General features: G+C 41.0%; 3 protein-coding genes and 2 long non-coding RNA genes across 7 annotated transcripts in view; all 5 read right to left on the reverse strand.

The window, feature by feature from the left end:
* The window catches only part of LOC119901240 (meprin A subunit beta-like), a gene marked incomplete in the record, with an annotated part of 79723 nt that extends 38522 nt beyond the window's left edge, over window positions 1–41201 (reverse strand). Inside the window, 13 exon segments of the mRNA XM_038716825.1 lie at window positions 18091–18290; window positions 25623–25879; window positions 26092–26298; window positions 27236–27281; window positions 27283–27386; window positions 29271–29489; window positions 29722–29900; window positions 30772–30889; window positions 30986–31064; window positions 38336–38379; window positions 39685–39735; window positions 40880–40907; window positions 41054–41201. Coding sequence (XP_038572753.1) covers window positions 18091–18290; window positions 25623–25879; window positions 26092–26298; window positions 27236–27281; window positions 27283–27386; window positions 29271–29489; window positions 29722–29900; window positions 30772–30889; window positions 30986–31064; window positions 38336–38379; window positions 39685–39735; window positions 40880–40907; window positions 41054–41095 — 1574 coding nt within the window.
* On the reverse strand, window positions 11085–13407 carry LOC119901241. 3 transcript variants are annotated; one of them, XR_005444149.1, is made up of 7 exons: window positions 13351–13407; window positions 12725–13265; window positions 12547–12636; window positions 12262–12458; window positions 12002–12166; window positions 11634–11861; window positions 11085–11525 (listed from the first exon to the last, which is right to left on the reverse strand). It is a non-coding gene; the product is annotated as an uncharacterized LOC119901241 (long non-coding RNA). The 3 variants fall into 3 exon arrangements; XR_005444150.1 differs by having other exon boundaries at window positions 12725–12940; window positions 13015–13401; XR_005444148.1 differs by having other exon boundaries at window positions 12725–13401.
* LOC119901242 lies at window positions 34111–35975 on the reverse strand. The gene is made up of 3 exons (XR_005444151.1): window positions 35951–35975; window positions 35557–35666; window positions 34111–34215 (listed from the first exon to the last, which is right to left on the reverse strand). It is a non-coding gene; the product is annotated as an uncharacterized LOC119901242 (long non-coding RNA).
* A 27361-nt stretch (window positions 41202–68562) lies between the features above and the next one.
* On the reverse strand, window positions 68563–99580 carry LOC119901238 (meprin A subunit beta-like). The gene is made up of 15 exons (XM_038716824.1): window positions 98773–99580; window positions 98592–98619; window positions 97987–98037; window positions 97859–97902; window positions 93507–93585; window positions 93277–93394; window positions 92647–92825; window positions 92032–92250; window positions 89844–89993; window positions 88285–88491; window positions 86804–87060; window positions 69390–69600; window positions 69112–69288; window positions 68740–68999; window positions 68563–68606 (listed from the first exon to the last, which is right to left on the reverse strand). The coding sequence occupies exons 1-15, from the start codon at window positions 98812–98814 to the stop codon at window positions 68577–68579; spliced, it is 2052 nt and encodes a 683-aa protein (XP_038572752.1). The 5' UTR covers window positions 98815–99580; the 3' UTR covers window positions 68563–68576.
* A 65-nt stretch (window positions 99581–99645) lies between these two features.
* LOC119901243 (calcium-activated potassium channel subunit beta-2-like) lies at window positions 99646–121366 on the reverse strand. Its single transcript, XM_038716827.1, has 5 exons — window positions 121242–121366; window positions 105347–105454; window positions 104155–104325; window positions 103776–103971; window positions 99646–100997 (listed from the first exon to the last, which is right to left on the reverse strand). Exons 1-5 carry the CDS (start codon window positions 121289–121291, stop codon window positions 100713–100715), a joined length of 810 nt encoding a protein of 269 aa, XP_038572755.1. The 5' UTR covers window positions 121292–121366; the 3' UTR covers window positions 99646–100712.
* Between the last annotated feature and the right edge of the window lie 22813 nt (window positions 121367–144179).

The following is a 144179-nucleotide window of genomic DNA, read 5'->3' on the forward strand; positions in this document are numbered from 1 at the left end:
GGCTTAAAAAACTACATGTCTATGTGCAAACAAACATCAACTGTCCCATTTGGAGGTCCACAGCAGTTAGACTGATTAGACTGGTTTTAAGAAAAATTAGGGAGCAATTGTAAATGAAGGGAGGATTTCAGTTTGATAGGAACCTTGCCTTCTTGATTTGTGATTCTGAAGAGCTTTCAGCCGATCACAGGGCTGGAAACATATCCACACATCCAAATGGCATGAGATAGAACTGTGAGACCATCAAAATAGTAAAGTAATAATAACTACTGAAGGGTCAAACACTGAGAGGTAACAGGCACATTGTGTTTATTTGATAGCACAGACATTCATGTAACAAAACATGTTAATCAGAACATTTTAAATCAGTCATCGGCAGTGCTGGGTTAATGTGGAAAGCTGTGAGCAAGCCCCTTTCAACCTAATAAAAATCAGGAAATCGGCCTTCTCTTTATTTTATAAAACAAAATCCTGTGACAATCCCACAAGTTCAGCCTTTATAACATCAGAGCAGCGATTGGTAAATTCTCTCATCCTAAGACACAGGTACAGCAAAGCATTAACAGGCCATGTTATACAGGGATCCAGATAGGCCAAAATACATGTTGTGGTACTGAGGCACAGTTTAAGAAGATCTGTCTTAGGAATAGACACTTTGAGAAATACGCTTTCTTGAGAGATTTTGATGTGTAAGTAAATCCATATTGTGATAGTTTCGACAGACATTGTGATGATTTTAGTGGGAACGGTAATTTCATTGCCACTGAAAAAACATGCTTGTTTTGTGTACCAACAAGCATGTAAAAACATGCTTGTTTTGTGTACCAACAAGCATGTCCCCTTACTTCTGGAGAATTTTATTTGTGGGCATCTCTGTAGCACCACAATACTTCATTGTGTTAGTATGTTACCAGGCCATGTTGCGATTGTGATCAGTGAGCACAGCAGAATGTCTGAAAAGGACCTAAAGAGGTGGATGCATAATTCTGCAGATCAAATTTTGAAGGCTAACTGCCGAGATTTGCATCCACCTCTTTTCTGCCTGCATGCAATTCTCTGCAGGCAGGCAGAATTCTGCACAACACCGGAACGCCCCGGTACGCAGTACCGGCACCTCGACATTTTACTCTTTGGCGTACCGGGACTTCTCCCAAGCTGTATCAGGCTCATATCAGCCATATCAGTTTCTCTGGGCGCTACGAGACGCTCACCTGTTCTCTCTGCCTGCTAAACTCCATCGACAGAGAGAGACGAGGGAGAAGAGAAGCTCGGGTGCCTTTCAAGCAGCTACTTGTCGTGAACCAATCACAGCCTGGATGGGGGGGGGGGCATTTAAAAGTGTTGACAGATAGGTGTCGTTTACCCTGGGGACGCTGGAGGCATGTCAGAATCTGAAAGTCTCCATCGCTGTTTGAAAACTTTGGTTAAAAATATTCTGAAAAACAGCTTGCAACAAGAAATATTAAATAACAAATGAAACAATGCACAATAAGAAGATGAGACAAGTTCAGAATTTCATCTTTTATTTCCTGCTATTCACATCCATGTTTCGAATTACGGGGGGATGGGGGGGGTCTGACCCCCTGATTAAGACTTTGACCCCCCCCAAAAGAGGCAAAAACAATAGTTCAGTGGGGTCTTTCTTCCCTATATATATATATTTCCCATAGTCATGCCTTTTATTTAACAATAAGATTTCAGACACCCCTAAAATGGACCATACCATTTCCTAACCTTGACGTTAGTTGAAAGTCTCATATGTCAGCATCACTCACAGCAGCTGCAGCTCCAGTCCGGTGCGTCACACGCTATATGGAGACGCTGCAGGTTAATGTCATTAGTTCTTTAATACACTTTTTCCTACCTCAGAGTTTTTGTAATCAGCATTTCTTTTACTTAAAATTAGTAATTTTCATTTCGTAATTGCTTAGGCATGAGCAGTAAAAGTGGGGATTAGTTATTGTAGAGATACATTTTTACATCAATATAGAGCAGTGGTCGGCAATAGAACCGGCCCGCCAGCAATAATATCTGGCCCGCGGCCGGATTGCTTCAGCAGAAAAATAAAAAATAAATAAATTGATAGGCTGGTGCTGAAATAGATATCAGTCATGACAGATACAGTTACTCACAATCACTTCCTCTTAAGTGATTGCAAAATAAAAGCGCGAGAACGTTTATTGCAGCAATGCTTTTTGTTGAGTTTATTGAAAGCTTTTACTTTGAAGAGTTCTGAAGGACATTCAAAAGAGTCTCTGTCTTGCTTGACACACCTCTGGGAAGAATGTAGAAAGTTGCGTGGCGCTGCAGAGAGCCCCCCAGTTGCGGTAGTGCATGGATCATGCGTAATATTCATCCAGCCAATGATCACGAACCGTTCACAGCCTGTCGGCACGGAGAGGGAGTGGGGCGGACCAGGGACAGGAGATTGCGGAGCGACTGGCCCGCTGAGGTCGGTCAGTGATTGTTTCCTCTGGCGGGATGAAGTCTGACGCTCCGCATGATCCACGATAGGATTAATGTCAATAAAGCATGCTGTCAATATTTTAGAGACCCCCCAATATATCACAAATCATGCTTTTAGGGGAGCTGATGTCTGATTAGTTTTAGAATTTCCTCAGGGAAATGAAAATAAGCGTCCATAGGTTTATGAATGCGGAAACGCGCACACACACTGCAGCACGTGCCTTATTGTGAGCATGTGCAAAAGTGTCCTTATAATCAAGTAACAAGGAAGGAAAAATATACGCAGTTAATTGGAATTGATCTTCCAATCTTCCTAACGGGAGTCCCGCACAGTACTGAGCTAAACATGCACATGAGTGCACAAGGTTAGGCCTACGTCTAAAGCTAGTAAGCAACCCTGGATAAATGACAGCATTCGCAGCCTAAAAAGGGAATGCAGGAAAGCAGAGCGCAGATGGAAAAAATCCAATCTCCAAGTCCATTACCTCAGTCTGAAGGATTTATTAATTAACTACAATAAAATGGTTAAGGATGCGAGAACACACTATTTTTCTGAACTCATTACTACACATAAACACAATCCCAGGTTTCTGTTTAAGACTGTGGATCAGCTGGTAAACCCAACCCCTCCTTGTGCCTCAGCTGGAAGTAATGATGACTGTGAATTGTTTTTATCTTATTTTACCAATAAGGTGGTGTCAATCAGAGCCTCTATTACCCCCGTGGCCTCTTACTCAGAGGTTCCTCACCAGCAACAACAGAGTTTTAACCAGTTTTATCCCATCGACTTGTCTGAGCTTTTAAAAACAATATCACAAATGAGAGTGTCCTCCAGCCCACTTGATATAATACCTACAAAATTTTTACTAAAAGTAATATATTCTGTTGGGCCCCATTTGATCTCTGTTTTCAACAGCTCCCTATCTACTGGTTGTGTCCCTGATTATTTTAAAACGGCTTGCGTGAACCCACTTTTAAAGAAACCTGGTTTAGATCCCTCCCTCCCACAAAATTTTAGACCAATTTCAAAACTGCCTTTTATTGCAAAGATTCTAGAAAGAATTGTGTCCAAACAGCTGCTCACTGTGCTGGAAAATAACAAAATATTTGAAAAGTTTCAGTCTGGTTTTAGGAAGTACCACAGCACTGAGACTGCCCTGCTTAAAGTCACCAATGACCTTTTAATGTCTGCTGATGAAGGTATGTGCTCAGTCCTTGTACTCCTGGACCTTAGCGCTGCTTTTGACACCATTGATCACAACATCATGTTAGACAGACTGAGGCACTGGGTGGGGATCTCTGGTACTGCCCTAGAATGGTTTTCATCCTACCTGTCAAATAGGAAGTTTTGTGTGTCTGTAAACAACTATGTCTCTTCATTCTGTCCAGTTAAATATGGTGTGCCTCAGGGGTCGGTCTTAGGACCCATTTTGTTTTCCTTGTATCTGCTTCCCCTTGGACATATTATCCATAAACATGGCATTTCTTTTCATATTTATGCTGATGACACACAAATATACTTGCCCGTCAGATCCACAGACCCTAGAATGCTGAGTTCACTTAACAACTGCCTTTGTGAAGTTAAAAAATGGATGTCAAATAATTTCCTCCAGCTGAACTCAGACAAAACAGAAATCCTGGTCATCGGGTCCCAGCAGATGGCAAATCAAATACTGCCATCTGCTGGTTCCCTAGTAAATCACATTAAGCCTGTGGCAAAGAACCTTGGTGTTTGGTTTGATAGTAATTTAAATTTCGAGCAGCACACCACAAAGCTTGTTCAATCATGTTTTTATCAACTTAGAAATATAGCTAAAATTCGATCTATGTTAACTTTTAAGGACACCGAGACCATTTTACACGCCTTCATCTCATCACGCCTGGATTATTGCAACAGCCTTTTCACCTGTTTAACCCAAAAATCTATTGATCGACTCCAGACTGTCCAGAACTCAGCTGCCAGGCTTTTAACCAGAACAAAGAAATATGACCACATTACTCCTATTTTAGCTTCATTACACTGGCTCCCAGTATGTTTTAGAATTGACTTTAAAATTCTATTGATCACTTTTAAAGCTCTTCATGGCCTCTCGCCTTGTTATATTTCTGACCTTTTAGTCCCATACGCACCAGCACGTACCTTGAGATCCTCGGGCAGAGGTCTGTTGTCTGTTCCAGAGTCTCGACTGAAAACTAAAGGGGACAGAGCGTTTGCTGTCAGGGCCCCGAGGCTCTGGAACAGCCTGCCTGAGGAAATCAGGTCGGCTGAGTCAGTGAACTCTTTTAAGTCCCTTCTTAAAACATACTTTTATAGGAGAGCTTTCCCGATCTTATTTGACTTTATTTTATCCCTTTTATTTTATTGTATTTTACTAATTTTATATTAAATTTTCATGCTCTTATCTTTTTTTTGTATTATTCTTTACACTTGTTAAAGCACTTTGTAACTTGTTTTTGAAAAGTGCTCTACAAATAAGGATTATTATTATTATTATTACAAGGATTTGAAATAATTTGACTTTGTTCTGGCCGCCATATAACGGCTTAAACCTGGCATTTGTTTAAAAATTCAGCCAACAGTGTATGACTACTGCTTTATTGGATGCAGATTACAAGAGTAAGTTGAAACTTTAAACTTGATGAGGATGATAAGAATTAGAAATTAGAGATAATAATGCAGACTGTATTTTATGATAGTGTCTTTGGTTCTGGTTCAGCATTGTGTGGGTCTGGTTACAGTGGTCATCATCATAATAAGACATTTCCTCCATAACTTGGTGCAGAAAATGTGTTCAGAATGCAGCAAATTAAGTGACTAATGCGCAAAGTCGTTAATTTTATAATATTTACTAGTTTTATCTTGTGGTTGAGGATGGGAGGGGGAGTACTGGCACCTATGTTTTTCCACTTCAAGCACGGGTTCCAACGTCCATCATCCTCACCCCTCAGACCTGCTCACAGCTTCCTTTGTCAGTCACCTCCCATCTCTACAGTTACGTGTAACAACATGACTTGACTATTTACTGTTTAGATTGCACACAGGGGTCAGTACGTAATCCCTTTTTACAATCACTCTGACCAATACTGTTGTGTGTGGTGCCTCTCTGTGGCTGCTGCTGGAACTACACTCAGCATCTGGCAGATGAATGGCAAACCCTCACAGCAGCTTCAGCATGGAAATTTAAATCATAACCTCTTTTTTCGGAGATGCTCTTTGGTGTCAGATGTGAAAGGCCTCCTTGATCTGACAATCTTGTGATAGATGTAAGTTCAGGTGTGTAGTAGGGGGAGACCGGGTATTGTAACAATTTTTGGTTTCTTGGTTGTAACTCAAAAACTTCTTGAACTACTTGGATACAATATTTATAGAGGTAACTTGTACCTGTGTTTTACTTGTTAACAGTCATCAAATGTTTTTACAAGCAATATTAAAGTCACAATATTGATTCAAACCCTTGATGTAAAATGTTACATCTGCCCCTACCTGCAGGGGCGATTGTAACAGCATATGGGTTGCAATTGTAACAACACATAATTCCTTCATAAAGATACCAAGGATCAAAATAAACTACCAAGAATATAGATATAGTTAAAACAATTTAAGATCCATTGATATTACTGCTTGAAACTTCTTTTTTATTAAGTGGTACAAGGACACATGACAAATGTCATAGCACTGAGTTGCCCTCAACACATCATCGGAGGCGACCTCCCCATCAAATGGATCCCCAAATTGAGAGGCAAAAACTTGAACCTCTGGACTATGCCCCTAGTAAAGTAGATACATAAATGTTTAAACTGAACATTATTAGAAAGATGCTATCATCTATTCTTTGTTATATTGAGCTTCAATATAATGCTACTATTACAAACCAAAAATTTAAGCAATGTTGATCTCTTGATAAATATGTTGATAGATTATTATTAGAGTATTTAACATTGTGACAACTTCTCATTTGTAAACACTGAAGATATTGAAAGCATGAGCAATTGGCTCTTGGTGGGAATTGAACCCCGGTCCCCAGAATGAAAAGGCTATTGGACTATGCTGCAAAAGACATATTATATAATTTATATATATCTATATATATATAGATATAGATAGATATAGATATTTAAACTGACCACAAACAAACATATATTTTTATTTTGTTTCTAAGCCCGACACTATTTTAATTGGTCTCTGTAACTCCTCCATGACAAGCTACCCTGCTGGCTAGAAACAATGAAGTTTATATTTGACAAAGATATCAAATGTTAGACAACAGAATGATGATCAAAAAAAGACAGATTTAAATTCATAGATATTAACGGTTATGACAGTATGAGAAAAATACTGTAGATGAAAAAAATTACTTTCATAGCTCAAAAATGACTCTTGGCTGAAAAACTTTGACAAGAATGTCTCATCGGCTTGTCCTTCGGCAGGCAGAGAGGGATGGTCACAGAGCACGTTCATGATAAGTTTCATGGTTCTGTTTTGTTTCTGATTGGTGCAATTTGAGATGTTACAATTGCCCCCAGTCTCCCCTATCTCTTTCAATTGTAAAACTGAACAGGAACCAGCTGAATGCAGGGCTGTAGACAGTATTATGGACTTGGTGTCCTCAATAGTAGCTGCAACCCTAACTGATGTCTTATGAATATGTATTACATTTATTCTGGAGCTGCGATTCCCAAAGTGTGGTGCGCGCACCCCTGGAGGTGTGTGAGGTGCCTCTAGGGTATGGAACATCCAAAGTGACAGAACTGAATGAAAGAATAAATAAATGTGGAAATAAATGCAAGAAAGAATGAATGAATAAAAGAATAAATAATAAATGCAGATATATATCAAAGAAAGAATGAATGAATAAAAGAATAAATAAATAAATGCAGAAATATATCAAGAAAGAATGAATGAGTAAAAGAATAAATAAATAAATGCAGAAATATATCAAGAAAGAATGAATGAGTAAAAGAATAAATAAATAAATGCAGAAATATATCAAAGAAAGAATGAATGAATTGCTTTTGCCTTTCCCCAAGGAGACCTATTGTCATTGCTTTTCCCTTAGAGATCTATTGTCATTGCTTTTTCCTTCCCCTTCCTTAACTGTCAATCAACGTGTTGTGGCCCGCCCACTAAGTCTAACTAATCACTCACAGAAGTATTTCTCTCCATGATCAGATGTATAAAGGTTTGATATACACTCCATACCAGTTGGTGGCGGTAATGCACCAATTTGTTGTTTGCCAACTGACAATAAAAGCACAAGGAAGAAGAAGAAGAAGCTAATGTTAGATAGAACCAGCACATGTCAATGTGATCTAAATGCAGAAGTCCATTTACTGGAGATAACTGTAAGAGAGGGAGAGGAAGAGGGCGGAGAGGCAGAGGTGGTGGAGGTGCAGCCAGGGCAAGGAGAGGCAGAGGACCTACCTAGAGTGATGGCTCAATAGAGGACGAAGAAAGAGTGGAAGCCCTCCAAAGGAACCCGAGGGCTGTTACCGAGGTTTGTATTTATACGGTTGTTGTACAGTGATAACGTTATTTACATAGCAGCTCTGTGCACATGTACCCCTGGTACTGTAACATTAGATAGTAGTAACATGTCATTTACTGGGCAACAATGATTATATGAAGCCATATTATACAAGTTGAGCAAACACTAGCCAGCCCGCAAACCCTAATATGCAGTACCATGTTGCCAACATAATGTCATGCAACTTATAAAGCCTTATTTTATCAGAATCACAAATTCTTTATTGATAGCCAAGGGGAAATTCTTGGTCACAATTGCTAAGCTTGCATGTCAATTAAATATAAAAATTATGAAATCTAAATCTAAATAAAGGTGATGTGGACATGTAAAGTAATTTACAGTGTAGTGAACAACGGTGTGGATTTGTGCATTTTATATTGAATAAATTTGGAGCTACTCTAAATTCCTTTCTCCTCCCCAGAGAAGATGGGGAGGGGTCAAAGTTGCTTTCTCTAAGTGCTATCCCGACCATAAAACTGGCACCTTTTTGATTCCAAAGCTGATAACGCGGGGCCTGACTGTTGAACTGACAAAGGGACACAAACCAGCCATTGGCATCTCCCTGAACAGCCTATCAAAACTGGCCCCCCCACACACGTTTCCGTGGCAACTGACCTTATTCTTTGTTTTATTACCACATCAAAGGCATACTCCTTGTCTCACCTAAGTGTGACATTGTCCAGGACAGCTGAACTTTCAATGTAAAAGGACTGCAGTCTCCAAAGACTCAAAGCATTTAATTAAATCTTTAGTTACCTGATTACGTTTGCCTCTATTTGAGTAGTTATGTTAACTGTTGTTACTATCTGTTGTTGATATTAGTGCTGAAAAGAAGTTACTTGTGCAGCGTTTTTATTTTCAGCAAGACACTCCTTCATCTAATGTAATCCAAGCTGTCCTCATGTAACCTGAGCTCCCCCAAGTGGGCGAAATAAGTATTACATGCCCTCATCGGAAATGCCGTTAAATGTATAAATATCCTGACCAATAATGTGACAATTGTTTCCTGTTACCAAATGCCTAGAACAGTACAACCGTTCAAACATTGAGGTTCGATTGTGGAAAATGTTTGATTATAATACGTGCAAATAGATTTCTTTTCCTTAGACATTAAGTTTAGAAAGGCAGTCCCTTGGGAAACCTGAGACACCCCCTGGGGAACCACGCCCCAGACAACAAAAGAGCGACACGCGACCTGCTTGCTCTCCTCTCTTCTCTTCGCTGTTGGCTCTTGCACTCTGCTCGGCCCTCTGGACGCTTCGGCACGCCGCGCGTGCCTCGCCAGGCAATGCCCAGACTCAGCCAGCGAAACAAACAGGCCCTTTTGTTCGCCTGAAGCTACACACCTGAAGTGCCGCGACATCGATCTGCCTTCAGTTTGTTTTATTTTCTTTATTTCTTTTGTTTGTTAAAGTGATGAGTCCGTTAAGTTACACTGGACTAATTCAGGAACGACCAAGTTCCATTTTAAGCCTTTTTCGTCGAAGCCAACTTCACCGAGGTCAGACCAAGCCAAGTGGTCTCGCCAGCTACAACGAAGGAAACCTGAAAACAGCCGAATTGCCAGACGGAGGAGGCGTTTTCAATCAGACACGGAGAACCCCGGAGAATCCCTAGCAAAAAGCCAGGATCGGGCAGCTAGCGTGGGACCAGCAACAGGCCAAAAGCAGGCTGTCGACAAGCAGTAAGACTTAACACACGTCCTGTGATCAGATGTCCATTTTAACTCCTAAAATCACAGCATTAGTTTACTTTCATTAGCTCTTCTATGCCGTATGAGTCAAATGCTTCCCACAATCGAACCTCCAGGCTCATTGTTCAGCAAATGTTTATGTTCCCTGTATCCAACCATCTTTTTATCACCTTAGTTAGAGAATAAATTCACTGTAATATAATCAAGAGCTGTGTGTGTTGCCTATTTATAGTTCCTGCCAAGAGAATTGACCCTTTAGATATGAGACTGACTGACTGATTTAAGATAATTGAGCGATTATTAACTAACTGATCACTAGTAATAATTGTATAATTATTCAAAACTACCTAGAGGTCCGGAGACTCTAGGATTATAACAACTCCGGTGGTGCCCTTTACGAGGAAATTCTGATTTTATGAATAATAATTCATAATTGGGTATCAATTCTCATAAATTTATTAAAATGCATAACTAATAAATTTAGGTCTACTACAACAGCATCAACTGAAGTGTAATGATAAATAGTAGTAGTGCATTAAATATTAATAGTAATAATGAGTACCGGTATATTTCACTTGGAACGGATCCAATCTTAAAAACAACATCGAGACAGAGTATTGAAGCAGAGAATGTTGCATATTGAGTATTTTTCCCTGTGTCCTCTTTCTTCAGACTTCTTCTTCAAGAGATGACCCTTGAAGAACACAGAGCTCTCCTCCCTTCTGCTGGAGAGGCAGCCAGACCTGGTCTTCGATGCCTTGATGATGCATCAGCGCAGACATGGTGCCCCACCTTCTGCCGGAGTGCCAGGAGTACCTTGGTGTACTTGTGTTAACTGTAGGGAAATGCTGTGGCCAGGAGAAAGCGAACTGTGTGAGCCTACTGCCACACTTCTCCCAGTAGTGCCTTGAAGAAGGCTTTATTCGCATTCACAAGCAGTACCGGGAGGACATTACGGCATTAGGCAACATCAGGGAGCCTGGGGATGACAATAGGGAGTACCGCTATGGTGCCTATAGACACTTCATCTATTGGCAACATGGAGCTTTAGGACAGGGAAACCAACTTGTCGTCCCTAGTTGTTGTGTTTGGAGGATTAGAGACAAGTTCCCTGATCCTCAAGGACACTACACGGGTTTTATTCCTGGACTGTGAATTTCCTTCCAGGCCCTCTGGCATGGTCATACAGTTTCACACAAATACTCACAAACCTGCATCAGCATCATCAAGGCATCAAACAAATGTACATAGTTAACATTTGATTTATTATTACATTTCTATATATATTTATTCATATTTCTCCCCTCTTTATTTAAATTTGATGTATGTTGTATAGTTATATGGTGGTATAGTTGTTCAACTGCAGTTCTATGGTATCAAAAAAATAAAAAGGTAAGAAATAGAAGCACATGTTGTTTTTATTTTCATTATATACATTTGAACATGTGTTTAGAATTTCAAACTTACATAACATTTCCAATACCTATTTTAGTTATTTATATTTACATAATAGGGGACTGTAGCTGTAGCCTTACTTATCATTACTGTTCAAATTGTAAACTGTAATTTAGGCTACCTACTGAAAATAATATGCGCTGGTCACAGTGGACTTAGCAGAATAAGATGAAACGTGTACAAATTGGAAAAACATGAAATAACCACTGTAGGAGGGTAGGAACAGAATTTAATGTTAATTTCTCTTTTTGAAGAGTAAAAGCTATGACTTTGTCAGTGAACTGAAGTTCTTTCCCTTGTGATCCTGCCTGACAAGTACCAGGACACATGCAAGGTGATCTCCTGTGGGGATCCTTCCACATCAGATACTGGTTGGAATAACGGTCCTGTTGAAGACAGTGCCATCAAACATAGTTACAGACTATATTTAATTTAAATATCATTCAGTGACATGTAATATGGTACAACATAGGCAACAAATTTGTGTAACATACCTAGACCTCTTCTGACTTGTCTCTGCAACAAGTCTGATGTGGCTGGTGCAGGTACGGGGGCACCAAACCAAGCTGTCTGGGGTCACCTGGGAGAAGGCTCCTCCTTCTAGGCATCCCCACTCCACTTGTGAGTCTGTACTTCACAATCCTTCTTTGCAACTCAGAAATGTATCCGTAGGTTCTTTCAGATTTCACGGCATACCGTTCTTCTTATACAATCTTCTGAAACTGAAATTACACAAATTACAACCATTTAATATCAGTTTAGAGCAAGAGAAAACTTTGAAAGTAAAGACAATGAATTGCATATAAAACATGGGCTGAATATTGTACTATGAATGGGAATATTATACAAGTGTAAAACGTACGTCTCTTTGCCGTCCAACGTTTTCATTGTTGGTCGGTTCCGGTGGAAATTGTAGTACAAAGCAGCAAGCAGAACTCTTGCCTCATAAACTGGGGGGCTGAAAGCAAAGCGCTTGCTGGCATACATCAGGATATGATTCTGGAATGACTCTAGGTCTGCAGTCGATCTGATAGAACAAACAAATCCATACTTCTGTGTACATGAGCAGTAAGCATAAATATTACTAATATACATCAGTGTGAAAAAGTATAGCCACACTACCTGAATCGCAGATAGTTGCGAACATCTTTCTGCCACCTCTTATCGAGAACTATATCCACTAAAGCTTTGTGGTACTGGGAGTCTCTGGATCCACATCTTTCCCTGCATTTGATCCGATTCAAGGTGCCCGTGTTTGCAACTTCCCATAGTCCAGGTGTGAATATTGTGACATGGTTAAGGATGCCAACCCATAATGCCTGCAAAACATAAAATTGCACTATAAATATGTCCTTAATATAGCAATTAATTAAATTACTCAAAGATATAATAAAATTGTGTGCTTACAAGAAAATGGTTGACTATGGTTCTTCGCACCATGCCATATGTCCAGACAGTGATGAATTCCAAGGGCCTTGTATTTGCCTTTGTCTGGGTCTATGAAGCGGTAAATAATGTCATATTACTATAATTTATATTGCTGTTATACACATGCATCCATACAATATATCACATGAATACTCACTCATAAGTGCACCAATCTGGGCATGAGCATCTGTGCAGATCTCCACTAGCTTTATTTCTGATGTAAGCTTGTCCGTACGTCATCTTCACAAAGGACATTGTGTGGTTCTGGGAAAACAGGGTCATGATCACAGGGAGAAGGCTCATCAGGAGTGTCTTCATGTGCAGGCAAGGAAGTCCATCGATAGAGTGTGCTTTCTTCAGTGCTCCACCCATTCTATTGAGGCACAAAAATCTGTAGTAAACAAACACCACAAAACAATTGCAAATTGAGACTGACAAATAACACACCGTATAGAAATCGGTGGAAGATCCTCTTCATCAGAGCTGAAACCATTCTGTCCATCATCTCTTTCAAGGGAGTAAGATGAAGCTTCATCTGCCCAATCAATTCTTTACATAATGACAACTTTCAGATAAAAACAATTTCTCAAATAATATCACGGAAAAATAATACATGTAATTAGGAAATACTACTGTTCATTGGGTCAGTGAAAACATTTTCCTCCAAGTCCTCCTCAACAATGCTCATGTCATGTAAGCTGCAAAAAACATATTACAAATAGATATTATGAACATTTGGAGAAAAGCAATACAGGGCTAAAAGTTATGATGTGTACATGTTACCTTTGTTCGAGGCCCTGAATTTCTGTGGCTTCGGGAATGACATCAAGATGCTCATCTTTGTAAAGAATAACCACAGCAAGTTGTGTAAATCCCACATATGCTCATTCAACAGTAGATATAGACCAAAAATAAAATAACACACTATTAAACACTAATCATAATGTTCATGTTTCTAATCAAAGCGACAAAATTATTATATTGTTATGCATGACTTACCGGTCTGTTCCACTAGAAGCACCAATGCTAGACAATGCTGGAGCTGGGACTTGCAAAGGTTTTCTCTTCAAGGGAGTCGATGTTGCAGGACCTGTCTCGTAGCTGGAGAAACAGCAGCCTCAATAAATGAAGTGCTACTTGACTGTAATACATTACTGTACTTTAATCCACAATGTGTTACATCTTTGTAGGGTTTGCTCATCTTGCCTAATAAACTGAACATCCCAAAAACTATCACATCTAGTGCAAGTATGATCACCGACAGACAACATGGAAATCGTAAGCCAAGAGTGTGTAAAAATGTCCCTGTTTCTGTACCACAGTCCATTATAAACCACATCATGGGTAAGTTTACAAAGCCATAGTCAGGTGAGGATCGAGGGTGCTCTACAATATAATAATATAACACAAATAAGTACTGAGTGCCATAATTTGAGCTTGTAGTAACCTTTGTATGCACCGTAGAAGCAATACAAACAAATACGTTGTTTCTAATGTAAATTCTGACAATAAGCATAATTAGTCACTTGATAAGCACACAGTGTTGTTATCGTAATGCTGTTAGCAGTAAAAATACATGTTTTCCCCCACGGCAGTAAACATTTAGCTTGCTAATCTGAGCCACCATGCTCCATGCAATGTTACGTTTTTTAGCTAATTGTAATCATCAGCTGATTGTCTCACAATCATAAAAGACACATTTCTGTTCACTAAACGAAGCCGAAGCGCTGCAGAACAACCTTCGAAATAACAATCCAACTAACGTTACATATTTCTTCTAACAGGGTAGTAAAAGTTTAGCTGGCTAATATGAGCTGTTAGCTGTAGGCTACTAATCAGCTGATTGTCTCACGAACGTAACCGGCACATTTATCCCCACATATCGAAGCCATAACACAGCGAGGGAGAAGAACCACATGAAACTATCCAACTACATATTTTACACCACTGACAAGGGATAAGTCACTTCTCACGGTGTCTATGGCTAGTTTCTGGCTAATGCTAACATTATCAAACAACAGTTTTCATTTGTAATGCTAAAGTTGGAATAACGTTACCTTACCTGTCCATCAGAAAACAGGCAACTTCGGTGTCGCTTTGAAAACATTTTTCCCTCATTAGACCCTTCCATCTGGGAAAAGCCACACCGATGTTTACCTGTGATTTCTGCCTGCGTCGCTCCCGTATAAGTCTGACTTCATCATGCTTTCGCTTCTTCGAAGCAGATTCACCCTCCGTCGGCTCTTGTGCTAAATAATAGCTGCGGTCCTCCATTTGTCCAAAATTCCACTACTAATAAAGGAGAGCTTCTACTACTACCTAACGTTAGTAGTTAGAAACGTACAACTTCTTCTTGCTCTTGCTGCTACTTCTTGTTGCTTCTCTTTCAAGGTAGTAACGAAACGCGCTCTGCAGCGCTGTTTGTTCGCTGTAGGCTAGAGTAGAAACATGATAACACAATATGTCGACCTCCACAGCAGGGTGTGTCTCGTGTATGTAGATATAAATAGCTCATTCTAAGGTAATAAAAACATAAGGGTTCATTATGCAAGGTCTTTATACACCACTGGAAACATAGTTATGGATATTATATTGCATTTCTGTCAATAGATCCTCACATATATTATACACTGAACCTTTAACTAGTAACTATAGGCTATTTATGTTATATTAATTTGTTGCAGTTAAACTGCCATTCTTCACTGCTGAGAGTGCAACTGTGTACACGTTGTCACAGTTAGCCATGGTTTTCGTTCACTTTCGGTGTCATGTATCACCATGCACCTGGAACGCTTTGATGTGGGAAGTCGGAAGTTTCAACTGGGAAATATCCCAGTTCCGACCGGTCTTGACTTAACTCCTTCTAAACTTTCTACCAATCATAACACTCTTCCAGGGACAGCGAATCCTCACTGAAGATAGTATCAGTCATCGGCTGCTCGACCTGACTTAGTGGGGGCCACAACACGTTGATTGACAGTTAAGGAAGAGGAAGGGAAAAGCAATGACAAAAGGGCTCCTTGGGGAAAGGCAAAAGCAAATGTATGTATTTATTCTTTTATTCATTCATTCTTTCTTTGATATATTCCGCATTTATTTATTTATTCTTTATTCATTCATTCTTTCTTGATATTTCCGCATTTATTTATTCTTTTATTCATTCATTCTTTCTTGCTGTTATTTCCCCATTTATTTATTTATTCTTTCATTCAGTACTGTCACTTTGGATGTTCAATACTTGGGGTGCGCGACAGGAAAAATGTAATGGTGGTGTAAGTAGTGTAATAAGTATAACAATTATATAATAACAATAATTATTTGTTTTGTGGAATTTTTCATGAAATAAAACCTGAATTGAAAGCTTTACTTTGTATATTTAATTTAAAATTAAAAACGTTATTATTATTAGTTATCTCACAGGAAATGGATTCTCACACACCTCTTTCCCTCTCCCTCTCTCTCAGGCTGAGTGACCCGTGCTGTACTTACAAATTCTCATATGGATCCTCTTTTTTGTCCATGTTATCTGTTTATCAGGCTATGACAGGGTGCGATTTGTAAAAAAACAAACAAAAGTTTAACCATTACAGTATGAGAAAAGGTTTTACTGTCACCGTTACTTTTTAAAGTAATAAATATATACCAATCAGATAGTGCTGTGGGCGGGACATTGAGCAAATAAATAAGTAAATAAAATAAAAAATTATATATGTGTGTGTGTGTGTTTAAAAATAAATATATATATATATATATATATATATATATATATATATATATATGCAAACCTACAGAGAGAAGGGGTTTGGGGGTGCAGCAACCCGGTCAAGATGTAGAAGGGGGAGCGTTGCCTAAAAAGTTTGGGAACCGCTGCTCTGGAGGATCTTAGGCTCAAGGATCCCAGTTCTGTAGGCTGAGATAATGCCCCAAAATGCTTAAGATGAAGATGCAGCGGAGCCACAAAGCCAGTGACAAGAAGCTTTTGATGTCTGGGGGACTACAATTATAAATCGTCAGGCTGCCTTAGTAGGGGAGACCGGGTGTGGTTGTAACATGGGGAGAGTTGTAACAACAGTAATTCCACCAATTAGATAGGAGTCATGTGATCATTTCAGTATTTACCTACTTCCCCCCAATCAGGCATGCTGTTTGTCAAGTCTGGAAACAGGTATGTTCAGAATATATAGAGAAAAAAAAAGATTTTGAGGTAAAAAAAAGTAATTTTTTTGACCAAGACTGTATTTTGTTTAGTATCTATCCTACCCCGGTAGTGGGGTAGTTTGTAACAAGGGAACACAATGCATTTGACATCAATTCATGAGGTCTGTGATATTCTTGTAGAGGACTGAATTGGTGCCATTTGTAGTGAACAAATGTGGGTACTTTGTATAAAATGTTGAGAACTCTAGATAAAAATTCAGTGAATTATAGTTGCTGAAGCAAACGTTGTTACAACCATACCTCTACCCTTACAGCTTAAATTATATCTTTGAGGACCCTTGAAAGTAACCACATTACTATAAATCACTCTCACTCACTGACTGGTAATGACGAAGTTTTGCTAAAGGGAAGAAATGATTTGGACATGAATGCTGTCAGAATATATTTATTTAACAACAAATTCAGATTATACAGAAAAGGATTCAGGTGACACTGATTATAGAGATCATTTGGTAATGCCCTCTCTCTTCTAGTAAGTGCTGATTTTTTTTCTTTGATTGGGACATCATGGAGTGATGAGAAGAGATGTTCTCTCCTGTAATGAAACAGAGAGACATTTAGCTCAGATTTTCCAAACAGAAACTAAGAGTTTACAGTTTGCTTTAGAGTTTACAGTAAATTATTATTAACCTAACTTAGAATTATGTGAATGATCTAATGTAACTCACTTCCATGAATCCAGGCATGTTCTTTGTGATCAACACCTCATCACTCTCCTGCCGTCTCTTCCTCACCCTCCAGCGTTCACTACGATCAGCATGAACACCACCAACATGGCTGCTGCCGCAGACCCTGCCATCGCTATGACCACTGTGGGGTTATTAGCAGCTCCTTGTGGAGCACCTTGGTCTGCAGCCTTCATCAGACTGGAATCAGCATGGACTGCAGAGCGGGGAAGAGGCTGAGATACCAGTAGACCTGATATGTCTGAGGACAAAGTAGACGACAGCTGTGATAGAGATCTTAGATATACAGTATAGCTGTGTGTGATATTTTGGTCCTGTCTCGTTGTCTCATTAGTGTCTGAAAGACTCCACACCTTCCAGACTGAAGAGGAAGAAGGCATCTTCTCCTTTGATGAAGTTCCTGCTCTTTAGCCTGCTGTGGGTGATGAAGGCAGTTGTTCCAAAGCTGGTCCTCGATAGTAAAAGCTGCCATCAGACTCAGTCACTTTAGAGCCGACCTTCCTGGGATTGTCCCAGTAGTACTCAGTGCCTGAGAGAAACAGGTGAGCTGTCATTCATGTTTGACAAACACAGCTAAAGTCCATTCAGATTATCCACCCTACTCTTACCATCAGAGGACATCTCGTCAGGGTCGGTGGTGAGCATTAGATGCATGTTCATTTGCTGTCTGATGTCAGACTGCTGATCCATCAGGACCATAGTTGCCTGCTGCCACGGACACGGCCACTTGAGGTTGCTGTCGTTTGGGCCTGAGGTCAGGTGGAAGTAAATGGCCATGTACCCTGGACGGTCGCTCATTCCGTTTAGGTACACACCTACCTACAGATCACAGAGCAGTATGAAAATATGTGCTACTTTTAAAATCACACCAATTAACTCAGAACGCAGAAGAAAGATGTGCAAGCGTTTGATGGTAATGTAAATTAATTGACAATTGGCCTATATCAGTGGCAAAATAAGTGTTTCACTTCAGTAAAAGTGTAAAATCCAGTGTTACAAGTACAATTTCTGCATTCACAATTTAAGAACTTCTTCTTTACTTACTTAAGTAAAAGTACATAAGTAGAATCAAAATTTACTATCAAAAATTAAAGTACTCTTTATACAGAAAGGCAAAATTATATTACTGGATTATAATTAGTGATGCATTAATGTGTAAGCATTACTAATGTTGCAGCTGGTAAAGGCTAATATCAGTGACTTTATACTGCTGGGTAATCTATAACAATTTATTACAAAAGACTGGCTCAAGCACAACAGAGACTCCAAACCAAACTCCACTTATAGATTTAGAAAACAACACAGTTGTATGCGCTGAAGCCCGACATTTTCTGTTGCAAAATACTATAGTTGTATGGCTTGTTCAATGTTTCCCCTAGGATTTTTTTCAGGGAGGGTGAAAAACGTCTAGTGTGCGGAGCGGGCGTGTTACAGACATGTGGTGTTATCATAGACATGGTGCACACATTTTTGCCTGTTTAGGTTTGTCCCTGTCCTTTTGCCAGATTCCCTTTTATTTTTTCCCAGATTGTGTTTTCAGTGTTAATATTTCTGAATTCTGTGTTTTGAAATTTAAGCATATTTTGTAATCAGAAAAAGGGTTTAATCATGTGATTTGGTTTTAATTTCAACAAGTCAATAAGAAAATTTTACAAATTAAATCAATATTAATGAATTAATGTATCATGCAAATATGCATCTAGAAATATTCAAAGATATGTGCAATTATTTATGGAGACAATTCACAAGAAATGTATTGCAACAGCAGGATGTTAAAATACTATAATCCTGTTTAATATGGGGGAATACACAATGAATGCATTTTTGCAGTACATGTATGTGTATGTATGTCCCTTATTACTTGACAGCCTCCATTTGCTGCTAAACACGGTATAAGTGGGTCTGACGGAGGCTCTTCTCATGTGGGCAACGCTCCACCTTGTTTACAAAGCTTGACCGGACGTAACTTTTTCATTTTTTCTAACAAAATATCTGTCTCCGCCCACACAGGGGACAGTGATTCTTACTGCTGAATCATTAATAGATGCTTGCATGTAGGCCTGTGGCTGACCAGTCAATGGGGCTGACTGTGACAGGATGAGGCATGTTTGTCTCATTATAATAATAATTAGGCCTATCATTATTATCGTAGCCATTTTACTACAATTACGCTTCTCAGCTGCAGCTGACCTTTCTTTTCTCCGCGAGAGGGAAGAATTTAGAAATTTGCGTGGCGCTGCGGGGAGCCCCCAGCTGCAGTAGTGCATGGATCAGGCATAATATTCATCCAGCCAGAGGAAGCGATCCTGAACCGTTCACAGCGTGACGGTCGTACTAGCGACACAACCCGTTCCCAGAGAGGGAGTGGGGCGGTGGAGCATACAGAGCCAGGAGATCGCGAGCTGCATACGGTCGGTGATCGTTCCCTCTGGCTGGATGAAGTCTGACACTCTACATGATCCATGATGATAGAGAAATATAGAGATTAATGGTAATAAAGCATGCTGTCAATATTTTAGACCCCCAAAATATCACAAATCATGTTTTTAGGGGAGCTGATGTCTTATTAAGGGGAGCTAAGCTCCCCCTGGCTCCCCTGTAGCTGTAATGAGCTTGCATTGGCCGGTATGGTTGCACTTCTGACAGTTTATTAAAGTTATGAGCTCTTGCTAGCGCACCGTCTTCGATTTGACGGCGTGTGTGTGCGTGGGTGCAGAGGTGCAACTTATCAACGCTAAGAATCTGAGAGGACAGAAGCAGCTCTGTAAACACCAAAACATAGCAGCATAGTTTTTTCGCCCTCAAGAGCTATCGCTATTGGGTTTGTCCGCACGCGCAGAACAGAAAAAAGCTTTGTCTACGCCCACCCGCGGTGTGGGCCTCTATCACGTTGTCACCTTGTGTATATGAGGACTTTGATATATGACCTCTTTGACCTGGCCATCGGCTCCCATTGTGCTTCCGCACTGAGCTTGTCTAAAGAGCAGAAGATTACCAGTGGATAATGTCTTTGCACAAACCATTAACTTATTTCCCTCTTGCTCATCTTATTTGTCATTGCTTGCTGCTGGTCTGACTCTTGCCGCTCAGAGCAACGACTGGTATGCTATGGGTCGGGACTGTGTGGGATAATGTTGTTGCTCTTTGTGTGCAAGCTGTTTTTGGAATAAACACTCTGTGCCTGTCTCAGTTGACTGAGCCACATGAAGCACACACTCCCCACACTGTGTGTGCCACTGCCGTTAGCCTATTGGCTAACCCGATAATAAATGACTGCAAACAAAAATAAATTAAAGATAGAGGGGAAGATGAGGGGCAGTGATTTAAGGCAGGCATGGCAGAGAGTGTACACAATGACAGGGAAGGAGGAGAAGAAAAGATATGTTAGTAAAAATGGAGATGATATGACTTTTGCTGATGATTTAAATACATTCTATACTAGATTTGATACATCTGACTTTTGCACTGAACGTAATTTGATTAGGCAACATCTGGACTATGGCCAGCCCTTAGTTATAACAGCAAAGGAGGTGGGTAAAATCTTTAAAAAGATCAATCCACATAAGGCAGCTGGACAGGATGGGATCAGAGGTAGGGTTCTGAAGGAGTATAGGGGACAGCCCTTCAGACAGCTTTTTCAATTGTTCCTGGATTCACACCAGATTCCCAGGGCATGGAAAACTTCACTTATAGTGCCAGTACCAAAAATGTCAAAAACGTCGGCCTTAAATGATTATCAACCAGTTGCTTTAACATCAATGTAATGAAGAGTCTTGAGAGGATGGTCTTAAACTATCTCCTTAAGGAAGTGCAATATAAATTGGACCCACTGCAATTTGCATATAGGAAGGAGAGGAGTACAGAGGATGCTCTGTTATTTATGCTGCATAATATTTATTGTCATCTTGACCGGCCCAAAGGGTACGTTTGTGTTCTTTCTGCAGACTTGTCATCTGCATTTACTACCGTTAGACCCCATATTATGATGGAGAGACTACTGCAGTTTGGAGTAGAGTCCTTTTTCACTGACCGAGTACAGTGTGTCAGAGTAAATGAGGCAGAGTCTTCTCCTATTATTACTAACACAGGGGCTCCACAAGGCACTATTTCCCTTCTTATTAACCCTTTATACAAATGAATGTAGAAACAACACACCTGAGCATGTTACTATTAAATTTGCTGACGATACAGCAATGGTTGGTTTGATTAAAGAAGACGAGAAAACCAACTACCGGCAGTGGGTTGAGCACTTTGTGGATTGGTGTAGGGAAAGTTTTCTTCTGTTGAACACCAAGAAAACTAAAGAAATCCTTTTTGACTTCAGAAGTGTTAACAACACCCACCAACCACTTACTATGGATGGAGAGAGTATTGAAATGGTAGATGATTATAAGTACATAGGAACAATAATTGGTGCTAAACTGTCATAAATAGCATCTGTATTAAAATTCCATAACATTATTCCTTCAGATAGTGAAGCTACTGGTGGCTGGACCTTTCGTTTGTATAACGCACAGTCTGCGATAAGGTTATCAGGCTTGTGACAAAAGAAACAACGTCTGTCCACCCCTGAGCCAACACGAGGTCTCTGAGTGTTACTAGGCTTCGTTACAGCGTCATCATAGGAAGAACAGTAATGCCTGATAGAAATGTTCTTGTGTGTAAAAGCGAACTCATCAGCAAGCATGGCAGCCTGCTGCAGCGTGGTTACCTTCTGTTTGTTGAGATAAACAACAATGTTTTCAGGCACACAGTTCTTGAAGGCCTCTAACAGCATCAACTCGCGAACTGATGAGAAATCAGCCTTGCATGCAGCACAAAGAGAATCCATTGTTCTCGGGCAAAAAAAAACAAACAATGCAAGTCCGGCCTACACCTTTCGTGAGAGCCCTGAAACGTTGCCTGTACGCCTCCGGCACCAGCTCATACACCAGCAGGATGGCGCGCTTAACTTTTTCATAGGAGAGGCTGTCTTGCACAGACAGTGATGAGCAAGCCTCCTGAGCTTTCCCTGACAGTTTACACTGTAACAGGATGGCCCACACGTCTTTTGGCCAACTCAGGGCAACAGCAATGCGCTCAAAAGCAGTGAAATAGGTCTCAATATCGATTTCACGGAAGACAAGGACCAGAGAAATGTTTACTTACATCAAAATTACTAGTAGCATCAGATCCTGATGGCACTAACTCCAACTCATGCATTCTAATGGCGGCTTCCACCTCCAACTCCCTCCTGAGCTGGTGTTCGCGCTCGCGCTCCTCCCGCTCCAAATGGAGCCGAGCCAAACGAACCTTCACCCGCGCGACCTCTCTAGAGGTAGGGGAGGACTCCACGGACAATGGATAATACCTCTGCTTTAACCAGAGAACTAGACAGAAAAACCATAATGTTTAGTGATAGCAAACAGATCAGCTTTCTTACATCCATCCAGCTGCTCTAGCGTAGGATTTGCTCTTCTAAACTAAAACACAGCCATCCTCGACGCAATAGCTACATGGCTAACACAATCGGAAGCAATAACACCAAACAACAGCGCAACAACCAACAAGTGTACGCAGACACCCAACAAAAAAAAACACAACAATAACCGCGTAGGCTACACAACAGCACAGTCACACACCAGCTTCCTCAAAAGAACCACCACTTCCCCAGCCGCCTGCCTACCCAAAGCTTAGCCTGAGCGGTCTTCTGCGGCTTGCTGGGCGTGAGGCGACTTTAAAGCCGAAACTTCGGCGGCCAGGGCCCCGAAAGCCTACCTCCGACAGCGAACTCGCTCCCCACCCAGGTTTCGGATTTATCAGTATAGTTTGGCGTTTTATTTACAATATTAAGTAACCAAGGTATAACAAAAACAACTTCCCAAAAACAAAGAGGAAGAGCTCAGTTCAGGATGCAGTTGAGACAACACGCCAGCAAACTAAAAGGCAGCTCACAGGAAGACAAATGCCACAAAGGAGAAATTAATACAATAATAGATACCACCCTCCCTCCACTGAGGGAGTAAACCCCAACATGAGGTTCGGACTTGATCCACACCACTGCAAGGACTCCACAAACGCCACTGCAGTGTCACCCAGCTCTGGTAAGCCGTCTGTCTACGTACAGTAGATCTACTCTCCACACTCAGCCTGCCTGCTCTCTGCCCCTTATACCAGCTCCTGCGCTCCCGCTGATTGCAAACTGGGAACAGGTGTGCACACTAGCCTCCTGACTGCAACATGCAGAGGGGGGAAGGGCAGGACCTGCAGAGGACAGACAAGCAGCAGTACACCTGGACAGACACACACACACGGGCCGTAACAGAGATATATTGGTCTTCTCTATCGCTCCTTTGTGGAAAGCATATTAACTTTTTGTTCCATTGCCTGGTATTTCACATTGTCAGTGAATAATCAAAATCAACTGCATCAATCAAACTAGCATGACGACGACCTGCGAGTCCTGATTGGTGAGGAAGGGGCAGGTGATTATTAGAGATGTATCACATCCGCTACCATCAGGCAGACGGTATAGGGTGCCATTCTTCCGAAACAACCGGACCCGCAGGTCATTTGTGCCTGCTAGTATTGGATTTCTTAACAAACAATGAGATAATAAAACAGAGCTGAATCTCTGGGTGTCGGCGAGCTGCACCTCAGTATCAGTTTTACAGCACTCTGGAGATGTTTGTGTTGGTAAAGCAGCTGTCTGGTTGTTGGTCTGATGTTAGCTGTATGCACTATGAATCTCTCTCTCTCTCTCTCAGGTCGAGAGTGGTTCCCCTCTTGGGCTTCTTCCCTCCTCCCCATAGGTCAGAGGAAGAAGCTGCGTCCCACCTCCTCTGCCTTGTGCACAGTCGGCTTGCGGCTCTCGCAGCGCCTGTTTGTGCGCTATAGGGAGCAGTGCAAGGGGCTCCCCCTGTCAGTGCAGCGTCTGTCTCACTGGCTGTGCGAGGCTATTTCACAGGCCTGTGTGTCAGCCGGTGAATCTCCCCCAGACTTTATCAGCGCACACTCCACGAGAGGTGTCTCTTTCTCTGTGGCGTTGGGATGATGGTGGACGATATCTGCACGACGGCTGCCTGGTCTTCCTCGTGCTCATTCATCCGTTTCTACCTGCGGAATGTCTCCCGTTTTTCGTTGACTCGCTCAGTACTGAGTATTCTGGCTGAGTGATTGTCCTGAGTGTCTCCTCCCAACCGGACGGTGGGGGGAGTGTCCGCTGCTCCTGCTGGTCCTGCTCCTGCTGGTCCTGCTCCTGCTGGCCCTGCTCCTGCTGGCCCTGCTCCTGCTGGCCCTGCTCCTGCTGGTCCTGCTATATGCGCAGTTGGAACAGTTGCAGCGCATAGTCTTCGTCTGTGCCCTAGTAGCTTATTATGTTGGCTCTGTGCTTGGTGGTACCTTATGTGCCCAGTGAGGCGCTGACTCATCCTGTTTTCGCCTCTAACCCAATAGCGATAGCTAGGGCTGTCCATGACTAAGGATTTACATAGTCGAATCAGAATTGCCATGTCTTGCCTATAGTCGACTGATAATCAGATCATCTATGTGTTTGTGCACGCTGATTGCGAGCGGTCGGGGTAGTTCCGCTTTAATGTTGAGGAGCTGCAGTCTCTATTCATTAGTCACTGTAACTTGCACTGTACATTTCCAGCTAAACTGAAGCTTATTGTTGACCATTTTCTCTCTGCTCGTCTGCCATTCACCCGTCTTGTGCAGAGTTTTGCGTGCATTCCGAACGGCTGACAACGGCCGTCGCGGTTCCTAAAGTGTCTATTACAAGAAATGGTTTAAAACGATATAATATTCTTTGTGTGGTTCATCAGTGGTGATAAATGATCTGAACATGACACGAGGTGCGGACAACTCAGCTCAACAACGGTGAAGGTGGGGCTCCGTCTCTTCAGCAAGTGTTCCTCTTCTGCCACCACACACACAGACACGCTACGCCTACACATGCGCACTGAATTTTGAATATGCAATTCAATTTTGTTGAAAGCTTTACTAAATTATACTAAATTATATAAATTATAAATTATATACTAAATTATATAAATTATATTATAAATTATATTATATACTAAATTATTACACTTTACTAAATTATAATCAAGCTTTACTAAATTACTGTCTTTGTAAAGAAAATAAAATAAAATAAAAAAAGGTATTTACCTGGAAGGAGTAACCTGCTGGTGACAGAAAGCGAGGGCTGTACTTTCCCTGTCCTGCTGGTGTGGTGGCCAGCAGGCCGGTGATGTTGTGGATGTGCCAGATGTGCTGAGGGCACTTTGTGGATGACAGGTTAATGTCATCCAGAGAGAAACCTCCCTTCGATGGCCCCTTTCCCCTCACGCCCTCAAAAACCACACGGGCCTTCCTGGTCACACTCAGATTGATGTTATGCAGTTCCCAAGAGCCCCTGACGCCTCCTGAAAAGAGGACAGAAAATAGATATTAGTGTTGTAGGTGAAATCTTTGAGGTTTTGTTATTTTTGTTTATTGAAACATGAGAGAAACCTGGTGAAAATTGCTGCAGTCTAAATGTTGCTTGGAGTCACCAAAGTCAGAAACATCCACATAGGGGCTTTAATTAAAAAAACTATACTGTGGATCATACAGTATGTAATATTTAATTTGTTACCTGAAATACTCTTGAAGAGCTTCCGTTTTCTGCTGCGGTCATCCTCTCGCACCCAGATGTTGAGAACATCATCTGCTGCCCCGGTGTTATGGAGGAAGAACTGCAGACACTGGGCTCCAGGTTTGGGATAAAGCCAACGACTCTCCAGGACTGCACGGTCACCAGGTTTAGCAGAGGCCGTGCTGAAGTGCATGAAGAAGCCTTTTCCTGAGGGCAGAGAGAACTTGTTGGGCCTCAGAACTTTCATATTACAGCAAACAAATGAAAAGTTAGTTCTGCATGATCACCTGTGTAGTGTTATGTGGGTTATAGTGTTATGTAATTGCTGGTGGGATTATTGCAGCGATAACATAGCGATACATCTATTTAATGGCACTGTCACTTCAAGAGTGCTGCATGGGACGGATCGTGCGAGAGGGATGAGTTTCCGGCAGGACACGGGGGAAAAACAGAAGTGTCGGGCCCCGCGGTGTAGAGAACCAGCACGGGATGTACTTTTGGGTTATTGATATGGAGGATATCTCCATAAACCATGGTAAATTACATTAATAATCCTTGAGATCGGCAGATGGAGAGTGAACTAGCTAGCGGACCAAGGTAGATGCACGAAGACCTGGCTGTCCCAGCTGATTCCTGATGATTGATAACCGAGTGAGTGTGTGTATCTTCGCCACAAGGGGAAGAGACTCTGACCAGTGGCGAGAGCGTGAGTGAGTGTATTAATAAACAAAATCACATTATATTAGTCTATACTGACGATGTAAATAAACAATGCTTATTTTGTACTTTTCCGCTGACTTAGCGGGGAGAGATACACGTGAGGAGTTCCTGGTGTGTGTGTGTGTGTGTGTGGGCGTGTCCTGAGGACGCACACTGCATTTTAGTGTTGGACAAAGTGTATTCTGTGAATGAACGTATTTTATGGTAAATTTAAATATTTCATCTTGAGTTTAGAATTGTGTGGCTAAGTGAATGTATTTATTTATATTTGGTTTTTATTTTTCTCAATTTAGCAAAGGCCACTACTGTTTTATAGATTTTGTCGTTTTGTTCCTGTTGCACAACAAAAGTTCAGTTTTATCTTATCTGCTTTTTCCATTGTTTCTTTAACACATTAACATGCATTGTAATGATTGACAGTCACCTTTGCATTGTCCCATGTTGGTGAAGTCAGTCTGAGGCCCTCCTTTTTACAGAACTACGTTGTTCCCACTTTGCATTGCCAGGACCCTGAATCATCCCACAAATGTCCTCCTCCTCAAAGTCACAACTGTCCACAAAGGTAGAAGACTTGGCTGTGGAGAGAAAACTTTTTCATCAAGACACTTCAGTACAGACTTGAATGACCAACACTTAATCTTGTCTCATTTGCCACCATTCCTGTCATAAACCTGTAGTACTACCAAAATGTGTATATTTTTACATGGATAATACATTGATTAATTGTACAAAACATTTTCCCCCCTTAATGTTTTTGTATTACACTGAGTGTTAAATATTCAATACTTCAACAAAACAATAACAAGGGAGTAAGAATCTGATAGCAGGTGGACCAAATACACACACACACAAAGATACACACAGACACACACAACTACACACAATGACATCTATCCTTCCACATGTATCAGCACGAACATATAGGCCTACTAATTATATTTCCTAAGAAGGAGAAAGTAAGAATACAAGTACAAATAAATATAAGAAATTAAAATGAAAACTTGACACACATTAATTCCTTCCTACGAAATGATCAGGAATTTAGTCACACTCTCACTTATTTTACATTCTTAGACAAAGTTAAATATACGCACACCACAATGAACTCATTAATTAGCCCTAGAGCGAAGCCATGGGTCCAGGGACCAAAAACCATTGGACCAATGTGACGTGTAGTGTAAAGCTCTTTGAGTGGTCGGGCAACTAGAAAGGCGCAATAGAAGAAGTCCAGTGTGTTTCTCATTTACATCTATGTATTGTGTTGCAGAGATACCTACTGAAGTTAGCATGCAAACAAGCTAGCTCTGGCCAAACTGTTTCATCATACCTCTTTGTAACTTAAGTCCAATGGTCCAATAGTACAGCTCAGGCTTCCCCTGCAGTTTCATCAAGGTCGCTACGTAACACCTATTTATTAAACAGAAAAATACAACCGTACCGTCCGTGATGGGATCTCACCACGTGGGTGAACAAAGAGAGGCCTACATGGAAAAACAAAAGCCTCAACAATGAATCACCAAAACCCCACCACGCCTTGCAAATCTCATCTGGGTGTGATTTTAGTTTGAATTGAGATCCTGTTTTTTTACTGGACGACATCAACAGGACCCCTGGAAATTCCTGTGACATGACCACAACGTCACCGAACGTATTAAGATGCCTCACCTTTCCATTGCAGCACGAGCTGCTACGGGAGGTGTTGCACTGCCTGCCAACGCTGTACTTTAATAAACGTAGGTGACAGTCTCCAACTCACTGGACGAGCTACAGACATCTCATTTTGACCCTTTTTCTCTTGGTTTTCTTAGAGAGAGTACATTATGTTTCGTCACGCGACGGCAATATTTTAGAAACAGTGGAATCTACTTTTTTTTATAATATTATGACAAAATGATTGTATATTGAATAAATATCACATTATGCAAAATCAATGTTCACTGTCTGCCATTTTGATACCACTTCAGAAATGTTCTAATTCTACATTTTGGCAGCAGCTGTCAATAACCTTTGAAAGAAGTTTAGCTTCATAATGTTTAGCCAGGTTCAAACGACAAACCAAGGTAAGGTGTTCTTTAAAACTGTTGGCAAACATCACTAGAGATACTGAAAATAGTTCTTCTAAAAATGATTTCAGTATTATTCCAGTGGATATATTATATTTTTATCTATTGTTTTTCTTATCTGAGAAACAACATTATGTAAGTCCTGTGTGGTTTTCTAATCTTGTTAAATAAAACAGAACTGCTGTTAGCTGACAGTAATAAACTGTTGGGTGATGTACTGAGACAAAATCTGTCTAAACTTTATTTTATTATAGTTCCAGTATACTGTACAGTATTATGGCAGGTGTTGCCAGAGGCTTCCTTTTGTACCTCACAATATGTCAAACATCTATGGTAATGAAGGTAACCTGTCTCATTGATTCTTTGTTGGACAAATGGCAGGCTGACAGAACTCACTGCAGTTGTAGAGACGGTTGAGCTTGGTTAGGTCACTAGCACTGAACCCCATCCTCTGACCAATCACATCAATGAAGTGGGGGATCTTGGTGACGATGGTGGGCTCAGAATCAATGCTGAAGGACGTCTTTCCGTAGTGCATTACAGAGCTGTAGTCATAGGGAACACCTAGAGCACTGGACACCGTGTCATTGTAGCTTTCGAAGTTGTGCTTGTGACCTGAGGAAGGCAGAAGAAGAATGTCAGGAAGAATTCAGCTGTTATTTTTTATTTATTGCAAGCAACTGTCAGTTTTGTTGTGTAAAACAAAATTAGATGGTGGGCATGGATAATGAGAAAAATGCAGGAGTAGTTTCTGTACAGTTTGTCATTTATTTTATAAAGTTATTACATGAGTGTACACTAATGTAAGTGATGAGCTGTAATTACAAGTATCACAAATCAGTGTCACCAGGTTCAATGTGATCCCACATGATGTTGACGTAATCATCACGGTCGGCTCTGGACTGCTCGTGCCAGAAGCCCAGAGCGTGCAGGAACTCATGCTCAACGGTTCCTAGAGAGTCACAGTGTTCACCAATGGACAGCTGCTGCCTCCCCATACGCTGGTTGCCTACATAGGAGGAGCATCTACAGAGAGGGGAAGCAAGATGTTCACATGCAAGTGACTAACTGTGTCTGCCTTTTGGTGCTGGACAGGTCAGTCAGTATGTATGGATGAAAACAGGGTTGATGAAAGCAGTGAGACTAGACCAAATGAGTAACACTGAAGTACTTTAAACCACAACGACGAGCAGAAAACTGCTAAAAGGTTTTGTAGAGCTGAGGGGGAGCTGCATCTATTGATACCGTGTCATTACAAGCGACCTCTTTCTCATTGCAGGATGCAGTACTGACCTACATTTTGTTACGGCCTTGGCCGTATCCCTGGTGTTACCCCTTCCCCCCATCTGTCTCTCTCTGTCCTTGTGTGTGTGTGTGTGTGTCGTCATGACTACCTCCTCTGGCTCCGTGGGCTCACGCAACCTGTTGGCAATCAGCTCATCACTCCTCATCTGACCACACACCTGCCTGTCATCAGCTCACCTTCCTGCAGTACATCTTCTCCGGTTCTCCAGTCATTTGTCGCCAGATTGTTGTCCACCCGTAGCGGTAGCTACTCCGGCTCAAGATTAATCTCATTCTAGAACTTCGTATTTCTGCCTTTCCGTGTCTTTGAAGCTAACTTTGTTTTTCTTTGCCCCAGGACCTCATCTCCAGCCACGCAACCGCCTCTCCTGTCTCCTGTCTGCCTCCCGGTCTCCGCCTCACCAACCCTCAGCATCCGCCGTTTAGCCTTGCCACCGCCACTTTCCCCAATTCCCGTGTGAAACTGACAATAAAGTCCACCTTGTACGTGTCCTGCGCTTGTGTTTCCAGTCCCTGGTTTCCGCAACACATTTGTCCTGTTCAAAAATACAGTTTACATGAACTGAACACAGCAGTTTGAAGATCTGCTCACCCTTCCCCTTTGAACACAGAGATGTAGTTCTCCTCTCCTTTCCGTGGTGTGAAGTCAATGCAGGTCTTCAGTCTGTACTGGTCAAATGCCTTCAGGATTACTCCCTTTGCATTCATCTCTACACATTACAAAGTGTAAGAACATAAATATTGATAAAGCAACCTAATTTGGTAACACGCTAACTACTGTGAGTTTCCAAAACACCGTGTCTTACCCAGACTGTCCTCCAGGTAGTAAGGAACGGTAGTTGGCCAGCGATACTCATCTCCTATGATTGAGTTTCTGATGAATGTCTGATGGGAATAAAGGAAATAACAGATATAAAATTGAATACAGGTTCAGGGGAATTACCTGTCATTGAGTTTTTCTCTTCATGTGCCCAGAAGGATAGTCCTTCTTCATCCTCTTATCAAAGTAAACATTAACACTCGCTTCACCTTTGACACGAGAGTGTGAGACGCTCTGCACCAAAGTGATCTGACTGATATCACTGCGTATGTCGCATCAGCTGGGCGCAGATTAGTGCCATGTCAGTCGAATATTTATTTTCTCTGCTGCTCCACTCAGGTGCTGCATACATTTCTTTCTTTTATTTTTGTAGTGAGTAATGATGTCTGGGGCAGAACGTATCGGAGTAAAAATTTTGCTTAGAAATCTAGTGAAGTAAAAGTAAAAGCTGCAACAACCTGAAGTAGCCTACTCAAGTACAGTACAAATCTGGAAAAAAAAACTATGTATGTACAGTAACAAAGTATTTGTACTTCGTTACTTTTTGCTGGTCACAATGTAGTCAACCAGACGAGCCACCACCTCCTGTGAAGTTAAGATAATACTCATGACTGTTAAAATGATAATTTAACCTTGTCCAGATATGTAGTCTCTCCTTGAACTAGGGCTGTTAGGACCTCTGGGTGGACAGAGGCCGTAAACTAAGGCCCCATCCACACTACTCTGTTTTTGTATAAAAGCTGAGTTTTAAAACGAATATGCTCCCAGTCCACACCAGCGTTTTAACTGTGTATCAGAGTTGATCTCCGTCTACATTAAACAACTGAAAACGCACATCTAGTGGCCATTCACGTAGGGTGAATTCAGGTATATTGGGACAGTTTTTGTAATTCTGTCTTGTGATCTCGTTACATCAGCAAATGTCAACAGGCTAGATTATTGATTAAGATGTTAAAATCATTAAAGACTCCAACATGTTGTCAGACATGTTTATTTTATTTATTTCTGTGTTATCTGCCATTCTATTCTGCAACAGACCTTAAATTCATCATAAGAATAAAGTAACAGATTAAACAAAGTGAGTAGCAAAACGTCTGCATGCATCAGCGATGCTTCTTGATTAGACTTAATTATATGTTACAGAACTGCTACATTAAACATAGTAAACATTTGCTTTATTGTCAGAAGATTGTTGGAAAAGGCTAATTTGACCAAATGATAGGGCTTTCTACAGACAATGTGGGGGATTAGCATCATTAGTAATCTTACTCTATCTACTTAAAAGTTGCCTGTAGGTTACATCTCGGTGGTTCTGTGTTGACATACATGTGTGGTCCCTCTGTATATCTGGTTTTATGAATCCACACTAGTGATAAATTTCATTTTAATAGCCTTTTAACACTGTCCCAATATATCTGAAACATGCTGTCCCAAATTACCACAACACGTTTGGTAATTTGGGACAGCAAGAAAATGTCCTAATTTAAAAAATGTAAACAACATTTCCAAACAATATTTTGTATTTTGGTAAACTACTAAACCATACATGTTTTGTATATCATTTAAATCTACAGTATATTAGTCATCAATGTTTTACCCTTATAATCAAAATCAATCTGAAGCCTATTTCATTTCTGTTAACTCCATCCTACCAGGTTTTCAATCCAGGGACTGAATCAAAACTGAATCTGTCCAAGTACTGAGTTATTCCCAAATTCCCTTCAGGGAACAACAGGGTCCCCAAAGGACCAAAGAGGTATAACCTTGCCATTGGACCTGACTAATCTCTTTGTGATCACTTACCTATTACTATCTGTGTTTAACCTGATATCATGTTTCAACTACTTTCATTATTTTCTTATTAAGAATCGTTTAACAATCAGTACTGTCTTGGAACGTAGCCTGTTCATTCATCTGCTACTATGAATTGTGTTGTTCAACTTTAACAGGTCTACAGTTTGACTTTAATAGGCGGTGGGCCAACGGCAGTTGTTGAGGACTTCTTCAGGGTTTTCAACAAATTAAACTAAATTTGTTGCCACTCGTGCTTCTGCCATTTTTTTGTTTATCAGTAACTTTATCCACCTTACTTTTCCCGGCAATAATAGCGGACCGTTATGTCTGGGGTCCGATTTACGTGACGTACATGTAGTTATTGTCCAATGGCGTGCTTGGAAAAGTGCCGGACTGCAGAAAACCCATGAAATAAATAACGCGCCGAAGGGACCGAGACAGCAGGTTAACTACGTTGATTTAAGTTATTATTAAGTATTAAGTAAACTCGCGTTTACGCTTTACTTTCAATAAAAATAGATTTACGTTGTAATCATGGAATGTAAACATTTGGTCCTCAGCCTTTTGTGTGTGGCTTCTTTGCATCTTGTCCCTTCAAACTGCAGAAACACAGGATACATTTACCACAAGTTAACTGTCACCCTGCTTTGTTATTCACCTTAAACTTCAATGTTTGCACTTCGTGTAAATAACTGCCACATAAACAGTCTGTTACTTTTATATCTTGTCATTATATAGGTTTGTTTGTTATGCACCAAATTCCTTGTATGTATAAGCTCTTACACATACACTCTACATGGCAGTATAACGTTAGCTGATTCTGATTAATAAAACACCAACATGTGAGTACTTTAGAGGTAGACACAGAGTCATCCTTACTTTTTTATATGATAATTTATAACATAACATTGTCCCTCATAAGTTTTTGGTGATCTTTTACATAATATATCAGTTATCACAAATTTCTGTTCCATTGTATTGTTAGAAAACTTCACCTGTCAATCTTAATATGATGAGCAACGTCACATAATCATGCCAACCACCAGATTGCTCCTGTACTCATCCAGGTTTGCTAACATCACATGTATAAAAGAAACAGGGGTCTGTGTGCATGTAGAGAAAACTGGACCCATCATTCCTTTTACAGACACAGGATGGGAAAGTGTTATAATATCTTGGGACTAGGAAGTCTTGCAGCTGAAGAGGCAGTGTGAAGATACAATTAGAAAACCTAAAAACCTCCTGCTGTATCAGCTCACACTGGTACCCCAGAGACAACTAGAGCCATTTCACTAACATCACAAAGACAAAATGAGCCCAGGAACGAAGAGCGAAGGCAGTTTAATTCAAAAAGAGATTTAAAAGAAGGTTGGTGTCAAACATGCAATGGATGAGTGTGAAGGTGGATCTTCAACTTTGAATCTGTAAAGGAAACAAAGAACGGAAATTAGGAGCAAGTTCCAATATTTCACACATTACATTTTGAGAAACAAAGTTTATTGTGTGTAAACAAACCGTTACATCACAAGATATTAGCAATATAAAACACCAGCTGTACTCTTGCAACTTTGTGCAGTCAAAGAGAATTTAAATTGCACTGATTGGTTGGGTATCGTTTAAAATTTACGACACCAGTACCCTAAAGTGATACTGATACTTCATTAGATACCTTGCATAAAATACCAACTGTTGAAGCCGTAGTAGTTGATTGGTAGCCTAAAATAATTTTATGGTTGATATGGACAAGCAAGGAGATCCATTTCTTTTTTTCAAATAACACATGGGAAATTGTATCAGATCACTTCTCATCCTACTTCGGTCATCCTCAGAGGAAGGACGACAGCTTGAAAGTTTTTGTATTTAAATGAGAGAGGAGGAGAGAAACAGTTTAGTGACCACATGAGCTGTGGAAAACAAATTTAGGTTCAAGTTTTCTTACGTTTATTGAAAGTAAACGAGAATTATTTTATCTTTTGATTATTAAACTGAATTGAAAGATCTCAAAACAAGTAAGGAGTCTGCTAAACAAGTCACTAAACTACACTAAAGAGTGTAAAGAAGCAAACAGCAAAGAGAGGCTGCACATCCAGCTGATCACACCGACTACACCTGAAGCAGCTGCAGCCGGAGGCTCCGTGAGTAAAAAAAAATAAAATAAAAATTAAAGCTGCAAGCAGCTTGTAGCGCGTCTGGGTGTGAGCCGGCCGAGTTGCATATTCTGGAGCTCTGCCGGTGCGGCTGTGAATTTGCTACGTGGTTCCGACGCAGCATCAAGGTGCTATATGTCACTTCCTGTGTCCCCTATGTGGAGCTACATAGCACTTGCCGCTATGAATATAATTGGTATTGGCGTGTAGATATGTTCAGGGCAGGACAGTTATCAAGCACGTAACGCGCGCGTGCTCATGTAGGAACTGAAGCTGGAGCCCGATGATAAACCTACACCAGGCCGGTTTGATACCGCGTTTCGGTGCCCTCAATGAAAACATTAGTTTTCTTATTCATCGCGTTTCAAGTTAAATCAGATTTGACTCCTGAGACATAACGTTACATTATAGGACCCGCTAGTCTCGATCGCAGTATCGATAAGCTCGGACCCGGACCTAAGTTAATTGATTTTCAGGTTTTGAGAAAGTTTGGAACCGGGTCCTTTTAGAACTGGGTCTCGATGCCCATCCCTAAACAAAGCACTGCCTCTCCAAACTTAATGTTATAGAGTAGGGGTAAATGTCCTTGACATATTATAACTGTAGTGTCACTAACCTGATCACTTGTTGATGATGTGGGCCGGGGATCGTGAGGATGCACAGCCTCAAAACAAGCTGAAGCCTAAATCTGTGGAGTGGAATCTGTCTTCTGCTTGGTATTTAGTGCTGAAGGTAAAAACAGACACAAGATGGTGAGAAACCCCAGCAAACACACGAGCTGTAACGTTACGGTCACACACCACTGACTTCTTTTACACATTGAAACGAGCATCACTTGCAAACATAAATAAAAATACAAATGCGCTGAAAATAATAAAAGAAAAACTACCCGATTAACATTATTAGTTAAACAAAACTAATGAGAAATAGATACAGGCCACATTCAACCGATGGGTGCTGTCTTAAAACAAGTTGCTTTACGAGAATTTTCCAACAACATTAATATTTACCCTCGCAGCTTTCACGCATACTGTCCACGGCTGAGCGTCGCTGCTTCCACGCCGTTCTTCGTTGTGTCAACAGCTGATGTAAAGCACTTTGGACAGTGCTATACAAAGAAATGTTGATTGATTGATTGATTGAACAGCGGTGCTCAATGCAGCTAAATCTGATTGGTTAATGACATCGCTTCATCAGTATGCAAGCGTGCTATTGGTTCCTCTGCTATAGTAGGCTGCCGTGTCTTTAATCAATCTGGGTTTTCCCTCGATAGGGATCATTATTTTCTAAAACTAAAGCAGATATGTGTCTTTCCTTTTTCATTTGTTATGACATAAAATTGTATAACTGCTTATGGCATTTATGAAATTGTTGATATTGTGGAAAGATATATGATTAAAAACACGCCCCAACAGACTTTCTTAGACATTACCAGAGACATTTTAGAAAGGACTTTGACATTAGGCCTCCACTTAAATTCAGATTTCTTAAACATAGAAACTTCGAGGGAAACAAGGTGACTCCCACCATTTGACACACCCCAGGACAGTGGGGAGCATTTAGAAAAATGTTTGGAGCATTTTTTATTTGTTTGTTAAATTAAAGTTTTTGTTTTTTAAAGTGACAACCAATTTATCCTCTTAAATCAACACTTGACCTGCCTACAATAAAATCCATAGATGTAAAACACTTAAAGTGTATCACAATGTCATTTTAAAATTATCATCACTAGTAAAAAGGCATTTTTGACAGGCTGAGGCAGGCTGCTGCTGCTAATCGCAACAGCATGCAGAAAAACAAACCGGCCATATAATCTAAATAAATAGTCTGACAATAAAAAAAAACATGCAGGTTGCCTTACCTTACTGCATCAAAAATCAAGGCTTCACCGCAGATTATGTCCAATCCCAAAATCCAATCCAAAACGAACAATGAGACAGCCTCCTAACGCTGCAGCCAGAAGTCTCTGAAGCCACTTTCATAATAAACGCAGAAAGACTTTCCGCCAGTATGCTGCATTCGCTCATTTATACTTCACAAACATTTGCAGCATAATCCTGATACCATGGGTGCTATATGTCTATGAAGATTCTCAGTCATCCAGGTCATAGTTATCCAACGAAGGTTAAAATTAAGGGCAACTGGACTTGGTTGACAACCAATTTTTTTTATCCAATTTTAACCTTCGTTGGATAACGTGCGCAATAGAAGGCTAATACAGGCTTGATGCTGGCCCGCATGTGAACTATGACATGAAAATTGTCCCGAAGCCTGGCCCTAGGGGCCTAAATAAGTCGGGCCCCGTCGGAGGGGCATGCAGGGCTCTTTTTCCTGTTGTTCCCTCCACCCCCACCTCTGTTCTCACATCTCTGTGGTGTCCATTTGTGCCCATTTCGGCCCCCCTTTTTGGCCATGTGACAAATAATTACATAATTTAATAAATAATAAAGAAGACAAGGGAGTAAATTAAAATTCTCTAGCTAAAGCAGAGGAGAGGAGTACCATGTTGTACCAGACTGTCTGGCACAACATGGTACTCAGCTCCTCACAATGCATACCAGACTGCTGGGCGGGATGACATAGACCCACATTGCATAATTACAATTCTGCTGTATGTAATAAAGTAGCAGTAGCTCAGACCACAAGGATTTGGGTGGGAACTGGAGGATTGCCGGTTCGAGGGCAGCTCGGACCAGAGATGTGGAGTATGGACTGGTAGCCAGAGAGATGCCAGTTCACCGCCACTGCCTCAGGTGGCCTTGAGCATGCGGCTGAACCGCCAACTGCTCGGGGCCCCACACTGAGTGGCAGCTCCCTCGCTCTGACATCTCTCCATGTATCATATGTGTGTGTGCATAATACTGAAACATTTACATGTGAAGAGTGAAAAAACATGGAATTTCCCCTTGCGGCATTATAGAGTAATCATCTTCTTGTTTATATTTTAATTTAGACAATTGTTCCCTTGCACTAAATCCATTATTCACATAATCACACAATAAATCTAATTATTAAGGTTATTTCAGATTGGCTAGTTTGTCTCCAATCTGATCATTATTAGGATCATCGGTGACTAGCAAAGTAGAGAAGCACTACACATATAATTTATGCATGTGCAACAAATGTCCCATTTCGTGCCCAGAATTTAGACACAAATATAATGTAATACTCAACACGCCTGGATATGCAAAATCCTAAAGAGCAGCAGAAGAGATTGGTTTTTGGAGTCTGTGCATACTATTTAGAAGTAGAAGATTTTTAGTTAGCTATGATTTCAACATTGTTTCAATATTAAAAAATGGTGCAAAATGATGATTGATTCAATTAAATTAGCGTTGAGAGCAGAATGCTGATTCAACATAGTTTCTATAATGTTTGCTATCTGGGTAGCTTACTTCCTCCTGTACGATGTCTCCCTCCAGCAGGTCCAGACCAGCCGCTGCAAAGGAAAATTAATTATGTTAAGTTAATAAAAATGGTACATTCTTTTTTTAAATAAGATATTAAATTATTTAGTAATAAATAGGACTGATAAGAGCATTAATAAAGAACTGAGCCAAAAGGGATTACCAATACAAGTGTGTCAATAAAATCCTTATGATTCCCAACTCGTGAGAAATGGCAATTGAATTTGTAATTGAATAGCCCTGGTCTACAGTAATCATAGTAATCTATCTTCCTTGCAACGAAATGTACATTAAACTGAATGCAGCATTGTAGACAATATTCTGTCCTTGTAATCCATGTTTCCACTGCATGGATAGCCTTTGGATATTGCTGGAAATCCCCTCCTTAAAGGGTATATTATTATCATAACAATTTAACAATGCATTGCATTTAAACAGCACTTTTCATACACAAAAAGCGATAAAAGTAGCCTACTGGTCCTACCTGGACATGCAGTCTGCCAAAATATGCATTCCACTCCATAATGCACAGATTATGGCCTACTATCAAGTATTTTGTTTTGTGTATATTTCACATCATGACTAATAACAGGGGTGAATATGGTGGTGTTTCTTGTTTCCTAGCAAATGTTATAGTGGGATACAAAATACAAACTGGGATCCAGAGAATGTCTAGAGCTTAAACTGTTCATTAAGCCTTACAAAGAAGAGTTGCATCAAAGAATGTGCTGTAACTTGAGCTAAAATTAACAGGGATGTTTTTATATATATATATAATGTAATTTAATAAAACTATAACTAAGTTACTAGAAAGATCCTGTTACTGAAACAAATAAGTGTAAGTTACTGAAATATACTAAAACATTACATTATATACTAAACAAGACATTTTAAGAGCTTGAACAGTGCCTTTGTCTCTTTTGTCCCGGATTGAATGTACCCCTCTGACAAAACTAATGGCCCCAGCCTGGCACCCTCAATGAAACTGGTCTAGAACTGGCACTGGTAATTAATACATATTCATTTTATATTAATATGGGTAAAAAAGGAGTCATTCTTTTCCCACTAGTTATATTCATGGATTTAGATCATTACAGGTAAAGCACTCACAGTACATCCAGTGTGCTGGAGTGGAGCCAAAATTACAAAAATCATACCATAGTTCTATTGTACTGTGATCTTGAAACACTTCATGGGAAAGTATACAATATATTGCCTCAGCCTGTTTTCCTGACAAACCATGTTTCCTTTTTTCCATTGGTTGATGAAAATCATCAGAGACATATAAATGTTGGACAACAAAGCGAAACAAAAATAAAACTCAATGATACACAAACCTTCATTGATGCTAAGGATGTCCCAGTCATGGCCTTCATCAACATCATTTTCTGCAGATGAAGAATCAATAATATGCTGCTCAAAATGTGATTACAGGAGGTAAAAAAAATAATTGTTATTATACTGTTAGCTGGTACAATTAGAGTTATTGAGTTCTGAGTTAGAACTGTCTCTGCTGAGCTGAATGTACAACTTCAGTTCATGAAGGGTGCAGTGGGGACTAGGGGTGGGAGAAATAATCGATTCTTAGATGCATCGCGATGCGGACGTGGAAGATTATGAATTGATTAACAAATATCTACAAATCGATTATTTAAATGTTAATTGATGCAAAGTGCAATGTTGACAGAACGCAAAAGGCGGAAATGCAGCCGGACCATCTGTGGAGCGCGCACAACGGAGAACCAGTGTTCCCCTGTATTCGCCACCACTGCAGAATGAACAACCACCCACAATAAAAATGAAATATATTAGCAGTAAGTTTCAGTCACTGTGTGTCCGTTAATAAAAGTCTGTAGTTTCCCCAACGGCTGGAAAAGTGAAGGCTGTTAGCGCTAGCTAACATCTCCTCTGCTCTCTGTCCCCCACACCAGACACCACACTTTTGGGGACAGAGCCATCAGCGTCACAGCCCCCACCCTCTGGAGCTCATCCCCACAGAGATCTGAAATGCTCCCTGTCTGGACACTTTCAAACATCTACTAAAAACCCAGCTCTTTACCCAGGCATTCAGTCCTGAATGACTTTGTTGTTCTGTAACTATGTGTAAAGCGTCCTTGGGTCCCGTCAAAGGCGCTAAAATATTTATTTATTCATGTAACGTTCCTAAATTTGTAACAAAGTAATATTAAGTATCAGCTGTATGTCATTCCTAACTAAACTACTAGTCAAGGGCTGAACACATCAGGCACAAGCTTAGACTAAACTGGTGTACAGTTCTGTCCTGTATACATACTGTACTGAACATCCTGATAATTATTTTTCACTTTTCAGGAGTCTGACAACTGGTTGTTAAAGAAATGAGGGAGCAATAGCAAAATGCAATAGCAGATGCGAGTCAGGCATTCACTGGCAAAAGATCACAAGTGTATAGGGTGGGTGGGGTATTTCAAATTTTCTCACTCAAGTTATACTGAAGTGTCTGTCTACTTTTTGACTGTAAATAACATGTAAAAATCTCTATATGTGACTCACCTGTGTCACCTGTTAGCTTGGCTGCTGCCTAGTAAATACATTAGAAAGCACATTGATCACATAATTTACTAAAGAATGAACTGACATTCTAGGAATCAACATTAAAGCATTGTTTTACACTGGAGATCCAACGTGGATGTTAGTGTTTGACAAAGAGCAAAGGCTTACACTTACCAGTCCCAGGCCAAAGAACAGAATGATCCACCTGAGTGCCATGGCTGCAGCTGAAGATACACGCTCACTGTGTTGCTTCAACCTGCCCGAGTCCTGCTGTGTCTAAAGAAATGTTATTTTCTCTTTGTACAGAAAAATAAATACATACATGTTTCGCCATGAAACAGGAAGCTGTAACGTCACTATTTATTGTCCAACCTCCTGCAGACTTGATGTGTTTGATAAGAGTTCAGGCCTCCTGATTCTGAGGAAGCTGAATGTACATCTTAAAGACATGAATGGGGCATGAAGGATGCAGTGGGTTAAGCACCGCTGGCAAAGTAAGACATTGGGAGCAGGCATTCACTGCCAGAAGGAGAGCAGTGTAAAGCGTGGGCTGGAGTATTTTAAATCTACTACCTTTTGACAGTAATTAACATGAAGGTCAAACATCAAAAGGTAAAAGGCACATTGTGTTTATTTGATAGTAAGAGATACATTCAAGCTTCTGAGGGGAATAAATCTTTCTTTTTTTGATGACCCCATGTCCTTGACAGCCTGGGGACAGTTTAGATTTACAATGTAAAAAGTGAAGTAATGGTCTGTGGCGATTATGGGGGGGAGCCAACAGTGCCCCTGTAACACAGATCTTGGACCTCCCTATGGCCCCCCTCTGAACGAAAAGTCTACAACAGCCCTATTGAATTGGCGGCCCGCGGGCCACATCCGGCCCAGCACATAATCTAATATATGACAACAAAAGTAAACTACATGTATAGTGTATGAAAGTAGCTAAAGAGTGAGCTGTGTGGTTTCCTTCTCATCTTTGTTGTGCACTCGCACACACGGCGGCAGCAGAGGGAGGAGGACAGGAGGGACTGAGCTGTTCATTCTTTCTAAACTTCACTCAGTATGTTGATTTCAGGAATATGATCTGTTTTACTGACATGTTAGATTTGTTTCCAGCGAGATATTAGTGACTTTGTTGTTTTAAATCCCGTTGCTGCTCTAGAAACAACATTTAGTTAATAAAAATGGTACAATCTTTTTTTAAATAATAGATTCAGTTATTTAGTAATAAATAGGACTGATAAGAGCATTAATAAAGAACTGAGCCAAAAGGGATTACCAATACAAGTGTGTCAATAAAATCCTTATGATCCCAACTCGTGAGAAAATGGCAATTGAATTTGTAATTGAATAGCCCTGGTCTACAGTAATATAGCAATCTATCTTCCTTGCAACGAAATGTACATTAAACTGAATGCAGCATTGTAGACAATATTCTGTCCTTGTAATCCATGTTTCCACTGCATGGATAGCCTTTGGATATTGCTGGAAATCCCCTCCTTAAAGGGTATATTATTATCATAACAATTTAACAATGCATTGCATTTAAACAGCACTTTTCATACACAAAAAGCGATAAAAGTAGCCTACTGGTCCTACCTGGACATGCAGTCTGCCAAAATATGCATTCCACTCCATAATGCACAGATTATGGCCTACTATCAAGTATTTTGTTTTGTGTATATTTCACATCATGACTAATAACAGGGGTGAATATGGTGGTGTTTCTTGTTTCCTAGCAAATGTTATAGTGGGATACAAAATACAAACTGGGATCCAGAGAATGTCTAGAGCTTAAACTGTTCATTAAGCCTTACAAAGAAGAGTTGCATCAAAGAATGTGCTGTAACTTGAGCTAAAATTAACAGGATGTTTTATATATATATATATAATGTAATTTAATAAAACTATAACTAAGTTACTAGAAAGATCCTGTTACTGAAACAAATAAGTGTAAGTTACTGAAATATACTAAAACATTACATTATATACTAAACAAGACATTTTAAGAGCTTGAACAGTGCCTTTGTCTCTTTTGTCCCGGATTGAATGTACCCCTCTGACAAAACTACTGGCCCCAGCCTGGCACCCTCAATGAAATGGTCTAGAACTGGCACTGGTAATTAATACAAATTCATTTTATATTAATATGGGTAAAAAGGAGTCATTCTTTTCCCACTAGTTATATTCATGGAAGTGTGAAGAGAGCTTGGAGGAAAATCTAAATATTCAAAAGGAAATTCAGGAAAGCTGATTAGCAGGCCTTAGACTTATTCCTAAAGGCCCTTCCCATAGCCCCTCCTCTTGGGCCACTCAAGCCAGGACAGGGATAAACTTTACAGTTTTAGATCATTACAGGTAAAGCACTCACAGTACATCCAGTGTGCTGGAGTGGAGCCAAAATTATGAAAAACATACCATAGTTCTATTGTACTGTGATCTTGAAACACTTCATGGGAAAGTTACAACATATTGCCTCAGCCTGTTTCCCAACAAACCATGTTTCCTATTTCTTCATTTTGTTTTCGTACAGTTATTGCAATAGAACAAGCAGGCTTAATAAATTCCTATTTTAAATAAAATGTAATTTTTTTTACCTGCACCTGTACACTTTTGAAAATGATATAATTTTTCAGCACAACAATTTGTCTGATTTGGGAGAAAACACACTCTCTGTAACTATGACGAATTTGTACGATGAAGAAATTTATTTGGATTTGAAACCTGATGACAAAGTTTGCTGAATGCCCAGAAGTGCAGTTCAAAATGTTTGAATTTTTTAATCTTTCAAATTTTTTGAGATGCTCCTGTATATATGAATGATGATCAACACGATTTTTTATATTTCTATAAGGAAATATTTTGGTAATGGGTAACACAGGTGTGCTAGGATGAGCTTAGGGAGGACAGAAACCTCCCATGGAGAAAAAGGGCAAATGCTCGCTCGATCTTTATTTTCAATATGAATAGGCCTATATGATAGAAAAATTGCAACAAAAAATACCCACAATATAATAATAATAATAATAATAATAATAATAATAGGGTAATTATTATAATATGTAATACTTATTCTTAAAATGTCATCACCTTTTGAGTTCTTCAACTTTTTATGTAGCCTATGTAGCACGTAGAGCCATGTATGCATTAATTATTTCTTTCAAGGAGATTTATTTCAGCCCTATTTCCTTTTCCCTAAGTGTTTATCCCACTTGTCAGGCCGCCATTGTAAATAACAACTTGTTCTTAATGACTTGCCTGTAAAAATAAAGAATAAAAAAGAAAAACAAAAATACATACGTATTCTGTAAACATAGCTGCTTTTATCCTTTGTCAGCCTATTTGCGTAGGCCAACTTTGTGATTTTTGCATGCTTGCAATTGTAGCCCACTTACTTCACTACTCCACTCGAAATGCTTGCATTATTAGATTATTTAATACTCGCTGTTTTACGAGACGTTCATATGCTCATCCTCTGAAGCAGGGGTTTTCAAAGTGTGAGGCGGGCCTCCCTGGGGGGGCTCCAAACTGTTTCAGTGGAGGCTCAGTGAATAGAAGTGAAACAATATTGCATTAGTTATCAAAAGGAGATCACAGAATAGCCTACATGTGTGAGAGTTCAGAGATGCAGTAGGTTTTGGAAACTGTTTTTTCCATCAGAGTCAGAAACTAATAAATACATTAGGACTTTTTTTATATACAGTCTATGTTTAGGACAGACCTTTTTTAAAACTATTTGGTGTAGTCAGAAGTTATGTCAAACAGCAATATTAGGCTATTTTGGCTCAAATGTTGAGTGTCTATGGGATCAAAAAATGTAATCATGATCCAGGAATTGAGCAAAACTTACCAAGTAAACTAAAGACGTGGTGAGGGTCGGCGTTTCCCAAGCTTTGTCTGAGGGGAGGCCCGCAGTCTCAGACTTTGAAAACCGCTGCCCTAAAGTCTGCTGATATGCGCTCCAAACCAACACCAACATGAACCTGAAGGTGATCCATTCTGTATCCAGGTAGCTAGGTCTACAGGTGTTTTAAAAACCCAACAGCTGACAGAACCAATTATCTCAAATATCTGTTTGATTTGGCCCTCGTAGTGAAAGTGCACTTCCTCCTTGATGGCAGAAGTCGAAATTTTCCAAGGAGATGGTGTCAAGGATCCGCCAAAATGACCTTTGCCTTTTGAGTGGCTCTCACTTGGATGGCATGGTCAAGATCATTCAAGTTAGTGCCAGTAGTCTTTTGGCAAAGTTTAACAATCTTTCCCAGCCTATTTTTGTTAACAATACTGAGATTGCTCAACTAACAGATTGTTCAAGTTCAAGTTAAAATTGACTCAATAAAAGATTTCAGTCAGGACAACTTTTCGGCATTGTAGTTATGTTTGGCGGTATGGCTCTGTTCTGGGATGTCCCTGCCCATCCATGTGCATATATGGAAAGCCTGAGGCAGAGTGCAGCAGTGAAGAACCCCCCAAAACAACCCCACTACCCTTCCACGTGCCAACCTGGAAAAGCCATAAGGCAGGGAGAGCACCTCCCTGCCCATCCAGGTGCATACATTGAAGGCTCGAGGCAGGGAGCAGCAGTAAGGACCCCCCAATGCCCACTGACAAACTTACTCGGCCTTCTTTGCGCTTACATGAAAGTGCCAGCAGCAGGACCCAAGTGAACCCTTATTAAAGCAAGTTACTCTAAATAAGATGAAGTGAGGCCATTGCATAATAAGTGGTCTTAAGACCGGTCTTAAGACCACTTTTTGATGGTCTGGGTCTCGTCTCGGTCTCGGCCGCCTTTGTACTCGGTCTTTTCTCGGTCTCGGACATTGAGGACTCGGAATTTTATTTCAAGACCAGTCAAGACCATAACTTTGGGGATATGAAGAAATTGCTTTTACATTGTCTGATTTGTTAAAATCCTAACTTTGATTGGAAGTAAAACTTATTGCTTCAAATGCAACCAATAACCCTAATTAAACATGTGTTCCCGTTAACGACAGCTGTCACCCCTCCTCGCAATGCTTACGTTGATTTCAGCTCTTAGTGTTTGTATGTGGGTGTTTTAATGGGAAAGTGGATCTTTCAGATCACTTTGAGAAGTACCTATGATCTCATTCCACATTTTATTGCGTGCCATGCAATGCAGGAAACTGGTCTTGGTCTTGACTTGGTCTTGACTCGGTCTTGCCCTCCCTCGGTCTTGGTCTTGACTGCTCTCAGCCCCTAAAAGTCTCGTACCTTGTCTCGGTTGCGATGAACTCTGGGCTGGCACTGGTATACATATTCATTTTATATTAATATGGGTAAAAAGGAGTCATTATTTTCCCACTAGTTATATTCATGGAAGTGTGAAGAGAGCTTGGAGGAAAATCTAAATATTCAAAAGGAAATTCAGGAAAGCTGATTAGCAGGCCTTAGACTTATTCCTAAAGGCCCTTCCCATAGCCCCTCCTCTTGGGCCACTCAAGCCAGGACAGGGATAAACTTTACAGTTTTAGATCATTACAGGTAAAGCACTCACAGTACATCCAGTGTGCTGGAGTGGAGCCAAAATTATGAAAAACATACCATAGTTCTATTGTACTGTGATCTTGAAACACTTCATGGGAAAGTATACAATATATTGCCTCAGCCTGTTTCCCAACAAACCATGTTTCCTTTTTCTTCATTTTGTTTTCGTAAGTTATTGCAATAGAACAAGCAGGCTTAATAAATTCCTATTTTAAATAAAATGTAATTTTTTTTAACCTGCACCTGTACACTTTTGAAAATGATATAATTTTTCAGCACAACAATTTGTCTGATTTGGGAGAAAACACACTCTCTGTAACTATGACGAATTTGTACGATGAAGAAATTTATTTGGATTTGAAACCTGATGACAAAGTTTGCTGAATGCCCAGAAGTGCAGTTCAAAATGTTTGAATTTTTTAATCTTTCAAATTTTTTGAGATGCTCCTGTATATATGAATGATGATCAACACGATTTTTTATATTTCTATAAGGAAATATTTTGGTAATGGGTAACACAGGTGTGCTAGGATGAGCTTAGGGAGGACAGAAACCTCCCATGGAGAAAAAGGGCAAATGCTCGCTCGATCTTTATTTTCAATATGAATAGGCCTATATGATAGAAAAATTGCAACAAAAAATACCCACAATATAATAATAATAATAATAATAATAGGGTAATTATTATAATATGTAATACTTATTCTTAAAATGTCATCACCTTTTGAGTTCTTCAACTTTTTATGTAGCCTATGTAGCACGTAGAGCCATGTATGCATTAATTATTTCTTTCAAGGAGATTTATTTCAGCCCTATTTCCTTTTCCCTAAGTGTTTATCCCACTTGTCAGGCCGCCATTGTAAATAACAACTTGTTCTTAATGACTTGCCTGTAAAAATAAAGAATAAAAAAAAAAACAAAAATACATACGTATTCTGTAAACATAGGCTGCTTTTATCCTTTGTCAGCCTATTTGCGTAGGCCAACTTTGTGATTTTTGCATGCTTGCAATTGTAGCCCACTTACTTCACTACTCCACTCGAAATGCTTGCATTATTAGATTATTTAATACTCGCTGTTTTACGAGACGTTCATATGCTCATCCTCTGAAGCAGGGGTTTTCAAAGTGTGAGGCGGGCCTCCCTGGGGGGGCTCCAAACTGTTTCAGTGGAGGCTCAGTGAATAGAAGTGAAACAATATTGCATTAGTTATCAAAAGGAGATCACAGAATAGCCTACATGTGTGAGAGTTCAGAGATGCAGTAGGTTTTGGAAACTGTTTTTTCCATCAGAGTCAGAAACTAATAAATACATTAGGACTTTTTTTATATACAGTCTATGTTTAGGACAGACCTTTTTTAAAACTATTTGGTGTAGTCAGAAGTTATGTCAAACAGCAATATTAGGCTATTTTGGCTCAAATGTTGAGTGTCTATGGGATCAAAAAATGTAATCATGATCCAGGAATTGAGCAAAACTTACCAAGTAAACTAAAGACGTGGTGAGGGTCGGCGTTTCCCAAGCTTTGTCTGAGGGGAGGCCCGCAGTCTCAGACTTTGAAAACCGCTGCCCTAAAGTCTGCTGATATGCGCTCCAAACCAACACCAACATGAACCTGAAGGTGATCCATTCTGTATCCAGGTAGCTAGGTCTACAGGTGTTTTAAAAACCCAACAGCTGACAGAACCAATTATCTCAAATATCTGTTTGATTTGGCCCTCGTAGTGAAAGTGCACTTCCTCCTTGATGGCAGAAGTCGAAATTTTCCAAGGAGATGGTGTCAAGGATCCGCCAAAATGACCTTTGCCTTTTGAGTGGCTCTCACTTGGATGGCATGGTCAAGATCATTCAAGTTAGTGCCAGTAGTCTTTTGGCAAAGTTTAACAATCTTTCCCAGCCTATTTTTGTTAACAATACTGAGATTGCTCAACTAACAGATTGTTCAAGTTCAAGTTAAAATTGACTCAATAAAAGATTTCAGTCAGGACAACTTTTCGGCATTGTAGTTATGTTTGGCGGTATGGCTCTGTTCTGGGATGTCCCTGCCCATCCATGTGCATATATGGAAAGCCTGAGGCAGAGTGCAGCAGTGAAGAACCCCCCAAAACAACCCCACTACCCTTCCACGTGCCAACCTGGAAAAGCCATAAGGCAGGGAGAGCACCTCCCTGCCCATCCAGGTGCATACATTGAAGGCTCGAGGCAGGGAGCAGCAGTAAGGACCCCCCAATGCCCACTGACAAACTTACTCGGCCTTCTTTGCGCTTACATGAAAGTGCCAGCAGCAGGACCCAAGTGAACCCTTATTAAAGCAAGTTACTCTAAATAAGATGAAGTGAGGCCATTGCATAATAAGTGGTCTTAAGACCGGTCTTAAGACCACTTTTTGATGGTCTGGGTCTCGTCTCGGTCTCGGCCGCCTTTGTACTCGGTCTTTTCTCGGTCTCGGACATTGAGGACTCGGAATTTTATTTCAAGACCAGTCAAGACCATAACTTTGGGGATATGAAGAAATTGCTTTTACATTGTCTGATTTGTTAAAATCCTAACTTTGATTGGAAGTAAAACTTATTGCTTCAAAAGCAACCAATAACCCTAATTAAACATGTGTTGTTCCCGTTAACGACAGCTGTCACCCCTCCTCGCAATGCTTACGTTGATTTCAGCTCTTAGTGTTTGTATGTGGGTGTTTTAATGGGAAAGTGGATCTTTCAGATCACTTTGAGAAGTACCTATGATCTCATTCCACATTTTATTGCGTGCCATGCAATGCAGGAAACTGGTCTTGGTCTTGACTTGGTCTTGACTCGGTCTTGCCCTCCCTCGGTCTTGGTCTTGACTGCTCTCAGCCCCTAAAAGTCTCGTACCTTGTCTCGGTTGCGATGAACTCTGGGCTGGCACTGGTATACATATTCATTTTATATTAATATGGGTAAAAAGGAGTCATTATTTTCCCACTAGTTATATTCATGGAAGTGTGAAGAGAGCTTGGAGGAAAATCTAAATATTCAAAAGGAAATTCAGGAAAGCTGATTAGCAGGCCTTAGACTTATTCCTAAAGGCCCTTCCCATAGCCCCTCCTCTTGGGCCACTCAAGCCAGGACAGGGATAAACTTTACAGTTTTAGATCATTACAGGTAAAGCACTCACAGTACATCCAGTGTGCTGGAGTGGAGCCAAAATTATGAAAAACATACCATAGTTCTATTGTACTGTGATCTTGAAACACTTCATGGGAAAGTATACAATATATTGCCTCAGCCTGTTTCCCAACAAACCATGTTTCCTTTTTCTTCATTTTGTTTTCGTACAGTTATTGCAATAGAACAAGCAGGCTTAATAAATTCCTATTTTAAATAAAATGTAATTTTTTTTAACCTGCACCTGTACACTTTTGAAAATGATATAATTTTTCAGCACAACAATTTGTCTGATTTGGGAGAAAACACACTCTCTGTAACTATGACGAATTTGTACGATGAAGAAATTTATTTGGATTTGAAACCTGATGACAAAGTTTGCTGAATGCCCAGAAGTGCAGTTCAAAATGTTTGAATTTTTTAATCTTTCAAATTTTTTGAGATGCTCCTGTATATATGAATGATGATCAACACGATTTTTTATATTTCTATAAGGAAATATTTTGGTAATGGGTAACACAGGTGTGCTAGGATGAGCTTAGGGAGGACAGAAACCTCCCATGGAGAAAAAGGGCAAATGCTCGCTCGATCTTTATTTTCAATATGAATAGGCCTATATGATAGAAAAATTGCAACAAAAAATACCCACAATATAATAATAATAATAATAATAATAGGGTAATTATTATAATATGTAATACTTATTCTTAAAATGTCATCACCTTTTGAGTTCTTCAACTTTTTATGTAGCCTATGTAGCACGTAGAGCCATGTATGCATTAATTATTTCTTTCAAGGAGATTTATTTCAGCCCTATTTCCTTTTCCCTAAGTGTTTATCCCACTTGTCAGGCCGCCATTGTAAATAACAACTTGTTCTTAATGACTTGCCTGTAAAAATAAAGAATAAAAAAAAAAACAAAAATACATACGTATTCTGTAAACATAGGCTGCTTTTATCCTTTGTCAGCCTATTTGCGTAGGCCAACTTTGTGATTTTTGCATGCTTGCAATTGTAGCCCACTTACTTCACTACTCCACTCGAAATGCTTGCATTATTAGATTATTTAATACTCGCTGTTTTACGAGACGTTCATATGCTCATCCTCTGAAGCAGGGGTTTTCAAAGTGTGAGGCGGGCCTCCCTGGGGGGGCTCCAAACTGTTTCAGTGGAGGCTCAGTGAATAGAAGTGAAACAATATTGCATTAGTTATCAAAAGGAGATCACAGAATAGCCTACATGTGTGAGAGTTCAGAGATGCAGTAGGTTTTGGAAACTGTTTTTTCCATCAGAGTCAGAAACTAATAAATACATTAGGACTTTTTTTATATACAGTCTATGTTTAGGACAGACCTTTTTTAAAACTATTTGGTGTAGTCAGAAGTTATGTCAAACAGCAATATTAGGCTATTTTGGCTCAAATGTTGAGTGTCTATGGGATCAAAAAATGTAATCATGATCCAGGAATTGAGCAAAACTTACCAAGTAAACTAAAGACGTGGTGAGGGTCGGCGTTTCCCAAGCTTTGTCTGAGGGGAGGCCCGCAGTCTCAGACTTTGAAAACCGCTGCCCTAAAGTCTGCTGATATGCGCTCCAAACCAACACCAACATGAACCTGAAGGTGATCCATTCTGTATCCAGGTAGCTAGGTCTACAGGTGTTTTAAAAACCCAACAGCTGACAGAACCAATTATCTCAAATATCTGTTTGATTTGGCCCTCGTAGTGAAAGTGCACTTCCTCCTTGATGGCAGAAGTCGAAATTTTCCAAGGAGATGGTGTCAAGGATCCGCCAAAATGACCTTTGCCTTTTGAGTGGCTCTCACTTGGATGGCATGGTCAAGATCATTCAAGTTAGTGCCAGTAGTCTTTTGGCAAAGTTTAACAATCTTTCCCAGCCTATTTTTGTTAACAATACTGAGATTGCTCAACTAACAGATTGTTCAAGTTCAAGTTAAAATTGACTCAATAAAAGATTTCAGTCAGGACAACTTTTCGGCATTGTAGTTATGTTTGGCGGTATGGCTCTGTTCTGGGATGTCCCTGCCCATCCATGTGCATATATGGAAAGCCTGAGGCAGAGTGCAGCAGTGAAGAACCCCCCAAAACAACCCCACTACCCTTCCACGTGCCAACCTGGAAAAGCCATAAGGCAGGGAGAGCACCTCCCTGCCCATCCAGGTGCATACATTGAAGGCTCGAGGCAGGGAGCAGCAGTAAGGACCCCCCAATGCCCACTGACAAACTTACTCGGCCTTCTTTGCGCTTACATGAAAGTGCCAGCAGCAGGACCCAAGTGAACCCTTATTAAAGCAAGTTACTCTAAATAAGATGAAGTGAGGCCATTGCATAATAAGTGGTCTTAAGACCGGTCTTAAGACCACTTTTTGATGGTCTGGGTCTCGTCTCGGTCTCGGCCGCCTTTGTACTCGGTCTTTTCTCGGTCTCGGACATTGAGGACTCGGAATTTTATTTCAAGACCAGTCAAGACCATAACTTTGGGGATATGAAGAAATTGCTTTTACATTGTCTGATTTGTTAAAATCCTAACTTTGATTGGAAGTAAAACTTATTGCTTCAAAAGCAACCAATAACCCTAATTAAACATGTGTTCCCGTTAACGACAGCTGTCACCCCTCCTCGCAATGCTTACGTTGATTTCAGCTCTTAGTGTTTGTATGTGGGTGTTTTAATGGGAAAGTGGATCTTTCAGATCACTTTGAGAAGTACCTATGATCTCATTCCACATTTTATTGCGTGCCATGCAATGCAGGAAACTGGTCTTGGTCTTGACTTGGTCTTGACTCGGTCTTGCCCTCCCTCGGTCTTGGTCTTGACTGCTCTCAGCCCCTAAAAGTCTCGTACCTTGTCTCGGTTGCGATGAACTCTGGGCTGGCACTGGTATACATATTCATTTTATATTAATATGGGTAAAAAGGAGTCATTATTTTCCCACTAGTTATATTCATGGAAGTGTGAAGAGAGCTTGGAGGAAAATCTAAATATTCAAAAGGAAATTCAGGAAAGCTGATTAGCAGGCCTTAGACTTATTCCTAAAGGCCCTTCCCATAGCCCCTCCTCTTGGGCCACTCAAGCCAGGACAGGGATAAACTTTACAGTTTTAGATCATTACAGGTAAAGCACTCACAGTACATCCAGTGTGCTGGAGTGGAGCCAAAATTATGAAAAACATACCATAGTTCTATTGTACTGTGATCTTGAAACACTTCATGGGAAAGTATACAATATATTGCCTCAGCCTGTTTCCCAACAAACCATGTTTCCTTTTTCTTCATTTTGTTTTCGTACAGTTATTGCAATAGAACAAGCAGGCTTAATAAATTCCTATTTTAAATAAAATGTAATTTTTTTTAACCTGCACCTGTACACTTTTGAAAATGATATAATTTTTCAGCACAACAATTTGTCTGATTTGGGAGAAAACACACTCTCTGTAACTATGACGAATTTGTACGATGAAGAAATTTATTTGGATTTGAAACCTGATGACAAAGTTTGCTGAATGCCCAGAAGTGCAGTTCAAAATGTTTGAATTTTTTAATCTTTCAAATTTTTTGAGATGCTCCTGTATATATGAATGATGATCAACACGATTTTTTATATTTCTATAAGGAAATATTTTGGTAATGGGTAACACAGGTGTGCTAGGATGAGCTTAGGGAGGACAGAAACCTCCCATGGAGAAAAAGGGCAAATGCTCGCTCGATCTTTATTTTCAATATGAATAGGCCTATATGATAGAAAAATTGCAACAAAAAATACCCACAATATAATAATAATAATAATAATAATAATAGGGTAATTATTATAATATGTAATACTTATTCTTAAAATGTCATCACCTTTTGAGTTCTTCAACTTTTATGTAGCCTATGTAGCACGTAGAGCCATGTATGCATTAATTATTTCTTTCAAGGAGATTTATTTCAGCCCTATTTCCTTTTCCCTAAGTGTTTATCCCACTTGTCAGGCCGCCATTGTAAATAACAACTTGTTCTTAATGACTTGCCTGTAAAAATAAAGAATAAAAAAAGAAAAACAAAAATACATACGTATTCTGTAAACATAGGCTGCTTTTATCCTTTGTCAGCCTATTTGCGTAGGCCAACTTTGTGATTTTTGCATGCTTGCAATTGTAGCCCACTTACTTCACTACTCCACTCGAAATGCTTGCATTATTAGATTATTTAATACTCGCTGTTTTACGAGACGTTCATATGCTCATCCTCTGAAGCAGGGGTTTTCAAAGTGTGAGGCGGGCCTCCCTGGGGGGGCTCCAAACTGTTTCAGTGGAGGCTCAGTGAATAGAAGTGAAACAATATTGCATTAGTTATCAAAAGGAGATCACAGAATAGCCTACATGTGTGAGAGTTCAGAGATGCAGTAGGTTTTGGAAACTGTTTTTTCCATCAGAGTCAGAAACTAATAAATACATTAGGACTTTTTTTATATACAGTCTATGTTTAGGACAGACCTTTTTTAAAACTATTTGGTGTAGTCAGAAGTTATGTCAAACAGCAATATTAGGCTATTTTGGCTCAAATGTTGAGTGTCTATGGGATCAAAAAATGTAATCATGATCCAGGAATTGAGCAAAACTTACCAAGTAAACTAAAGACGTGGTGAGGGTCGGCGTTTCCCAAGCTTTGTCTGAGGGGAGGCCCGCAGTCTCAGACTTTGAAAACCGCTGCCCTAAAGTCTGCTGATATGCGCTCCAAACCAACACCAACATGAACCTGAAGGTGATCCATTCTGTATCCAGGTAGCTAGGTCTACAGGTGTTTTAAAAACCCAACAGCTGACAGAACCAATTATCTCAAATATCTGTTTGATTTGGCCCTCGTAGTGAAAGTGCACTTCCTCCTTGATGGCAGAAGTCGAAATTTTCCAAGGAGATGGTGTCAAGGATCCGCCAAAATGACCTTTGCCTTTTGAGTGGCTCTCACTTGGATGGCATGGTCAAGATCATTCAAGTTAGTGCCAGTAGTCTTTTGGCAAAGTTTAACAATCTTTCCCAGCCTATTTTTGTTAACAATACTGAGATTGCTCAACTAACAGATTGTTCAAGTTCAAGTTAAAATTGACTCAATAAAAGATTTCAGTCAGGACAACTTTTCGGCATTGTAGTTATGTTTGGCGGTATGGCTCTGTTCTGGGATGTCCCTGCCCATCCATGTGCATATATGGAAAGCCTGAGGCAGAGTGCAGCAGTGAAGAACCCCCCAAAACAACCCCACTACCCTTCCACGTGCCAACCTGGAAAAGCCATAAGGCAGGGAGAGCACCTCCCTGCCCATCCAGGTGCATACATTGAAGGCTCGAGGCAGGGAGCAGCAGTAAGGACCCCCCAATGCCCACTGACAAACTTACTCGGCCTTCTTTGCGCTTACATGAAAGTGCCAGCAGCAGGACCCAAGTGAACCCTTATTAAAGCAAGTTACTCTAAATAAGATGAAGTGAGGCCATTGCATAATAAGTGGTCTTAAGACCGGTCTTAAGACCACTTTTTGATGGTCTGGGTCTCGTCTCGGTCTCGGCCGCCTTTGTACTCGGTCTTTTCTCGGTCTCGGACATTGAGGACTCGGAATTTTATTTCAAGACCAGTCAAGACCATAACTTTGGGGATATGAAGAAATTGCTTTTACATTGTCTGATTTGTTAAAATCCTAACTTTGATTGGAAGTAAAACTTATTGCTTCAAAAGCAACCAATAACCCTAATTAAACATGTGTTGTTCCCGTTAACGACAGCTGTCACCCCTCCTCGCAATGCTTACGTTGATTTCAGCTCTTAGTGTTTGTATGTGGGTGTTTTAATGGGAAAGTGGATCTTTCAGATCACTTTGAGAAGTACCTATGATCTCATTCCACATTTTATTGCGTGCCATGCAATGCAGGAAACTGGTCTTGGTCTTGACTTGGTCTTGACTCGGTCTTGCCCTCCCTCGGTCTTGGTCTTGACTGCTCTCAGCCCCTAAAAGTCTCGTACCTTGTCTCGGTTGCGATGAACTCTGGGCTGGCACTGGTATACATATTCATTTTATATTAATATGGGTAAAAAGGAGTCATTATTTTCCCACTAGTTATATTCATGGAAGTGTGAAGAGAGCTTGGAGGAAAATCTAAATATTCAAAAGGAAATTCAGGAAAGCTGATTAGCAGGCCTTAGACTTATTCCTAAAGGCCCTTCCCATAGCCCCTCCTCTTGGGCCACTCAAGCCAGGACAGGGATAAACTTTACAGTTTTAGATCATTACAGGTAAAGCACTCACAGTACATCCAGTGTGCTGGAGTGGAGCCAAAATTATGAAAAACATACCATAGTTCTATTGTACTGTGATCTTGAAACACTTCATGGGAAAGTATACAATATATTGCCTCAGCCTGTTTCCCAACAAACCATGTTTCCTTTTTCTTCATTTTGTTTTCGTACAGTTATTGCAATAGAACAAGCAGGCTTAATAAATTCCTATTTTAAATAAAATGTAATTTTTTTAACCTGCACCTGTACACTTTTGAAAAGGATATAATTTTTCAGCACAACAATTTGTCTGATTTGGGAGAAAACACACTCTCTGTAACTATGACGAATTTGTATGATGAAGAAATTTATTTGGATTTGAAACCTGATGACAAAGTTTGCTGAATGCCCGAAGTGCAGTTCAAAATATTAGAATTTTTTATCTTTCAAATTTTTTGAGATGCTCCTGTAAATATGAATGATGATCAGCACGATTTTTTATATTTCTATAAGGAAATATTTTGGTATTGGGTAACACAGGTGTGCTAGGATGAGCTTAGGGAGGACAGAACATGGAGAAAAAGGGTAAATGCTCGCTCGATCTTTATTTTAATATGAATAGGCCTACATGATTGAAAAATTGCAACAAAAAATACCCACAATATAATAATAATAATAATAATAATAATAATAGGGTAATTATTATAATATGTAATACTTATTCTTAAAATGTCATCACCTTTTGAGTTCATAGCTCCTCCTCTTGGGCCACTCAAGCCAGGACAGGGATAAACTTTACAATTTTAGATCATTACAGGTAAAGCACTCACAGTACATCCAGTGTGCTGGAGTGGAGACGATTTTTTATATTTCTATAAGGAAATATTTTGGTAATGGGTAACACAGGTGTGCTAGGATGAGCTTAGGGAGGACAGAAACCTCCCATGGAGAAAAAGGGCAAATGCTCGCTCAATCTTTATTTTCAATATGAATAGGCCTATATGATTGCCACAAAAAATACCTACAATATAATAATAATAATAATAATAATAATAATAATTTTTATGTAGCCTATGTAGCACGTAGAGCCATATATGCATTAATTATTTCTTTCAAGGAGATTTATTTCAGCCCTATTTCCTTTTCCCTAAGTGCTTATCCCACTTGTCAGGCCGCCATTGTAAATAACAACTTGTTCTTAATGACTTGCGTGTAGAAAAAAATAGGAACAAAAATACATACGTATTCTGTAAACATAGGCTGCTTTTATCCTTTGTCAGTCTATTTGCTTAAGCCAGGGCTGGAAACATATCCACACATCCAAATGGCATGAGATAGAACTGTGAGACCATCAAAATAGTAAAGTAATAATAACTACTGAAGGGTCAAACACTGAGAGGTAACAGGCACATTGTGTTTATTTGATAGTACAGACATTCATGTAACAAAACGTCTCGGGTTACGTATGTAACCTTTGTTCCCCGAGAAGGGGAACGAGACACTGCATCGGTGACGACACTATGGGAATGCCTCTGGGCGTGGCAGGGCTGAAACATGAATGAAACTACTCCAATCCTATTGGCGTTGCTAGGACGGTAGCGTGTGACGGCGTAACTGGAGGCGTATATAAGCACGCCGGCACACAGGACACATTAGCCCTTTTCTACGAAGCAAGGCACTCCAGGCGGGGTGAGGTGTGGCGGACCGACACAGTGTCTCATTCCCCTTCTCCTGGAACAAGGGTTACATACGTAACCCGAGACGTTCTCCTTCAAGGGAACGAGAATACCCACTTAGGCCACGCCGAAACCCCGCCTGCCCCCAGCGTGCAGTACCTGACGGCACGACTAGGAGGAGAGCGCACGGGTGCCGGGTACAGAAGGAAGGTCCAGACTGTAGAACCGGATGAAAGTGTGAGGGGTGGCCCAGCCAGCCGCATCACACAAATCCTGGAGCGACGCCCCTGCAAGGAGAGCCCTGGCCATGCCTCGAGTAGAGTGCGCCCTTACGGCCATAGGTGAAGGTAACCTGTGCACCTGATCCAGTTGCTGATCATGTGTTTGGAAGCGGGGAGCCCAGCCTTGGGGGACCCGAAACACACCAGCAACTGGTCTGCTTTCCTCCACCGGGAGAACCTCAGAGTGTAATACTCAGTGCTCTGACAGGGCAGAGCAGATGAAGTCTCCCGTCCTCCGCCGTCACATGAGGTGGGGGATGAAACACCTGCAGCACCGTGGACCCTGCCAACCTGGATGGGACCTTAGGGACATAGCCCGGACAGGGGTGCAGGATGGCTCTGACTCTCCCCGGGGCAAACTCCAGGCATTGTGGAGACATCGAAAGTGCCTGGAGATCCCCCACCTGTTGTGAATTATTTTGGAGCATTATAGCCTAAATTGTTATCATTAATTACTAGAGCAATGGTGCTCTACATTGTCATCATTTAAAGTGTTATTTTATAGTGTAAAGTTTAACTACTGAGTGTTTAATGAGTGTGTTCAAACTCATATTTTATTCTTATACTCTGTGTGTTTATCATATATTATTCTTATACTCTATGAACGTGTGCTTTTTCAATGTGCCTACATGAGCAGAACAGCTGCTCAGGCCGCGCAGGCAAAACCTAGCCAACCGTAACCCACACAATGGAAGCAAGGCACCTGCTGTAAGTCACGTACGCCAGGCCTGAGATCATTGCGAACTGAAGCCAAGAATGAGATCATGACACATTTTATGTGATTTATGGCGCCTGGTACGGCAGGGTACGGCCAGGTACTGCATGAAACCAAGCTTTGCGCTGCCGAAACTAAACTTGTATGAGACAAAGCACTCTCATGGTTGGCATTGTGGAATCATGTACTTGTTCATTGAATCACGTTATACATGTATTAAATATGTTACTCCTTATTAATTCTTTTAAAAAATACGATTGTAAGTGTTTACGTTTTAATGGTGTCAAACTATGCCTGTATAACTTTTTTTAAAAATACGGTGGGACTGAAGTTGAAACATATTGGTGGATTTCTAATCCAGTAATGTAAAAAATATAAAGAGAGATAAATGGTAACAATAATTACATGTAATAATAGCTAAAAAGTGGAAATTGTAACATTAATGAAAGGGTTAATTTGGTAAAACAGTATAAGAAAAAGGCCACTAGATGGCAGTAGAGGATAAGAGTGGTCAACGAACACCATAGGTGGAGTTAAGGTGTAACGCCCACCTAGAAGGAGGAGATAAGGAGGAGTTAAGATGTAACGCCCACCTGAAGGGAGGGACAAGGTGGAGCTTAAGGTGAATATAAGGCGATGTTCGCTGACCACCAACTCGGTTCCATCCTGAGACCTGCAGGGATGTTGCTCGGGTTTATCTGTCCTTTATTGGAATAAACTCTTTTGCACCGACTCTTGACCATCTCCAGTGAAGTTTTTGACTACGCAGTTTTTGACTAAAGAAGAAATCTAATAGAGTAATTTTATTGAGTTTATTACGTTGGTTAGGGTAGGGACCAGGTCTTTTACTGGCCTGGCCGGTCCTTATTTCCGACCCGACACACCCTCCTCAGAGAGGTGATTGCGAGGAGAAAGGTCATCTTAAGGGTCAGGTGCTTGGCCTCAGCCGACTCCAGGGGTTCGAAGGGGGCCTTAGCCAGTGCTTCGAGAACCACCGCCAGGTCCCAGGTGGGAAGCCTGGACCGAGTCACGGGTTTCATCCTCCGGGCTCCACGGAGGAAGCGTACGACCAGTGGAAGCCTCCCCAGAGGCCCATCCCTCAGAGGGGTGTGGAACGCCACCACGGCAGCCATATATACCTTGAGTGTGGATGGGAAAAGGCCAGCAGAGAAACGGTCCTGGAGGAACTCCAGTACCATAGTCACCGGGCAGGTAACTGGGTCCACCGCTCGTTCTCTGCACCAGGTGACAAACACATTCCACTTTAGGCCGTACATCCTTCTCGTGGATGGGGCTCTGGAGCTGAGCAGCGTCTCGACTGTTCCTGCTGTGAGGCCCGCCCCCCAGGAACTGGGCCCCCTCAGGGGCCAGACCCACAGTCTCCATAGGGCGGGGCAAGGGTGAAAGACCTGGCCCTGCGCCTGAGACAGCAGATCCTTCCTCAGAGGGACCTGCCATGGCGGGCCCTCTAGGAGCAAAATTAGGTCCGAGAACCACACTCGGGCGGGCCAAAATGGGCTACTAACAGTAGGCTGACACCGTCCTGACAGACCCGCTCCAGAACCTCCGGAAGCAGAGCGATTGGGGGAAAAGCATGGCATCCAGCCCTAGCGGGGCTGGGGGCGAAAGGGAGAGCCACAGAGGACAGTGCGTCGTCTCTTGAGACGCGAACAAGTCCACATCTATGGGGCCGAACTCTTCGCACAATAACTCCACCACCTCGGGGTGGAGTCTCCATTCCCCGGGCCTCAGCCCCTGTCTCGACAGCAGGTCTGCTCTTGATTCTGGGCGCGAGCGCAGACCCCCCTGGTGATTCAAATAGGTCACCACCGCCGTGTTGTCGGTCCTGACAAGGACGTGGCGACCGCGGAGAGCGGGCAGAAAACTCCTCAGAGCTCTGAAAACCGCCAACACTTCTAGGCAATTTACGTGCCAAGAGAAGTGATGCTCCTCCCAGGAGCCTCTCGCGAAGCGGCCATCCATGACCGCGCCCCATCCCGTGAGTGAGGCGTCTGTCTAAATAATTGTCCGGCGACACAATACTCCCAACACGGGCCCTTGGGACAGGAACCAAGATTTCCTCCATGCTGACAGGGAACGAAGGCACCTGCTCGTAATCCGTATCAGACGGAACGGATTTCCCCTCGGGGAGAATCCATTGGATTTTAACCACCACTGCAGGGCTGTCATGTGCAGCAGGCCAGACAGGATTACGCTGGACGCTGCTGCCAGGAGACCCAACACTCTCTGAAAGTCTTTCACAGTGATGGAGCAGCCTAGCTTCATCCTGGTTACTGAGGACACAATGGACCCGGCGCGTGCAGGCGACAGGTGGGCCCGCATCGTCATCGAGTTCCGCACCACCCCTAGGAACGTAGTCTGTTGGGCGGGTGTCAGTACACTCTTCTTCGTGTTGAGCCGCAGCCCCAAACGCCGATGGTGGCCGAGGACGACATCTCGATGCCGAACCGCAAACTCCCAAGACTGGGCCAGGATGAGCGATATAGTTCAGTATGCGGATGCCCTGGAGCCTCATCGGGGCCAGAGCTGCATTCATACATTTGGTGAACGCGCGAGGAGAGAGTGCTAGGCCGAATGGGAGAACCCGATACTGGTATGCCACTCCCCCATAGGCGAACCTCAGGAACTTCCTGTGAGAGGGACGGATGGAGATGTGGAAATATGCGTCTTGTAGATCTATCGTGACGAACCAATCCCTTGTGACTCTTAGTGACAAGTCTGTAGCTCGGCGGAGCTCAGCAATATCCTCCTCAGAGGGTCCTGTTCCCATGTAAGCTTTGCCCACCAAAGCAGATGTCATTCGACATGGCTTGGTAGGTAGCGCCGGCTCTTTGAGGGATGATGCATGACCAGGCGAAAGATAGCTAGCCAGAGCATCCTCAACCCGGGGCATCATCTCATAGCGAAACCCCTTGAGTCCCGCTACGTCGCTGTAGACCCAGAGCGGGGGAGTAGTCAGACGAGCTGAGAAGGGCTTATCCCATGACTTGCACAACTCATCATGCAAGTCTGGAAAAAACGGCAGAGAACGGCGCGAAGGTGGCGCACGGCGCTGCAGAAAGCGCTCATCCAGTTTGCTCATAGCATGTGTCTCTGGTACATCCTGCGGCCAATCGAGCTGGAGCTTGCTCACTGCCCGCGTCACCACCTCTAGGAGTTCGTCATAGCTGGGTGCCGACTGATAACGCTCCGCTTTTCTCTCCCGGAAGTCTTCCTCCTCCATGACGCTAAGCATGTCCAGCTCCTCAGAGCCGGATAGCTGCAGCCTCTCCTGGCTCATACCTCGAGCGGGAGAGAACGAGACCGAGGGGAGTCGGAGTCAGCAGACGAGACATGGGAAGCCTCGGCAATCCTGATGCCGCTGGGAATCCCGTGACCGAAGCCGTCGCGTCGCCTCAGCGACCGCCGGGTCCGATCCACGGGGAGAGCGCATCCTGCCGTTTTGGGAAAAGAGAGCCGCACGGGACCTCAGCACCCTCAGGGGCAGGGCCTCGCAATGGCCGCAAGCTGCCCCCTCGAGAGCTGCAATGGCAATGACTGCCTCAAACCTGCGACCTATCGACATCACCAAACTGTTGCATTCTTCATTTGTGACGCTATTCCAGGCTTTTACCGCAGCTTCTTTCAGTTCTTGTTTGTTTCGGGGTGTTTCTCCCTTCAATCTCCTCTTAAGGAGGTGAAATGCAGCTCTACTGGGTTAAGGTCAGCTGATTGACTTGGCCAGTCTAAAACCTTCCACTTTTCCCCCTGATGAAGTCCTTTGTTTTGTTGGCAATGTGCTTTGGCTCATTGTCCTGCTGCATGATAAACTTCCTCCCCATTAGTTTCAATGCATTTCTCCGTAAATTGGCAGACAAAATGTTTCTGTCCACTTCTGAATTCATTCTGCTACCATCATCAGTTCCATCATCAATAAATATTACTGAGCCTGTTCCAGAAGCAGCCATGCACGCCAAGCCATGACATTACCTCCACCATGCTTCACAGATGACCTTGGATGCTTCGGATCATAAGCAGTTCCTTTCTTTCTCCACACTTTGGTCACTTTGCTAGAGATTAATCTTTTGCGGCTCATCTCTGTACTTCTTTGCAAATTTCGATCTGCCTTCTGATTCTTCCTGCTGATGAGTGCTTTGCATCTTGTGGTGTTGCCTCTATATTTCTGCTCTCTGAGTCTTCTTCCAACAGTGGATTGTGATACCTTCACCCTGCACTGTGGAGGTCGTTGCTGATGTCACTTCCAGATTTTTGGGGGTTTTCTTCACAGCTCTCACCATATTTCTGTCATCAACTACTGTTGTTTCCTTGGCCGACCTGTTGGACGTCTGTTGCTCAGTACACCAGTAGTTTCTTTCTTTTTCAGGACATTCCAAATTGTTGTGATTAATGTTTGTCCAATGGCTCTGGTCGATAGTCCTTCTTTTCTCAGCTTGACAATGGTTGCTTTTCTGGTCAGCTCTCTGGTCTTCATGTTGGTTTATCCTCTTTAAAAGGACATGCAGTCTTTATAGGTTTGAACCAAGGATGAAAACCTAGACTAGTCATGCAGAGACATTTAATGTTTGGACAATTAACCTAAAAGGCAACACCTGGGCAACAAGGAACATCTGTCAGTCACATGTTCCAATAGTTTTCCTCACTTGAAAAATGGGTGGGTTCAAACAAAGGGTGATATATCCTCAGTTGTTTAACACATCTAGATGTGAATACCAGCAAATGAGAGCTGAAATTCTGAACTCTTGTCTCATCTTTTGATCTTAAACCCAAATGTCTTCAGTGAACAACAAAAACAAAGGAATTTGCCTTACTGTTCCAGTCCGTTTGGAAGGGACTGTAGAAGAAACAAATTTACATTGTCCAAAAGCTGATAACTGAATTATATTCTGTTATTATTATTATTATTATTATTATAAGTCATTTCCTCCATAACATGGTGCAGAAAATGTGTTCAGAATGCAGCAAATTAAGTGGTTAATGCGCAAAGTCGTTAATTTTATAATATTTACTAGTTTTATCTTGTGGTTGAGGATGGGAGGGGGAGTACTGGCACCTATGTTTTTCCACTTCAAGCACGGGTTCCAACGTCCATCATCCTCACCCCTCAGACCTGCTCACAGCTTCCTTTGTCGGTCACCTCCCATCTCTACAGTTATGTGTAACAACATGACTTGACTATTTACTGTTTAGATTGCACACAGGGGTCAGTACGTAATCCCTTTTTACAATCACTCTGACCAATACTGTTGTGTGTGGTGCCTCTCTGTGGCTGCTGCTGGAACTACACTCAGCATCTGGCAGATGAATGGCAAACCCTCACAGCAGCTTCAGCAAGGTTTTACCCTTGGAAATTGAAATAATATCCTCTTTTTCAGAGATGCTCTTTGGTGTCAGATGTGAAAGGCGTCCTTGATCTGACAATCTTGTGATAGATGTAAGTTCAGGTGTGTAGTAGGGGGAGACCGGGAGCAATTGTAACAATTTTTGGTTTCTTGGTTGTAACTCAAAAACTTCTTGAACTACTTGGATACAATTTTTATAGAAGTAACTTGTACCTGTGTTTTACTTGTTAACAGTCATCAAATGTTTTTACAAACAATATTAAAGTCACAATATTGATTCAAACACTTGATGTAAAATGTTACATCTGCCCCTACCTGCAGGGGCGAATGTAACAGCATATGGGTTGTGTTGTGAACTCAACCAGACGCACTTCAAAGAAGGTCAGATGGTGTCAAAAGAGGGAGGGAAATTTCCCTCCCCAAGAGTTGACCTTTTCACATGTAAAACCCAGAGACATCGCCTAGTGTTGGTAAGGACCGAAAGAGACTCAATCAGACAATGAATCGCTTAAGGATTGTGTATTCAAAGAGCCTTAGTGAACCTTTCTAGCCGTAAAGGTGTCACTAAAGACAGTCCACAGGACAGGAAAAGGGGCGATCTGACCCCTTCTCCCTCCAGCAGGTCACCTCCAGCCTCAACCTGACTCTTTTCTCTCCACAGAACGGCTGAGCCACAAACCACCATTTCATTCTCTGATAACCTGTGCGAAAAGCCAGGAATGCAGAGAAGAGAGACCATAAAAACCCCTGTTTCTCGAACCAAGCAAGTTCCATTATAACTGTGTTTATTCTGTTTAAATAATAACCTTGCTAAGTGAGCAGCGGTGTTTGCCTCTGAGTTTAGTAAGTAATAACCCTGTTGTTATCCTTTAGTGATGTTTGAAGACTAGCAGACCCATAAGAAAGCAATCTTGAACTAGTTTTCTAACCTCTTTCTGTGTTGTCTTAAGTCATTCCTGTTACTCCCTAGTAATCACTGTCTATTCAATGCTAACTAATGCTTTAGTTAAATGTTTCATATACAATTTCTTACTAAATTATCCATGGAAACGCTCATATGCATCACCAGCCTCTCAGTTAAAGTGGAATGTCTACTCTTTTCTTGTGTTACCCGAGCGCCACCAAGGGGACAAGAAAGGTATAACACGCAAGTGTTTAAAACTCAGCTTACACTGACAGAATTGCTAAGTAGGCCTAACTATCACCATGTAATTGCATAAACGAAATTTTACTGTCATGCTTACATCTAAATTGTCTCATGAGTTAAAACCAGTAACCAGCAAGTATACTGAGGACAGGTAATCAAGCTTTGTTACGTTTTATATAACCATTATAACCTTTTTCCATAGTGTTTAGCCTTGTTTTAACTGTCTTTATCCGAATGTTTAGAATTAAGTATTTTTCCAAATGTCGATATTGTGGAGAGAGAGATCAAAGGGAAATACGCGCAACGTATATTTCTTTATCCCAAAAAGTTAACACCTTAGCAACGTTGGGAGACCATCCCCAACATTGACGTCACTACCTAGCGGGATCAATAAAAAGGCCCTGCTGTCTTTTGTTCCAGCTTCTTCTTCCTCTTCAAAGAAAACTCTTTTTTTTAAACTTTCTTGAAACTAAACGTATACGTTCTCTTCACTTCCTTTACTTTTGAAATTCCGATTTTCGTTTCGTACTTAAAAGAAAGCTACGACCCTGAATCCCAAACTTCTTAGCGGGAGATTTGATTTTTTTAATTCTGTTTGGAGATGCCTGTTTAACCTCAGCAACATTAAATAGCCTATATTCCTGAAGCCTCGCGAACCTACGGTGAATGTGTGCGTTTATTTGATTTTGTTGTTGCAACCTCATCCGACCGTTGTGAGCAACTTTGGACCAGAAACTCAGAAGCCTTCATTTATGGCCTTGAATAAATGAAACCACGGCTCTGACGACAGAACCCTGAGTGGGCCCTATAGCGACACCAAACGAACTGAGATCAGAGCAAAAGCCTTGGCTGACAGCCCGTTGCTGCAAGCGCGTTTCAATCCAACTCGAAAACGCCACTGGGATCGGGCCAGAACCGACTTCCCGAGCCAACCGGCAGTCGAGCCTCGCCACGGGACCTGCGGCAACGGTAGGCCAAAACAAACAACACTCTGTGACTCGTTGGTGTTCCCTCATACTCGTAGAATTCTCTCCCTCTACAATAAACTGAAATTCAATCGAACCTTACATAGGCTACCCTGTGTTAGTACCTCCTTGTTGTCATATTAACTGTTATCCCTGTAATCACCACATCAATCACAATTGTACTCTCTTTTGTTAGTTAATAAATTCACCTTGAGCACAGCGATGTATGTGTGTGTGTTATTCAGAATGTAGAGTCCCTATACATAGAACTTACGCTCAGATCTGAGACTGACTGATTGACCTTACGATTTCAGAATAACAACTAATGAATTAACCGAACTTCGTATAATTCTCAGGCTATACTCAAGGACCTAAAGCCTTGGGCGGACAAGCAAATCTTTAGGTGGTGCTTTCGAGGTATAAATTAATATTCCCGGAAATATTAATTTCCATAACTGTATTAAAATTTTACGTGACTATGTAAGCCGAGGTCTGCTACAGTTGCAATTGTAACAACACACATAATTCCTTCATAAAGATACCAAGAATCAAAATAAACTACCAAGAATATAGATATAGTTAAAACAATTTAAGATCCATTGATATTACTGCTTGAAACTTCTTTTTTATTAAGTGGTACAAGGACACATGACAAATGTCATAGCATTGAGTTGCCCTCAACACATCATCGGAGGCGACCTCCCCATCAAATGGATCCCCAAATTGAGAGGCAAAAACTTGAACCTCTGGACTATGCCCCTAGTAAAGTAGGTTATAGATCATTCATATATATAAATGTTTAAACTGAACATTATTAGAAAGATGCTATCATCTATTCTTTGTTATATTGAGCTTCAATATAATGCTACTATTACAAACCAAAATCTAAACAATGTTGATCTCTTGATAAATATGTTGATAGATTATTATTAGAGTATTTAACATTGTGACAACTTCACATTTGTAAACACTGAAGATATTGAAAGCATGAGCAATTGGCTCTTGGTGGGAATTGAACCCCGGTCCCCAGAATGAAAATGCCAAAGATATACTATTGGACTATATATAATGTATAATATATATATATATATATATATATATATATATATATATATATATATATATATATATATATATATATATATATGACCACAAGCAAACATATATTTTTATGTTGTTTCTAAGCCCGACACTATTTTAATTGGTCTCTGTAACTCCTCCATGACAAGCTACCCTGCTGGCTAGAAACAATGAAGTTTATATTTGACAAAGATATCAAATGTTAGACAACAGAATGATGATCAAAAAAAGAAAGATTTAAATTCATAGATATTAATTGCTATGACAGTATGAGAAAAATACTGTAGATGAAAAAAATTACTTTCATAGCTCAAAAATGACTCTTGGCTGAAAAACTTTGACAAGAATGTCTCATCGGCTTGTCCTTCGGCAGGCAGAGAGGGATGGTCACAGAGCGCGTTCATGATAAGTTTCATGGTTCTGTTTTGTTTCTGATTGGTGCAATTTGAGATGTTACAATTGCCCCCAGTCTCCCCTATCTCTTTCAATTGTAAAACTGAACAGGAACCAGCTGAATGCAGGGCTTGTAGACAGTATTATGGACTTGGTGTCCTCAATAGTAGCTGCAACCCTAACTGATGTCTTATGGATATGTATTACATTTATTCTGGAGCAGCGATTCCCAAAGTGTGGTGCGCGCACCCCTGGAGGTGTGTGAGGTGCCTCTTGGGGGTGCGGACAGGAAAAATGTAATGGTGGTGTAGTAGTGTAATAAATATAACAATTATTTTGGGGGGAATTTTTCATGAAATAAAAACCTTAATTGAAAACTTTCCTTTGTAAATTTAATTTAAAATTAAAAACGTTATTATTATTAGTTAGCTTACAGGAAATGGATTCTCACACACCTCTTTCCCTCTCCCTCTCTCTCAGGCTGAGTGACCCGTGCTGTACTTACAAATTCTCATATGGATCCTCTTTTTTGTCCATGTTATCTGTTTATCAGGCTATGACAGGGTGCGATTTGTAAAAAAATAGAGGGGGGGGGGGGGGGGGGGGTTTGAAACGTATTGTTTTGTCATGTTAATACCCTCCCACCTCCCTCCACACGGTTCGGCACGCAGGTGGAGTGTAGACTGATTGCAAAGTTTACCATCACAGTATGAGAAAAGGTTTCACTGTCACCGTTACTTTTTAAAGTAATAATATATATCGTTACATCGCGATGTAGAGTTGCAGTGAAAAGACAGAGAAGACAGATGCTTGCTGTGTTTAAGCGCAGTGGGAGAGAGACTGATTTAAAAGCCGTCACTTTCAAGAGTGTCGCTGAGTGAAACCCCGTAGCTGTGACTTCGGGCTGTGACTTCATTTGTTATAACAAATGTGGGTACCCTTGAAAGTAACCACATTACTATAAATCACTCACTCACTGACTGGTAATGACGAAGTTTTGCTAAAGGGAAGAAATAAGTTGAACATGAATGCTGTCAGAATATATTTTATTTCTAACAACAAATTCAGATTATACAAGAAAAGGATTCAGGTGACACTCTGATTATAGAGATCATTTGGTAATGCCCTCTCTCTTCTAGTAAGTGCTGATTTTATTTTTCTTTGATTGGGACATCATGGAGTGATGAGAAGAGATGTTCTCTCCTGTAATGAAACAGAGAGACATTTAGCTCAGATTTTCCAAACAGAAACTAAGAGTTTACAGTTTGCTTTAGAGTTTACAGTAAATTATTATTAACCTAACTTAGAATTATGTGAATGATCTAATGTAACTCACTTCCATGAATCCAGGCATGTTCTTTGTGATCAACACCTCATCACTCTCCTGCCGTCTCTTCCTCACCCTCCAGGCATTCACTACGATCAGCATGAACACCACCAACATGGCTGCTGCCGCAGACCCTGCCATCGCTATGACCACTGTGGGGTTATTAGCAGCTCCTTGTGGAGCACCTTGGTCTGCAGCCTTCATCAGACTGGAATCAGCATGGACTGCAGAGCGGGGAAGAGGCTGAGATACCAGTAGACCTGATATGTCTGAGGACAAAGTAGACGACAGCTGTGATGGAGATCTTGGATATACAGTATAGCTGTGTGTGATATTTTGGTCCTGTCTCGTGGTCTAATTAGTGTCTGAAAAACTCCACACCTTCCAGACTGAAGAGGAAGAAGGCATCGTCTCCTTTGATGAAGTTCCTGCTCTTTAGCCTGCTGTGGGTGATGAAGGCAGTTGTTCCAAAGCCTGGTCCTCGATAGTAAAAGCTGCCATCAGACTCAGTCACTTTAGAGCCCACCTTCCTGGGATTGTCCCAGTAGTACTTTGTGCCTGAGAGAAACAGGTGAGCTGTCATTCCCTGTTTGACAAACACAACTCACTAAAATCCATTCAGAATGAGTGGATAGCCAAGTTATCCACCGTACTCTTACCATCAGAGAACATCTCGTCAGGGTCGGTGGTGAGCATTAGATGCATGTTCATTTGCTGTCTGATGTCAGACTGCTGATCCATCAGGACCATAGTTGCCTGCTGCCACGGACACGGCCACTTGAGTTTGCTGTCGTTTGGGCCTGAGGTCAGGTAGAAGTAGACGGCCACGTACCCTGGATTGTTCTCTGTTCCTTTTAAGTACACACCCACCTACAGATCAAAGAGCAGTATGAAATAAAGTTGAAGTACTTGCTGTGTTGAATAAGGCCTAAATATGTTAAGGCCTAAATCCTAGATTGATTGATGTTGAATAAGGCCTAATTCCTAGATTGATTGTTAGGTTCTTTTTCTATATTTATACACCTTATCAATGGTTTGAAATATGTTATAACTACTGAGTGTTTCACTACTGAGTATTCTTTTAGTGTGAAGTTTGACTACTGAGTGTGTACTACTGAGTGTTTAAACTACTGAGTGTTTTACTACTGAGTGTATACCTACTGAGTGTTTAAGGAGTGAGTTTAAACTCATATTTTATTCTTATATTCGTGTGTTTATCATACATTATTCCTATACTCTGTGTATTCATGAACGTGTGCTTTTTAATGAGCCTACATGAGCAGAGAAGCTGCTCAGGCCACGCAGGCAAAACCTAGCCAACCGTAACCCACTCATTAGAAGCAAGGCACATGCAGTGAGTCACGTACGCCAGGGCTGAGATCATCGCGAACTGAAGCCAAGAATGAGATCATGACATGTTGTGATTTATGGCACCTGGTACGGCTAGGTACTGCATGAAACCGAGCTCTGCGCTGCCGAAAGAAAACTTGTATGAGACAAAGCACTCTCATGATTGGCATTGCTAAATCATGTAATTGTTCATTGAATCACGTTATACATGTATGAAATATGTTATTCCTTATTAATTCTTTTAAAAAATACGATTGTAAGTGTTTAAGTTTTAATGGTGTCAAACTATGCCTGTATAACTTTTAAAAAAATACGGTGGGACTGAAGTTGAAACATATTGGTGGATTTCTAATCCAGTAATGTAAAAAATATAAAGAGAGATAAATGGTAACAATAATTACATGTAATAATAGTTAAAAAGTGGAAATTGTAACATTAATGAAAGGGTTAATTTGGTAAAACAGTACAAGAAAAAGGCCACTAGATGGCGGTATAGGATAAGAGATCCACCAAAGGGGAGGAATGGTCAGCGAACACCATAGGTGGAGTTAAGGTGTAACGCCCACCTAGAAGGAGGAGATAAGGAGGAGTTAAGATGTAACGCCCACCTGAAAGGAGGGACAAGGTGGAGCTTAAGGTGAATATAAGGCGATGTTCGCTGACCACCAACTCGGTTCCATCCTGAGACCTGCAGGGATGTTGCTCGGGTTTATCTGTCCTTTATTGGAATAAACTCTTTTGCACAGACTCTTGACCGTCTCCAGTGAAGTTTTTGACTACGCCGTTTTTTGACTAAAGAAGAAATCTAATAGAGTAATTTTATTGAGTTTATTACGTTGGTTAGGGTAGGGACCAGGTCTTTTACTGGCCCGGCCGGTCCTTATTTCCGACCCGACAATTGGCGAGGCCAGCCAGGAGATTGAGTCCAGAGGCCGAGAGTTTCTGACCGGGACGGACAGCCTGTATCTGAGACACGTGGCCACATAGAAAAGGTAAGCAGAATACCTGTTTAACCAAAATTCTGCATTTTAACTGTGTCTGAATACGGGATTTTCCGCCCAGGTGTGAATCTTAAAGTCTCCTCAATCTTGAACCTAGAATAAATTTTGAGTGCAAAAAGCAGTAAATTAAGTATAAATATTTTACTAAAATACGAAACTTACTGGCTCGGGGCTGCATGGGCAAAAATAGGCTAATAAAATAGTCATCACGTGGCTTATATCGCAGGATTTCAACTGAGTGTTGGGGCTCTTCGATGGTAGGTTCGGACTGAACGGGCGGATGTACTATAGCACGTTACCGCTAGGAGCCTAAATAGGACTGCGGCAGGATAGGAGAATAAAGCGTGCTTAAAGATAAAAGAAGTATTACGCGCTCATGTTGAGGAAGTGGATTGAGTAGCGATTTATAAAGACAGATTTTGTGTTGAGGAAGTGTATCATTTCTGTCTAAGCCCTCATGTTGAGGAAGTGGATTGAGAGGCTAATTATGTGTAAATTGGGCCTGTGTTGAGGAAGTGAATCAGGTCCACCAATTTGGAAATAAACCTAGGCAGAGTAAATTGAGTCTGTGTTGAGGAAGTGAATCAGGCTAATTAATTTGGAAATAAAACCTAGGCAGTGTAAATTAAGTCTGTGTTGAGGAAGTGAATCAGACTAGTTCAGCTGAAAAACCTAGGTAGTGTACATAAAAGTCAGAAGCCGGCAGGAGATAGGAGTCAGAGGACGCACATGCATGTAAATACTGCTGAAATAGAATAGGTAGAGTGAAAAGGGTAAATATATACTTGAAAATATTTAATAAATGTAAAATTAAAATTGAGTGTCTGAGAGTAGTGAAAGGCGTGTAAAATAAATAATGTCTATATATTAATTTGATTGACTAGTGTGAAAAGAGTTGTTTAACAATTAAAATTTTGTAAATATTATTAAAGGCTCCTGATGCAGCAATACTGATTAAATATTGTGAAGAAAAGAATACTGATAGCTAAAATATCTTTAGAGGAGAGATAAAGTTTATGGAAGAGGGAAATAGCAGTGAAGACGAGCTATTTTTGCCAGAACACTACACACAGGAAGGAGATATAGGAACACAAGGAATAAGAACACATTTTTGGTTGGAACGAACCTGTAAGGATGAGGATGGTGTAGAGCAATGGCAAACTGAACAGGAGATAAATCAGAAATTGTGGCAGTTGACAAAATTCATTAATTTGGCACAAGTGCAGGACGAGTTTCCTGACGTGCCGTGGAAAGAGGTGATACGCAGGTGGTGGACACCAAAGACACTTGCAATAGTGTTGGAGCGGTTGTGCAACAACCCTAGTGCTACTGTAGCCATACCTTTAGGTCCAGCATTGGGACTGCCCGCAGGGTATGGTATACCAGGGCGCAATAGAGTGACCTCAAATCCACGACTGAGCTTCACAATAGTCCCTAGGAGAGTTAACTGGGAAACAGGCAAATTTGGGTGTATTACAAAAACACCAGCAGGAGACGGAACGGATAGATTAGAATACAACCCCACAAGGGAAAGGAAATATAAGCCAGGAGTTACAGTAGATAAGATACTGGTAACGATAAAAACTAAAGACACAGACGAGGAACCAGAGATACGTAGAACAGCACATAGTGTAAGACAGGGCTATATGGGGGCAGGAATGGTGAAGGAACAAGGGATTGCAACTCCAATGGGAGTGGTGATAAACAATCACCCGGATCAAAAAGAATTTATTGAAAAATGCATGAAAAAGTGGCATGGGAGAACAAAAGGAAAACTAAAATGGCCTTTACAAGGCACCTTCATGGAAGCATAGTAAGCAAGCAAGTAAGTGCCCAGACATCACCAAAGAAAGAAAGATGGGAACCAGATGACAGTGGCAGAAGACACACCAGCAGAGATACAGCTGGAGGAGAAGAATACACCCACTCAAGCTGTCAGATTTGCCAATCACAACAAAGCAACAACAACAGGAGAGGCTGAAAAGACAACAAGAATGGGAACAGGCCAGCCCCAAGACACGAGAAGAACGCATGAAGGAAATGAAAACACTGGATGAGACCATCCGGAGAGAGGCTGGAAGCAGAAGAAAAAAGGCTGCTAGCACAGTGGGACAAAATCCGCAAAGATTCAGACAGAGTGCTAACAAGCACTCCACACACAGTGAGAATGGAACTAAGTGGCATCATGACAACCGAGAGTCCAACACATGCAGAAGCACAAAAAGTGTTGGAGAATGTGGAAACCAGAGTGCATGAAATGACCAATCGACAACTGCAACAGATTAATGGCACTAATGATTATGTAAAAGTGCTAAGGAATGGAAGAAGAATCGTACCCACAGTTCCCAAGAAGAAGCGATCACGTGCTACACATATTCCTCTGCTAGAAGAAGAAGAAGAGGAGGAAGAAGAATATGAGGAGGAAGAGGAGCATCATCGTGGACTCATGTGCCCACTGATAACAAAGGCTCAAGGACAAACGGCATATGTAGCCTGGGGATTCGCTGACATGGTGGGACTAGCCAGCAGACTGCCAGATCTAACTGAAGGTGCCAATAAGTGGATCACAGCACTGGAAGAGAGTACAGCAGGAGTGACACTGGCGTTAGGAGACATCAAAGCCCTATTGATGCATGTCGTGGGGAAACACGCCACGGAAGACATCATGAACGCAGCTAAACTACCTTTGGTAGTGAAAGGAAACATGGCAGATGGCATAGGCTTTAGTGGACATCGGACTAGAGTGTGGGCTGAGCTGAGAAGACTGTATCCGGAGAAAATGGATCCATCCAAACTGGATGGTGAAAGGCTGAAGGACGATGAATGTCCAACTAAGTTCCTGATAAACTTCAGAAGAAGTGGAGAGATGAAACTGGAAGTGCTTGGAACACCAATGACACCACGAAAAGCCTGTTTAAAGTGATGATAAAGAAAACTATGCCTCCAGAGGTCCAGAAGCGACTGGACAATGTGGTTGGACTCATGAAGATGGAATGGCCATTGTTCTCTGAACACATTGTACATCATGTGGAAAATTGGAGAAAAGAAAAACAAAGAGAAGAAGAAGCTAACAAAAACTTGGCCACCAAATTGACCCAATTACAACTGAATGAATTAACTAAAGCAAAGAAGGAGAAGAGCAAGACACAAGCTCCAGTGGTGACCGCAGAGTTATCTCAGCCAACTCCTCCTGTAGTTGTGGCACCGCAGGCACCTGCAACGACGCAACCAATGACACTAGCACAGCCACCACAGGTACCCCCAATGATGACACAAGGAGGTGTGCACCCTGTGCCACCTCAACAAGGGTACACACCACAACAAGGCTACCCACAGCAGGGTTATCCACAACAGAGCTACCAGCAGCGAGGAAACTACCAGCCACAAGGAGGTTATCCACCTCAAGGAAGTGCAGGAGGGTACAACCGATACCAGACACAGCAGAGACCCAGAGGTGGCCCAAATAGACGTGGAGGATGGAGAGGCCCAATGGGACCATCACCAATGCGTCGCACACAATCCAATCCACAGCTTAACCAACCACAAGGGGCGTTGAACACTTGCTGGGGATGTGGAGAATCTGGACACCACGACGAGACTGCGAAACCCATCCTTGGGAAGGGCCGACGTATGGATGGCAATAGGGGAGCCCAGAGGAGCCTGAGGGGGAATTAATAGGAATAGCCATTTCATCACGACCACAAGAAGAGCCTACCATGACAGTTACGATTTATGATGAAGATCACCAATTTATGGTAGACTCTGGAGCCACATACTCTTGTATTGGAAAATCCGGCTCAAACCTCCCCCTTTCAGAGTCATCAGTAAAAACAGTAGGCTTCTCTGGGAAAACACAAATAATACCTTTAACACAGCCGGTACCAATGAAGATTGCAGGAAAAACTATTGTGTCACCATTATTATACTCTGACAACACTCCAATGTGCCTGATGGGACGAGATTTACTCTGTCAATTAAAGGCTCAAATAATGTGCACCCCAACTGGATTGCACATAGAGTTTCCAGAAGATCACACAACCTACAGAGTGGCAGAACACACTGCAGGGATGATGCCCCTAACCAGATTACCAGAAGAGCCATACGAAGAAGAAGTAAAAGAAAAATACAGAGTCATGCCCAAGGTATATTGGATTAAACTTCAGCTGCGTTCCCGGCTGCAGCAACTATGGGAAACACAGAATACAAAAGCACATCTAGGAGAAATCGGCAGAAGGCCCCAGTTGCCACTACATTGCACCCTCCATTATGATGAAAGACAGCAACACCAAGATTATGAAACCTTATGGGATGAAGTGATCAACAAGACTCTGCACTATCTGACAGTCCAAAACGTGTACATAGGACCACAAGGAGCGGCGGCTGCTGTCATCCTCCCACCAGAACTGCAAGACTGGTTCGCGGTTTCGGGCTCTGTCCCACACGTGACCTTGCTTGTGTCAGAAGGTTATGAGTCCCATGATTTAGGACCAATGGTTAAGGGAGCATTACAGATACCAAATTGGACACAAACACATGATGCAAACATACACATTGCCTCAGATAGACAATGTATGAGAATAACACTGACAGCAGTCGATGAGGGAATAGCAGAAAAAGTGATAGTTGATAGGGGACCTCAGGATAAGAGATTACCTCTAGTAATGATGGTAACCGACAGGCACAGAGCGTTATTAAATCAAGTACCTCAGGAACTGTGGTCAAAACACAAAACAGATGTAGGACTAGTCAAGTCAGCACAGCCAGTAAAAATAAAACTTAGAAAAGATATCACATTGCCATACCAAAGACAATATCCACTGAAACAGCATGCTCGGAAGGGATCAGACCTACAATTGAGGGTCTGATGAAGGCTGGGGTCCTGGTCAAAACACAGAGTCCCTGTAACACACCGATCTTCCCAATTAAAAAGCCACATTCAAATGATTACCGATTGGTTCATGACCTAAGACAAATAAATGCCATTGTAGATGCAGAAGTACCTGTCGTTCCGGACCCACACACCTTGCTCTCTAACATCCCACCAAACACACAATGGTACTCAGTGATAGATTTGTGTCAGCATTTTCAGTGTGCCACTACACCCAGAGTCACAGTACTTGTTTGCTTTCACATTTGACGGTCACCAGATAACTTATAGCCCCTACCACAGGGTTTGTTTAGAGTCCGTCAATCTTCAACAGAGTACTGGCACAAGATTTACAACATCTAGAGGTAGAAAGCACAGTGATTCAATACGTGGACAACATTCTCATATGTAGTTCATCAGAACAACAATGTGAGGAGGATACCATGACGATATTGTCAGCATTGGCCAAAGGAGGGCACAAAGTTAGCAAGGACAAACTTCAATTCTGTCAGACTGAAGTAGAGTATTTAGGTAGAAAACTGAGTGGAGACAAGAGACTGATAGCCAACTCACAATAGAGGCTATAGCTAAGATACCAAAACCACAAACAGTAGGACAAATGCTCTCATTTCTAGGCATGGCAGGGTATAGTCGCTCGTGGATTTGCGATTACGCAATAAAAACAGCTCCATTACGAGCTATGATAAGAGCAGCAGGCCAGGCAGTCAAATCAGCCCAGTTATACTGGACTGAGGAAGCCGAAGGGGCCTTCCAAGCACTAAAACAGGATTTGCGTTCTGCTCCAGCACTGGGCAATCCAGACTATTCTAAACCATTCCATCTGTATGTAGCTGAGAGATCAGGGTTTGCGAGTGCCGTGCTAATGCAAGACACACCAACAGGTAAACAACCACTGGCATATTACAGTACAAAACTGGATAACATTGAGATGGGACTGCCACCATGTTATCAGGGATTGGCAGCAGCAGTTTTTGCATTTCAAAAAGCCTCTTCCTTGACAATGGGACACCCAGTGATTTTGTATACGTCCCATCAATTGCATGCTCTGCTCACCAGTCCTCGATTTGTTCTAACCCAAGCTAGGAAAACAGGATACGAAGTCATCCTGTCTGCACCAGAACTCACAATCAACGGTGCAACACAGTGAATCCAGCAACACGTATGGTGCTGCCAGTAGATGGAACACCACATGACTGCATACAGGTAACAGACATGTTCATGAGAATACGCGAGGATTTGCACAATCAACCAATCCCAGCTGATTTGACATTCTTTGTTGATGGCTCTTGTTTCAGAGACGCCACAGGTAATCATGCAGGATATGCAGTGGTACAGCTAAACAAAGATATACCTTTACAGACGTTCAAACCACCAGTGTACCTCAACCATGTTCAGCACAGTTAGCAGAAATCAAGGCTCTAACAGCAGCCTGTAAGCTGGCAAAGGGAAAGCGTTTGAATGTATACACAGACTCAGCTTATGCATATGGAGTGTGTCATGTACATGGCAACACTTGGAAACAGAGAGGGTTCTGCAGAGCAGATGGAACTCCGGTAATACATGGAGAAGCCGTCTCTGCATTATTAGAAGCAATCCATGAACCAACCGCAGTAGCAATTATAAAGTGTCCAGCACATCAAAAAACAGACACTCTGATAGCTCGAGGTAACAACCAGGCAGATGAAGCTGCTAAACGAGCCGCAGTAGGAGAAGTTATGGGTCCAATGGTAGCAGTTGAGGATTGTGAACCACTTACAAATTTGTCATCTCTCATTGCAGCACAAGAAGCAGCTGACGTGTATGAGAAGTCCATGTGGCTAAAGAAAGGGGCCAGACAAGTAACTGAGGATGGACCCCAGAAAGGATTATGGAGGGGTCCACATGGCCATTTTGTGCTGCCTATTTGTTTAACACGCTTTGCTATAAGGAACGCTCACGGACCAGACCATTGTTCCAGGGACAGGTACTTAGGCGCATACAGGCAGTATGGTGGTCACCATATTTGGCAGCCACCGTAGATAGAACATTGAACGAATGTCAGGGTTGCGCTCTTTTCAACACAAGAAAGTCATTCTCAGCCCCTCTGGCTCACATACCAGCGCCAGATGGTCCGTTTAGACATCTTATAATAGACTATGTAGACATGACAGAGAGGGTAAACAGAATGAGGTATATCCTAGTAGTGGTTGACAGATTCAGTAGATGGATTGAAGCAACACCAACCGCCAGCCCAGACTACAAGTCAGTGGCAAAGTTCTTATGCAGGGAAGTTTTTCCACGATTCGGCTTACCAGACAAGATCAGTTCAGACAACGGTCCACACTTTGTAGCACAGGTCATAAAGACAATGCTCCAAATGTTGGGCATTAAACAAAGATTTGGGTGTGTATATCATCCACAATCACAAGGGACAGTGGAACGGCTAACGGAACTTTGAAAGCAAAACTAGCTAAGATAATAGAGGACAGCAGAGGTAAGCTAAAGTGGGTGGATGCTCTTCCGCTAGCACTAATGGCAATGAGATCGCAAACTAACAGAATAACGCATCTAACACCGCATGAAATGTGCACTGGGAGGCCAATGCCTGTTCCATACTTGAGAGGTCCATATGAAGGGCCATCTCTTGAACAGTTAGAAAATGAGTTTTCAAGTTATGTTCAGCATTTAACTAGAATCTTCCAACAGGTCAAAGGAGCCACTGAGGAAAGAGACGCTGCCATACCAGAGCGCCAACAAACAATACGCCCTGGTGAGTGGGTGTACGTCAAGGTGTTCAAAAGAAAGTGGAACCAACCCAGACGAGAAGGCCCATTTAAAGTTGTCCTTGCTACACCATCAGCCTTAAAAGTAGAAGGTAAGAACGTTTGGTTCCATCTAAACCACTGCTGCAGAGCAAATGAGCCAGAAGGAGCAACTGAGGCAGTCAGAGGAGGAAGGCACACGGGATCCGATGGGGACGGTGACACCGCCCCGCAGGGAGATAGACGATCCCAGAGCCCAGAGGGAGACAGACAAAGGAGCGGTGAGCCCGCCCTGCAGGGGGAGAGACGATCCGACAGACTGGCCGCCAACGGACCAGCGTTAGACGAACCAGTGACAGCGCAACCAGTAGTGGATCCTTACCTCCAAGAGAAGATGTCACAGATGCAGATAGTACACCCCTTGATTCAGCAGGACAGTCAGGATCAGATAGAGATATCGATGAATCAGAAGAATCAGGTGACTCAGGTTCAGAAGGAGATAGAGCAGAACAAGGAACTGCAGAAACCCAGCCAAGCTCACTACCAAGTCCCTATGCAGACACAATCCCAAGACCAACACCAAGCCCAATCACAGAGTCAGGACCAGGGTCAGATTCAGGTTCCAGTACAAGAGCAACCCCAAGGTCATGTACAGGTTCGGGTACATACGCAAGTCCGACAGAAAGCGGCCCAGAAGCAGGACATGAAACAGGATCAGAAGGAGAATCAGGTTCAGAGCGAGACAGTCCCTATGCAAGAACAGAAACAGAGCCTGAAGAAACAGACCCAGAAGAGGGACAGACAGAAACTCCAAGACAAGCAGCTGGTGATGTGGATAGCAGTGACAACAGTCCTAGTACTACTAGCATGTCAGATTCCAGATATGATTCCTCAGAAAGAGAACGGTCCCCCGAGACAGGGACAGATGATTGAATGTGCACTAGCAGTAGCAACAGTAGCAGTACAGGAAGGTAAATGGCCAAAAAGTGACAAACTAAATTTGACTTATGTAAGAACAACCACGCTAAAAAAGATTCTGACTCAAGGACCAGGAGGTAACATATTAGAAAACCAGCCAGCTGATAGACAATGCGAAGCTGAAGGAGTGGTGGCAATAACGGCAAGCTGGAGCTCCAACAGGTGTACAGATGAAGTAACAGGAACAACTGTAGATAGGCAACTAGCCCAAAAGCTGATTAAGTCTCTGCCACGCCAACAACGAAGGACTGGCAGATGATCAGCCAAAAGCAACGTTGAAGCCTAGCCCTAACAGACGACAACCCAGGGTATTACAGAAGACCAAGCCAGTATACAACAGACTAGAACCAAACCGAGAGTAAAACCCGTGATACAGGGAGAAAACATGTTTCGTCAATGGCTACAATATTCTGCTCAGCAGGTTAGCTCACAGTCCTGCATATCCTGTTACAATGGCAGGAGAGTCCCTCAAATATTGCCCATAAGTTTTGCGCGCGTGCCAACACCGCAATGATTGTTTTGCTTATTGCATGCTAAGAATGATGGCAAAGAAACTTGACGGATGGTCACAGAATAGAACTAATTGTCCATCCTACATGGACCCTTTATTGGAACATTGGGTACCACAGACGGCCGTCAGAAATGAAAGCACAGTATTCCCATTTTGCATAGTAGATACTAAGACAATGATGGTTAATGGACCAGAAGCCAAAGTACAATGTCACCGCAAGCGAAAGGTAGAGAATGGCAGAACAGTACTTGCACACGATAAATGCGATACAACCGCTAAAGCTAAGTTTCAATGCCAACAGGTGGTGGCAGATTATGCTCCATTTAGAGTTCAGCGAAATCAGAGTGATGCCGACATCCCCATACCGTTCCTAGGTGGAGGCACGTATGCTATGGCAGACATTTTCTGGTTATGTGATGACAGCGATCGCTTGAAAGTAGAGCTGCCACCACATTGGACTGGGATATGTGCTCCAGTCATGGTAACAGGACAGATAACAGTGCTCAGTCAAGAAAACATAGCAGAATCAAAACGTATAGCTAGGAGCTTGAAGCTTGAAAAAGAAGACAAGGTGTATGTAGCTTGGAATCAGGAACCACGCGGTGTGCCGTCAGACCATCGAGCCATAGGAGAAGATTGGATTATATCTGGACAAATAGCACGGTCAATTCCCCTACTTGGCCAAGCCATAAATGCACAATACATAGCGCGAAACAGTCGTTGGATATCCTATCTTTGGTGGAATCATCAAAGATACGTGAATTGGACAATCTCGGCAATAGAAACTGTCCGCGAGCAACTACATACTACATCACTGATGGCAATACAGAACAGGTTTGTACTAGACACAATGTTAGCAGAGGAACAGGGTGTATGTAAATACTTCGGAGATGAGTGCTGCACAGTAATACCCATGAACACAGGACAAGAAGGGAATCTTACTAAGCTTTTAGAGTCACTAAACAAGATGAACAATTCCCTTTGATCAGGATCATGATAGACAGAATGATGTCATTAGTCACAGGACAGTATCCGCTCCACATCTATAATGATGTGGATGTAGGGATAGAGATGAGGCCCATAAAAGTCGGGATGGAAGTTTCATCAGCATATAGAAACCCGGCAATTCCATCCGCACCATCTAAACCATCTTTGAGTGAGAATGAGTACATCATCATGGATCAGGACATTTGGCAAGCTCAGGAATAAATTGAATCAAAATGACAGAAGACCAAAAACCAAAACGAAATAGAAATAGACCAGGTAAAAGAAACAGAGGGAAAGCCCAACAATATAATGAGAAACTACAACCCCTTTTAGACATGTTACCATATGGACCGGTAACACTAGCAAACTCCAAAACAAAATTACAACACTATCACAGGTCAGTTCAGTCTAAAGATTACCCCTTGTTGCCTCCACCCTACAGATTTTGTTTAACTGCTGTTTGTTGTGAAAGATGGACAACAAGAGTATATCAGGAAGCTACAGGATTAGTTGTAAGATGTAGCAAGCTAAAGCTGTCATATACCTACGAGCTAGTAAATAAGACCTATTGCATGCCCCTAGTTACCACAACAGAGAAGGAAGTAATTAGCATTCAGGCAGGTACCACAACTTTGTTTACAACCTACCCAGCATTGACAAGACAGGGCAGTGATCATTTCAGGCAATTGTCAGAAAAATGTGAGTCAATGCATAGGCGACACTTATGTCTACGCCTCCTACACACAGGGAAGAAACCCACTACTAAATACCGAGCCTGCCCAAAACATAACGTTGTGCCAATAGAGGACTAACTGTCTGTTATTCTTTTAATAGATACAAAAATGGCTGAAGGACAAGGAAATGCCGGAGCAGGCAACCAACCGAATTATTCCCCTCAGTTAGGGCAGAGTCAGGAAAGTTGGGAGTACTGGAGAAGCCAGAATTATACACTAGGGCCACAACCTCAACCCAGGCCACCATTGCTCAGCAATTATCAGATTACTTTGGCCAGCACAGGATTCACCGCACAGTCAGTGCATGAGGAACGTCCACCGCCACCTCCATACTCATGGTCTACCATGGAACCTAACAGTGCGCTGCCATCAACGTCAGGGTCATGGCCGCCAGTTATGCCGACCCAAGGAGGGTTTGGGCTGCTGCCACCCCCAGGATCCATGCTAAGGCAACTACTCACTCAACCAACGCCACACTCTCCAGGCCAGATGTGGACCGCGCCAGTTCCACCACGCTCACAACCACCGAACCCACCGGTTAACTGGAATCAAGTTGTACCTCCACGTCGCATTGATGAACCAGGGGACATGGCATCCCAACAATGTCATCATGTCAGAGAGATGCTTGCACAGCAGGGCGCACATCAGAATCTCTTTATTAACTCTGAGGGATCACTTCAGCTCCTTGACGCACAAGAAACTCCACCCCCTGATTGGTGTGCACTACCACGTTCTCTACCCAGTCTACAGCGTCTCGTGGTATTTAGATGCCGAGACAGAGAGGGGGAAGATGCACCAAGTCAAGTTACGGATCCATACAATCCTTTGGTACCACTAGCCGACCTGGCAGCAGGACAAGCTGCAATGGGGATTACGGAGCAGCAGGGACCTCACACCTCCACTGACGCACGTCCACGCTCAGCCTCCCCACACACCTCAGACATGAGCTTCACTGATGGATATTCTACGGACTCCATACATCAATATAGTCCAACCACGCCGGATCCAAGACCACAGGCTCCAATGCCACTGCCATGGAAATCTCCCACAGTTCATTCTCCTCAACAGCCAAGCGATGACGACACACCACGCACTGAGCAACACAACTTCCCGGAGGACACACGACCCCTTAGACGAAGTGCACGAATTCTGGCCTATTCCCTTGCCACATCTACAACCCAACAAACACCTGATGATTCTACATCTACAACACAACACACACCTAATGATTCTGCATCTCCAACACAACAAGCACCAGATGATTCCACTCCAGGGGACATTTCCCCAGCCACCACTGACGGGGATCCTGATTATTGGGGTAAGATGCCCCTACAAGAGTTCAACCAACTCCTGAGTGAGATGCAGCCTGCAACAATCGCCGCCCGTAGGAAAGACAGACGCCGAGCTTTGGGCCGCATAGCAACAAGACTCCGTCAGCAGACGGGACAACTTCGCAGAGCACCCGCCAAGCAACATGACCTTCAACTCTTGAGAGAATGTTGTAACACCCTACAAACCCGCTGTGAACAACTGGAGAAACGCTGTGAATAACTGCGGAAACGCTGTGAGCAACTGGAAACAGCAATGTACATCGTCCAGATGAAGTAACTGTTCCTCTAGGGATGGACATTTTTTAGTCTCATCACTGGAAGTTTTTATATATTTGTTTGTTATGTGCCTATCACTAAGTGTTAACTTTGCCAATTTTCACCTCTTACGTCGATTTATGCTTGCACAACATATTATAGCAAGAAAACAGCTCACGCACATAATCATTTCATGCACAGAAGTTTTGAGCTTGCTTAAACTTATGTTAGCCAAAAAACAGCACACGCCAAAGTAACTAGTACACATGTTTATGTAAGGTCCTGGATCCTTGTGCACACATGTACACATGTTGAACCGCTGAGTCTCGGCGGTAGGCACTCTAATGTCAATGATTCCCCTTGACCAGAACGAGGACATATTTGCTTTACATTTTCCTTCTTTCTCATATTAAGATACAAGTGCTGTTTGGATCCGGATGCAGACATGTGTTGAACCAAAGATCATGGGTGGTACTTTTATTGTTACCTAATCCACACTTCATCTTACGATGCTAACATGGCCTTGAAACTTAATTTTCAGTGACACCCCATGATTCAAAAGCACTACTTCACACTATTGCCAAAATGCTGCACAACACAAGTCAAGTTGGAGGATCCACGTATTCAGCTCATTAGTGTGCTATCTACGTGTTGAACCAGTAATCACGGGATAGTAGGTCCCATTTATCTGTGCATTACAGTATAGGTGATTGAATGTGCGGCCTAACAGCCGCAAAGGAGGGAAGTGTTGAATAAGGCCTAAATATGTTAAGGCCTAAATCCTAGATTGATTGATGTTGAATAAGGCCTAATTCCTAGATTGATTGTTAGGTTCTTTTTCTATATTTATACACCTTATCAATGGTTTGAAATATGTTATAACTACTGAGTGTTTCACTACTGAGTATTCTTTTAGTGTGAAGTTTGACTACTGAGTGTGTACTACTGAGTGTTTAAACTACTGAGTGTTTTACTACTGAGTGTATACCTACTGAGTGTTTAAGGAGTGAGTTTAAACTCATATTTTATTCTCATATTCTGTGTGTTTATCATACATTATTCCTATACTCTGTGTATTCATGAACGTGTGCTTTTTAATGAGCCTACATGAGCAGAGAAGCTGCTCAGGCCGCGCAGGCAAAACCTAGCCAACCATAACCCACTCATTAGAAGCAAGGCACATGCAGTGAGTCACGTACGCCAGGGCTGAGATCATCGCGAACTGAAGCCAAGAATGAGATCATGACATGTTGTGATTTATGGCATCTGGTACGGCTAGGTACTGCATGAAACCGAGCTCTGCGCTGCCGAAAGAAAACTTGTATGAGACAAAGCACTCTCATGATTGGCATTGCTAAATCATGTAATTGTTCATTGAATCACGTTATACATGTATGAAATATGTTATTCCTTATTAATTATTTTAAAAAATACGATTGTAAGTGTTGTGGTGTCAAACTATGCCTGTATAACTTTTAAAAAAAATACGGTGGGACTGAAGTTGAAACATATTGGTGGATTTCTAATCCAGTAATGTAAAAAATATAAAGAGAGATAAATGGTAATAATAATTACATGTAATAATAGTTAAAAAGTGGAAATTGTAACATTAATGAAAGGGTTAATTTGGTAAAACAGTACAAGAAAAAGGCCACTAGATGGCGGTATAGGATAAGAGATCCACCAAAGGGGAGGAATGGTCAGCGAACACCATAGGTGGAGTTAAGGTGTAACGCCCACCTAGAAGGAGGAGATAAGGAGGAGTTAAGATGTAACGCCCACCTGAAAGGAGGGACAAGGTGGAGCTTAAGGTGAATATAAGGCGATGTTCGCTGACCACCAACTCGGTTCCATCCTGAGACCTGCAGGGATGTTGCTCGGGTTTATCTGTCCTTTATTGGAATAAACTCTTTTGCACCGACTCTTGACCGTCTCCAGTGAAGTTTTTGACTACGCCGTTTTTTGACTAAAGAAGAAATCTAATAGAGTAATTTTATTGAGTTTATTACGTTGGTTAGGGTAGGGACCAGGTCTTTTACTGGCCCGGCCGGTCCTTATTTCCGACCCGACAGCTGCTTTCAAAATCACACCAATTAACTTAAGGTTGAGATATTAAAAAAAGTTGCATCAGTATATGATGTTGAGGCAAAATAAGTATTTTACTGAAGTGTAAAATACTAAATCCCTGCAATTAAAATCTATCTAGGCCTACTACTATTTACTTAAGTAAAAGTATGTAAGTATTAGAATTAAAATATAGTAGTATCAAACAAAAAAGTACTCATCATGCAGAATAAATAGGAAAATTATTACTGGGTTATAATAAGTCGTGTATTCAAGTGTAAGGTGGGGCTAATAGCAGCTGGGTAATCTAAGACAATTTATCGTAATTTATTAGTTGATTTATATTATTTTGTAAGTACAATATTTGCGTATTAAGTGGCATAAAATGGAAAAGTACCTCCAGTAAAGTAAAAGTACTTTAAAATACAGTAACTAAGTACTTAAATATATTGACTTTGTTACATTCCAACATAACAACAAATTAAAACAACTGCCAGGGATGGAAAGAGCACTTAGCAAGTAAAATGTTCCATTAAGTACTTCTATAAAAATGTACATGTAAAGGTAAACAGTAGTGTTACTTCCATTGGAAAAAGGGCTGGGGGGTAAAATCAACAGTTATATCAAGGAGAAGCTGCCTTTAACTATGCTGAGGTACAATAATGCTAACCATAACCAAAACCCACAATGTCACCCTTAATTTAATTGTATTGTTGTGCTTCTTTGCACTGTTCAGGAACTGCTAAGCCCTGAAAGCCCCCACCCCCACCCCCACATGCCTTGACACTCCAGTGGCCAGTGTACATTTACATTTGAACACTTGTTTTCCAGAGTATCAGCAATAGCCTACACAACAGGCATGTCAGGGTTGGCAAATGAAGAGTTTGGATGGTTGTGTATGTTTTTAGCCTCTCCAAAACACTAAACCTATTAAAAGAGCTACCTTTGGCTAATTATCTTGCTACCAACAGCAGTTATTATCATTTCATTACCTAGCTATATTAGTTCTTGGAGTTGCAGGTTAAAAGAAAATAATAAATAAATAAAGGGGCTGATGGATAGAAATTAGAAGCCTGCTTTTGATAAGTATTTATTGTTATTTTGGGGAATTTTGAATTTAGGCATTGCATATTGTTTGTTGGACTGCTACATGCCTCTCTCTGTCTAAATGAATGTCTCTGTATTCTTTTTATTGAGCAAAATGAAGATAAAAATCATTGAAAAGGCATTTACCTGGAAGGAGTAACCTGCTGGTGACAGAAAGCGAGGGCTGTACAGTTTCTTTCCTGCTGGTGTGGTGGCCAGCAGGCCGGTGATGTTGTGGATGTGCCAGATGTGCTGAGGGCACTTTGTGGATGACAGGTTAATGTCATCCAGAGAGAAACCTCCCTTCGATGGCCCCTTTCCCCTCACGCCCTCAAAAACCACACGGGCCTTCCTGGTCACATTCAGATTGATGTTTTGCAGTTCCCAAGAGCCCCTGACGCCTCCTGAAAAGAGGACAGAAAATAGATATTAATGACTATTAATCAATAATTCATTACTACGTGTAAGGTTGTAGGTGAAATCTACTCTGACTTCACATTATATACACTGCTCCAAAAATGAAGGGAACGTTTAAATCTAAATTCTAATCTTAAATTTAAATCTCACATCAGACCTTGATGAACAAATACAGTAGTTTAAAGTCTATACTGTACATTGGATACTTCATTGAGGTCAAAATGATGTTACAACGATGGATATCAATGTCGATGGATATCAAAATCACCAATCAATTGAGAGATGGATTCACTGAACACCCCACTGAAAATCAAAGTAAATAATTAAAATCACAGGGTGATCCTTGGCAGCGTCAGATGCACCGATACATTATGTCCTAGAGGTTCTCAACTGGATTCAGTTCTGGGGAACGTGAGGGCCAGTCAGTGGCATCAATGCTTTCATCATGAAGGAACTACCTACACACTCTGGTCACATTAGGCCAGGCATTGTCCTGCACCAGGAGGAGCATAACGTTCATCACAGCGTCTCCAGATTCTTTCACGTCTGTCACATGTTCTCAGTTTGAACCTGCTCTCATCTGTGAAGAGAACGGGGCACCAATGGTGGACCTGCCAATTCTGGTGTTCTCTGGCGAATGCCATTCGAGCTGCACGGTGCTGGGCAGTGAGCACAGATCCCACTAGAGGACATGCACACCAGTAGCCCACTGGAGGTCAATTTGTAGGTCTCTGGCAGTGCTCCTCCTGTTCCTCCTCGCACAAAGGAGCAGATACTGGTCTTGCTGTTGAGTTGATGCCCCCCTCCAGCTGTCCTTGGCACACATGGATGAGCCATCCTGGAGGAGCTGGACTACCTGTGCAACCTGAACGGGCTGCAGGTACCACCTCATTCTACCAGTAATGACATGGACACTTTCAAAATGCAAAACTAGAGAACAGTCAGTCTGGAAGGATAAGGAGAGAGCAGTTGTCTGCGGGCAACACCAGCAAAACCCTTCCCTTCTTGGGGTTTGTTAGCTGCTGCCTCTCCAGTGCTCCTCTTATCACTTTCATTTGCACCAAACAAGTGAATTTCACAATCACTTATGCTTCCTAACTAGACAGATAGATATACCTGAAGTTGTATTGACTTGATGTTATACTGTGATGATTAAATGTTCCCTTATTTTTAATTATATATTATACAATACGCAATATTTAATTTGTTACCTGAAATACTCTTGAAGAGCTTCAGTTTTCTGCTGCGGTCATCCTCTCGCACCCAGATGTTGAGAACATCATCTGCTGCCCCGGTGTTATGGAGGAAGAACTGCAGACACTGGGCTCCAGGTTTGGGATAAAGCCAACGACTCTCCAGGACTGCACGGTCACCAGGTTTAGCAGAGGCCGTGCTGAAGTGCATGAAGAAGCCTTTTCCTGAGGGCAGAGAGAACTTGTTGGGTGGGATTCAAAGTTCTTTAGCAGCACAGGGGTGGATAGCTCGTTAGCATAGTGTGACCAGTAAATCCCAGAATTATGTTTCAGCTTTTTACAGCAACCAAAAAGAAGACCCCTCTGAATTGTATCTAATAAATAACTAATATATACATCAAACAATAATCAATGTATGTTTACAGCCAGCCTGTATTTTGTAACGGTTATGCTATAAATCACTTCAGTCACCTTTGTTTTTAAATATCTGACCGGGGAAATGAATACCACATATTATTTCATTAGCTTTGCACCTTTCAGTGGGTGGGATATATTAGGCAGCAGTGAACATGTTGTCCTCAATGTTGATGTGTAAGAGGCAGGGAAAATGGGCAAGAGTAAAGATTTCAGCGACGTTAACAAGGGCCAAACAGTGATAACTAGACGCAGGAGTGTAAGTACCGACGGGGCCCAGCTAATTACAAGGGCCCACTAGGGATGGCGACAATTTCCAGGTGGATTACAATCAGATGCCGTCATTCATACATTCATACTGTGTTGCCATAATCAGTTGCTGTGCTTTTAAAACATATTTTTATAGGATAGCTTTTTCTGATATTAGATTTTATTTATTTATAAATTTTCTTTTAACTTTAAATTTTAATTCCTTAAGTCTTTCCTTGCTTTCATCATGTCTCTGGTTATCTGTTGAATGTGTTTTATTGTCTTTGCACCTGTGAAAGCACTTCGTAACATGGTTTTGAAAAGTGCTCTATAAATAAAGATTATTATGTTATTATTTTATTATTATGTTATTATTTTATTTTATTTTAAGTTTGTTCTGTGGTTATTGACATACTGTGTTAGCTGCTTTGAGTTGATATGTTTGATAGCTGGAGACAGCAGTTAGAGTCGAGGGATAATCACAATCACAATTTTGTTTGTAAATTTGTTTTTTTGTTTATTACATTATACAATTCAATTGTTTAGTTCATTTTATTGACACACTGAGCACCAAAGTAATATTCATTAAGATTTACTGGTAGGGTTGGTCGGTCGGTCATCTCTCTCTGTACTGTAATCTTTTTGTAGATAGATAAGACCAGTAACAGGACAGGCATCTAATTGGGACTAGGCTTTTACTGAACATTTGCGCTTTCCTACTTTGTACTGCAACTTCCTTTGGGATGAATAAAGTTTATCTGTTTTACCTTTTTCCAGTATTTCATTATAAAATTATACTGAAACCCAAGACGGCATTGATATATTGTGATGTATTTGGCATCTCTGGAAGCGTTCAGAGTCTCTAGATCTTAAAAGGACAACTCCAGGACTTCTTTTTGACGATTGACAGTCACCTTTGCATTGTCCCATGTTGGTGAAGTCAGTCTGAGGCCCTCCTTTCACAGAACTACGTTGTTCCCACTTTGCATTGCCAGGACCCTGAATCATCCCACAAATGTTCTCCTCCTCAAAGTCACAACTGTCCACGAATGTAGAAGACTTGGCTGTGGAGGGAAAACAATTTCATCAAGACACTTCAGTACACTTGACTTGAATGATCTATACGGTGTCTTGTCTCATTTGTTCCCATTCCTTTAGTCTCAATTATTTTACATTCTCAGACAACACAAGTTACATCATCCCTCGATTCCTTTTGTTACAGAGCCATAAAGTTAAATATATGCAAGCCAAAATGAACTCATTAATTAGCCTAAGAGAGAAGCCATGGGTCTGTAGAGTAAAAACCTAAGGACCAATGTGACATGTAATGTCAAGCTCTTTGAGTGGTCGGACGACTAAAAAGGTGCAGCTGTCTCGTAATACCACTTTGTACCTCAAGAAGTGCAATAGTATCTCTGGCCCTTCACTATAGTTTCAACTTTGAAATGTGTGCGAGCTAAAGTTTGCTAAATTACACAAGCTCTCTTAGCTTTTTTGGTGTAATAAATTTTTTAAATAACCAAATTTCAAGAAAGGAAATATTACACCTTACACCCAGTGTTGTAGTTCCACTGCTAGCCAACACTGTACTTTAATTATCTTAGCGAACAGTCTCCAATTCCCCGGACGAGCAACAGACTGTTTTGTGTTCACTGAACACGTTTGGATCCCGAAGAAGATCACTGTATACCTAGCCATCTCCTATTGCCTGCAGAAGGGAGACACGGATCAACTGTTTTCTTCAAGAAAGAAAGATAACTTCTACACCCCAGTCTCTTTCAACCAAGTCGACTTTGCTGTTTCCTCCACTGCTACGCGACGATTAGCCCAAACCCACAACGCAGCCCCATCATCAGTTTGAGGAAGCTCCACTGGAGCACGCCAGACGGACCAAACATGCTGAATCACCACCAACAGCTATCCATTTATCTTTGCAGAGATGGGTTAATAACACTGGTATTGTAAAGTAAGCTTCGTTGTTTTTGCTTTATTGTTGGCAAGTAACAAACTGTAGAGTCCTGTTTAGTGCTGTTGGTTTCTGTGCTAAGCACGTCCTACTGTTTGTGTCAGTTCCACCCTCGTTGGCTTTTGCTTGTGTTAGTTTTTCTGCCACTGCCACTTCAATCCTTTACACTTACTAAACTGACTAAATATTGGAATTTTTAAGTGAACAACCCCTTTATGACACTGACGGTTTGGTTATTGTAAGTCTACCAGATCCCCAACAATGGGCTCTGATTCTAGTGTCCATTCTGGACTAAGTCTGCTATTAGGGCCTCTAAGATTGTGGCACAGCTACTAGCTAACAACAGTTGACGGCAGTTATCACCTGATCACCTTTGTTGTTCTCGTGTATTGTTCTTGCTTGCCTTCTTCCCATAGTAGGCTACATCCTGGTGCCATGTGTTCCCCAGGTAAGCGACACACACGTGACTCATCAGACCAGGACACCTTCTTCCACTGCTCAGTGGTCCAGTTCTGATGTTCACATGCCCATTATAGGCGCTTTCAGCATGGGCACACTAACTGGTCTGCCACTACACATACAACAAACTGCGATACACTTTTCTGTCAGAACCAGTATTAACTTTTTTAGCAATTTGACCCACAGTAGCTTGTCTGTTAGATCAGACCACACGCACCAGTCTTTGCTCCCCATGTTCATCAATGAGCCTTGGAGCCCTGTCGACTAGCATGTTTAAACATAAGCATTTATTTAAAAAGATAAACTAAGCACAAGATGTAACTAACTAAAATAAACTGCACTAAACTAAGACAAAGAGATGTGCGTGTTTGTGTGTGTGTGTGCGTGCCTTTTGTTCTAGCATCTGTGTCTTGCAAGCACAAGCATGAACTCATTTGGCTATTACAATTACAATATACATTTCAACATATAATGCTGTAAATAAACATGTAAAAAGAATAAAACTTTCAATAAATATTTTTAAAGTGCGTAAATAAATCCAAAATTGTAACCCTAACCCTGGGTCGTCAGTGCTAATATAGCTCACAATATGTCAAACATCTATGATAATGGATGGATGGAAGGTAACCTGTCTCATTGATTCTTTGATGGACAAATGGCAGGCTGACAGAACTCACTGCAGTTGTAGAGACGGTTGAGCTTGGTTATGTCACTAGCACTGAACCCCATCCTCTGACCAATCACATCCATGAAGTGGGGGATCTTGGTGACGATGGTGGGCTTAGAATCAATGCTGAAGTACGTCTTTCCGTAGTGCATTACAGAGCTGTAGTCATAGGGAACGCCTAGAGCACTGGACACCGTGTCATTGTAGCTTTTGAAGTTGTTCTCTTTACCTGAGGAAGGCAGAAGAAGAATGTCAGGAAGAATTCAGCTGTTATTTTTTATGTAAGTATCACAAACAACTGCCAGTTGTGTTTTGTAAAAATTTATTCATGTAGCAGGCATGCATACGGAGAAAATGTAGGAGTAGTTTCTGTACAGTTTGGCATTTATTTTATAGTATAGTATTCACTAAACAGTTTACAGTTGCATCTAAAAAATGTGGAAATAAAATCAATGTTTTTTGAGCTGCACCTGTAGGTCTGGGCATTCATCAAACTTTGTCTGCTGATAAATGTTGTATTTCATGACTTGTGCAAATTAGAATTTTTTCCCCAATTATTTTAGATGCACCTGTACACTAATGTAAGTGATGAGCTGTAATTACAAGTGTCACAAATCAGCGTTACCAGGTTCAATGTGATCCCACATGATGTTGACGTAATCATCACGGTCGGCTCTGGACTGCTCGTGCCAGAAGCCCAGAGCGTGCAGGAACTCATGCTCAACGGTGTCTAGAGTATCACAGTATTCACCAATGGACAGCTGCTGCCTCCCCATACGCTGGTTGCCTACATAGGAGAAGCATCTACAGAGAGGGGAAGCAAGATGTTCACATGCAAGAGACTAACTGTGTCTGCCTTTTGGTGCTGGACAGGTCAGTCAGTATGGATGGATGAAAACAGGGTTGATGAAAGCAGTGAGACTAGACCAAATGAGTAACACTGCAGTACTTTAAACCACAACGACGAGCAGAAAACTGATAAAAGGTTTTGTAGAGCTGAGGGGAGCTGCATCTATTGATACCGTGCCATTACAAGTGACCTCTTTCTCATTGCATGTCATTTGACCCATCATGTACATAGAAATAGTGCAAAAACATTTGTTGAGGATGCAGTGTTGGCATCAACATCTGTTGGGACCTCATGTACACTCAAGACACTTTCAACCAGCAAGCATGTAAGTGCTGACATGATATTTGTCCTCCTCAACAATACAGTTTACATGAACTGAACACAGCAGTTTGAAGCTCAGCTCACCCTTTCCCTTTGAACACAGAGATGTAGTTCCCCTCTCCTTTCCATGGTGTGAAGTCAATGCAGGTCTTCAGTCTGTACTGGTCAAATGCCTTCAGGATTACTCCCTTTGCATTCATCTCTACACATTACAAAGTGTAAGAACATAAATATTGATAAAGCAAACTAATTTGGTGCATTTCCATAATAACATGCTAACTACTGTGTGGAGTTTCCAAAACACCGTGTCTTACCCAGACAGTCCTCCAGGTAGTAAGGAACGGTTGTTGGCCAGCGATACTCATCTCCTATGATTGAGTTTCTGATGAATGTCTGATGGGAACAAAGGAAACAACAGGCATAGAATTAACAATGGAGACATGAGAAACAGAAACTTGAACAGACTGACTTAAGAGTTTTTAAATTGCTACCTTTCCTTGATTTCCATCCAAACCAGATTCCCTTCAAGAAAATGAAGGTATTCCATCCTACTAGAAGACCTAATCATCTGTAAGCTTGTAGTTCTGTAAATTGTCCCTATCAGTGTAGGGGAATTACTCAGTGTCATTCAAAACAATCATATTGAGACCTGAGGCCAATTAAGTTGTATTATATTTGACTGCTTCAAAGTATAAGTCTCCCGGATCCTAAATGGGTTCGGATACACATTTTACACGGTAAGTCTGTTCATAGTCTGGTCCAACTCTATCACCTAGTTCCTTGGTCTGTTTAACACTATACGTGTAATGATGATGAAGACAGCACTGATAATGATGGACGTGATTGGAAAGTGCATCTGTGGCCACAAGCTGGTGGCAAAATGACCTGTGCAAGCTAGTGCCCCTGCACAGAAGGTGAAAGGTCAGACTCATCTCGGAATGCACAGATCTTTACGTAGCCTGTATACAATGGGACACAACAAAACCCTACTACTACTAAACCCCATTGGCTCACAGAACTGAAGGGAGGACTGCAGTTATCTTACCTTATCAGCAAATTAGCAATTCTGACATTAGCAGCCATGTCAATTAACAATCAGTCGGTATTATAGTTCAAGTAGGCAAACAGTCAAAGTCATCCTAGTTATGTTAGATGCAACAAAACTGCAAAGCTGATTCTAAGTTGCGTTTGTCAAGTCAGGTTGACTTTTAATGAGTTGACTAACCATGTGGTTTCAATCAGCAAGAGAGGACAGGCAGAAAACCTTGATGTATTTTCCATTGTGTGGTGTACACTTGATATGCAGCAGCACAGTGTATAATTTGTGTGTGTTCTCTAGCGCCACATAGTGGACAGAGGAAGTGATATTTAAGTCTGTCATGCAATGACCTATATTCATGAAAATGTATATTCATGTCAGGCCTCAAGTAAAAGTGTTGATGCATTACCTCCTATTGTCAAAAGAAGGGAACGTTATATAAAACATATTTCAAATAATTTCCTCATTCATGCAGTGTCCACTAGTCACAAACTTTTACAGCTGTGTCAACCAACCTCCAGCAGCTTTAATTGTGTTTTTTTATATTTAGGGCCCAAGCACGAACCGTGCGAGGAGGGATTATTAGGGCCCGAGCACGAACTGTGCGAGGAGGGATTATTAGGGCCCAAGCACGAACCGCGCGAGGAGGGATTATTAGGGCCCGAGCACGAACTGCGCGAGGAGGGATTATTAGGGCCCGAGCACGAACTGCGCGAGGAGGGATTATTAGGGCCCAAGCACGAACTGTGCGAGGAGGGATTATTAGGGCCCAAGCACGAACCGTGCGAGGAGGGATTATTAGGGCCCAAGCACGAACCGTGTGAGGGATTATGCACAGGGATTATTATTTCTTTTTTCTGCAAAGTAACCTCAATTTTAGGCACCTAAACATACTTGAAAACTCACGAAACTGCACATAATTCAGACGCGGTGAAAAATTTTGTATTTTACGGGGTGTCGCGCATGGGCGTGGCAAAATGGCTCGCTAGCGCCCCTTACAGAGCAGCCCCCAGACAAAGTTTCACCTACGTGTATGAAATTACTGTGGTACGTGTATTTTGGCCAGACGTACAAAAAAGCCTCTTGGAGCGATGCCCTACCCCCAACAGGAAGTCGGCCATTTTGGATTTTATGGTCATTTCTTGCGATTTACACACTTTAACGAACTCCTCCTAGGTATTTAGTCCGATCAACTTCAAATTTTTGCTGTGCAGTCTTAACCAATTGACGATTAAAAGTTATTCAAACGGTTATTACCAGTCAACCAGTTTTCCTGTGGCGTGCTGTCAAGTATCGATGATTTGCCATGAAACAGGAAGTTGTTATAATTTCAGTACACATGCTCAGATCTGAATCAAATCTGATAAGTATAACAATAGTCCCGCCCTGAACGCATCCATATGCCAATATTCCCTCAAAGTCATAGCGCCACCTGCTGGCAACAGGAAATTAAACATTTTATGCTGTAATGTACTACTCCTAGCAGGTTGGACGTGTCAACTTCAAAACTGTCCCAGAAAACCCTCAACACATGACATGACATGATTTGTCATGAAACAGGAAGTTGTTTTAACTTCAGTGTACATGCTCACGTCTGCACCAAACTTTACGAGCTTCATAACAGTCCCGCCCCGAACACATCTACATGTTCAGTTATAGTCGTAGTGCGAAGTGCTATGTAGCGCAACAAAGGGGACACAGGAAGTGATGATTATCATGTTTGTGGAGCGTCCAAAGCCCATGGCAAATTCACAGCCACACTGTCAGAGCTCCAGAATCTGCAACGCATCTGCCTCAAACCTCGACATGTGCCCACCCAACACTGCTTGCAGCTTTAATTCTTATTCTTACTATATTCTTATTCTCCTTCTTCTTGCCTACACATGTTTGCAGATACATTATTCTAATTTTCACATATATTTCACATATAAGCAGATGTTTCTTTATTACTTTTCTTTTTCATATCTGTTACAGTTGTTAAGATATAAGATAAATATTTTAATACAATAGTGCACATATATTCATTAAAATCTCAAATATGATACATGCTAAAGTAATCATACCTGCTATATTGGTGCACCATTGGGATATTCTCAGCATATTAAAGCATATATTCAGTAGCGCCGCCATGTGGTTATTTATGTTAGGTTTTGACTAACTCATGAACTGTGAAGCCTAATAAAACAGTATCTTCACAGTGTGTTCCTTGAAAAATCTTTCAACATTTTGGATTTTGCTTCTAATGGCACATTTTTCAGCCAATCTTCACCTAACTTGGGACATACCATATTAAGATGACCACGAACAAAACTTATTGGTTTATTTTTGGTTATCACTTACTATTTGTCTGTAATTGATTCACAAACATTTGAAAGCGTGGCCTGATGCACGGGCAGTACCTCTTCAATACTAAATTGGATTGCCACCAAATTTGGGAATGTTGTGCAGGTACATGTGTGTAACATTTCATACAATTCTACTCATAGGGGACTCTATAGTAATATTAAACATGACATTTCTACATTTCTGTTGTCTTTAATAAAATCAAATTTGATACACACTTCTCCATACGTATGCACACGACAGAAAGGAACATGAGACTAATGGCTTGACCTTGTGGCCAGTCATAAAATACTTTGTGTTTTGGTCAGTAACTCATGAACTGTGAGGCAATTTTTGGGCGGCACCTCCGCCCTGGGAATGTGTTTAACACATTGAGATGTGGTTTTAATAACAAAACCATGTGTTAAGTTATTTGAACTTCACCATTTTTTAAGACAAACATTATCTTTGCCTTAATAATCACTTGTTTACTGGTTACCACTTATTATTTATTCATCATTCTCTATTTCAGAGCTGTTCATACTGTTCATATTGTATATTGTATATACTGTATACCAAATCCACCTAACTCAAGTAGGCTAAATAACACCTGCACGTAATTTTTATTTATTCCAGCATCCTTTGCACTATGCTCAATTGCACTGTGTACATGTGTACATGTATACATGTATGTGCATGTGTAACTGTATATCTCATCCACGTCCGACATGCACATAATTATAATAATAATAATGGTAATAATAATTTACTCCTGCATCCTTTGCACTCTGCTCATTGCACTATTGTCTCAATCTGTCTATATTGTTTTGTTCATAGAGTGTATATATGTGTTCTCTATACTGTAGCTGTCTGATTTTATTATTGTATAAGTAAGCACATCGTGAGCATTACAATCCAGAGTCAAATTCCTAGTATGTTTACACATACCTGGCAAATAAAGCTGATTCTGAATACTATTACTAAAACACTTACAAATTCAGACAATTGTACCTATGTCCCTTGTACTTCCATATAATCCATTGTTCACATAAGCACACAATTCTAAAAATATTTTGAATAGGTACTTTCTGATTCGTTGTTTGATCTTCAATCTAATCACTATTAGGATCTAAAAAACAAAGTTGCGAAGGCTCTTTATGTTTGTGGAACAAATCTTCAAATGTCCCATCTCGTGCCCAGAACTTAGACAAAAAATATAATGTCATACTAAACAGGCCTGAATTTGCAGATTATTAGCAGCAGAAGAGTTTTTGGAGTCTTTGGTGTCTGTGCATACAAGCTTACTTCCTCCTGTACGATGTCTCCCTCCAGCAGGTCCAGACCAGCCGCTGCAAAGGAAAATTGAATTGGTTGATGAAAATCATCGTATAAGACGTATAAATGTAAAAAATAAAACTCAATGATACACAAACCTTCATTGATGCTAAAGATGTCCCAGTCTTGGCCTTCATCAACATCAATTTCTGCAGATGAAGAATCAATAATATGCTGCTCAAAATGTGATTACAGGAGGTAAAAAACATTATTATTATACTGTTTATTGGCACAATTAGCATTGAGCTGTGCCCCAATGACATGATAGGGCAGGGCAGGGGTGCGACTTATATGTGACTCTGTCACATATATTTTAGAGCTTATTCACTCTTACATGTATATTCTGCTGTGCGCTATTTTATTTGTATTTTATTTGCTATTTTAGGCAAAGAGGCACATATTTCTTGCAGGTGTTCATATTGTGGACACCTCAGCCACTGGAATACATTCCAGTGGGAAGTAGGAAGTTCTGAGTTACAACTTTTTCTGCTAAGCTGAATGTACAACTTCAGTTCGTGAAGGGTGCAGCAGGGACACTGTTAATCACCACTGTAAAATGCAATTGCAGATACAGGCATTCACTGGCAAAAGATCACAAGTGTTTAGGGTATTTCAAATCTTCTTACTCAAATTATACTGAATAAATTATTCTGTCTACCTTTTCACAGTAAATAAGATAAAAACATCTTAATAAGTGACTCACCTGTGTCACCTGTTAGCTTGGCTGCTGCCTAGTAAATACATTAGAAAGCACATCAATCACTTAACAGAGAAAACTGATGGCTTAACTTACTAAAGAATGAACTGACATCCTGGGACTCAACATTACAGCATTGTTTTGCATATTGTTAGTGTTTGACAAAGATGCAAAGGCTTACACTTACCAGTCCCAGGCCAAAGAACAGAATGATCCACCTGAGCGCCATGGCTGCAGCTGAAGACACACGCTCACTGTGTTGCTTCAACCTGCCTGAGTCCTGCTGTGTCTAAAGAAATTGTCTTTTATCTTTGAGCAGAAATAGAAATACTTACATGTTTCAGATTGAAACAGGATGCTGGTGTAAATTTACTATTTATGCCTTGTGGGTGTTAGTTCCTTTATTGCTCTGCATGATGCACAATTATGCAGAATACATGTATCTGCAAGGCTGCCAGCAACCTATCCTATGCTCTTTACTTTCAGCATAAGATGAGGAAATGAAAGAAATGTGGTTAGTGAGCTAAAGTGGTGTGATTGTGAATTGTACAGAAAGTTCTGTTTCTGTGTAAATGTGTGGCAATGGGGTGAGTGTGATGTAGTGTAAAAGTACTTTGAGTGGTGGGAAATACTAGAAAGGCATAATACAAGTACAGACCATTTACTATTTACAGTGAAGTGAAGCAGAAAGTTGCTCTCCTCTTTATTTCATGCACTTGGCATGTCAGAGCTAGACATTATCATAAACCTCCTGTGAGAGTCTCTGAAATTCAGCCTTATATGATCTTCACATGAGCTTTTGGCAAACCTTTTTCACATGTAACCAGTTCTCTCATCCTAATATACAGGTAGGAACAGTAAAGCATTAGCAGACCTTGGTAAACAGCTGGACCCAAATGGCCCAAAATACATGTTTTGGTACTGAGGTACAGTTTAAAGGAGACCTATTATACTGTATTTCCAGCCCTATATTGTAGTTCTGTGAGTCCTGTATGGCAGCTTTGCATGATTCAAAGTTCAAAAAAAAAATTCTATCTTATACTGACTCTTCATGTAGGCCTTCATTTCAGCCCCTGTCTGAAACAAGCTGTAAATGCTCATGTCTCTTTAAGGCCCCCCTTTCAAAGCCCACTATCTTCTGATTGGCCAAGACCTGAAGCATGTTACCAGGCTGTTGTTGCCGCTGAGTGGTACTGGCAGACTGAGTATAGGTGTGAGGAGCAAATGACCATATATTGAATACCAGCTCCGTCTAGCTTCGTGTGTTGTAGAACAAAGTCACTGGTAGAAAAAGCTGTAGATTCAGAGCAGAGCATTCAGAACAGGAAGACAATCTGAGGTTTTTGCTCACAGGGATTTCTTTTAAATATTTTAACCTCATTATTTGAAGCTTTGATCATGTTTAACATGAACATCCAGCATTGTAGATAAGTCATAAAATATGGAAAAGCATAATAGGTGTCCTTTAAGAAGATGTGTCTTTAAAAAAATAGAATGACATTTTAGGAAATACACTCAACCGCTTTCTTGAGGGAATTGGAAGAGAAGATCAATATCAGCAGCTTGTTAGTTTTGCTTAACACAAAGATTGGTAACAGGGGAAAACAGCAAGCATGCATTAAACAAACAAGATATATAGGGTTAATTAAGTAGAGGTTCAGAGGTCCTGGTAGTGTTTTGTTACCTTTGGACAGGGCCAGGCCAGATGTTTGTTCTCTATCATTCCAGTTTGTTTGCTAAGATAAGCTAATTGGCTGTTGGCCGTAGCTTCATATTTAATGCACAGATAGGAGAGTGATGTCCATTTTCTCATCTTGGCAAGAAAGTGGATAAGCATATTTTCAAAAATGAACTATTCCTGTAACAACTAGCCTTGTGAAGCTAGAGATCGCAGAATAGGGTGCTTAAAAACATTATTTCACATTTGCACAAATCCTAGAAATTACTGACTAGAAATGTATGCTTCTAGCTGCTTTTAGATTGTCACTGAGAATCCCAGCATTCCAGCTGTCACATTTCAGCTTTCCCTCCACTTTGTCTTTCAGTCTTGGCCCCATGAAGATCCTTCAGTTGTCCACGTGCCCATTTAACGGGAACTTCCCTTTAAACTTATGGCCTTCCCACCCTTCACCTCTTAATGCGGTTTAGTCGCTCGCTCATGATAGACAGGTACTGGGTCAGCTTCACCATGGCAATGATGATGGTTCCTCCAATCAAGGTGCAGGTTGGCCAGAACAGGGAGTGGAAGACGGCGACTCGACCATAGATCTGTGTCAGGATGGCACTGTCCATTCTGTCTGTTGGGTCCACAAAACACTGTACTGTGTGCTGAGATCTGAGACGCTCAGAAATGTTCTGAACTATCACATGTGTGGCTGCATAGTCCTTAAGGCACTTTGGGATGTAGAAGCACTGAAGGAAAGAACAGAAAAAGAGAAAAACTGAAACATTGTTTTGCTGTGGTAGTCCAGGTGTTATTAAGGTTCCATAAATATTTTGGCCATTCACAGTCAAGAACTGAGTTGCATCAGCTGGTCCTTCCTAAGTTCGCAGTAACTACTAGCTAGCTTCAAACTATCGATTTATTAAATCACTCAGCATCATTAAAACGTTTATAGAAATGTCTGAACTAATAAAGACTTTGGTCATTTGTTTATTGGTTCCTTGGTCACTGTGGCATCACAAGCTGTAACATGAATGCTGGCCAAACAATATATTAAACCTTCTCAGTTCACTTCATTATTAAGTTGCATTTCGATCAAGTGTCAGGTGAGATATGGTGGTGTTCCATATTAACCTTTTCCCTTCAATATAAATAGGTCAAATATTAGGATAAGTTTGCACTTTCAAACAGCTGGTGCACCCCCTCCAAAATACTTCCATATGATCCCTCTCATTCTATTGCATTTCCCAAATGTGAGTGATGGATTACATAACATAATTTGATTTGCAGATTTAAAGTTTAGAATAAATGAAGAGAAATAATTGTAGCCTTTGCTTAGTCAACTGACCATTCGCTAAGCCACGCCCTGAATACGCAGCCCGCCAATCACAGTGCAGTATAGGACTCGCTGTAACTGAAGTCCGGCACTTTCGTGGCTGTGTTCCATTGACTCGTATGCAAAGGAGTCATTTTCTAGATTTTTTTTGCTATATTTTTCCAAGATATGGTCAAACACTGTTCCTGGAGCACTTGTAATAATTAAAGTTGCTACCCAGAGAGCAGTGGCGTAAGGTGGTAACAATGGGCCTCAATGCAGGCTGTTATGATGGGCCTGTTACGAAGCACACATGCACACACTGCGTTCGTGTCTGTATTGGCAGATTTATGTGCCTTGTTTCCTTTTTGTGCAAGGTTTAACAACAGATAAGATTAGATGCAGTAAATACCTAATTAAAAGCTCTCTAAATTCCATATTAACATATTAAATTCAACAGTTCTCTTTGTATGCATCTCTCTCTAACACAAAAATCTGCTGCTGTGGCTGTGCTGAGTGCACCTGGACGCAGCAGTCTAAAGTACCATCATGTGATGGATTTTAGAGTTGAAATGTGTCACCTAGACTTTTGTATTTGCAAAGTACAGAAGTCAGAGAAAGTTATAAGGAGCATGGCCTGTGCTGTCATTGTCAAAATCCTGAAACATCACCACAAACAGCTGAGTGCAGGAGGTGTCAACAGTGCTGAAATTACACTTTTTGGGGCAATTTCAGTACAATAACCTCCTGAATCACGACAACGACATTCCTCTTAGATAGAGGCAAGACAGTACGGTGAATAAGAAAGAAAAGTGGTCAACTCTTAACACAACACCATGTCCTGAAAACAGGCCAGCTACAGCGCACACACGATGTAATACCCACAGGCACATCCACAAAATTAAACAGGTAGGCCTACTGAGCAGCGAGCTGACCCTGACAGCCTTTTCTCCTGTTTGTTTTCTCTCTTGTTTGTCTCTTCTTGAAACAACTTTTATGTGTGAATAGCATGACTGCTAGCTTGCACGTGTGCTCTGCTAGTCTAATTGTCAGATTTTGCACTTCACTCAATTTCTGGAGTCTTGTCGTGTTGTCACATGATCAAATAGAAACTTTAGACTGAGCATTCAGCAGTCAGTTATTTTACCCACAAAAGTCTGTGATGTGAGACACCACGGCAAAGGGGGAAATGCACATATGAGTGTATATATAGCACTCGATCGCCATTGAAAAGGCAGTTTGAGGTGAAATGTGTGTTTAGTAATGAGTGATGAGACTCAATTCATTTTTACCATGTAACTGACAAAGATCAGCCCGTACACGGTGGGGCTGCCACCGTCAAGGGCCTACAGTAGAGTGCCGGCCCCGATGCAGCTGCACTGTCTGCACTGTCTATACCTACGCCCCTACCAGAGAGGTTGAAAAGAGAAGTAAGATTTTATCCCTTTCCAAAGCCTGAAAAAAATCCTAAAAAATGTAGGCTGTGGATTGTTCCTAATGGAGCTAATGCTAACTAACTTAACTTGCTACTGAATGTGGGCTAATGTTATATAACCCTACTGTTTTGGTTTTTTCATGATTGCAATAATGAACAGAGCAATGGTTCACCTTTACTCTGTGATCGGTAGGCTTTAGCTTCTGTCTTTAGTTGTTTCACGTCAGTTTGACAGCCTGAATACAACCTTCAAATGTATAATGCAAACCTTTCAGTCTCCTTTCTGAGATTGCTTTTTTCCCTTTTCCAAAAACCATTTCTTCAGGGAGTGCAGTTATAGATAGTGACTGCGCCGTGATAAATCCGACAGGTCCAATAGTTTGTCAGACACAGTAATTTAGGGGGGGGTGTGACTTAGCAAAGGGGTTAATTAATTACTTTAATTCCCATGATGCTAAAACCACAAAAATGTTTTCATAAATCAAGTAAGAAGTAGGGTAATTTTCTCATAAGCTCACATATAATCAGACTTCTTTTTGCAACCTGTAGACCTGCAGGCCTTTAGAGATAATGCAGCTTTAAGGTACTCATGCAGTGCCTTCATTTTTTAGACCCAGAGGTTCCCGCGTGGTCAATCCAATTAAAACGCTCCATACCTAGATGCCAGCTCATCGTGGTTTACAGCAATTATACTGCAAATTTTGTCAAAGATACCAGTTAGATACCAGAGGGGGAGGGAACAGGGAAACAACAGCAACACAATCAGTTGTAAAGTACCTCAGGACTGCTGTCCTGCGTCTCCTCGTTGTGCAACAGTCGTACCACCTTTCCTGAGGAGTTGAGGCTGACATACACCTGGAGACAGGGATAACGGGAACTCTTCCAGCATTCTGCTCCACAGCTGTATGAACAGTTTACATCCCACACAATGGTGGAGTTGACAATAGTACAGTTAGCCTCGTCTGTCCATACACTGTAGAGAAAGAGCAGTCATTTTCAATGCAATTGTACTTTCAAAGTGGTTAGTTCGTTACTGTGTGTGAATATGCAGACGATCATACATTTTAAGTCAATAATCACAATGAAGTCAACATAAAAAGAACATATTTCTGTTTTCTGAACTGAAACTGTAAGTGACCTTGTGACCTGTTATTACCTGTCCGAGTAAGAGCGCAGTATGGTGATTCCCAGGACAAAGTACATCATGACAGAGAGAAGGACCATACTGAGGCCCAGCAGTATGGCTCTGTCCTCTCCTGCCCTCAGAGCTGTCACTGTCTTCCTCTTGTCCAGGACGTCATATTCACGAATCTTCTGATAGATGGATCTAAAAAACATTAAAGAAGCCCCTTGACAGTTTGAAATGTATACTGTACTTTTTACTTGTTTGGCTTCTAGATACTTGATATACTTTTTTCTTGTCTTATGAACGAAAATGCTACATGAGATCCTCAAATGAAGTCTTGCTTGTTGTTTCTAAGCTGATCCCGAAGACTAAATGTGATTGTACCCTTTTGACTTTAAAGAGGTGGTATTATGCTCATTTTCAGGTTCAAAATCCTATTTAGGGGTTGTACCAGAACAGCTTTACATGGTTTAATTTTCAAAAAACCTTATTTTTTGTCATACTGCACATTGCACAATGTATCTTTCATCCATAAAGTTTTAACTGAGCTCTGTCTCTACATCACAGTAACAACTTCATGTCCATTGACTGCTTGGAGGGTAGCTAGTGTTTGGAAGGGAGAGGAGAGGTGTGTGCTGCAGCTCACTGTTTTTCCACCAGTGTTTTTGAGGGCGAGTTGGACTAGCCGCTTGGCGAGCGTTATATGAAGCGCATTTAGCTTTCATCCACGTGACGTCACAGGGATGAAAGGGAAGCGTCTGGACTACAAACAAGATGTTTTCAGGCAGTTCAGAGCAGAGTTTTCTGTGGGAGATGGGAACTCCCTTTGGGCTGGACTTTGATCTTTTTCTCTTTGCAAACATATTACATGCACTAAAAAGGTATATAACTCAATAAAGGAGAGGGAACAAGCCAAAAAGCATGATGCACCTCTAAGTGTGTTCATCTCTTACCCTTCAACTGACAGTTTAACTGCTTTCAATCTCTACACCTCAACTGACCTTTCAACAAATATTTACCCTTTAAACTGCTTACATGCCAACTGACACTTTAATTATTAACATTGCACACACTTAAACTGCTTTGATGATTTCTCTTCAACCGATATTAAATGTGCTCATCATTTGCTCTTCAACTGACAGTTTGACTGCTTTTTACACTGAAATTTTGATCATTGCCATGGTGAACATCGAAACAAATCGAACAAGGCAGCATTCATTACCTGCGGTCATTTCTTCCATCTGTGGCTTTACTACCTGCCCACAGAAACATCCTATCTGAGGAATGAGAGAATTGTAGTCCACCGTTGCTGCCAGAGGAGATGACACACCTGCAAAATATAGAGACTGTAACTCAAAAGACATACACACCCAGCAGGAGCTGACTTCTGTTATTCTAATGGGCAAGGACAATTAGGCCAGAAATACTATGGGCTGTGGCTCAGATCTACAGAAAAACTCCAATGCTGCCATAAATGTGTACTGTAGTTCAGTCAGGGACATTTGAAAGCCAAAAATGTTAGTAAAAAAGTTTCAACCAGGTCTGTTAAACAGAGAAAAAACTATATCATCTCCACAACTAGATACACTTTAACATCAGACACGGAACACTGTCTGATGTTAACATACAGTATGCTCTGAAGATAAGGTGAATTCATGATGCATTTTAAAGAAATCATTTATTTATTTTATTTGCCACTTTTTATAGAGAATAAATACATGCTATTATACTTGTTTCAGAAACACCCTTACATTTGGCAAGACGATCATGATAGTATACAAAAAATGTTTGATTACCACTGATAAGTATCAGTGACCGCAGCTCTGTTTCTAAAACAACACTAAATATATCAGTTGTACTAGGGTGTGCAAACCGCAGATAACATCAAAAAGGCAAAAACAACCCCAGCTGGTTGTCAAAATATATGTTCATATGTCATCGCTGAACTGACCCTGCATGCCTCACAGTTATTTACAACACAGGCTTAACGGGTATCTTTCATCAGTCATCAATAAGAGTCCTGTGCTCACTCTGAGAGGTTATAACGTTGTCAGCCCAGCTGTATGTATGTATGTGTGTGTGTGTGTGTGTGTGTGTGTGTGTGTAGACATGTTAATAGAATATGTTCATTAATTAACAAAAGAAAAAATGAATGGACAGAGGAAAAAACTAAATCAAATCAAAATCTGGTGTGACCACCCTTTGCCTTCAAAACAGTATCAGTTCTTCTAGGTACACTTGCACAAAGTCAAGGATTTTGTAGGCATATCATCAGATGTATGATTTAAAGGAGACTTATTGTGCTTTTCCATGTTTTATGACTCATCTTCAATGTTACAATGTTGGATGTACATGTTAAACATGGCCAAAGCTTCAAATAATGAGGTTAAAGTATTTAAAAGAAATCCCTGTGAGTAAAACCTCAGATTTCCTCCTGTTCTGAATACTCTGTTTTAAACAGCTTTTTCTACCAATGGCTCCGTTCTGACACACGGAGCTAGACGGAGCCAGTGTTCCATATATGGTCATTTGCTCCACACAGCAATGCTCAGTCTGTCTACCGCTCAGCAGCAACAATAGCCTGGTAACATGCTTCAGGTCTTGGCCAATCAGAAGACAGTGGGCTTTGAGAGGGGGGGGGTCTTAAAGAAAACTCTAAAGCATCGGAAATATTGGAATTTGCATTCTTGTTCAGATTCTTAGTAGACTTACTTAGAGTAGCCTTTGCCTCATTTACATGTTTGTAGACAAACTAATTCAGTGCGACAGAATATAAATCTGCCCACATATCTCCCTGTTAGTGAGAAAAAACATGTAACCTAAAATAAGTGTGGAGCTGACATTGTGTGTGTGTGTGTGTGTGTGTGTACGTGTCTTTCCTGAGAACATGGGTTGGTTTGATTTATGTGTGTGTTAACTGACTGCATGCCTACACAGGTCTACAGTGTCTCTGAGTGTTATATTTCTCAGAAGAATTTATCTTTGTAAACTAATGGAAAATCTCACATAACATGACATGTCATTTCTTTACAGTTGAAGACCTCCTGACCTTGTGAAGGTCGCACAGCACAGCACTGTCACTGAAATCAGATAGAAATTGTCTGATGTCACAATGACCGCCTCCCTCTTCAGCTGCATCTTCTCTCTCCCAGGCCCCTTCAGCACTTTTCCCTACCTGACTACCAGATCAACGAGCTGAGCGGGCCATTCTTTAGAATTCCATAGAATCAGTGCTCACAGTGATTCTTAGCATTCTTTTTGAAGAATTTGCCTGATAAAATCAGTTAATAAGATGTGTTTAACACTATAAAATTTGCTCAATGTTACATTCACTGCCTTTGCCATCCAGAATAGCAGAGAACATCCCATTTCAGTGGGTTGGTTTTATATATACATCGATGCTGACTGGGTAATTCAATTCAATTCAATTCAATTCAATTTTATTTATATAGCGCCAAATCACAACAACAGTTATCTCACAGCGCTTTTCATAAAAGAGCAGGTCTAGACCGTACTCTGTGATGATATTTACAGAAGCCCAACAGTTCCCACCAAGAGCAAGCACTAGGCGACAGAGGCAAGGAAAAACTTCCTTTTAAGAGGCAGAAACCTCGAGCAGAACCATGGCTCAGGGTGGGCGGCCATCTGCCTCGACCGGTTGGGGGTGAAGGAGAGAGAGAGGGAGAGAGAGAGAGAGAGAGAGAGAGAGAGAGCAGGAGAGGAATAGAGAGAAAAAGAGGGATGTAAGGAGAGAGAGAGGGGAGGGAGGCAGCCTACACAATATACACACAGAGGTACAGACAGTGAAGGTGATGTTGCTATAGACTAAATGAAAAATGGTACAGATATTTATAATAGTGTTAATGGTAACAATCATAATGTTAATGATTATAATAACAATAATATCAATAAGACTAGCAACAATAGTCGTTGCAGCAGAGGGTGTCGAGCAGGAACACGGGGGCAGCAGGTGACCCGCAGCCACAGATCCAGACTCCACAGCTCCAGAGCCAGAAAACCTGCAGGAAGTGATAGGAGGAGAGAGGAGAGGGACGAGAAAGCACAAGACTACCAGAAAGGGGAGAAGTTGTGTTAGTAACATGCAATAATGGGATGAGGTTGCATACAGAGGGAGAGAAAGTAGAGGAGAGAGGAGCTCAGTGCATCATGGGAAATCCCCCGGCAGTCTAGGCCTATAGCAGCATAACTAAGGGATGGTTCAGGACTACCTGAGCCAGCCCTAACTATAAGCTTTATCAAAGAGGAAAGTCTTAAGCCTACTCTTAAATGTGGAGATGGTGTCTGCCTCCTGAACCCAAACTGGAACCTGGTTCCACAGGAGAGGAGCTTGATAGCTGAACGCTCTGGCTCCTAGTCTACTTTTGGAGACTCTAGGAACCACAAGTAACCCTGCATTCTGGGAGCGCAGTGCTCTGGTGGGGTAGTAAGGTACTATGAGCTCTTTAAGATAAGATGGTGCCTGACCATTAAGAGCTTTGTAGGTAAGAAGAATGATTTTAAATTCTATTCTGGATTTTACTGGAAGCCAATGCAAAGAAGCTAAAACAGGAGAAATGTGATCTCTTTTCCTGGTTCCTGTCAGAACACGTGCTGCAGCATTCTGGATCAGCTGAAGAGTCTTAATGGACTTTTTCGAGCAGCCTGATAATAAGGAATTGCAGTAATCCAGCCTAGAAGTAACAAATGCATGGACTAGTTTTTCTGCATCATTTTTAGACAGGATGTTCCTGATTTTCGCAATATTACGTAGGTGAAAAAAGGCGGTCCTTGAAATTTGCTTAATGTGAGACTTAAACGACATGTCCTGATCAAAGATAACTCCAAGATTCCTCACAGTGGTGCTGGAGGCCAGGGCGATGCCATCCAGGGAAACTATATCTTTAGATAATGCGTCACGGAGGTGCTTAGGCCCCAGAGCAATAACTTCAGTTTTATCTGAGTTTAACATGAGAAAATTACAGGTCATCCAGGTTTTAACATCCTGAAGGCACATTTGAAGTTTAGCTAACTGATGAGTTTCATCTGGCTTGATCGATAGATATAACTGAGTATTATCTGCATAACAATGAAAGCTTATGGAATGTTTCCTGATAATATTGCCTAAAGGAAGCATATATAAAGTGAAGAGGATTGGTCCGAGGACAGATCCTTGAGGAACTCCATGACTAACTTTGGCATGCATGGAGGACTCATCGTTAACATGTACAAACTGAAATCGATCTGATAAATAGGACTTAAACCAGCTTAGAGCGGTTCCTTTAATGCCAATGAAATATTCCAGTCTCTGCAATAGGATCTGATGGTCAATGGTATCAAATGCAGCACTAAGATCTAATAAAACCAGTACAGAGACAAGTCCTTTGTCTGATGCAATAAGGAGGTCGTTAGTAATTTTCACCAGTGCTGTCTCTGTGCTATGATGAGCTCTAAATCCTGACTGAAAATCCTCAAATAAACTATTGCTCTGTAGAAAGTCACACAGCTGTTTAGCAACTGCTTTCTCCAGAACCTTAGAGAGAAATGGAAGGTTAGATATAGGTCTATAGTTTGCTAAAACATCCGGATCAAGTTTGGGCTTTTTCAGAAGAGGTTTAATTACAGCTACTTTAAAGTACTGTGGTACATAGCCTGTTGATAAAGATACATTGATCATATCTAGTATAGAGGTGCTGACTAAGGGTAAAACATCTTTAAGCAGCCTAGTCGGGATGGGGTCTAAGAGGCAGGTTGATGGTTTAGATGAAGAAATTATTGAAGTTAGTTGGTAAAGATTGAGGGAAGCAAAACAGTCTAAACATGTATCTGGTTCTACAGCTGTTTCTAAGGTTCCTGAGTTAAGAGATAAGTCGGTGCCAGTTGAGGGCAGGTCTTGGTGAATTTTGTCTCTAATAGCTAGAATTTTATCATTAAAGACCTCTGACACACTGGGAATCCTTAGCAAAACTATTCACACCATTTTCAGATAGAACCTGTTCTCACTTCCCTCATCAGCCCTGCATTCACCAGACCTTCTGTTGATTCACCTGCTCACCTGCTCTCACTTCCCCTAACAGTCAGTCTCTCTGTAGCAGCCCAGGACCTTTATTCCTCCATCAGTTTGTCGTAGTGGCTATCTTGCCTTGTGTTTTTGCTTTTGACCTCCTGTCACCCTAACCTGGACCAGAAACCACACATCTGCCTAACATTATACAATGCTAACTCCAGTGTTGTGTTTTATTAAAGTGTTACAACACTGTGTTTAAGCTTGTAAAGTAGGAAGAAGAAAAACACCTGGCTACTTTCCTTTCCAACTTCCAACCAAAGCCATGACCTTGGAAATACTACAAAAGAAACCAAAAGGACAACGGATGCAGGTGGAGCTGCACTGCATCAGTGAATGTCTGTGTCATTGCCTCCACCTCTGCATAGTCTTTCTGTCTCTCTGTTTGTCTGTCTGTGATTACCTAAGCAGAGTCAGGTGTGTCGGACCTGAACTGAGCCTCACCAGCTGCCCTCCATTCTGCAATCATGTCTCCTACAAGAAAACATTTCCAGCCATCTTATTGTATTGGTGATTGTTATCTTTTTGAATCTTATCTAACTGTGTTTTTGCTCTTCAGCACTGCTCTCTGCCTCCAGCAGTTAACCTGTTGGTTTTGCCTCTAAACTCTGGTCCCTGCTTGGCTCTGCTTAATCTCTGGGATTCCCCTGTCCCTTGGGTTCACTGTAACTACATGGCAAAATATATGTGAGGTGAGATGCATTGTGATTAAGATGCACAGTAACTTTTAGATAATAAACTGTTGGGTAACACAGGTGACATAAAAGGGTTGCTAGTTGACATGCATCAACTGAAACACTAACTTATTCCTAAAGCAAATCTGTATTGCGCCTTTCTAGTCTTTGTGACCACTGAAAGCATTTCTTGCACTACATCGCATTTACCGATTCACACACGTTCATACACTGAGCTTAAGTACTCAAACAGAAACTAACATTAACACACATACACCGATGAAACAGCCAGTTCGGGGCTCAGTATCTTGCCCAAGGACACTTCGACACTCAGCCTGGAGGAGCCGTGGACTGAATCACCAATTAGCTCTAACTCCTGAGCCACAGCCGCCCATGCACTACAAAATTCAAATATAACTGACCATGCAGCAGAAGTGGCACAGCATTAGTACTCATGTGGAGTTGATGCTGGCGACATGACGGATGTAACTCCAATATATACTCTCTTTAGCTGTTTTGGTCTCCACCAACTCCTGAGGGAAATATCTGACTCTAGAGCTGCTAAATGCTCCACTCACCAGCTATTCAATAACTTGGTCTGTCTGCTGTTTGGTGGGAATGTGGTGTGCAGAGGGTCTGTTAGAAACAAACTGAAAAACTTTACAAAGCCCCATAGAGCTGAGAGTGACTGCAGAGTAAGGTGACAGTTCTTTGTGGGTTTGTGACTATGAAGAGGCGCTCTCACACTGCTTTATTTTCCAGAATTATTACGCCAATATGCCAGCTCGCTGCGCTGCATGAAAGGTACCGAGCCGGAAAGGGGGGTTAGACTTAATCCGCCTCTGAGCTAGGAATTTTGGTAGAAATAGAGGCAGAAAGATGTCTGTGTGAAAAGCTTCAGCGCTGTTGTGTTGTCTACAAGTTATGGTCTTTTGTTTTTCACGGTCTAACCCGGAAAGTCGGATCGCTGTGTGAAAGCACACACGGTTGAGGGATTTTGCTGAAATATGTTGCTGAGTATGAATGAGCACAGGGCACAGTGCAACTGGGGGCACCAGCCGCATTGCACGTTGCCTTTTGACCCTAGTATAAATTTATTAAAAAATGCAACTTTAAATCTTTAACTCTGTTTATTCAGTTAAACCTGGAGTCAGTCAAACTGGGAATGGTAGACGCACAATGTGCACACACACATACCAACATTGTTTTCAGACTATAGTGATCTCAAGATAAACATGAACATGCATTTGATCAGATCCCTCTCTCCTGTATTTCTCAACACCAATTACAAGACATTAATGTCAGCTGTTTTAAGAGCATTTTCACTGTTGACTGAAATGATGTCAAAGAAAAGTTTGAGGGTTCACATGCTCCCTAATGTTTTGAAATTCAATGGCTTAAAAGTGGTTCTGATCCAGGGACCCCCAGGTGTTCTTGAGGAGGTGCACTCATATTACAGTTGATGTTTAATTTTTTAATTGACTGTCTTAATGATGTGGTAAAACTGTTAGAAGTCAGGGGGGGGAGTTCACCATGAACAAAAACAACAACAAACAAATAAACAGCAGACCAAAACACCAGGAAGCTGTTGGTACCTGGCTACTAAAGCAGGAGCAGTCAACATGACAGAACTAAATATTGACAGAGGCATGCGTCACTACACACACAGACACGCTTGGTCTATAAACGTAATAGAGCCAGGAATGATGGACCACCTGATGGGTGCCTGAGTCAATATTTGCTTATCCTATAAATGCATGCTGTCCGGTTGGTGGTTGTGAGCACTGTTTTAGATAGGCCTTTTAGGACTGGAGAGCTCTTAGCTGCAGCTTAGCAACAGCTTGACTTCCTTGAAATATATGCTGGTGATAAGCATGGTGGGAAATGTCAACACTGATGACAACACTTAAGACTGAAATACAAACCACCCAAGGGGTCATAATATAAATCTAAGGGAAAATGAGATGAATAACAAGATGAGAAAATAGTTGTTGCTTCACAAATAATGTTCATTTTATTCTGATGTTGAATCTATTTTTGTTATTTTTATTTTTTTCAAAATTGAAAATATAGGATAGTTTTACCTTTGGTTGGTTGCTCGCAACTCAGACATATTAGGAGGAGTCACGAGCAGGTACTGCTTCATGGTCAAGATTCATAAGCCAAGAAGGTTGGAATCTACAGAAGGCCTAAGCGGCCACCCATTCAAATATTTTTCTTTCTCCATTTTACCGTAATAACGGGATAATTTTCTTGTCATCTCGAGATAACACAGGAGTTGGCAGGAGTGAAGAAATATTTATATATTTAATGTCACTGGTTAGCTCAGTTGGTAGAGCTCTTTTTTATAATACTCTTCAATAAAGTTCTTCTGAAGAGGCTGTTTCACATTCATCAACCCATCATTCCCAGGCAGAGGCAATTCTTGTGCTCCTCATTCAGGGGAATCCATTTAACGTTACACATTATTTCGGTACCTTTGAAATAGCCGTCGGGAAATGTGTGATTGGATTCCCCTGAATCTCTTCATAACAACTTTGTTGAAGAGGATGATAAAAAATACACAAAAAAAGAAATAAAATCATTGAGAGCCGGGGTCAAGCACACATTCCTTGGATTACAAGACCTGTGCTCTACCGACTGAGCTAACCAGAGACACTGGAGATGTTTTCTTAAATTATCCTAAAGAAACACACCTGCCAACCCCTGTATTCAGCTATGGTTTGGACCCCAGGAAGAATAGCTGGTGCTTCAGCTACACCTAATGAGGATCCTAATAAATGAAATGAAATAAAATCTCGAGATCACAAGATAATTATCCCATTATCTCAGGAAAACAGAGTAAAAAAACATCGGAATGGATGGCCACTTAGGGCTTCCGTAGTGTCATACTCTCCATGCATTAACATGATCTGATGTCACCTCACAAGGATTCCTGGTAATACAGTCTTAGAAAATGAAAAGCATTTAAACAATATTTGTTACTGCCACTTGGCTCAGTCTAAAGACTCTTCTTAGCCCAGTAGCTTTATCCCCATGGTAATGCTAGAAAACAGTTTAACAGGTTTTTAAAGATCATTTTCAACACTGTGAGACTGAACAAAGGTGCAATTCTTTATTCAGACTAAGGCTGAACGATTAACTGTTTTTATATTGACTTATATTGGTTGGTCATTCTGTGAACAAATAATAATTTATAGCTTGTCAACTGAACTCAGTAACAACATGATTAGATTGTAAGCCTACTGAATGGAACACTAACAAATATGTATATATGTTGTGTGTAGTATACTGTGTATGTATATATTGGAACGGCAGTAGAGGAAGACAGAAAGTAAATTCAAACCCAAACACAACAAGAGCTTATTTTAGCTTATGTTTTTAAACTATATGAGTATAGTGATGATATGGAGCTCACCTGATTTCTGATGGTGGTGTCGGACAAAAGTCAATGGTCAGACTGTCTGAGCAGTTGTCCCCTAACATGGCACCTTGCACTTTAGAACACCTCCACCCATGGGCTTGTGTTTGCCTTTATCCAAACTATGGCTTCCTTTTGATACACTTAATAGTCCTGGCTGCTGCCTGATAGCAGGCTCAACAGTCTTCATTGCTATACATCCTATTTCAGAGGAAAAGAAAGAATGCTTCAAAAAGTTCCAAACCAAATTAACTCAAAATTTGCTAATGGATTCTAATATGCAGAAAGCAAACCAATGAAAGCGGAGAAAAAAACGGCAAAGAGTCAATAACAATCCATTATTCTCCAAATAATTAAAGCCCATAAGTCTTTGTGGCTGAGGTGAAAGAAGCCCGGTCTGCCGTGTCAGGTCTATAACAGCGGTGTCCACGTCAGCCTCATCAGCATCTGTCGGTGTGGATGTGGGAGGTGGCTGGGTTGTGTGGAAGTGGGGTGGTTTTGAAAGACGAAGGAGACGTGGACGTGAAAATAATGACGTTCCCACAACCCAAGTCAGGAATCCTCTCCACTCTATGTCAACAACGTCTGTCCTCCCCACTACTGACCAAACTCTGGAAACAGCTGCTATATAAAACTTGGCAAAGTGATGGCAGGCAGAGTGTAAATAATGCTATTTAAATAATCTGGGGCAATCACTCTCACTGCACTGCTACATTTATTTAGTACACAGATCTTAGAGTGGGCCCAGTTTTTGGTCAAGCTTGTCTACCATGTCCTTTTAGTATGTGCTGTGGAGATGGAATGGAGTTGGAGGAAATACTTTAAAAATAAATATCCTTTGCTGGGTATTTCTTTCCCTTAGCAATAAATATCTGGACAGTACATTAGCTCAACGGTTAGCACTGTTACCTCACAGTTGGAATGTTCCTGGTTTTGCTGTCTGCGTAGAGTTTGCATGATGTCCCTCGGTCACTGTGTGTGTGACTTATAGTTTACCCAGATTTGAAACTGCCCGTGGTAAACTGATGACACGCTACCTCCTCAGAACTACACGGCATCTAGACAAAGTTAACAACTCCCTCAAGAAGAAAGTTAAACATCTAGCAGCTAAAGACGCAAAATGACTGAACGATTCTCCAAAACTCATGTTTGTGTATGTAATAAACAAACGATATGTAACATGTTATTTAGTGAGCTTTGTTTTACCTTTGGGACAGCCCCAGGCTTTCCCCCAGCTTCCAATCTTTACGCTAAGCTAATCACTTGCTGGCTCAAACGTTGTGCTTACTGTGTGCAAAGATAACAGTGGTTTAGACAACTAAAAAAGAACATTTTTGGGGAAAACCTGTGCTTATGTTTTCAATTAAAAAAACAAGAATTGCTTGTGCGAGGATGCAAACTCACCAAAGTCCAGTGTGCCTCATTCCCATTCCCCTTACTTTCCTCCACATAAAGAAGACACTACTTCCTGCACTGACACTGAACACAGCCGAATGCCCAAAAGGGTTTGTGTCTGTCAGCTTGATGCAATCAAATAAGAAAAATATATTTATATATAATTATATAACGTGCAGAGCTTGAAGTCAAGAGTTTCAATTTATATCATTATAGTCTTCAACCACTTTTTCAGTGGATGGGCCAGAATCCAGATTGCATTACCTGCCGTCATCTAATGTCTGACACCACAGTCCCATGGTTGGCTTTGTCCTTTCAGTGGATGACAGATATCTGAAACAATAGTTGTGTCTGTACTTGTGTATGTGTCAAGTAGCACATTATTGTACCAAAAGGGTTTCATACTGGATAAAAGCAGAGGCATGAAAGGTGATGTAAGTGGCTAAAAAATGTAAAAAGGAGGACAAAAAGTAACTATTTCATGTAAATGTGTTTTGTGTACAGATGCATATGCACATGGACACATGTCTTCAGTTGTAACTTTAACATGAGTCGTGCCATTTGTAACGAACAGAGCTATTTCCTAACCTTTCTTATAACTGTTAAAAAGGTCATGGGCAGCATATCTTGCTGACAACAGGAATGTTCTCTGATGTGGTCACACATCCTATGCCATACACACATGCTCACACATACTGTCCACATACTGCAAGCTGTCCTCAACTATATCCTTAGACATAGCTACATACAACACCATGACATACACTGACTCTCTCACACACACGCACACACACGCTTGCTTCATCATAAGCAGTTCAAAAGGCAAACTGTCAGGTGGCAAGATGACGGCACAGGTGCAGACACACAGGCATGCCTGCCACACTCACACCCACACCCACCCACCCACAGTGTGTCTCAGCAGTGATGTCATGCTTCTGTTTCTGGAAGGTTATTTGGACGGTATGTGTTTCGGTGTGTGTAGCCTGCAGTTGTCTTTTGCCACCCGACTCACTGCAGAACACACGGTAAAAGTCAGACACAGCTGTTCAGCCTTCTTTAGAATAAAATAGTTAAGAAGCAGCTTATAAAATAAAGCTGCAGTAAAAATGACTATATACTAAATAAAATCAATACTGGAGATACACATGTGGGGTAAAACAAACGGGATAGTGCTGCTGCTGTCACTTTCACCCTCAACAACTCAACTTATTTTCAACTTGGGCTGCCACTGCTGTTACATTGCTTCAGACAGAAGAACAAGAGTTTGTTTGCCATTTGGATTTGTGAAGAACTCTATTGAATAACAGAGAGAGAGAGAGAGAGAGCTAACATCATGCCACAAACTGAGGACCAGCAGTGGAAATTCAGACTAGCAGACCAGACTGATAAATATATTAAACAATTGTACTGAAAAAAAATTCTAATGATTATTATTTTCATTGTTAATTATTTCAGTAATTCTTCCTTTATTTGTTTTTTTTTATTTCATATTTGATACAGATTTGTTAGTTGTTTTTTATATATTTATTTTCTGCATTAACTTTATTTTGAAAATTTTTTTACACACACAAACGCACACTTTTACTGTTTTATTTACTTTATTTAATGAACTGCGTGAAATTAACAGTTCTTTTTTAATTCATTTGTAGCTTATTGTTGTTTTACATTCATGCCAATAAAGCTGAATCGATCTAAATTGAGAGAGAGATGTCTTAAACTGGAGTCAGAACAGTTGCGCACTTGAAGACCATCAAATGAGTGAAGCTGTAAATTGGTATATATTAATAAAATCATGGGTCTCCCTTTAAAGTTTCTGTTAACTATATTCAAGCAACACACTCCCAGTGTTTTACAGCAGACTGTAGCCCTTAGCAGAATTCGTCCACTTAAATGCAAGGCTTGTTTACCAAGAAAAGCTGGCAAAGGTTCACTGTGAAAATGTGTTTTGTTGTAAATATGTTCATTTTTAATGCATAACTGTAGCACAAAATAAATTGTATTTTTACCTGATGTCAGTGTCCTGTTTTTTTGGCAGGCCCTTAATACATGATGCGTGATTCTGAATAAAGTCGTGTTCATTCAGATTAACACAAACACTATAAAAAATACCAGAAAAACATAAATTAATTTATTCATAGACAGAAATAGTTATATAAGAATTAATAAGTGAACAGGGTGCTTGTAAGTTTTGTTCTTACGGGAACACATCTACTGACACTGCCCACTACCACTGTTCTCCAGGAGCCTATGATCACCAATATGGCTGCCAACAGGTGTTTTACTTCAAAGACATCTCTATTGCAGCTGGTAAGCAAAAGTGGGGTATGACTGACACATAACACTGGCTCACCGGCACAGGTCTCTTGCTGTTATGCTACAGCCACAATGATAAATTGCCAAACTGTGTTTCTTGACCTTGTATGAGAATGTGCTAAACAGAATGAGAGTGAAACAGGGGAAAAGACAGAGGGAGAGTTAGAAAGACAGTGTGATTTACAGTAGATAGGATTAGAGTTAGCTTGTCTGAGACATATTGTGTTGTGAGTGTTAGAATGGGTGCTAATAGAAGAGGGGTAGAGACAGCTGCTGTTAATGGTTCAGACCAGACTTGGTGGCTCCCCACAGTGTGGCACCATTATTGGAACGATCCACGCTGCCGGGAAGTCATTTCAGTACATGTAATTAAATGATCAGCAGATCTGCAGCTGAATTAAAATTTGGAGAATGTAACAGCTATTTGTTCAGTTTTTGCATGACAAATCTAAAAGAAAGGTATTATACTTTTATGTTTTTTTCTTCGGTATCTGTTTACTCTTTAAAGTGTCATACTGTTGTAAATAAATATGTGCATTTCACAGTACATTTGACAGTGTGACTGTTTTTCCCCCTGCAATAAGCAAAGTAGCATTAAAAATGATTTTTAGTAGCTTTCTCAACTCTGCTCCCATCCAATGGAAAGCTACTGCACTGATAAACACACACACTTCTGAAAAGAAGACGCAGTGTAAATAGTGATGAGAAAAGGAAGGGACAATGAAAAGAGAAATTAAGTATCAACACAAAATCAAACCTGAATTTAAACAAAACATTTAGAAACACAATGAGTCAACTTATTTTTGATCTCTTGGGGGCAGCAAAAAATAGGTGTAACAACAATGACATATTTTAACCTTCTAAGTTGTTTTAGGTGTTAGATAACCAGTGCCTGGCACAGAGAAACATTAGCATTACTTTGGCATCACGCTTCTGGCCACCTGATGAATGTAAGTCATATATTCACTATCTGCAATATGTTCACCAGTCAGTTGCTACCTCTGTCTGTCGGATGTTACTGACTCGGTTTTTAGGGCTCTTTGCTGATAACACATGACTGATATATCACAACAGGGTTTCACCCTGTTATTGATGGCTTTTACATGTTTTGTTCTAAACTTCCAGTCTTATGACATGGTCTGTGCAAAATGCCGCACAAAAACCTCATGGCAGTGAGCTTTGAAACCACCATGATGAAAGCAAAGTCATCAGATGTCGGAAATGACAAGACACATTGCATTCATTTTGTTTTCCTTTCAGTTATTGATAAAGACCATTACATGGAAGAGCTTCACCTAGTGGTGGGACTGCTCTTACACTAATGTTGCACCATTATCCTATCCACTACCCCCCAAACTTTTGGGCAATGTAATAAAACATCTTCTTGAACACGAAAATGCCTGTAGAGGACTTTGCGCCACCAAAGCTTTTCCTTTTCTCATTCTGTCAAACTGTCTGAACTTACCTTCAAGTGCTGCTGAAGTCAAAAAGTGTCCTGGCTGCAGGTGTTCATTTTGTATTTTAATCCCATGGCATGTTACTGTAAGAAGTGTCCTTTAGGCTGAGCCAACATGTGATATTCTGCCTGCCAGGGACGGAGCAGCCCCCAGCACTCCTCCCATACTTCAGACTGAGGGACAGCCATAATAGCCACACTGCCTCTTACTGCTCACACTAATAATGAGTGTGTGATGATGATAGTGGGATTTGGGGGAGAGAGACAAGTGTTTGGTGTATGAGATGTGGGAAAGGAAAGAAGAGTGAAAAGGAGGAGTTGTGAGAATGTAGGAGGAAAAAAGAAAATCACTTCAAAGTTGCAAGATAAAACTATTTTCCATTAAAGCGGCAATTCAGCCTGCTAGATGGCAGCTCAAAATGACTGTGTTGGGGGAAGAATTTCACCAATCAGCTTGGCAATGCACCTCATACCTCGAGGCAATTTCAAGTTAGTTAGGAAAATATTTTTGAAGAAAACAAACACAACCACCACTGCAACCTCCTCCCTATGTGATTGTTTTCTGGGATCCACCGTATGACAACTTTGGAACACAACACAAGGCAAAGCCACAATCACAAACAAAAAGACAAAAGAACACATTAGCACAACTTTGTAAGAGAGGCCTCTTCAAAGGATCAAACAAGGTATGACACTGCCGCACAAGTTCCTTACTCACTTAAAAAGTGTTTTAAGTAAACCCAGCTTAATTTACAGAAGCCCAACAACTTAGATTTGTAAAAGCAATATATAATTATTACAATTTTTGTGACTTTTTGGCCAAGATCTTTAGTATGCTCTTTTGGCTTTGAAGGCCCCATAGTCTACCCACACAGGTGTTTTCACTTGTGCTTTCCTTTCACACCAGTATCCTTACTGTTACTTTAAATTTGGCAACCTCACATATAGTTTATTTAATAATTTAGGGAGATGTGACACATTCTTTATTACACATTATTGTACACAGTATATTACATTCATACACAATTTGAATTGTTTTTTATTATAGTGATTGCAGCGGTTCAAGTCTCCACCTACTAAGCTCATTCTCCTTAAACTTTGGTTACTGTGAGCAACTGTATTTATGCAGCAGATGTGTTTAGACACTTTAGACACAGTGACCTCTAGTGGCAGCTGGCTGGCTTCTAAAGACAGCTGCAGGGCTCAGACTCAACACAGCTGAGCCAAAAAGTGTAGAAGAAGTCAATGTACATTCTCTGGCTGAGCGTTAAACTGCAGCATCTGAGGACACAGCACAAATAGGATTTTTTTCAAGACAAAAAATAAAAGCCTACCAGCATCTCAAAAGCATCACAAATGAACAACTAATTAACATGTAACTTGTGGTTTTTATCATTTTGATTTTGAATGGATTTAACACACAAGGTCTAAGCTTTACCTTTCGACAGAAGGCCGGGCGAGCTGTTTTCCTGTGCTTAGTTTCTTGCCAGCAGTCTCTTGGCTGTAGTTTCATATTTAATAGACACTGATGTTTTAGATCTGATTATCAGTGTTTTAATGAACTTCTAATTAAATGCTCCTTAATAGTTATGAAAGTGTCCAATAAAAGATATTTCTTTTTTTATGCACACCAGTATAGTTACATTTACAATGTTAAAATAACAGCAAACTTAAATGACTCATACCCTTCTCTATTAGCACTATACAACAATATGCCCAAAAGGTCGTTACAAACACATAAAGGTGTTAAAACAACAGGTGATGAAAACTGAATGGAGAAACAAATCAGTGGCTCACCCTTGGGTGCCTCGAGCACAGGCTTTTCTGAAGCTCCTCTGGTGTAGCATGCCTTTGATATGTTTATGTCTGACTGTCTGACTGTAACTGTCAGCCCGAGAGGACTGACTACATACATGCACACACAAACACATACACACGCACACACGCACGCAGGATGAAGTGCGATCCAATAAGCAAACACAGAGAGAATTGGAGGAAGTGACTGCTTTCCTCACTTTCCTGATGGTGATAGAGGGCGGTTGCGATTAGACATTTCCATCCAGTCCATCTAGCTCAGCCTGGAAGTCTGCGTGGAAATATGCTCACAATGAAGAGTCTAACATGTTCATGTTTAGCAGGTATAATGTACACCATGTGTGCCATCGTAGTTTTACATGTTAGCGTGTTAACATTTGCTAACTAGCACTAAACACAAAGCACAGCTGAGGCTGATAATAATGTCTTCAGTTTTGCAGGTATTTAAACCAAGCTACTGGAGAAAAAAAGTGTTGACCTGATGCTGGCACTAACCAAAGTTATTACAATTCACCCTGAGGAGGACATGAGTGTCATGGCAACATTAACAATGTGTTAATGACTTCAATATGTAAATAGAGTGTTTTCCTAAAACGTAGATAAAATTACCTGTCAGTCACAGATAAGATGGTAAAGGAAGGTGCTCTTTTTAGTAAAAAAAATTAAATTACCGGCCAAAGAAAATTATGTTAAGCAGGGTTAGTGCTTGCTCATGGTGGGATCTGTTGGGTCTCTGGAAATAATATTACAGAGAGTACGGTCTAGACCTGCTCAATATTAAAAGTGCAATTAGATAACATTTGTTATGATTGGTGCTATATAAATAAAACTGAATTGAATTGAATTAATAATACAGCAGCAAGTCATGGAAGTTCTAATTCTGTTGTTACAGTAGCATTATAAAGAAATGCACAATATCCAATTCCCAAATCCAAAAAACAGGTTTTTTATTGCATTGACACGCATTTACACTGATGACAACAGACCAAAGAATGGTTGCTTTTTACTGGTAGTATCACCATATTTAACAGCTGCATTTGTTACAGTTTGTGAAGAATTTGAACAGAAAAAAGTAATCCAAACACGCTTTCATGGGAAATGTCTGCAATCACCAGGGTCGCCATGAAAAACAGGAGAAAAACAGTTCATTTAGACAGCAGTTAGCAGATGGCAGCAAGGTGATCTGATTGTGAGACGTGGTTGTACTCTTGAACGAGGCTCAGCAGATGGCAGTGTGGAGTTATACATGTCAACACAGAGGGGACGCTGTTCGTCCATAGGAGGCACCATATCCTCAACCTACCATTTTCTCTCTCTCTCTCTCTTTCTACCTATCTATCTTGCTCTCTCACACAGACACACACACACACAGGCAGTGTTTTGAAACAGGGTTCACTCAGGGCTTAGCTTGGCATTCTATTTTAGAACTCCACCCATAACAGCTCTAAATGGACTTAGGGACTCCACCCCACCCCCATCCTCCTGTGGGACTGTGTGTGTGTGTGTGTGTGTGTGTGTCAGTATGTGTGTGTCTTTTAACGTGTGCGGAGGTGGTTACAAAAGAAAAGACAGGGAGGAATCAAAGGGCCAGCGTATTGGGAGGAAATGTAGGTCATGCTAGACAGGAGCGAGGAAGAAGTGAGGAGTATCGAGTCAGAGAGAGTCAAGAGGGAGTAAGACGAAGGAGGACAAGACACTCCCAGAATCCCTCATGTGTCCTCTGGAAAATGAACAGCAGGGACAGAGAGACAAAACGAGTCACTGAGGAGATGGAGAAAGCAGAGCTGCACTGAATCGATCACAAGGGTACTCTGTGTGTGTGTGTGTGTGTGTGTGTGTGTGTGTTCTGACCAATCAACAGCAACCATTACTTTGGGATGCTCCTTCCCTCCTCCCTCTCTCCCTCCACAAAGAGGTGACCTAAATACTAAAGCCGCCTGAACTGTTAAAGACAAACTCAAAGAAATTGTCCTCTGAGTGTGTGTGAGAGTGAGTGTGCATGCGTGTGTGTCTGTGTGAGAGTGTGCGTGAGTGGGTGGGTGTGTGTGGCGGGTGGTTATGGTAAATGTTGCATCAGTCATGAAAGCCATAGTGCTGCAGCTCAAAGCTTTATTCTCGCCTGTTGGCATAGCAACTACTGAGTCAAATCGGGATGATCAAAGAAGGCCTGATGTGTGTGTGTGTGTGTGTGTGTGTGTGTGCGCGCGCACTTCTGTGGATGTGTGTTTGCACACACTGTACGATATAGAGAATATTATATTATCTACCAGTGGTACAAACCTGCTGGAGAGGAGCTACTGGGACATCAGTGGTATCTGATATTACTGCTAGCACAACAAAGCTATAATTTACAATTTGGTATCAGCAGAAACAGAAAAATATGTCTTTTCAGTTTTTCAAATCCTTATGATTTTAGAACTGTTTTGAAAACAGAAAAAAGAACCTTATTGGTTAGTTGAGTAAAACGAGGGAGTGATGACACCACCATGGTTTTCTGATCTACCACGTCCATGGTTAAGATCACGGTAAAAAAAAAAAAGACATCGACTGTTGGTAGAGAAAGGAAACTTACCCTGGTCACCAGTGTGGACGTGGGAGGGACCTCCTCCCTGAGATCTTTTACGGTGGTATTAACCACATCACGCTTCTACTGATTTTGCTGCTGAGAATGACTGATGAATCATTATTTGCGAAACCACAAAAGGTCACTTGAGGGAGCACACCTGGCTAATTGCTGCATGAAGTTTGCACGCTTGTGAGATTATCGCTTTCAGAAAGTTAGAAAAAATTCAACTCTGTTCCACAATCTCACAGCCAAGCTGTTACTGGCCAGACAGTCATTTTCATAACCAATAGCTAAAATGTAGCTGGCAAAGAGCTGAAACATGGTGTTGTGAAGATACATTTTAACTTCTTCATGTTTGGATGCACTGCAGCACATGGAGGAGCCGAATACACAGTTGTAAATTGCTACACTTCATATGGGCTCTCTTGTGGGTGGGGAACAGCATATGGTAACATTATTGCGCCAAGACCCAACCCAGTGGAACAGTTTGGGGAGCAACTTGAAGATTTGTCAATCCATTTGAAGGATCCCTCTTCAGTGAAACGCTGATGACCGTCCTGCTTCCTGTACATCTGTTTGTCATTAGGACACAAGCCCCTTAGAGTGCTCATAAAAACTTGCATTCATGTACTGTATGTTGGCAGACGCCTTTGCAAGCATCATGTCAGTGGACTTGCAGACATAGAAGCATGTTATAAAATAACTAGCGCACACCTCTGCCTCTGTGTGATAGCTATCTACAGATAAACTGCACCAAGAGCACGAAAGGAAGAAAAATAAATGAGATCATGGCACAGTACATTTCTCTGCTCAGTTATTTTATTTCACTGACATATTCTGTCCTACCTTGTGTACCTATAGTACTACTGTACATTTGTATTTTATTTCATGAGAATCACAATGCTGGATCACAGTGTTCACAGGATCGCATCGACATCGTACCACGCTGGCACAGTGATTCTAGCATGCTATGTGGAATGAATTAATTGCAACAGTTTGAATTAGTGAAGTCCCAGTTTGGCGAAGAGGAAGCAAGAGAAGACATACAGGTTCACAGCTTTTGTGTTTATATGAGAGGAAAGAAAAAAATAATGTCCGATGTGTGTGTGAGAGTCAGTATGGGGGTGAGCCTGGTGCCACAGAGTTATCAAGACAAAAAACATGCCATCATTTCACAGAAACCACAGAGCCCGTTGCCATGGGAATGCTGCAGGGAGCTCCTCATCCTCCCACCAATGGGCTTCAGCGATATGCTACCGCGGGAAACCTGGCTTGTTGCCTAGGAGACCAGAGGCTGTGTGCTCCAGCTCAAATGAAGAGTTGTTCCTGTTGGTTGTTACTAAAAATGAAACACTCAGTGGTTTAAACAGATATCTGGGTCTGCTGGTGTATGGGGGCAATATTGATCTGCTAATTGAAAACTGGATATCAGCCAGTGAGTGTTGCCTGTATGAATTATACATAGCAGGTTTATTGATTCAGTTTTATTGTTCAATTTGTCACAACTGCTATAGACTGTATGATCATATAAAGATTGTTTCCATAAACTTGCACATTTTCATTTTTAGTCTTTGACAGTCAGGAAGAAGCACTAACCTCTAACCGAGTCAGTAAATACATAACACACTACACTAGAGTTCTGGCCGGGAGATGACCTCATAAATCCTGCGAGATTATTGCGTGTCCTTGTACCAAAACAAACACGGACAGCAACCAGCAGCTTGCACTGCTTCCATGCAGTGATATTTCCTCTGAAAAGGACAAAAAAGGAGGAAAAAAGAGCAGGGTTTGGAGGAGATCCTGGATGTAGAGTTCAAGGTACAAAATTCAGTTATTTGTCAAATATAATCATACAGGGCCAGGGAACAATCAAAGTGAACAGTCCGACACATTCGTTATATTCATAACAGTCCACCTTAAGTGCCACAGTTATTATTATATTACAGTAATTAATACACCGCACCCTGACTACATTTACAGTTTATACCAAGATACTTTTAAATGTAAGTGTCGACACATACTACCTTTTGGCAGAGACGCTAATACCCAAATGGTAGGAAAAATTTGATTAGATATATTTTAGCTATATTAAGTGGAAGCATTTGTTCGTACAAAGATCAATAAACAGGAAATAACATATTGCACTTATAGGTAGCACACATGTACTGTAACTACATTCCCTAACACCAACTGTATAAGGTTAAAGGCTCGGACACAACATCCAACCAACCAATTTAAATGGAATCACTGTGATCAAAGGACTGTCATGCAAAATTGCGCTGTTGACTAGTTGCTAACAGTCTTGACCGTGCCAACCTTTGAGGGAGCCGTGAATCTATCATGGAGGAAAGCTATCATAGCTTATTAGCTGTGTTAAACCATCCATAAAGAAACAATGGTCTGTTGACAGTTATAAGACAAGACTCAGTGGTACAAATGCACGTCTTGAATAACATATGTGATCATATGTTCCATTTAGCAGCCAAGTAATTATTATGACTGACTAGGTCTAGCATGTTCTATGTTCTTAGTGTTGTGTGTTCTCTGGCTCCTAATCTGCTAACCCCCAAAAAGTAACCTTAGAACTGGGGTTATAGGACCCTTTGTCATGGTCCCATCAAGGGCGTCATTTCGTGTTGAAAAGTGGTGGGGACATAAGGGCTCAGATTAGGGGTGTGATGATACACTTTGGGTCACAAGACATGACGATGCATGAGAACAAGACAAGAAGATTTTTAATACTATTTTGAAAGAATATTAAATGCTGAAATATATGAGCTTGGGGGTCTGGAGCATTAAACACTTAATTTACTGCATTCTGGAGACATTTTCTGCTCCAATTTTACAGTGTTTCCCTATATATAAATAAATGTCTTTATTTATATAAAGGGAAACACAAAATTCAGCTAGCAGGGGACAATTCATAAATATAGAAACAGAATATAATGCAGTAATCAGCTGCTTGTTTTTTTATACTTGTTACTTTTTTGGACAATGCTCGTTTGTTTCTTCTATATTTAAATTGCCTTGTATGTTTTCTTAATGTGCAAATAAACCTTTCTCAAAGCATTTTCATTTGTTAGTTGACATATCTTGGTGCAAGCTGTTTTTCAGAACATTTTTAACAAATGCTTTCAAAAAGTGATGGAGACAAAATCAGCCTTTTCAAAACATGGTGGGGGCATGTCCCCTGCATCCCCAGTGTAAATGGGTCCCATTATGTGCCATATAACTCACCAACATAGGAATGACCCCCTGGCTGGCTAGCATGTTCGCAGTTAGCTCATCAGCAACAGTTGTTCACCAGCTAGTACTGTAAGTCAGTACATCACCAAGCTTGTAACCAACCTTTTCCCCTTGGATACGTAGATGATCTTTGCTGTGCCACATTCTGGTGTGACTGGACCACAATTCAAAAAAGTTGAGTTATTTTCTGTTTTGTCAACAAATGCCAAGAAAAGACCACATCCAACAAATTTGTTAGTCTATCGCCCAATACATTCCAAAGACGTACAGTACCATAGCTCACAAATATACCGTCATAGTGTGGCTTATTGATGTGATTTTCAATTGGTTTTGGACATCAATGGACCTCTTTTGCGCAGAGGAATAAGATATCGAGCTTTGACTCCACAGACAATACTTGTTGGTACGATAAATGCTATATTGGTTTTGCCCATTTTATGGGATTTGTTGGAAAGAAAAAAAATACAGAAAATCACTTTTATCCCAAATCATACTACCACAGAGATACACATTTGAGTATGTGTGATGATACATTTACTAGTTTAACTGTTAACTGATGATATTTATACCGATGTCAGTTTTGATCATAACAATAGGATGATGAGCCATTTCTGATTAATAATAAATTGTGTAGAAAACTTGCTTAGTTGTTAATTGATTTAGTTTGCGCCTTTTATGTTTAATTTCATCTAGATGTTTCAGTGCAAAGAATGAAGAGCAAAAGACTGTGTTCAAAACATGATGAATTATTGATGTGAGCCATCTGGAGATGCAAATAACCTCTGACTAATTCACCAAGGACATCACCTGAGTGCACAACTGCACTGCAATGCAGGGGGACATATCACAAAGTATATTATATGACAGTCTGTTAAAAACATACAGTGTGGGACCATTACCTGGGTTTCAAACTTTGGTACACATACAGGGGGCAATTTGATACTTTATAGCCATAGAGGAGTTCATTGTCTCAAAAGGAGTGATTGATCTAAAGGTGTCTCTTGAGGTGGTATTAATCAATAGTTTTACACTGAAACAAATCAATATGCATGATCAATTGTCTTTGTGTAATGTAAGAAAAAGCATGCAAACTGACAACATCCTCGGGCAAATTGCCTCTACAGTACAGCACATAAGCCTTTTAAAAAAACATTTTGTATCAAAATTGACAAAAATAGAGAGTGCCAAGAGTTTTGACACTATTTCTGTCAATGGGATCTTTTTTGAATGTTCAAGCTTATTAAACTGATTGAAGGCAAAACATAAAAGAATAAATAATAACAAAGAAAAGACAATGGACTGAAACAGAAGTAGATCTGCAGGGCATGATTGGCTTGAAATGGCTCTTCAGCTCTTTGGTCATGTTATACAGTACACATTTGCATGTCCACTTATAATGAAAGCTTAGCAACAAAACAAACAGAACACCACCACTGTTTTGTGAATCCTCAGTGCACCCCAACCTTTTACTGTCATCATGACACCACTAAGACTTCACACCAAACAAAACACTTTCTGTGTAGCATCAGTGTGTTGATTGAGGCCAACGGTGTAATTTTCCTCAAACTATCTATGGTAAGTGTGCAATGTCTGAATATGGAGTTAAAGAAAGACTAACACTGAGTGTGTTGCATAAGGTTCAGTCACTTTTTGATACAAAAGGTTAATAAAGGACTGGCTTTTGAATTGCTAGTGTTTTGTTCATTGTGTGCTGTAAAGCATTTTGGCTGCAAAGTGGAGTGTTTGCGCCACTTTAAAAAAAATGAAAAACACTTATCCACATAGTAGAAACTGTTTCAGTGCTTGGAACATAAATATAAAAGCCCATGCCTCTGTGTCATGCAAGGCGTGTGTCAAGACAGATTTTTTTTAGTGCGTGGTGCTCGTTGAGTGCTTCTGTTTGTGTCTATACAAGAGAAAGAGGTCATCCCACACCCCTGAGAATTTTCCCTGCACTGACACAGACTGACAGAGACAGAGTAAAGGGAAAAACAGCAAAGGAAATGATTCTGGCTAGACCTGATCCTGGACCCGCAAGTGAGGATGAGACCACTGAACTATCTATTCTAGAATTTGTGTGATTAGATGGACATGCTGAACGTTTGTTTCTCTGTGAATGTGTGTAAGGTGGGAATGGGAATCCAACAAAACTGTCAAGCCTTTGCCCAACAGTTTTTGACTTTGGAATCATAAAGTGGAAACACATTGGCTGAATAAACAATGACATTTGTTCCTGGACTCATATTATACATTGCTTGTCGGTATTTAATACATCATGATTATTTAGACTTCATTATTATTTGGCCATCATTAGTGATATGAAAATTTTCAGATCATCTGACTAATTTGGAGTAGTGTCTGTTCATACTAAAAATTTACTAAAAAGTAATTTGTGTGTTAAGTTGGAAACACATACACCCAAAAAAAAGGGGCTTCCTCACTCGTGCGTTTTTGGGCCCATAGAGCATGTGCACTGCTCCAATCCGAGCCAGTTGACTGCGTGCACACTTGAATGGGATGAAATTTAAATTTAATCACATTGCTCTTCTAGTCTCTCCAAATGTTGTTCTTCACCTCAGCTAAACCTTTTAGAGGTGCTGCTCAACATCACTGGCTACAGCAAATTAATGAGAAAATATCATGAAATAGTATAACAATAGCAGTAATAATAATACTAGTATTTCTTCACTTTAAATGGGAATATGTAAAAAAAGGGGCTGCATGTTATCTGTACATCACCAGGTGCATTTATGCAGAATATACCCTGGTTTTTATGCTGCCTGTCAGTTTTTATCCTGTAAATCCAGCGTTTTCTTGTTTTGTTGAAACAGAATCTCAGTGTTCTCTTGTGCACACAGAGCAGCAACTAACCCACAATCGACTTGCAGAGGTAAGGAGAGAAAAACAAATGCTCTGTGCAGAGGAAGTAGTGACAGCTGCCAATTCTGAAGACAGACAGGATGGACAGTATCTAAAACAGGATCATTAATAACATGCTGGATAAAACACCACAAAGTAATGATAAGTAAGTGTTAAGTCAGCATGTTTAAGATGTGTTTTTCTTTTCAGCTGTGTAGTTTGACTGAGTCAGCAGCAGCTGAGCTTGTTGCAGGTATAAATATCGTTGATAAAACAGGTCATACTGTTTTACCTTGTTGTAAATTTTAACAAATTTTCTTTATTCTCATCTGTGTTTGTTAAGACACAAGTGCACCTATGTGGTCACTCATGCACAGATCTATTAACATTTTTATTTTATCAATTACATTTTAGTGTTGTCATTTTTCAGCAACAATATTGCATGTTAGGATAGTGTGTCAGTGTTTAAGAACATTGTCGCCGTCTTGTCATCGTCTCATTTTTCTCAGGGTAAAAAAAGGTCCTTGAATAATTTCGTTTAGTTTCTTCTGACGAAAGTAACACTATGATAAACACACACAACCGTTCTAAATGTACTTTCTGGTCAGTACTACATGTTGGAACACAAGCTCCTCAATCCCTGCACGCACCAGCCATGCAGGAGTACTTTTTTGTTTTTGCTTTCTTTGCAAATAAATGATCTTTTCACTAAATGATTCTGTTGGATATCTGCTGTCATTAACTTGGTTACATGTCTCTTCTGTGAAAATGGTGATTTTTTTTTTTCTCACCATTGAGCTGCTGTAGTTCAAGGTTACCCTGATGTGACTGGGAGGAGGCGAGGGGGGTGTGTGACTTTGATCACCTGAGATCCATGTGTGAGGTGATAAACTCTCACTGTTGCTATGGCTCCGACCATTAGAGGTCAATTAAGGTCATAAATTACTTACTTTTACTTCACCTGACCCTTTGAGACTGTAATAGTGATTGGAGGCTTTACGACGCCACTTGACAGTTGGATGGAAACAGCTAATGATGCTGTAACAGTTTAACCAGAGATGTAGCAGGGAAGCTTTCTAACACTCACCCCCACTTCTCTCTCTGTCACCCTCCTTCTGGCGCTCTGCCTGCCTTCTGTTGAATATTTCAGGTTATCTCTAATGAAGGAAGTTATCTGTCTCTCACTGCAGCAGGAGCTTTAAATAGAACTGGAACATCAATTTACGGCCAACAATCCCAGAGCTGTAGGTGTGTTACACAACTTCATCAACTGGCCTGGCATGATTCTAAAACAAAGAGAAATGAATGGAATTTTTGAGCAATACATTTCACAGTTTGTTTAAACTGCCCCATGCTCTGGTAATAATAACTACAAGATCAAAACAAGGATGGAAACCAAAGGGAAAATGTTTCTGAAGCTCTGCTGCAGTTAAATGAATAAATCAAGCTCAGATTCAGATCATCAGAGCACATATTAAATCCCCACACAGATGAATATATTTCATCACATAGCCTGTCTCTGTTGTACCCTTGTACTGCTGTACAGATAATTAAACAGATTTACATTAAAAGGTTTTTTTTTTAGAGTGTGGTGAAATACTTTTATTTATGCGAGGACCAGATGGAGGACTGATTAATCTCGTCATGGCAGAGTTAGTGTGGTCTACCACTGGTTTGATGGCCATAATGAAGTATGAATTATTACATATTTAGTTTAAAATGAATCATCAAGTGATGCTATGGGGCAATGTTTTGATGAGTGGGTGCCTGATGTGTTTGCATTACACGCTCCACTAGCGAAAGGATGCACATTTTTGAGCGTGTCCCTCTGAGCATGCCTTCCAACTGCAGAGGACAACAACGCCAGCATGTAGTGAATGCAGGTTAAATTACATGACGAAGAAGACTCCCCGCCAATTAGACTGAATAGTATTTGGACCCCAACAGCTCGGATCCTTGGTCAGTTCTCCGTTACTAGGAACCAAGCTGACCAGTGAAGATAGTGTGGCAGATGTATATGTGTTAGAATCATTTTGTTTTAAATCCTGACAGTATGTGAAATTTACTTCAATCCTCTATGTTCCCTATCTGGTTCCCCTCCTTCTGCCTAACCCTGAGTTTCTCTCCGTTTCTCCAGAGAGGGAGAGGGTGAGAGTCTTCAGAAGTGCTCAGTATCCAACAGAGACATGTTGAAGAGACAGACACATGAGGACTGCCAGCCTGTGGAGATGAAGGCAGGCAGAGAAGAAAATATGGCAAGTCTGCAAGAGACAGATTTCCAGAGGAAAAAAAAAAAAATAGAGAGATGATTAAAAGAGAAGCCTGGCTGCATGAAAGTTCAAGCCAAGTTAAGATGTCCAACCAAAGTTCAGTGGAGCTCAGGGAACTGAGATGCTCTGATTCTTTCATATTCACTTCATCTCTTCTTTGTCATTGTATACCAAATCTAAGCCTTTATTCTATCATTCAGTACCCAGGTCTCCAGCCAACAGTCAAGTTGTCGAAAATATTTAATATGTTTTCAGCCAAACCAAATAACAACAGCTACATATGAAGGCTGTCATTAGTATGCAGAATATATTCTCAAGCAGTATTTTTATGTGCGTGCATGTGCACGTGGGTGTGTTTTGGGGTCTGAGCTGTGAGCACTCTAGGCTACACTCCTATTTATAACTGACATTGGCGGAGTTGCATAAGGACACAGCAGCACATCAGACTGTGGAAGATAGTCAGATACATGCAGAAGGACAACATGTTGGCAGCGGCTGATGAATTATAAATGCCCCAGTTCTACTTTAACTCTGTTTTCTGACCTCTTTCTCTTTAAATCTTTATGATATGAAACAAAACAAATCATTGTAATAGGAATTTGTCCATGTAGTGCAAAGTGCTGTCAGCTGTACTAATTTTTCCGCTCATGATAGAGGCTTGAGTTTTAATTCAGCATATATTTCTCAGAGGCTGAGTGAATGTGGGCAGAAATTCACTGCTTGATCATTTTACAGTGGGTGTAGCCAAATAGTACCTTTTTTTTGTAGAAGAACTTGCTTTTGTTAGAAGAAAACACCTGGATTGTGTCATGTAGACACACTTTTGTAAAGCAACAAGTTAATGCTTCCAAAAGCTTGACACTAATGTGGCATCCTGGACATTTTAGTGGTAATAGTTAGTGCCCCAAATTATTATTCTATAAATTTGTGTTATTGCTTGTCCATTGAAGTGTCCTTGGGCTGTTCTGCCAGTGTGTGAATGTTGGTTTCTGTTTAAGCACTTAGGCTCAGTGTGTGAATGCAGATGTAGTGTAAAAACGTTTTGAGTGGTTGGAAAGCTGCTATACAGAGCATTTACAATTATATTGTTAATTCCATGCGTCCATGTTATAAAGATATATATATATATATATATATATATATATATATATATATATTTGACGCCCATGTTAAGCAGCTAATCGGATCTTGTTTTTTCCAAATAAGAAATATCAGTAAACTGAGATCTGTAGTCTCAGCTGCACCATTCTCATCTCAGCATGTCTGCCCTTGACCGTATAGGACAACTTAACAGTCTCACATCCCCCGTACACTGAGATCTCTTCACTGGCTAACTGTAACATTTAGGATCCAGTTCAAAGTTCTCACTATTACTTACAGAGCACTGCACAGTCAGGCTCCTGCACATGTGGCTGAACTACCACGCCCTTACTCTTCAGCTCGCTCTCTTAGGCCTTAAGACCCGTGGTGATCGAGCTTTGGAAACTTTGGAATGCTCTGCCTGCACACTTCCAGTCTGCTGATTCTGTGGATTCTTTCAAAAGGCAGCTAAAGACACACCTGTTTAGACAGGCATTTGGGTAACCTGTACGCACCAAGCCTGCATCTTATGTATTTATATTTATATTTTTTTTACCCACTATGTATTTAATGTAAATTCTATTACCACTTGTGTATTTATGATGCATCTAACTACAGCTAGTGCAATTATTATGCATTTTATAATGGACTGTTTTATAGCTCACTTCTTATAATACTGTATCTATCTATGCCAGGGATGTGTGTCCGTCAGCTTGCTTTGATGTTTCTACCTTCTACTGGCCAAAGTATCAATAAAGCAGCTTTAAATTTTCACTGGTAAAACCATTTGTCTTGCTGAATATTTGCAGGTTAACAGAAAGGATTTCAGTATGTATGTGAGGCCTACTTACTGGCCTCAGATACAATTCAAGCCAGAGAGTAAAACAAAAGTCAAATAGTAACAGCTAATTCCACTGGGGGTATTTAGAAGTGGCAATGTAATGTAAGGATGTGGACAAGTCTGTTTTCACTTCCTGTATATGAGAGTCTACTTGCAGAGCAGTTGGAGAGGTCCAAACAGGTCAATGGATTTAAAGTTAAATGCATGACGGATTAAAAGAAAAATGACACAACAATTACACTCCACTCTGAGTATGACAGGTAGCTAACCTTGTTTTAGTCTGAGCCAGAAGGTTTAAGGTTGACTTCTTCTCTGAAAGATATGGATCTGTTCTCTCTCTGGGTCCTGGTAGTAACTATCTGTTCTCCTCCTGGTGTCTGTTGGGACCAGGACGAATGACTGTTCCATCAACACCTGAACTAGTGTGTCTCTAATTAAAGTCCCAATGGGAGCACAAAAGGAGGAAGTCAAATTTATCTTTAAATATCTGCTCTGCATTCAGACAACATCACTTACTTTGGAGTGAGCAGTCATCTGCCTCACTGTGTGTTATTCTATGAGAGTTTATTATTATTTTTTTGAACAGTGAAAAATGTGAATTAAAAGTTATTTTAATATATTTGCAATAAGCTCATATTGAATGATATATTGATGCCTCTATATGTCCTATATAAGCAAACAATCAGACAATCAGCGAGAAGATGGGCTATTTCGATATATGTATTCTAAATGCCGGGTCTGATTCCCTGCGAAACGATAATGATGAAAAGCTTTACATTTTCCCAGGAAAAATTTCACAGTGTTCAGTTAAAGCTAGGGTAGGTAAGGGTTTGTTTAAGTTCTCTTTACATCCTGACAGCAATCAATAAATCAAATAGTCTGTGGAAAAAATCAGATGTGTTTTGGGGGAGTGGATTTGGAGGAAAGCCTGAAGGCAGGGAGTGGGATTTTCTAGCTAAATTTAGCTTGCTAGTTTCTCCAACGTTACCTACCCTAGCTTTTAAAGACTTAACATTACTTGGGAACGTTGATAACTTCAGCTTTCTCAACAAAATTACAATTACAGAACAACCAAATATTTAGTTGTAGACTTACATGCAGCCTAAGTGTATGAACCAAAGTATTTTTTCAACATATTCATTTTACATCGCCACACATAGATTATTACCTCATCACTATGCGTCCTGCATACAGCTATGTTTAAAACAGAAATAAAGTATTAAAAACAATCTGCGTCTTTCTTTCACACGCTTCCAAAAAAAGTGCACGAGCTAGCCAGATCAAGATCTTCAGAGATGAGGCGGAGGAATCACTACCCCCAAAATCCAAAGTTCCTTGTAGTTGCTTTGATTAATTAATAAAGTTATGATGTGACTCTGTCACATTCTGCCTGTTGGCTATATTTAAGTTTAGCACTCTGTGAGTTAGGTCTCTGTTATATAGTCTGTAGTTTTGGTTTTCAGTCCTGTCTGTCTATGGTCTTGTATCCAGTATTTGGTCTTGGTGTGTGTTTGCTTTTATATTTGGTCCTGTCTGTTTATGTCTTGTGGAGTTGGTCAATGTTGTTCAGTCTTCTGCTTGTTCTGTGTGGTGGTTCTGGTCTGATCTCTTCTGTTCTGTCATCTCGGTGTTCCTGTTTCGTATTAGTTTCTGTACCATCATGCTTGAGTTCTGTCTGTTTGCAAGGTATCAATTTATGTTCTCTGCCAGTTTCTTTAATTAATCTGATTTTGATAATTCTGCTTTAGTCTCTGTGTAGCCTTGTTTATTATTTTATTCATCCACATGTTTAAGTTTACTTAGTACCTGTCTTGTCTCTTATCTTAGTTCCTAGTCCTGTGCCTTAGTTCATGTCTCACTGTTCACTTCTGGTCTGTGTACTTCTGTGTTGTTTTGCCCGTGTCTGCTCTGAGTTCTGTTTAATCCCAGCTTCAGTCTGTTTTCCCTGTTGGTTGTAGTTATTGGTGATCTGTTTGCTTGTGTCTGTATTAGTTTGTCATTTATATATGTTTAGTGTCCAGTAACTTGTGTTGTCTGTTCCCACCCAGTAATCTGCCTGCCTGCCAGTCTCTCTGTTTTCCCCTGCTGTCTCTCTGCCTGCCTGTCTCCTTAGTCCCTGTGTATAAATGTTTGGTGTTTCTGTTCATTCCCTGTCTGGTCATTGTAGTGTGTATACACTCTGTTATGTGTCGTAGGAAGAATTTTCTGCCTTTTGCTGTGCTGTCGTTTTTGGATGTTGCCAGTCCCTGCACTTTGTAAACCTTGTTTTGTCTTTTCCATGTTATGGATGAAGGTCCCTGAACTGTATCTCCGCTCCAGAGTCTTGCATTTGGACTTTCACCTGTTTTGCGCTCACCCTCAACCCTGACAGACAACCATATTTCTCACCTTTTCTTATAGGGTATCTATGAATCCTTTAATGTTATTCAAGCATAACTGTGCACACATGTTCACAGCTAAAGAGTCAGACCTTGCAGTGGCTACATTTGTGTTTGTGTGTCGTCTTGTTTTTGGCATGCTGAGCAGGTTGGAGGTGTTGAATGAAGACTGTCACCTCTCTTAGGACATCAGTAGTGCAGTGAACTTGCATGAGGTCATTTCAGTTCCTGTCTGTGAAGTCTCACAGGCTCTGTTACCTGCATGCTGCACAGGGTGTCGGAAATGAGACCACAGTGTCAATACCATGCTACGGCGTGATTTCAAATTTCTAAGACATCGCAGAAAAAAATATAGCATTTTATTATGCGCACTGAACATACAGCGGGAGTGGGAGAGTATGCATGTGTGTGTCTTTGTGGTTTGTTAGCGTGAGTGCAAGCACATGTACATTCCCTCCTGTGCTTCAGTGTTTGTGTTATCTGTGCAGCGCCACTGTTAATCCCAGGATCAATAACTGGAGCCACTCTTTCATGATTGCTTCACAGTGGCCTCGATCTGTCACACGACATCATGTCAGTGCCTGCCACACGTATATATATTTCTGGCTTTATAAGAGAGCACTCTTGAGTCATGCACAAAAACACGCACAAGAACACACAGTTGGTACCCAAATATCACAGAGGAGATTTATTCACTATTTATTTTGACTTCTTATTTACGGTTGGATCGACCACGGCTTTTGCCACCTTACACCAACAGTCACTATCATGCTGATTCCAGTACACCCACATCTTGTTATTCCTCTGCTGCAGCGTCTTCAAAGGCACCTTGACAGTAATACTGTAGAGAGACAGTTACTTGTTCACTTTCCATGCACACATTATCTTCTAGTCCTGTGTCCCTGTGTTAACTGTTATTGCTTGGTATGTTTCCAATACATAGGTAAAACATTTAAATCGGTTTTGAGTATTTTTTTTAAAAGCCTTCTTTTTCCACCTGTAATAAAACTCATCTAGAACTCATACATGAATGTATCCAATATAATACAATTTAGGGTGACTAGCTAACCACGCCCATCATGGTAAACCACCAGAGCCTGGCTCTGTCCAAACATGTTGTATCTTGTACGCTAAAGCGTAAGTTGCCAGAGCACATGAGGCATGCTGGTACCACACCTGGCAATTTCACTGTGACAATATGACTCCAGAAAGTCATTGTGCTTATTCAGGAATTTTCTGTACAGATAAAACAAGCAACAGTAGTTAGTGAGCTTTAGAGTTGTTGGCAGACGTATTTTTTGACTTTGGATGGAGCCAGGCTAGCTGTTTCCCCCTGTTTCCCGTCTTTATGCTAAGCTAGGCTAGTTGCGTCTAGCGTCTGATGCAGCATATTTCCCAAAATGTTGAAATATTCTTTTAAAGTAGATTTTTTTCGTTTTTGTTCTGAATAAAAGACTGTCATCTAACTTATTTATTTAGTCTGCACTAATTAAGAAATTGATGAGCAGAGCAAGAGCATCACACAACTTAGTCCAAATCAGATGGCTTTCCCCCGAGCTGAAGAACTGCCAAACAGCTGCAGCAGCACCCTTTATGCTTCCTCTCCCCGGGGCTGTTTCTGCATGAGATGACGTTTTTCAGAGGGGAACAAGAATGGAGCTCTAGCCTGTAAACTAAAAGTGGCACTGTGGTGAACAAAAGTCAACAGCTCACATAAGCTTAGAGCATTTTCAGATCCCCTGATATAATTCAAGCATACTGCCAAAGCACTTAATATGAAATTGATTTGCTCATTTGGTATGATGTAGCTTCAACCTTAGAATATACCTTGTCTATCAGGATAACTACTCACACAACTCCCAGCAGGAGGGGTTAGTATGTACGATACATGTATTTCAAATATGTATTTCAAATAGAAATTACATGAGAAAAGCTGTTGATCTCAAACAGTCAGTGTACTGGTGAATGGATAGATCAAATAGACTGAAAGATAGGTTTGCAAAGTTTTTGTTGCTGTATATTGTAGTTTATTTTGATAAAATTAGGTTATTTGGTATCTTATTTTAAAATACAATGTGATGGATCTTTGCCCATCCCTGCCGCCCAGTTTTATCCCAGCTCAACCTCGTATTGATACAGACTTGCCTCTGCTGCTGTGACTCTGCTGGCACTGAGCCCATCTCAAGCTCTTTCACATCCACACTCCGCTTCACACTAGCTATTTCTGCTTCTTTCATTCTGTATGCTTCTCTCCTTCTTCCACTGTGTTTATCTCTTTGTGTGTGTGCGCGTGCATTTCTCACACGTACACACTATTTCTCAGCTCTTGGCTGCCTTCCTGCAGATTCATCATTAATTCATCCAATTTCTTAATGTTCCTCCTCTACTTCGCCTTCACATGGCCTCAGTGTCCTTACCTCTTCAACCACCCACTGGCTCCTCTCCATCTGCACTACCCTTAGATTGAAGAGCTTCTCTCTCATTTTCATTGCCTTCTGTGTCATTGAGTTCCTCCATAAAAACAGATGACTCTTATGCTATTTGGAGAAATGGCTAAAGGATGTTTGAATTGAATTTCTGCTCCACAGGCTTTGATTGAACAGTTTTTACCGTATATTGCGCAATGAATGGGTAGCTATTTATATGTGAAACTGACGTAATGGAGGTCACAAAGTGATTTGTTTGATATTTTCATATTACACACGTTGATGTGTGTGATACTGACATAATATTTACATAGTTGTTTTTTTTATTACACTTACAGGATGTATATTCTCCCACGAATAGTGACTCTCATGAAATGTGACATTATAAAATGAAAGTGGCATGGGGGAAATGCCACCATGGAAAACACACTAAATTGTCATGAAAAAACAACTACACAAATAAGAATGATAAATAACATTTCATAATAATGACTTGATTTTAAAAAAGGGGTTATTAATTTACAATGTCATATTAATTATTGTTTGTAAATGGTGTGAGCAAAACATTAGCAACCCCTCTGTAGTCTACACCTTCCACAATAAATATATAGTTAAAGAGGTGGTATTCTGCTTTTTGGCTTTTTCCCTCTCCTTTATTGAGTTATATACCTTTTTTGTGCATGTAATAGGTTTGCAAAGTGAAAAAGCCCAAAGGGAGTTCCCATCTCCCACAGAAAACTCTGCTCTGAACTGCTTGAAAACAGCTCGCTTGTAATCCAGCAGCTTCCCTTTCATTCCTGTGACGCAGGGGCGGCTTGTTCATTAGGGGCGACCGGGCGACGCACCGCCAAGCCGGGAAAAAGGCAGGAGATTTTTCTCACACTTTCTACCACACTGTTAGTGAGCTGTGACTGTTTTTGAGTGTTTGTCTCTAAATAACGCTGTCCAATCAGCGTCAAGTCGTGTTCCGCCTCTTATGGGGCGAATTCGCTGCAATATAGTGTTTATGGGTTCCGGGAGGGCAGTCCTCCAGCTTGTTGCTGTCACTATGAGCAGCTGCTGTAGAAAATGTACGTTCAGGCTGAAAATTCGACCATGGTCTTGTGTCGGGAGATGCAGCGACTTTACCAGCGGGTGAGTAAGACATAGTATAAATAAGACATGTATTTTGTTAAGCTATGAGGAGAGGAAAAGTCCACTAGCCACTAGGCTAATTTATGCTCCGTAAAATGCCATAGGCTAAGCTAATAATCATGATTAGTTGGGTTATTATTAACCCAAATTTTATGCTTATGTTAAATGTGATTGTTATTAAGCCATGTTTTATGTGTGGTGGTGAAGTCACTTAACCATTAACAATTAAAAGTGTTGTTTTTTTCTTTTATTGCCAGAAACCGAAGAGAAAGAGGAGGTAGCATGATGTGGTCACCACTGGCATCTTGTCAGAGGAGGGTAAAAAGAAGAAGAAGAAGAAGGAAATCAACAAAGAAAATAAACCAAAAGTAATAGAATATACCTTTTTATATTTCCCCTTATACGCCTTGATGTTTATGTGTAAATACAGAGTGAGAATGGGAGAACAGCACATAGCACGTTGGTACTGTGTGATTATAGAGTACAGGAGAACAGTGGATACTTTAATACAGCCCACACCCCTAATAATACAGTGTATCTACAAGATAACAAGTGGATTTTTTACTACTCTGTGCTTACCTTATTAGTCTTGTGTAATGTGTGTAACTTAAAGAATGAAAATAAATATTAGGCTCATCTGTACTCCATTAAACATTTAAGATTAGCTATGTTTGATCCACCTTTATATACAGCATACGTGACATTATTACATAACTGTGGCCTATTACTTGAGACGGGTCCCTTAGCTGCAACGCAAGATTAACTGTAAATAATTTTATTCATTGCACATCATCAGCCCAGTGCCTGTACTTTATTCTGGATTTCCTAAATAAAAGGTTTGTCACAGCTAAATCAGATGATTGTGAGAGTCATTCTTTTTTTCATTATTGCTGAAGTAGTTGCCTTTACATCCAAAGGTCTAAAGATCTGTTGATCTTAACTGTGGACTGTTCAATCATTGTAGACATTGACAATGAACTTCAGGATGTAGCTGTTCACAAATACTGTACAGTATGTAGCCTGTAAGGAAAAAATCCTTGTATTTTAGCAGACTAAGACCATTGAACTGGTCACCTTAGCCATCATCACAACAATTGTCTCCCCTGAGAGATTTGGCAGGAGTCGCCACTGCTGTGACGTCACAGGGATGAAAGCTAAATGCGCCTCATATAATGCTCGCCAAGCAGCTAGTCCGACACGCCCTCAGAAACACCGGTGGAAAAACAGTGAGCTGCAGCACACAGCTCTCCTCTCCCTTCCAAACACTAGCTACCCTCCAGGCAGTCAGTGGACATAAAGTTGTTACTGTGATGTAGAGACAGAGCTCAGTTAAAACTTTGTGGACGAAAGATACATTTGTTACAGATTAATAACTCACCACTCTGAAACTCTTGCTCCAGCCAAGCTGGTCGGCACCATGTACAAAGCCGTGTTTGCTTCTCGGTGACCCGCCCTTCTCTGCTTCTGATTGGCTAGTAGTCCTTAACTAGGAACTGCGCATGTGCAACTCCCAACAAAGATCATTTAGAGACAAGATGCATCACTCCCTAGCTAAAATGAAGCGATCAACACACAGGGTGAAAAGAGGAGCTGCAGCAATGTGCATATGACAAAAAATATGGTGTTTTTTGAAAGTTAAACCATGTAAAGCTGTTCTGGTACAACCAACTTTTCTGATAGTGTCATTCTAAACAGAACATTATAGTCTTTGTAAAGGTAGAATTTATGGCTTTATTCGATATTGAACATTTTGTCTACCTAAAACCACAGATCAGCCCAGGCCAATCTCCTCACATTCAAAACAAACCATGCATACTGTCACCGTTTGGATGAAATATTTTTATACTTTTTTATGCCAGTGACATCTCTATTAGTTGTATTACTACACACAAAATTGCCTTGAAAAATTGCCAAAACAAGAAAAGAAAAATGTGTTCAGTTTCAAGAATTAGTCATTTGCATCTCCATAATTTAGACTACAGGAATAAATCTTCATAGAATCAACTCGGGAAAGGAGGCTGTGATATTATGATGTGCTGCTGAGGCCGACCCTGCTGGTATATATTTAATTTTTATTGTTTAAACACTAACCATGCGCCTTGCTCATGAACATATATAATTGTGCAGCATTTAGCAGCACTTTCCTCCAGGGCTTTTGTCCTTGCTCGGCCACGCGCACACAAGTCACTGACTGAATGACACAAAAGAAACCCTGATCAAACCATAAGGTTAAAAGCAGGCAGGAGACTGCAGGTCTGCAGTTGTGAGCACTGTAGCTGCCCCGTGTTGTTTTCACTTTGCATTTTTCACACTGGCCTGACACTCCGGGCTAATCAGCTGGCCAGGCCACCAGGAATTCTCCTGGTGCTCCTGATGGCCAGTCTAGGACATGGGACATATTGTATGTTTATGCATTTAATGATGCACATTTTGTTCTCATGGGCACTCATTTAAAGAATTAGAGCATGAATCAGCTGGGGCGATATGTGAACCAATATGAGCGTATTGCAAATGTATGGAGGGGAAAAAGACATCAGTGAACTATAGCAAGCACAACATATTGCAGATCCCCATTAAAGGAAAACTATTGTCTATTACAGCTGAGGTTTTATTTTTGCATTTTGTTTTCTTGGTTATGATAACATTGTTCTTCCTAAAGTAACGGCTGAGATCAGAGAATGTAGTGCTGAAAACAGGTTCCACAGGGCATCAAACACAAGCACTCACGTTATCTTCCAAACAAATTTGGAAGATAAAGCGAGGTGTTTACAGACTGACTTCCTGTTTTAGTTTTGACCGCCGATACTTGCAGTACTTGTGTGCACTTATTGTTTTCGTATGCAATGAAGGATTATTACTGGCATGCACTAATTTTCAGTTTTACCTCCAAATAAAGTTGTTTAGATAATTTGGCTGAACTGTTAGCTTGTTTATATTCCCAGATATCAGATGACTTTGGTTATTATGAACAATTTTCTTGTGTTTTATGAAAACCCCTGTTTCTTCTAACATGGAAAAATACATACTGTGACACAGAAAGGACCCGAGCACTGATTTCAAATCAATCATGGAATTACTTTAGCCAAATGCAACAGTGTGGCCTGTAAATGTGTGAGTGAATGTTTTACAATGATGCTACTCAGTGTTGGTGTTGTGGATAAACTGAGCTGCATTCGCATGTGTCACTGCAAAACATTTAATTGGTATAATACAAACGAGCACGCGGCCAAAAGCCCGGAAGTATTTATTAGTGAGTCAGAGCGTTTCAGCGTGAGCTGTTCAGATGGTTGGAGGGTGAAAATGTAATGCGAGACTTTGTTTTCACACCGTTCAACTGACCTTGACACTGATGATCAACAGAGGGATGAAAAATTTTCAGAGCATTTTCATTTTCTTTTCTAACCCAGTACCCCGCGCTGTTTAATTATTTATCTTGTTCTGTGTAACTGAGGGTCTTGTATAGCGTAGTGAGTGTTTTGTACAGTTTGATAACTCCTGTATCATATGTGTCCTCCCCTGTGTGATTCAGTGTGCTGTCCTGTGCAGTCCAATGTCTTCTACTGTGTAAAAAGTGTCTTCTACGACTAGGTAGCTACTGTGGCTTAATTTAATATCTCTCCAACAAACTCCAGTGTTGTAAATGTGCAAGGAGGAGATATGACAAGACCACAGTGTCCCAAGTCAGAAACCTATGAACAGCCATGATTGACCAAAACACTGTACAAATTATGTGAAGGACACAACAACAGTAATGACATCAGTAGGAAGAATGGTATTAAAATAAAAACAATATCAACAATAAAATACAAGGCAATATCAAAATATATGCAGAAATGTAAAACAGAATAAAACTAAAAAAAAGATAGTTGAGTTTTGTGTAAAAAGTATCAGTGGAGGGGGAACACGTGATAGAAAAAAGAAGTCTACCCCGGATCGTGGTGGAGGGTAAACAGTTAATAATTAAGTTAACAATTTTTCTGAGGCTCTAAGAGCTGAAGCAGGCGTCGAGACGTTCAACCCTTTGAACTCTGCAATACAAATGGTCCATCAGTGCCTACTCTACTTTGGATGGTGGGAGGAAGGCGGAGCACCCGGAGAGAAACCACAACCTTCTCGCTGG

Source organism: Micropterus salmoides, unplaced genomic scaffold, assembly GCF_014851395.1.
Source record: "Micropterus salmoides isolate LMB-PRFRI ecotype aquatic unplaced genomic scaffold, ASM1485139v1 Ms_hic_scaffold_13, whole genome shotgun sequence".
Classification (NCBI taxonomy): domain Eukaryota; kingdom Metazoa; phylum Chordata; class Actinopteri; order Centrarchiformes; family Centrarchidae; genus Micropterus; species Micropterus salmoides.

Coding starts and splice junctions, on each gene's coding strand:
- LOC119901238 (XM_038716824.1), bottom strand. CDS start 98,814: ATGGCGCTCAGGTGGATCATTCTGTTCTTTGGCCTGGGACTG. Junction 87,061..88,284: donor GCTCTTCAAGAGTATTTCAG/GTAACAAATTAA, acceptor TCCTCTTTTCAG/GAGGCGTCAGGGGCTCTTGG. Junction 69,000..69,111: donor CTTCCTCTTCAGTCTGGAAG/GTGTGGAGTTTT, acceptor CTTTGTCCTCAG/ACATATCAGGTCTACTGGTA.
- LOC119901243 (XM_038716827.1), bottom strand. CDS start 121,291: ATGCTACACCAGAGGAGCTTCAGAAAAGCCTGTGCTCGAGGCACCCAA. Junction 105,455..121,241: donor TGTGCTCGAGGCACCCAAGG/GTGAGCCACTGA, acceptor TATATTTTGCAG/GTGTGTCATCTCCTCTGGCA. Junction 100,998..103,775: donor CGCAGGACAGCAGTCCTGAG/GTACTTTACAAC, acceptor TCTTTCCTTCAG/TGCTTCTACATCCCAAAGTG.